The 144,179-nt window shown below is 39.6% G+C and overlaps 2 protein-coding genes and 1 long non-coding RNA gene across 3 annotated transcripts; 2 read left to right on the forward strand and 1 right to left on the reverse strand.

Moving 5' to 3' along the window:
- Positions 1 to 10,612: 10,612 nt before the first annotated feature.
- pdgfrb (platelet-derived growth factor receptor, beta polypeptide) lies at positions 10,613 to 82,627 on the forward strand. Its single transcript, XM_012959674.2, has 23 exons — positions 10,613 to 11,150; positions 46,465 to 46,528; positions 48,065 to 48,364; positions 49,130 to 49,396; positions 49,802 to 49,929; positions 50,999 to 51,167; positions 52,659 to 52,851; positions 53,774 to 53,889; positions 55,099 to 55,222; positions 55,418 to 55,638; positions 56,857 to 56,951; positions 57,189 to 57,321; positions 60,701 to 60,805; positions 60,940 to 61,050; positions 61,880 to 62,033; positions 65,431 to 65,594; positions 67,363 to 67,475; positions 67,711 to 67,833; positions 74,784 to 74,895; positions 75,894 to 75,993; positions 78,078 to 78,183; positions 79,149 to 79,384; positions 81,306 to 82,627. Exons 2-23 carry the CDS (start codon positions 46,507 to 46,509, stop codon positions 81,436 to 81,438), a joined length of 3,225 nt encoding a protein of 1,074 aa, XP_012815128.1. The 5' UTR covers positions 10,613 to 11,150; positions 46,465 to 46,506; the 3' UTR covers positions 81,439 to 82,627.
- A 10,674-nt stretch (positions 82,628 to 93,301) lies between these two features.
- Positions 93,302 to 134,622, forward strand: csf1r (colony stimulating factor 1 receptor). Its single transcript, NM_001008180.1, has 21 exons — positions 93,302 to 93,420; positions 111,103 to 111,357; positions 112,620 to 112,898; positions 114,745 to 114,878; positions 115,017 to 115,185; positions 116,457 to 116,646; positions 118,437 to 118,552; positions 119,811 to 119,916; positions 120,591 to 120,748; positions 121,640 to 121,749; positions 124,276 to 124,402; positions 125,784 to 125,888; positions 126,390 to 126,500; positions 127,621 to 127,786; positions 127,919 to 127,992; positions 128,087 to 128,202; positions 128,284 to 128,406; positions 131,066 to 131,177; positions 131,641 to 131,740; positions 131,984 to 132,089; positions 132,588 to 134,622. The coding sequence occupies exons 1-21, from the start codon at positions 93,372 to 93,374 to the stop codon at positions 132,687 to 132,689; spliced, it is 2,808 nt and encodes a 935-aa protein (NP_001008181.1). The 5' UTR covers positions 93,302 to 93,371; the 3' UTR covers positions 132,690 to 134,622.
- A 4,503-nt stretch (positions 134,623 to 139,125) lies between these two features.
- LOC105946788 lies at positions 139,126 to 141,588 on the reverse strand. The gene is made up of 3 exons (XR_001170248.3): positions 141,468 to 141,588; positions 140,624 to 140,718; positions 139,126 to 139,288 (listed from the first exon to the last, which is right to left on the reverse strand). It is a non-coding gene; the product is annotated as an uncharacterized LOC105946788 (long non-coding RNA).
- Between the last annotated feature and the right edge of the window lie 2,591 nt (positions 141,589 to 144,179).

A 144,179-nucleotide genomic window follows, 5' to 3' on the forward strand; every position in this document is an offset into this window, starting at 1 on the left:
TACAACTCTCATAAGTCTCTTGGTTATTCCTTTCAACAGTCATTGCAGAAAGAATTAAACAATTTCTTTGAAGCCAGGTATCTACTGAGCAAGTTTGCTAATCCTTTCAGGTGAGGACTGGATTGGTGCGTTTATGTAGTCGATTAAACTACAGGATGGTGACCAGTGCATGAGTGGCCAAAGCTGGCCGAAAGCCTCCGTGTAAGATTCCTTAAAGTGGCAAAGCAAGAAGTGGATAAAGAGTGGAAGTGAATATCAAGAATTTGGAGAAGCAGAAAACCGCAGTGTGATTGGTGGAACTAAACTGGCAGTGGTTCTCAGACTGTGGGAAGGGAAAACTACACCACTAAAGCTGGCCATACACGTGGCGATCTGACGATGTTTCGTGCGACCACCGGTCACACGAAACATCGTCAGATGTGCCACACACCATTCAGGGCTGAATCGGCAGATAAGGAGGTAGAAACAATAGGATTTCTACCTCCTTCTGCCGATTCAGCGCTGAAGGGAGATTTTGATCAGGCGCCTTCTATGGCGCCCGATCAAAATTTTCCAACTGGTCCGATCGGCGAGTTGTCCGATATCAGCAGCTTCCTGCGATATCGGTCGACTCGCCGACATACCATACACGCACCGAATATCGTACGAAACGAGGTTTCGTACGATATTATCGGTGCGTGTATGGCCACCTTAAGACTAATTAGGAAGAAATTGGAGTGTGAATGCACATTTACTGCCTTCTATTTTCCTGGAACAATAGGCGAGTGACCTTTGTGGCCAAGGCACCAAAATAAGAAGTAGAAAAAGGCAACTATAAAGGTGGCCATACACAGGCAGATTTAAGCTGCTGATTTGGGGTCCTTCAGACTGGTACGGCAGCTTTTCTGCCTGTGTACAGGGCCCTCCAATGGGCCTACACTATTTCTGGGTGATGATTGGGCAGATGTCTATTGGGCAGGCTTGATTTTCCCATTGGATTGGGAACTGTATTGGCTCATTGATGCAGACTTTGTGTGATGGCTCCTATACCCATTGGGGCCAATGGGTATAGGAGCCATAGGCATAGGGTATAGGAGCTGGATGGCAGCATCTTTCTCCGGATATGCCTACCTAAAGTGGGCTCACTTTAGGTAGACATATCTGGAGAAAGATGCTGCCATCCAGTGGATAAGATCAAAAAAGCACCATGGCTTACACACGCACAGCAGGAATCTCCATGTAAAATGCTTACTTGAGCAGTTGCAGATTGAAAATTGTGCTTCTTCTCCTAAATTCTTTTGTATGCATTCTATATAGTAAGCAAGACATCCTCCAACTGTAACCATTTTTGGTCCTCCAGTATCACCAAGGAGCAAGCACTGAAAAGCATTATATCTATGTGTCCCAGCCTTGCGTAACAGCCACATTTTAGTAGGGGGGGGTTGTTTATATTAACTCTAAGTATTAAGGTAATAAAATGTAAATGGTATTCGGAATTTTTTGTCTGTATTCCATATTATTCCTGTTCAGTGTCACAATATTCTATCTCCTTATTTGTGTATGTGAGTCTCTAGGCTATGTCTGGGTTTCTTCTGCCTAATCTCTCCTCCTAAGTACCATTCCTCTTTTTTTTTACCGCTTTGCATTCCAAGTCATCCTTATCTTGCAGTCACTTTTTCTTGTCCTTACAGAATTGCCTAACAGGATATTGCTGGCACAGAGTTGCCAGGGGTTAACTCGTCTCACTATTAAGTAGATCCAGATGTGCCGGGGAGACCGGAAGACAGTGTTTTTCTTATCCAGTGTCAAGTTTGTGGCAGAATAAAAAAAATAGCAATAAGTTCTCATAGATCTGCGAGAGGGTTCTCATGGCTAAGGTCACCGGCTGCGTACGGTTCCTGCAGTGGGAACGCTGCAAATGGTGGGAAAAATGTCAGTTCTGTTTACAAGTGGAATCCTCTGGGGCAGGCCAGGAAATATTGGCCATTAAATTCCCACATATATGCATTTATTTTATATGATATACAGATGGTTGTAAATACTCATGCTCCGTGAGAAGCAGTTGGTCGCAGGGTGATGCACCGACGCGCAGGCAGAGATTGGGCGCGAAGGTCAAGTTGTGTTTCTGAACTTTGCTTTAAACTTTTTTACTAAGTGTATTAGGGTTTGTGTTGTGGGTCGTTGCCTGATTTGGCCCAAGTAGTGAGGCACAGTAGGCCGATTCAATCAAGGAGAACAAATACAGCTCCTCAGCCTGCCTTTCCCATCATTATCTAAGGACAGATCAGAAATCCGCTGTCGTTTTCTCCTAAAACACAATAATATACCAATATGGTCAAGATTGGGTGAATCAGTAGACAAATCAGCCCCTGTGTAGCCAACTCTGACAATACAGGATCACGTGACATTTTTAGTAACATTAGGCTTGCCATAGCCCAGCCAGTAAATCTCCAGCTAATACCCTCCCCACTGCTGGTTTCCCCTTATAAGGGCAGTCCCACCCATGCCCTGCCCATTTCCCCCCACATGCCCCACCCAATTCCCCCATGCCCCACCCCATGTGACACCTCCTTCTCCCTCAAAAGAATGCCAGTATTACATCACAATAAAGGTGGCAACCCCAGTAGCAATTGGTCACTGAGGAAAAGTAACTAGGACTGGCTTTAGGTTAAGGTACAGAGATTATTTGGCCTGGACCCCCAGCATTACAGGGAGTCCTTATTAAGAACTGATGATGAAATCACATACATAGAAAGTATGTAGGGGATGATGGCTAACAAAGATGGAAGGCCACTGTTCCTTCCTCTTTATATTGAGGCCCAATCTTCTTGCAATGATCGGGGCCTCCATATCTGCAACTCTGACCCTGTATGGCACAACAAAAGTGGCCTAGGGCACCATATAAAGTGCTGGCCACGCAGAAGTCAAAGAAGAAGTTGTTAAAAAGCTGAATTTGAGCAGTAATACAATCCATGGGAAGAAGGTAGGCTATATATGAATATTTACAGTGGTGTGAAATCCTGATTTCTTATTCTTTTGCATGTTTGTCACATTTAAATGTTTCTGCTCATCAAAAATCGTTAACTATTAGTCAAAGATAACATAATTGAACACAAAATGCAGTTTTTAAATGAAGGTTTACTTTATTAAGGGAGAAAAAAAACTCTAAATCTACATGGCCCTGTGTGAAAAAGTGATTGCCCCCCTTGTTAAAAAATAACTTAACTGTGGTTTATCACACCTGAGTTCAATTTCTGTAGTCACCCCCAGGCCTGATTACTGCCACACCTGTTTCAATCAAGAAATCACTTAAATAGGAGCTACCTGACCCAGAGAAGTAGACCAAAAGCACCTCAAAAGCTAGACATCATGCCAAGATCCAAAGAAATTCAGGAACAAATGAGAACAAAAGTAATTGAGATCTATCAGTCTGGTAAAGGTTATAAAGCCATTTCTAAAGCTTTGGGACTCCAGCGAACCACAGTGAGAGCCATTATCCACAAATGGCAAAAACATGGAACAGTGGTGAACCTTCCCAGGAGTGGCCGGCCGACCAAAATGACCCCAAGAGCGCAGAGACAACTCATCCGAGAGGCCACAAAAGACCCCAGGACAACATCTGAAGAACTGCAGGCCTCACTTGCCTCAATTAAGGTCAGTGTTCACGACTCCACCATAAGAAAGAGACTGGGCAAAAACGGCCTGCATGGCAGATTTCCAAGGCGCAAACCACTTTTAAGCAAAAAGAACATTATGGCTCGTCTCAATTTTGCTAAAAAACATCTCAATGATTGCCAAGACTTTTGGGAAATTACCTTGTAGACCGACGAGACAAAAGTTGAACTTTTTGGAAGGTGCGTGTCCCGTTACATCTGGCGTAAAAGTAACACAGCATTTCAGAAAAAGAACATCATACCAACAGTAAAATATGGTGGTGGTAGTGTGATGGTCTGGGGTTGTTTTGCTGCTTCAGGACCTGGAAGGCTTGCTGTGATAGATGGAACCATGAATTCTACTGTCTACCAAAAAATCCTGAAGGAGAATGTCCGGCCATCTGTTCGTCAACTCAAGCTGAAGCGATCTTGGGTGCTGCAGCAGGACAATGACCCAAAACAAACCAGCAAATCCACCTCTGAATGGCTGAAGAAAAACAAAATGAAGACTTTGGAGTGGCCTAGTCAAAGTCCTGACCTGAATCCTATTGAGATGTTGTGGCATGACCTTAAAAAGGCGGTTCATGCTAGAAAACCCTCAAATAAAGCTGAATTACAACAATTCTGCAAAGATGAGTGGGCCAAAATTCCTCCAGAGCGCTGTAAAAGACTCGTTGCAAGTTATCGCAAACGCTTGATTGCAGTTATTGCTGCTAAGGGTGGCCCAACCAGTTATTAGGTTCAGGGGGCAATTACTTTTTCACACAGGGCCATGTAGGTTTGGATTTTTTTCTCCCTAAATAATAAAAACCCTCATTTAAAAACTGCATTTTGTGTTTACTTGTGTTATCTTTGACTAATAGTTAAATGTGTTTGATGATCAGAAACATTTTGTGTGACAAACATGCAAAAGAATAAGAAATCAGGAAGGGGGCAAATAGTTTTTCACACCACTGTATACCAGAGGTTCACTAGATAGGAACCTATTTGCCAGGATTACACCAATATGTAATAAAAGTTTGCCCAGGGGCAGTAGACCATAGCAACAAATAAGATGTTTCCTTTTAAACAGATGATCTGTAAATGCTACCTGCTGATTAGTTGCTATGGGTTACTGCTCCTAGGCAAACTTAGTGCCTTTTATTAGTGGTTAAGCTGTAGACGTATGAAGGTGCCGAATCCTGTCTGGGTGTGTCCAACACCCAGTGTCAGATGTTATTCTTTAGAAACCCCTATAAATGGAGGATCTGCCTCTTTGCCTGTACTGGGGAGTGGATAACCTGAGGTAGATGGGACCCAGTCAAGTCATAGCAGACTCCATACATTAGGACTAGTGAAGTTGTATGTGAAGGCTACATAGTGAATATAATTTTTACCCCTGTGGGTAGTACTTCAGCTTCTGACTTCTGCTGAGGCATTTATTATAGCAGCTCCATTGTACCAATGCAGGGAAGCAGAGAAGGGATGTTCCGTGTACCCCTGTATTTGCTCCAAAAAGAATACATGAAATAAAATCCATTATTATTAATATGGTATATTATCAGTTTTCCCTTTCCACAGGTTTACTCTTTCATGGTGAAAAAAAAATATTGGCATATGTTCCCATTTATTTCTTAATTAGCTATGTTTATTTCCTTCCCATGGAAATAATAATCCCTGCATAATGATCCCGTTAAATGGAATGGGAAAGTTGTCCCTGCTCTCCCATTTCCGGGAGTCTGGCTTCCTGGCTTCTCCCACAGACGCAGGGCCTTCTATGGAACATTCCGTCAGGGTCACAATTACTTTTTCTCTAAAGGGTTTTAGCAACTATCTATTATCTGGAAATGTGATATCCAGAAAGCTCAAAAATACAGCAATGCCATTTCTTATAGTTTCCTATTTAAACAAACAAATCTTTATTTTTTATGAATTTGTCCTCACTTTCTATCCTATTAGTTTTTTTTAACCCTTTTAGTGGCTCCCAGCACAGAATCTATGGCAGGGATCCCCAACCTTTCTTACTTGTGAGCCACAGTCAAATGTAAAAAGACTTGGAGAGCAACACAAGCATCATAAAAGTTCATGGAGGTGCCAAATAAGGGCTAAGATTGGCTATTAGGGAGCCTCCAAGTCAGGAATAACTACCTACTTTGGGGACACTGAGAGCAACATCCAAGAGGTTGGGGATCACTGATCTATGGAATTGACATAAAAGTGCCGATGATGAAGGTTCAACCAGGTTCCTCTGTGATCTCTGCCTCATTGAATGTATCCACTGCTATCTAAAGGCCCCTGTATCTTTATATGTTATGTTCCCTTTGTGTTAGGGCAACTTGTATATTAAAAGGAGAATCTGTAATAATTTTTTTTGTTTCTCTCCTCGACAAGCTGCAATAAAGGGTTTACTGACACAGCTTGCAGTCCACAACTGCCACTTCACGATTTCATCTAAACATTTGGCCATTGGGGCCTATAATTGGATCATAATGCAGGCCTATAAAGCCAAAGGAAAGGGTGAAAAAGAAGAGAATAGGAACAGTCAGCCTTGAAACATATTACATGGTTAATGACAATACTGTATCTTGCGTATAATAATTAATATTTATAATCTAAATCTGAACACCCAAATAGACCAGATCTGCAGAATATTGGGGAAGAATATTTGCAAGAAAGCTATTTTTTTTTTCAAATCGTCTATTGCTATTAACCTGGGTTATTGGGATAAAGTTGGAGAATCTAAAGATTTCCATTTAGCTGCTATGGCCATGGGGTGACAGACATGATTGGCTAAGACAGGGATCCCCAACCTTTTATACCCGTGAGCCACACTCAAATGGAAAAAGTGTTGGGGAGCAACAAAAGCGTGAAAAAAGGTTTATGGGGGTGACAAGAAGAGCTATAATTGGCTACTTAATAGCCCCTATGTGGACTGGCAGCCTACAGGAGGCTCTGTTTGGCATTATACTTGGTTTTTATGCAACCAATTCTTGCCTCCAAGCCAGGAATTTAAAAAAAAGCCCCTGCTTCGAGGCCCCTGAGAGCAACACCCGAAGGGGTTGGGGAACAACATGTTGCTCACAAGTCACTGGTTGGGAAACACTGGGCTAAGATCTGGGGTTGTTTGGAGAGCTTAGGGAATGGCCTCCCAAGAAGGTGAGTAAGTGGATTTCTGGGCAAAAGAGGAGTAGTTAGTCTAGTTAGTAGGTCAGCTATATCTTCTCAAAAACTCACCTCAGGCGAAAGCACCCAGCAAGTAACCTCTAGTAACATCAAGAAATTCCAATTTTTAAATCAGAATTCTGCCTTTTCTAGTAGCACTATTGTGCTCTCTTGCACTAGTGATGTGCCCCCCCAACCTGCTCCAGCACAAAAAAAACTAAGTGCAGGGAATAAGGGGTGGCGGCATACACTGGGTTGCCAAAACTCCCCTGACCCTGCCTGACATTGTGCCGCCCCCAGTGTTACTGCCACGCCCACAATACCATCAGACCTGCCCGCTTTGTTTGGCTATAGCCACCAATAACAGTAGTGGCCCTATGGTCACTAAATTTCTTATTTTTATCTACATGCCTCTAATTGTATTATATTCTCCTTACAACAAGTAAGAGGAGGTCATGGCTAACAGACCACAGTGAACAACCAGCTATATTTGCTCATGACCTGCACAGAGATTTACCATCAATCTGCCATGGCTATTGCCCTGAACTAAGCACAATTCTGCAGGACGATGTGAGGTATAGTGTAAGATATAGTTCAACATTAAGCTATGATGGACAGCTTGCAGTTGTATCCCTGCCTATGCAGCCATTATATTATAGGGTGCCGCAATAAGCTTCATTATCACCTCCTATAGGTATCCTTTTGTTTTCTAAGCACACTACGAAAAGCCAGAAAGTTTGTGCAAAAGGACAATGCCACATGAAGGGAATTTATCCATTTTGCCACATGATTTCCAGCTTGCGCACCAGTTTCAAAAAGCTTGAATTGGCCTCCTCAGAGACTTCCATAGTATCAAGGTAAGCAGCCTAACCCTGGGGTGGCCCTTTAAGGCTTTTGCAGGTTTCATTTTGGATATTTTTGTGCACATTTCGGGGGGGTTTATAAACATTTGGATTTTCGTGGTTTTAATTTTTTTTGTAATTTACTAAAAACAAATCTGAACTGAAAAAGCACAAATGGGAAAAAGTTGCAGAAAAATGTTTTTCTTTTGTGTCACAAAAACCATGACTTGTTCATATAGTTGCACAAAAGCCAGTGTATTTTTGCATTTGGAAATTGTGAAAAAAATTGCGTTTTTTTCACTACAAAAATTGAATTTTCTGCAACAAAAAACCCAAATTAAAAAAAATTGAGCAATACTAAACGCCCCTCATTAATGTATCTTATGATTTTTGATACACTTGTTTACTGGCACACTACTATTCATTTCCCATTTTGTACTATAAAATCACTAGCTGCATTTCTTTAGAGCTACCCAGAATCCACGAGTCCTGTGTGTTATGTGATGGGATAATGATCCATAACGGAATCCCTGAGAACAAACAGCCATTGTCCCTCCCTGACCAAGCTTGTATCACACTATTGATATCTGAGACGTGCCCGCGCACTTAACCAATCTAAGACAAATTGAACTCTGTGTCACCAAGCAAATCCAAACAATGCAGCACTGAATCAGCCTTTTCAATTGTTGCCCTGCTTGTCATATGTCTCATTCTGTGCCCTACAATGTGCCTCTGTTCTGCAGCCTTCTGTGTACTGACAATAAGTGCAGAATAAATCCAGAGTTTGCCTTCCAAACACACTGCATTGATGATCTGGGTGCAGTAACTATGAATAAAGGCAATGAAAGGAGACAGTTTGTTACTTGAAGGGTCAGGGCACGCGCTGGAGAGAATATGCCTGATGCCCCCCCGTGTTTCCTGTCACTGATTTGCATGGAAGCTGCCTGTTACAAAAGGTGACAGTTTGCAGTACAGAAAATACAAATTTTAACCTTTTTGTAAATGGTTGTGACAGGTGGTTCTCATTCATATGATCGGAGGCTCAGGGGGATGGGGGTTTTGGGCTACGTGTGACATTAGGCTTATTAACTGAACCATTCCCCCCAGGATATATTAGCAGCAACAGGTAAAATGTAAAGATGGCCATACACGGGTCAATAAAAGCTGCTGATGGTCCAATTTCTGGCTAAAAATCAGATGTTTATAGGGCAGGTTTAAAAAGTCCTCACCCCGACGGCCTGCATCCTGCCAACATCATCCAATCATTCAGCCATTAGGCTGAACAATCGGATCAATCGTTTATCGCCCACCTTAAGATCGTATGTCCAGCTTAAGATGTCTTAGCATGGAATCTGATGGTGGGTAAGAACCAATTGGGCCATATGATTTGCCCATTTCTCTATATCAGGGCTGTCCAACTGGGGGTCTATGATCTTGTCTGGATAAGGAAAAGACACTTTTATGGTTCCAGTCTATCCAAGGACTTCTTTTGTTAGACATCATTATGATGCCCTAACTTACTTTGAAAACTTGTACAATACTGCACCTATTTAATTAAAGGGTTTATAATTTTTCTTACTATCACAGGAACAGTGATTTCCAATCCAATCAGGGACCTCATGGCAGAGGGGATCACCGAGAGATTTCATCAAAAGACAGGCCTGGACTGGCAATCTGTGTATTCCAGCAAATGAGGGGAAGCTGTAAGATGCCATAGTCAGTCACTATTTGGGCCTGTGGGGGGCTGTTGGGGGCTGTTGGGGGCTCTGTGTATTGAAATGCCAGGGCCTATTTTAAATTCCAGTCCAGATCTGATAAAAGGGCTGGGGCTGCGGGAGAGTGGGCAGGTTTGTGCAGATTGGAGGCAAAGTTTGGATATAATTGGGTGTTGGCAGATTGGGGGGCATGACCTCTTTATATAGGTGCCCATTCTGTTTCATGGTAGGACCCTCAACCCAGGGGGCCCAAATAACCAGTGGGCCATTAATTGTGCCCCCCCTTAGTAGTATGTGGCACCATAATCACTGATGGTGGCCCTGTGTAGTAAAAACATGCCATATTCCAAATACATCAGTGATGTATAAAACATTGGCCACCTAATCTTTGTAAATCTGATTCCATGTTTCTTTGTTACTGCGACTGGATTCTCAAGTATTCCACCCAATAAAGGGGCACAATGTTTTATGGAAGGTTTGCATTTCTCTAAAGGTGATGTAAACACTGCTGTACAACTCTGGGATGCCCAAATCTTGCTGAACTGCATCTTTGAAGATTCCCCCACATATTATCAGGGTTTAAAGCATAACGGGAGCAGTAGCGCAGCAACACACTGTCCCACTGCACCCCTTAGCTGTCTAAAACATAGGGGCCCTTAAGCTGGCCATACATGTAATAAAACTGTACATATAATCGTATTGGTTGGTATATGGTGGCCAGCCAATCCAAACAGATATCCTTGTACCACATTTGATTTCTTGTAAATTATAGGTTCATTTAGCACATGTGTCATCTGCCAGATTGTGTATGGGTACCTTTACCCACGTATGTTCCAATGTCCATCAAAATACGTTGTATCAAAATACTTAGATTGCTTTTATATTCAAATAAATCCATTTATGTGAGTGTAACATGCAGCTACCCAGTTTGTTATATATTAGTATTGGTGTAGCCATTGCAGCAGTCTATAGTTTATATATTATTTGTACCACTAATGGATTACAAAAAGAATAGTCAAGTGACTGATGATGTAGCTAAAAATGCTCGGGGCTGGGGGCAGATTTAACCTGAGCAACAATTATAAACCCACCGGTTTGTTGTTATAATAGGAGTCAGTTTCATATGAGTTGGCTTTAATAAAGCCATGAGTCAGCAGCTGGCATCAGTTGTGAATTTTCTACACATCCCCTCATATCCTGAGAAAGAGAAAAAAAAAGTGAAGACAAAAAAAAAAGAGAGAGAGAAAATGAAGCAGAATTGAAAACAGACTCCCAGCCACCCTGACACAGAGGGGGGAGTCATTGGGAGAGGTGGGCGTTACACATGGAAAAAGAAAGGGAGGATTGGAAAGAAGTAGAGAGCAAGACAGACTGTTTAGGCAGGAAAAGTGCAACTCTCTTCTGATTTCCTGAAAGATGGAACAATTGTGATTTTTGTATCACTGAAGCTGCCATGTTGGCACATGTTTCCATATACTGAAATATCAGGATAAACTTTTCCCCGCTCATCTCTGCTTCTAATTTCCATCTGTCTGAAGACGTCCCATAGAGCCGGCTGAACTGGAGGATGCTGCTCTGATGGACTTTATTGCTCAATAACCAAGGAATGCCCCAAAACAACTCTTTTGGCAAACCCCTTTTCCTGACTCGCGCTGTATGAAGCCCAATGGAAAAAGCTGTCAAACATTCCAGCGTTAGAAAAATTTCACTTTCAAGACCTCACTGAGAAGAAATTCAGACAAGACAGAAACAAACAGGAAGAGCTCGGGGAGATTTGGGATCCCTGCTAAACTGCTCCATCTGGCAGGAGTGGGACCCAGGTAAGTGAAGCTTTGCACAGAGATGGGAAATGGGGCGTTAGGAAAACTGCCAGGCACTATTGTTGCCTTGGCTACCCACTAGCTGTCAAAGTGAAAACAAAAGTGGGGAACAAGTGGGCAATAGTAGGAAAACTGCCTTACTGCTCTGCTGAAAGCAAAGTGAAGAGAAGAGATTCCTTTTACATGTGTTTGTGTGACAGTGGTGCTAATTCCCAAAGGAATGGATCAGAACTTACCTGCAGATTGCAGTTTGACAAGCACCTAAAGCCTTGATATGTTATGGGTTTAATATGCTAGCAGTAACCAATGGAGATGCTGTACCAGGTCCCAAAGAAAGTAATTCTGTGGATAAAATGTAACCCCTTCAGAACTTATCCAAGTTATCTACCTTCTTTCTGCATTGGTGCCCAACTCCGTCTATTCATATGGGGCTAAAGGCTTGCTTAGTATGCCACCCTGGGATGCATTGTGCCAGTTTTCTCATGCATGTGGTACCATCAGTCAGAGGACAGATCCTATGAACCTAAGCTTTGCACTCTGGAGTAGTTTTAAAGTTCAGCTCCACTTCTGCCAACTGATGCAGTTTGTCACTAACTATGAGCAGCAGACAAGCTCCCAATACAGATCCTGCCCCTTGTGCCCGTTGATGTGCCTAATGATGGAGTAAAAAAATGCTTCAAGTAAAAGGCTGCCTTTTGCTAGTGATCCAGAGTAATAAAGTGCCCTCCAATACAGCTCTCCTAGCCTGGCACAACCTTTATTCTCTTTACCCAATTGTACCCAACTGGCATAAAGAAGGGGTGGCTCTTTTATGTATGTATGTATTGTATGTATGTATATCTTTATTTATAAAGCGCTAATTATGTACGCAGCGCTGTACAGTAGAATACATTAATACAAACAGGGGGTTAAAGATAATGGATAAATACAAAGTACAACAATAAATACAAATAAATACAAGGTACAGTTGCAATAAGAGTCAGAAACAAGATGAACGAGGTCCCTGCCCCGTAGAGCTTACAATCTATATGGGAGGGGTAACTAACAGACACAAATGGTCAAGCTTCAGTCAGGAAAGTCATATTCATGGGGGGGGGGGTCTGCCAATTTGTTAGGTAACCCCTCAACCTAGTAACTATTGCTAAACTTTGCACTGCAGGGAACGATTTCTGTTTAACATGGGTCAAGCTATTAATCTTTGATTATGTAGCTTTTAGATTGTAAGCTCTGTTTGTACCCCTTGTATCAGTATTCGTATGTAAGTTTACAACCTTCTACTGTACAGCACTATGGAATGATGACACTTTAAAAATACTTGGTATTAAAATAATTTTCTTACAATCTACTCATCTTTAATGCAAATAAATGGGTTGCAAATCAGGTACTTTATACTTAATAATTTCTAATAACTTAATTTTTCTTACAAGGCTGCTACCATGCCTGGGTTGTTAGTTCATCATTTGCTTGGTAAGGCCAGACAAGCTCCCTACAATTTCTCATGATAACTTGGAGGACACTGTTATTATGGATGTGTTTACATTTTACCTCACTAGTGGTATGGCAGCTCCCACCTTTGTTAATAAATGCACATAAAAGACAGATAGATAGATAGATAGATAGATAGATAGATGTACACACAGAGCTATGTCTAAATATTTATAGAAAAATACAATTTAAAAGGGCCTATATTCCCCCTACCTGTGCTGGCCAACTATCCTACACAGACATTCTACAAACTCACTGCAAAAGAGGCTGCAAGCAATAGTGCTGATTTATGAGCGGCGCGGGGAGTTGTGGAAGAGAACAGTTAAATGCCTATTCGCCAGAACAATGCATTCCAAATGAGCCCAGCCAGGGAGATGGCCCAGCTCCAGCTTAATGTCGCACTTTGTGTAAAACAAGTGCTTTGCCCTTAAAGACACAGTATTGCATTTCGCGTCTCCGCTGCCAAAGCTCGCTGCGTGCTGACAGGAATGTTTGGAAACAAATAAGATTATCCAACTGGGATAGAGGATATGCTGTAATATGATTTCATAACTCCACAACTCCGTAAATCAGAGCTGTCCAGCTTTTTATGTGTATTGGGTCAGTTTACGTGACACACCATGTGTTCCAGGGCCAGAAAGTTTGAGCTGTACAGGCTGGGGATGCTGGGAGTTCAAATCTTGGCTGTGACTATTGAAATGTAATGGCAAAATGAGCCAACTCACAAAGAGCATGGATAGTTCTTATTTACCCTAGTGCAGTAACCAATAAGATATGTTTCTTTTGATTGGCTGATATGTGGTAATTACTTATGCAGATCTGCCCAGTGTTACTAAATGAATGTAGATGAGTAGTATTATCTGTTTTGCCCACTGCTATGGTTGGTGCCATAGGGGGTGCTGAGCACTAAAGGGGCAATGCCTTACTTGTCCCAATTGCTGCTTAACCCAAGGCATTAGACCTAATCTGTACATAAAAGGCATCTAATTACACAAGGGTATAACTTCTGGTTTATTTGCTGTTCCCCTTTATCTCTGAACCCATATATATAAATATAATGGGTGCACCACTTACGTTCCGTAGAATTATTATGAAACCTGAACGTACAAGCTGCAAAATACCAAAGTATTATCTGTATACAATAAAAACAGCAAATGCCATTTAAAATGCCATACTGCTTCCTCTGCTGGAGTAAATAAATCCATAAACTGGAATGAAACAGTGCCCCTAGTGGTAACATTATCATAACAATGGTACCAAGCTTGCTTGCCTTGAATATAAATCCTTCTGCCTAATCCATACAGCTACCATCCTACAGCTGTTGTATAACTGCAACTATCAGCATTCCCCTGCCAGCAGCCAGCTGGACATTCCTACACTTAATGAGATTTTAAAAGTGCAAGTGTCCTTGTTTTGTAGCATTAGTGTTACCTATATAAAGATATAAGCAAAAGGAACATTTAAGGCAACACAAACCTCTGCTATTGCATCTACAAATACATTTTATATATTTATTAAAATGGGCCCTTTCATTAGTAAGTTAAGGTTATCTTCTTCATTTTATCATAAGTAGTTTATAGCTTATTGTATAAACCAAACTCCTTCTAGCATATTGGATAGCATGTATTTGAGTGGGAGCTGCCATACTTGCAAATGCTCAAGGGCTTATAGACTTAAACAGAAGAGCACTGATCATTTATCACTGATGTGGAGATGGTGTAGTGAGGGTCTATGGAGGAAGCCGCTGCTATGCTTTCCTGTGCAGAAACAAAGTATTAATTCAAAGATGCAGATGTTCTGTGCATATAGGTAGCTATGCCCAGAATTATTACAATTTACAGTACATAGAAGAGAATAAAAATGTTGTGAATTCCATTTCATCTCTAATTACTGACAATCATGGGCAAATGCACTGGGAGCTGGTCTGGTCCTGGCTTCCAGTGAGGATGTTCCCGGTCTGGGTTTGCCACCAGAAAGCCAGACACTAGATATGGCATTGCTAAAGATGGCAAGAATCCTACTTTTTTGTTTTTAGAATAGAGCTCCCATAATAATTTACCATTTGATAATATGCTGGAGAATTCTGGGAGTTGTAACAGACATGCTGAATCAGATGCAAAATGATCTGGAGGCATCTTGGATGACTCTGGCCATGACACCCTGCTGTGCTACCTCTCCAGTGCTTCAGACAATATTGGAGGACTTTGGGTTACAATTCTGTGCATTTCAGTGGAGTAGGTAATTTAGGTTTATGGGGAAATTACTGACAGCTTGAGACAGTCGTGTTAACATGCGAGACCCTGGGAGGTGGACTTGAATCCAGGAGAATCCTTACAAATACAGGGGGATTGGACATGTCTGTTATAGTCCAGCAACACCAATGCTGGGGAAGGGGTTTGACCAAATAAGACCAAACCACTTGGCAGGTCACTGTGGGACATTCAGCTGTAACTTCGTACCAATCCTGACAAAGTTCCAGTACTCTCAGACAGACAGTATTGAGAGTCAGGGCTCTTACACACAAGTGTATCTCCATGTTGTTCCTTGCAGTGGGGTTCCACAAGGGAGCACATAAAGAAACTCAGCTGGTTTTTATTTAATAAGGTTGTGCAAAGTACAGGAGGAACACAACTTGATGCTTTCCATCTACACATTTTCTTTTATTTATTGTTTAAGGTGAAGTCAACCCTAATATATAATATAAGGCCCCTGCACAAGCCCACCTCCCCGACTGTATTACCCATACTCCAGTACATGAGGCCCCAATGCAGAGCTGTGGAACAAGTTTGCTGCCTGCTGTGCTTTGCTGGATCCCATCCAGGCACCGACCCCACTGTGCAGCCCCGCATTGCTAGGAGGACCTTTTAAGAATATGGTTAATGCAATGGGGAAGGAAGAGCTCTGCTGTGTATAATTGGATGTACTTCTCCTTTAAATAAACTGGCAAGTTAATTAAATAAAACAATAAACTAGCAAAATCCTTGTTGATGGTACAACAATCCTAATTTTTGTTCTTACTTGAAAGAGCCATAAGGCATGGTCTCCAAATTCCGGAAGTAGCACTTATCTGGGAAAACCCCAGCTCCCAAGAATTCCAGCTTCTGTAGCTTAAATGGCTTCTTATGGAACTTTCCTTTGATAATAGATTAGACTGTAAAATATAATCCTACATACAAATAAGGTGCAGTTCCCACTTGAATTCAGTGTCCCTGTTCCAGGCAGTGTTACCACATACACAGCTGAACACCCTTTATATGTGTCATATCGGAGTTCCCCTGACTTTTTCCCTGGAACCTACATTTCTGAGCCAAAACAACCTAATTAAAACATTTCACCGGGAAACGGAGATAATGAAATGATTTTATTTATTAACCATTGCTGGCATGTTCCCAACTGAATAATTATTTTGGGCATTAGTAAATAAATAAGAACTAAAGAAATTGGCAAAGGTCATTTTCATCTAGTGCCAATTTTAGTTATTATAACACTTGAAATACAAGCTCTTTCTTGTTTTTGTTGTCATGCCTCTGTGCCATTTCTGTGTACTCACTGTGTCTGGGAAAATCCTAGATAGCAAGATACAGTGGTTATGGTTAGTTTTGCCACCTGGCCAGTATTTCACCTGCTTAGCCAGCATAATACAGGTATGGGACTCGTTATCCAGAATGCTCGGGACCTGGGTATTCTGGATAAGGGGTCTTTCCGTACTTCCTATCTCCTACCTTAAGTCTACTAAAAAAAAATGTAAACAGTAATTAAATTCAATAAGATTGTTTTCGCTCCAATAAGGATTAATTATATCTTAGTTGGGATCAAGTACAGGTACTTTTTTACTATTACAGAGAAAAGGGAATCATTTAACCATTAAATAAACCCAATAGGACTGTTCTGCCCCCAATAAGGGGTAATTATATCTTAGTTGGGATAAAGTACAGGTACTGTTTTATTATTACAGAGAAAAGGGAATCATTTAACCATTAAATAAACCCAATAGGGCTGTTCTGCCCCCAATAAGGGGTAATTATATCTTAGTTGGGATCAAGTACAGGTACTGTTTTATTATTACAGAGAAAAAGGAATGATTTAACCATGAAATAAACCCAATAGGGCTGTTCTGCCCCCAATAAGGGGTAATTATATCTTAGTTGGGATCAAGTACAGGTACTGTTTTATTATTACAGAGAAAAGGGAATCATTTAACCATTAAATAAACCCAATAGGGCTGTTCTGCCCCCAATAAGGGGTAATTATATCTTAGTTGGGATCAAGTACAAGGTACTTTTTTATTATTACAGAGAAAAGGGAATCATTTTTAAAAATTAGAATTATTTGATTAAAATGGAGTCTATTAGAAATGGCCTTTCTGTAATTCGGAACTTTCTGGATAATGGGTTTCCGGATAAGTGTTCCGATACCTGTACAATGCAAAGCAGGGACCAGCATTACTAACCTACTGGAAATGTACAGTATGTGCTGGTAAATTTTGAATTGCCTGTTGTTCTGCCCCTGTCTGCCCCGCCCCCTCCATAGTCACAACCCGCCCCTTTACACCATGACACCTACATTGTAAATAATGTTGGAAAAGTTAAAAAAGAAAGGTGACAACCCTAGTTATAGTTATTTTAGATTGGACTCCTGTGTGATGTAAATGATCCAACCCTAGCAGGTCATCTACTGGCCAAAGTACCAGCTAGGTGGCAACCCTAGTGCCAATCCATATACTGGTATGGGATCCATTATCTGGAAACCTATTATTTAGAAAGCTCCAAATTACAGGAAAGCCACCTTCCATAGACTTCATTTAATTTTTAAACTTTATTTCCTTTTTCTATGTTACAGTAAAACAGTACCCTGTACTTGATCTCTGCTAGGTTGTAGTTAATTCTTATTGGAGGTAGAACAATCCTACTTTTTTAGTTAATAATGTTTAAATTAGTTTTAAGTAGACCTAAAGTGGAAAGACCTCTTATTTGAAAAACCACAGGTCCCATTCTGGATAACAGGTCCCATACCTCTACTAATCTAATAAGAATTTCTTTATATCTGACTGTATGAGCAACCATGGGGCACCAAACTATTTAGTCAGCACCCCCCACGAGGGAACTAAATTCCACATATAGCCACACCTCAAGTTGCGTCAGCCACACCCACTATGCACAGAACACACCCACAATCTCCCCAAACCCTTGCAACCTATGAGAAGGACCTTTATGGCCCTTAGTGCTCCTCTCTGGGGACAAGGATGCCTGACTGGACTTCTCCCTTCCCCCGCTGATGGTAGCCCTGCCTAAACAATGACATTTTAGATGTTATTTACTATATTCCTTTTTCTAAATACATTTCTATGGTCAAATGAACAAAGAAAACATTTGGAAACAAAACTGTCCATAAGCAAAGTTGCTCAGGGTAGAAAGATACATAGATTTGCCCTAGCAATTCAGGCTGACACACTGCTGGAGAAAAATGCTGGCTACATACATAGTCATCAGTTATTTTAGCCTAGAAGATAGCAGATGCTGTGGTGGAGAATAGGACGGGCAGGCTTGCTATTCTCACACAGCTGTCGGTGGCTTTGATGCTGTATTTCCTATGGCAGAACCACATTCCTCCATCAGTGAATTCCACAAGTGCTGCGGATGCAAGTGCAGGGTGTGGAGCTGGGCATTCTGGATGTAATAAACTTGGAGGGCAATATTATAAAACTCGCAAGGTTTACATCAGGTCTAGTAAAACAGCAGCCAACCATGGCATCCAGCAGTTATATGCTTTGAAAATGCTAATGCTTTTTCTGATCACTTAGTTGGTTGCTATGGGTTACTAGGCTGATCGAAAATTCTTTAACTTTTCATTTGTACAGGTATGAGATCCGTTATCAAGAAACCCATTATCCAGAAAGCTCTGAATTACGGAAAGCCCATCTCACATAGACTCCATTTTAAGTAAATAAATCAGAGTTTTAAAATTGATTTCCTTTTTCTCTGCAATAATAAAACAGTACCTTGTATTCGATCCCAACTAGGATATAATTTATCCTTATTGGAGGCAAAACAGTTCTATTGGGGTTGATTAATGTTTTATTGATTTTTTAGTAGACTTAAGGTATTGAGATCCAAATAACGGAAAAGCCTGTTATCCAAAATGCTCGGGACCAAAGGTGTTCCGGATAAGGGGTTATCCAGAATACCTTTGGTCCCCAGCATTTTGGATAACGGGTCCTATAGCTGTACTAGGCTTTAAACATATAGTGAAACTCATACCCCATGTCCCCTTTCTTTACTTTTTATAGTCTTTATGTTTATATAGCTATTCAAATTCTACAAATATTTAGCCTTTGTCAGACAGCTAACAATATTAATTATGCTTACAACTGTAAGTCTAACCACATATTATTTGCTTTGGTTGCTTTATAATCAGTCTAAATAAAAAATCAAACCCAGAACCCTCAGTGCAATAACGTGAGCAATGCCTTCACCTGTTTATATCACGTGCCAAGCAAACTTGTGTGTAATAATGAGAATGTGTGATTCAGCGAATGAGCTAGCCAGCAGAGCCCCTGGGAGCCATGACCAATACAAACCCATAAACATGTGATAATTTGATACCTCATATCCCTCAAAGCCCCCACACCCAAAAGGCAAGTAGTAAAAGACAGCCTGAGGCTGTGTGCAGAAGATTAGCCATAGTCTTACTAGTAGCCGAGTGAAATGGAACCTGAAAGACACAGACAATACAATAAAACTATCCCCTTGCAGGACAAAGAACATTATGCAACGTTATGAAGAACTAATCACACCAATAAAATACAGTGTCAGACTGGAGAAAGGACAGTCCCCTAAATGCCGGATTGCAATAGGGTAATAAAGGCTACTGTCAGCTGCTGCCGGGATGATTTAGAAACTAAATAAAACATAAAAAGATGAGACCTCATGGTGAAATAAGAGCTGGAAGACGAGGAAGAAGAAATAGAGTTCTCCCTATGCCAAAGAGATTGTCTGACAAATGCAAGCGAACTTAAAGGGGAACTGCTCCCAAACACAACACAACAAAGTATATCACACCCAATTGCTTTGTCAACAGTATTAGTTAATTCCTACCAGGGGATCCTATATCTAAGGTGAAACCATCTTAGCAGTGGTATTAAGGCCCCATATATACAGTGCTATTGCAGAGAAGTGTACAATAATACTTAAGATATGTTATTGCATGGCTATGTTTAAATGGATTCTCCTGCATTACAACATTAATTATTATACATACCTTGATTAAATCCAAATCCTCAAGTCGCTCTTTATGCCTAGTTACACATTGAACTGTACATTAACTATTCATTATATCTATACTGACAGGTCTGGACTGGGATACAAAACAGGCCCTGGCATTTCAAGTACAGGTATGGGACCCATTATCCAGAATGCTTGGGATCTGGGGTTTTCTGGATAAGGGGTCTTTCCATAATTTGGATCTCCTACCTTAAGGCTACTAAAAATAATTAAACAGTAATTAAACCCAATAGGATGGTTTTGGCTCCAATAAGGGGTAATTATATCTTAGTTGGGATCAAGTACAGGTACTGTTTTATTATTACAGAGAAAAGGGAATCATTTAACCATTAAATAAACCCAATAGGACTGTTCTGCCCCCAATAAGGGGTAATTATATCTTAGTTGGGATCAAGTACAGGTACTGTTTTATTATTACAGATAAAAGGGAATCATTTAACCATTAAATAACCACAATAGGGCTGTTCTGCCCCCAATAAGGGGTAATTATATCTTAGTTGGGATCAAGTACAAGTTAGTGTTTTATTATTACAGAGAAAAGGGAAATCATTTTTAAAAATGTGAATTATTTTATTAAAATGGAGTCTATTGGAGATGGCCTTTCCGTAATTTAGAACTTTCTGGATAATGGGTTTCCGGATAAGGGGTCTGATACCTGTACACAGAGGCCCAAACAGCCCCCAATAGGCCCAATAAATAGTGACTGTCTATGGCATCTTACAGCAGCCCCTCTGGCATTTGCCAGAATCCACAGATTGCCAGTATACTGGCAAATATCATATATTTACAGAAGGGCTTTAAGCTGTCTAAAACTAACCACACCCATAATTGGGAAATGTACTAATACCTTCCCCTTTTAGATTGTAAGCTCTAATGAAGAGGGCCCACCTTACCTCCTGTGGTGGTCCGTAGTTGTATGCAATTATCATGAATGATGTATACACCCCTATGTTGTACCCATATAGCAGCATATGTTGGTACTTTATAAATACATGTTAATATTAATAACAGTGGCTTTTTGATGTAGAGTCATTTGTACTTTCCTGGTGGTTTGTGCATCCCATTAGCGCAAGGAGTCGGGACTCAATCTGATTAATCCTGGCAGCCAGAAACTTGCCCTTTCTGACCCAACTCCACTTGTTTTCTCTAGAAAGGCCCCTAATTGCACAGGAAGTGCTGATAGATGGGCCGATGGGAGGAAGTGGGATAAGATTTGATGCAAGGGTAAGAATAACAAATTGAGTAAGATTTTATAAACATTGCAAAAGATGGCCAAGGATAAAATACAGAAGTGTAGAGAGATTTCTAGAACCCTGGCTGACAATATCCTATGTAAAATGAATCTTGATTCTGTGCATCAAGGGAGTCAGCATATATTTAGGGGCATATTTATTTCAGTGTGTAAGGCAACATCACCGGTGATGTTGCACATAGCAACAGTGTCCCACCAGGAAACCTTTAGACCATAGGCTCCCCCTCCAAACTATTTTTCTTTTCCTCACCCCAACCTCTTAGTCTTCTAATCTCTTTAATTTACATGCTAGAATCTATTCTTCCATCTATTTCTCCTCTTCATTCCCAATTAGAAATAGGGAATGACCATGAAGCAGGCATTTGATAAAGAGCAGGAGGGCCCACTGACACCTGGGCCCACTGGGAGATTTACTAGTATCTTGGTGGGCAAGTCCAACACAAGTCCAAAAGCAGTTATCTTTGTTTTGTTTTTTTCTGACCATTCAAATCTATGGTAATTACTGATTGGTTGCTATGGACAACATCACCGGTGATGTTGGCTTATATACTAATATAAATATGCTCCTTAAAATAGAGCGATGTAACCTGCCCCTTCAAATTCTAAATAGTCTCCCAATTCACCTATATATTTATTGGTCTGTGCTTTTATTTTCCTTCCTATTCTTCTTTCTTCTCCAACCTGGAATGTAGACCAATTATGATGGGACAGGGTTGATAAGAGAGTACTGGATTAACAGATTATCAATCAAAAATAGTGTTTATACTAGTCCTGCTAAACTCTCTGTGTGACGTTCTGATTAACCATTACATGTCGTGGTTGTGATCAAGTCAATCGAGTCAATGAGCAGGGTAAGGTAAGAAAATACACTGTGGGGTGGCATCTGGTCCCTTGGACTTCAGTTTGGTAGCCCAGTTTGGTAGCCCTGCTTAATACCAAGATTCTATAAGCATTTGCCATCAGAGTGGGAATAAAAAAAATGCTAAATACAGATAATGACAAACAAAAGCCTAATACATTTAAGATAGGCTACTATATAAAACCTGGAATGCTGATCATTACAGTTTAAGGTTATGAAATTATTTACAGGTATAGGACCTGTTAACCCAGAAACCTGCTATCCAGAAAGCTCTGAATTACAGTAAGGCCGTCTCCCATGGACTCCATTTTAATAAAAAAATTCAGACTTTTAAAAATGATTTCCTTTTTCTCTGTAATAATAAAACAGTACCTGTACTTGATCCCAACTAAGATATAATTACCCCTTATTGGGGGCAGAACAGCCCTATTGGGTTTATTTAATAGTTAAATGATTCCCTTTTCTCTGTAATAATAAAACAGTACCTGTACTTGATCCCAACTAAGATATAATTACCCCTTATTGGGGGCAGAACAGCCCTATTGGGTTTATTTAATAGTTAAATGATTCCCTTTTCTCTGTAATAATAAAACAGTACCTGTACTTGATCCCAACTAAGATATAATTACCCCTTATTGGGGGCAGAACAGTCCTATTGGGTTTATTTAATGGTTAAATTATTCCTTTTTCTCTGTAATAATAAAACAGTACCTGTACTTGATCCCAACTAAGATATAATTACCCCTTATTGGGGCAGAACAGCCCTATTGGGTTTATTTAATAGTTAAATGATTCCCTTTTCTCTGTAATAATAAAACAGTACCTGTACTTGATCCCAACTAAGATATAATTACCCCTTATTGGGGGCAGAACAGCCCTATTGGGTTTATTTAATGGTTAAATGATTCCCTTTTCTCTGTAATAATAAAACAGTACCTGTACTTGATCCCAACTAAGATATAATTACCCCTTATTGGGGGCAGAACAGCCCTATTGGGTTTATTTAATGGTTAAATGATTCCCTTTTCTTTGTAATAATAAAACAGTACCTGTACTCAATCCCAACTAAGATATAATTAATTCTCATTGAAGCCAAAACAATCCTATTTAATGTTTACATGATTAGTAGACTTAAGGTATGAAGATAGAAATTACAGAAAGACCCCTTTTCCAGAATACCCCAGATACCAAGCATTCTGGATAACAGGTCCCATACCTGCATTATATAAAGAAAAAATATTAAAAGGTAATTTTATAATATTTATAGGCTAGCTGTTAAAGCTTTTCTCATAGTAATCCCACTCCCAGAAAGTAATGATTGATAAAGCCATGATGATGGGGAGATTGTTGATATCTTTATTCTGTTATGGCAGAGAGTTCATGCTCCATAGAACTAAACTTGAAACCTGAGATTTTGGAAACCAATCAAATATTTGTTTTCCATATTCTACCTGCAGCATGACAAATCAAAGCTAAATGCTGATTGGCTGATATAGGATACAGCAGTGTTAGCAAATAAAACCCAGTTGTGTCCTCAAAAGCCATGGCTCATAATGAACACTCGCATATGGCAGTAGAACTGAGAATAACATCCTCACATGGCAGTAGAGGAATCCCAGCCAACAAACACAAACGGCACGCAGACAAGCCACATAGTTTATCCTCTACCCACAAACACCGAGGAGGAACACAAGCGACGGTGCAGTGCCCCAGATTCCTCCCTGAGCAGAACCATCCTTGTTTTATTTACACGAGGGCCCAGCACATCCTTTGCTCTATCTGTGGCGGTTTGGAACCGTATAAGAAATCTTTGCTCTAGTGTGGCTCCGCACTTGGCAGTGTTAAATCGCTGCATTCATGTAGGATTTGCTTTATCTGGCAAGACACACTGTCTTATTTCTTGGCCTACACAAAATGTGTTTGCATATGGGTTAGCATGAAGCACAGCCAGGAAAAAGAGAAGCAATCATTTCTCTTCTCACTAGTAACTGTGCAAAATAAAGAAAAAGAGCTGAGCCTGCAAGTCTCGTGGACTGCTGCCCTCAGGGGCTGGCCAAAAGTTTATGGGCATACAGAAGAAAATTAAAAACATTAAAGTACAAAAATCTGAAACTTTCCATGCTGTACTTACTAGGTTTTTATTAAAAATAGGACAATGTTTTTGTTCCTTTTCTGATGAGGTGAGATTTGTAGGTTCTCTTTTTTTAGTTACAGTATCCACATAAAATTCTATGGCTCGGGCCTTTACATATTGCATCAGGTACTTTCCTGCAAGGTGTTATTGATAGCTGTAACCATGCCAACAGTCTGCTCTCCTTGTTTTATAGGAACAGCCATCAGTTTGAGGTGTAATAGTGCAAGAACTTAAAGAACTGGAGCATAGTGATGTCACTTGTTTCACAGCCCAATGAAGCTTGTGAATTATATGAATGTACCCTTCAAAAAACAGATATTCTCAATGACCTGCTAAAGATACTCACTCTGTAGTCTTTTAACTGTAAATAGTTAAATAAGAAATCAACAAAAATATTCTAGAAACATTATACCATATTTTTGGGTTTCTGTACCAGCCCAAGGTGCCCACAGCCCTTTAGCAGGGAAGATCTGTGCCTCTAAAGATGCCCCAGTAGCCCCCCATCTTGTTTTCTATGGATTCACAACCTGAGCTGCTTTCAGTTAGTTGTACTTAGGGGCTAACACCTAAGCTTAGCTTCCCCACTGCAGCCCAGAATGTACTGAGCATGTGCAGTGTCACTGACTTGCAAAACAGAGGGTTTAAAAAGATCACAGATGAAGGGCTTCTGTAGACGACTTTGAAGGCCTGGATCATTACTGTTATAGGGCTACTGAACCTCTCTGCTGTTACAGTAAGTTCAATATTTTTTTAGGCTTTAGTTTTCCTTAGTGACTTAATATTCTGATATTTTACAAGGTACAGGAGGTATGTTTAGCCTGTAATTTAAAAAACATTTTACTCATTAAACATAGGAATTAGTATGATTTATCAATGATATATTTTGCATCAGGTTAAATATATACGCACTGAGTTTTCCATCTTTAAAATAAGCTGCTCCCTGGAATAATTTTGCTGCCACAGGTACCTGAGTGGTTCTTGACTCCCCTGCTGTTTGCTCTTTCCATCATGGTTGCTGAGCTGCCTGAGAATTGGACCATAAAACCACTGACTGATATCATAGGAAAACTAAAGTCTCTGCAAATTGGTCTCCAGTTATTTTTCTTTCATTTTGTTGCAAATATAAGATGTTAAAATGCCCTTCCATTCTTCAGAGTCCAAACTGAGATGTGGTTGTTAAGTGGAGAATATCTACTCATGGTTTTGGATTTGTAAAGGAAGATGTTGGTTCTCTTTCCGTCACTTATTACCAAAGATTGGGTGGGGGCACTTGGAGTAGTAGCGGGGGTTCAGACAGGGTGAGAATTGGAGAGAATGCACTCCAAGGTAAACTGCTAGGGGAGTCACAAGATACTATTTGCCCACCTAGAATTCATACCTCTAGTCTACCTCTACTGCACTTTGCCCAACCCTAATGGTAACACCCTTCCTTTAGGTGGCTTTATTTTGCCTCCTTTGGTGGTTTACTAGTAAGTAGAACTTTCCCTCGCTTCTGTCTTTCAAGCTCGGCACAACACAAAAGGTTTTGATGCATTTACATTCACCATATGAAGTCTATAAAAGAGAAAGATGTCAGATCTTATTACAATCCAGATATCTGTTTTCACTTTCTACATATATGGCAGTGATACAGTTCTCCTTTGGGAAGCTTTTTTTTCTAAGATGGAACATTTTATCAAACCTTGAAATCAGTAGCTTGAAAGAGCATTCATTGTTACATGAGGCACGAGACTACAGAGCAAGCGTGCCATTGTAGGAACTTCAAGATCTCTATGAATAAGTGGGATGAGGAGGCATTAAATTGGATGCCAGGCTGTAGTGTTATTGCATGTGAAGTGTTATTGTTTTAAGATGCAGCGTAGAATACAGACATAGGTCTGATTGTAGTGAAGTGCAATGAGGAGATTAGAAAACCTGAACTATGGGGCTTCGCTCTGACCCACGTCAATCCCACCAATTTATATAAAAGCCTTTAGGGGTCTGCTGAGATGTCTTAAGGTGGCCATACACATAGAGATCCGTTCGCCAAGCGATTGGGTGGGTGATATCGGGGGAATTTAAGCTAATTTGGTCCCAGGGCCAAACGATCGAATTATAACGACTGTTAAGGGAGCAGTCGGTTTGGGGACCGCATCAACGAGCCGATGCCGTCCCCGATCCGACTGAATTTTTTAACCTGCCCAATCGATATCTGCCCGATTTCAGGCCAGATATCGGTCGGGCAGGCCAGTCGTTGCTGCCCCTACACGGCAGCTACAATTGGCCCGTGTATGGCCACCTATAGTGTTGGTTAAGATGGAAGCTAAGCAATAATGTTATTACCATTGCTACAATAGTTTTTGCAATTTTATTATCCCTGCTACTACTAGCAGAACTGTTGTGCTCTAACCTCAGTTGTTACTATAGGCACTGCTCTGCTACTTTGCCACTGTAATTCAAGGTACTGCTGTACTATTACATTCCCTGCTGCTATAGGCACTATAATTGACGCCCATGTAAAAAAATTGTTGTGTCCGTTGTTTTTTTTCGGAGAAACGGGACAGATTCATTCATCACTAGTGCTATCACCTACAGATCTACTATAAGTGCTGGTATATTATCTCCACTGCCTCTACATGTTATATCTGCTACTGGTGTTGCTTTGCTGCTTTTGGGTCCTTTAGACCCTCAGAGGGCCTTCCCGACTGATATCAGGCCTAAAATTGTCCAGATCGGGCAGGTTTTTTTTCCCATCTGATCGGGGGCCACATTGGTTCATTGATGTGGTCCTTGCCTTGATGGGTCCCTATTCCTGTCATAATTCGATTGTGTGGCCCTCTGCCCTCAAATTGCTGTGATATGGGCCACCTTAGGTGGGCATAAGGGTGGAAAGATTCACTCATTAGGCAACCTCACAAAATGAGCAGATCTTATAGTGTAAGGCCACCTTAAAGCACAGCTTAACTTGCCGTTGCTATATAAATAAATGATCGTAATGTTGTTGCATTTACCCTCCTCATTGTAGTTCAATTTATTAAAACAGACCAGGTATTTTTCTAACTTGTTTCATGCCAAAGGTTTTGCAGTTTCAGCTTTGAACCTCATTTTCATGCATACGTGCTGTTTGTTCTATTTATAAATTGGCATTATTTTAATTTCCTTTCCACATCCTCTGGGGCAGCCTGAGTTCTCCATTCTGTTTAACTTGGCAGGAATATATCCAGGCACTGGCAAAGAATCTAAATACAGTCTGGTCAAAATGCGACCAAATCCACTGCCGTTTCTCCCTCGCTGTCACATTACCAAGTTCTGGCCGCGCACGTGTCCCGCTCCCTTAAGCCGGTTAATGTGCACATTTGTGCCGGGGAGACTTTCCCTGTTTTCATGATGAGCACAGCCTCAGGTCTCACAAATCATTACTATTCCCATAACAGACGTGATGAATATTCAAGCCTTATATGAAACAGATTAATTTTCCCAGTAAATCATTTTGCAGAAACTGTCTAGCCCAAATCTCTTCCCAAATGTGAGGAGTGAAAAGAACAGTCCCTCCCTCCCTGCAAGATGATTCTATATTTGCTGCAGTAGAAACTCTTTTCATTGCTAATTTTTAGTTCTGTTTGTGCTCTGTCATTTTTGAAATGATAACAAGATGATAAATTGATTTTAGAAGGGAACATTTGAGGCTCTTGGCTTGACATTGGGTAATGTCTCCAGGAATGTATCCAGTATCTGCAAGGCCAATCCAGCCTATACTCACTTATATGGGAAGGGACTACACTAGGTAGGTCTAGAAAAACCATTGTTTTGTCAGTGGGGATACAGTACTCTCATCTTGTACTAGAACTATATGTATGTAGAGCTATGGGATCTCTTTTTTGGAAATCTGTTGACCAGAAATCTCAGCAGACCAGTGTCTTTAAGCAAACAATGCTTTTTTTGTAATGATTTTCATTTTCTCTCTAATACCAAACCGGTACTTTATATTTGAAAGTAACTAAGCATAAGTCCATAATGGGGTTTAAAACAATCCTATTGGGTTTTTTAAATTTTAAAAAGGTCCAGAGGATTCTGCATTAAAGATCTCACACGTGTACACAATTTAAAAGATAGCCTGGTTCACACAAATAAAGTGCTGCCATTAGGCATGGGGAACCATAGACATTAGACCATTAGACATCATGGACACCCATACTACTTAGTTGGCCATGCCCACCCCATTGGGTGTAGCTTACTAGCCCACTGCCAGCTTGGGACCCCTGAGGGTGGGCACTGCTAACTAAACAGAATCGGACCCCACCCTACAATCAACTAGTCATCATCAGCCATTCCCCTTAACATCCAATGTCGCCCAACATTTGATGTCCTTCTGACATGACAGACTCCTCTAGGTTACAATGAGGTTACTGTGAACAATGAAATCCATGAAATAAAAGGACAGCTGGTGTTGCCATGTGGCTTGCAAATCACCATGCTTTTACCCCTGATGCAGCATTTTTTCCCACGTGCAATTGTGACCAATGTTTTAAACCATGCTTAAATTTACTCTTGTGTTTAGAAGTAAATTGGGTGCAAATCACAGCTAAAATGTGGGAATGTTGTCACTTCCAGCCCTCAGCATTCAAACAGCTTTCTGTTTTTGGGGTACAAAGCTGCAATGCCTATTAAAGCATGCTAAGGGAACCCCAGATTTAGTGCTATGTTTAAGGTGGAGGCATCTCCAGGGTTTCCCAGTGTCAGTAAGCAGACTTGCACTTGATTAAATAGAGGGGGTGGAACCAACGCATTAAGTCTACTTATTGTACAGCGCTGCGGAATATGTTGACGCTTTATAAATAAATGTTAATGTAATGTAAGTGCAGCTGTATGAAAGTGTATGTGTTTGGACCCACATTGGGTGTGTAAATGAGCCCTTATAGCTCTGATTCAGCAGTTAGAACGTCAGCCATAAAATGAGACAGGACTGCTGGTTTTTGCCCCCTGGGAAAGAGACACCACAGTAGCACCTGATTTGTTTGCATTAACATGTTATTGGAAACAGAAAAGTAATGGTATCCCAGGTAGAGAAGGGATAGAATGTAAAAACAGACAGACTACAGCATCACACATGTATAATATCATATACACTGGGTTAAAGCCACATACAAGGGTGTAGCATCCAAGTAGTCATGAGATATATGAATGCATACAACCTCCTCCCTTGGCACAGAACAGGGCATTTTTGGTTAGAAGGAAAATTTTGCTAACATTGTGTCAGTTGTACATTCCCCTTCATAAAAGTGAATGTGTAGATCAATGCAACTTGCTGAAAAATGTCTTCACAAACAGCCATTTAAGTGATATAGTATTATTATAATATTCTATTTCAAGCCTATGGCCCTGGGGAATCATTTTATTTTTCTACAAATGGTTGTGAGATCCCAGAAAGAAGCTCCAGGCTCCAGAACGTCATTTCCAAACGCCAGTGAAGGACTGACAGGAATACTCGTGGCTTTCCTAAAATGAGGGTTATTTTTACAGCTGGCTGATTGCCAAGCAGATGTTATGCTTCAGTACTTTATCTTGGGGGCCTGGGGGCTTTGGGCAGAGAAGAGGTGGCCAGTTCCCAGGGGCCTTATGAACTTTGCGTATGTGCAAGCATGAATTTAGAGCTACATCATGGAAAACTGTGGGCTTTATACAGCCAGCCACACATTGTACCACATCCTCATTCCTTTAAAAGACCAAAAATGCCAGGAACACATTTCTGCGTTTCTAAAAGCTTTAAGTGCAAGTTTCTGAAGGTGGGTTGGAGAGAGAATAAAAGTATTATTTGTATTACATCAACAGTTTGATAAAGGATCTAGAAAATGATATTTTGGAACTGAGGGCAATTGATCAGATCAGTAGATTCTGACACTGATGTTTTAGTGACATGACAAGTTCTCTTTCACTGGACCCAGACTTGTTTACTCATTATACCTCCCCAACATAAAACAAATAAAAAATGTAAATGTTTTAGGCAGTGTCTAAGGTCCAGCCATGGCCAAGCCCAGTTATGTCCAAACCTGATCCTCTTACAATTTTGCCCACTTTGAGAAAGGTCTGCCGCTTTTGGAAAAATTAGATGCATTTTGAGCACTTGACAACCAATGTTGTTCCCTGCAAAAAGATGTAATGGAAGAGGTGAATAAGGGATGGGCGGCACTGGAATAGAAACATAAGAGCAGAATGCTCTGGGGCTCAACAGTAGGCAAATTTGCAACCAGTTATTGGCGTAACTAGGCGCCATGGCAAACTTAATTTGGGCACCATAATATTGCTTAAATAGCTTATGAATTAGGGCCTCACTGGGCCCCCTGCACTTTCGATTCCTCTGTAGTAACAACGCTGCAATGAGTGATTAGCTTTACCTAGCCAGCTACAAGAGGAATAAAAGCAAATTGATTGGTTGTCATGGGTTACTGCCCAGGCACCAAGCTGCCCAGGGATCCCCATAAAGACTAATAGCCTTACAAGTAAATTAGCCACAGGTAAATCAACCTGCAACCGACTTCTTGCCATCTGCCCTACACTCATGGTACCCAGCCCAATTTAGGTCTTTAACTATTAACTGAACATACAATATAACAACAATGTGTGCATTTATAGGTGATGATGCTTACAGTAGAGGAGAGCTAGTGTATATATCCAGGCAGCTGAGATGTTTATGTGTTGGGGGGCCAATCTAAACATAAACACTGTTGTCATGAAAAACATGCGTCATATCAGGAAAAGGCTCACTCAGGGCTCCTGGTGCCCATCATCCATAAGCAGGTTTGGACTGGGATTTAAGTACACAGAGGCCCAAACGCCCCCCCCCAGCCCAATAAATAGTGACTGTCTATGGCATCTTACAGCAGCCCCTCTGGCATTTGCCAGAATCCCCAGATTGCCAGTCCAGGTCTGTGCATAAGGTAAGGGAATCTGGGGGTAGCAGTACTGCGGCAGCTGGAGTCCATCTTTCGGGGAAATTCTGGATCAGTTAGGATTGTTTACATTGCCTTTCAAGGAGACAATATATTTATTTTCTCACATCTCACTGCAGCTGGTGAAAACATCTGACTTCAAATTCTAGCCAAAGTGAGGTCTTATACATAGTCTGAAGTATTATTCTGTCACAGGAAGACACATGTATCATCTTTTGTTGCTATGGTTCTCTGCTTTGGAGTAAACTTAATCCACTTTTTCTGGTGATTATCGGCATTCTGCTACATTTTCAGGCATATGCAAAAAATATGAACTCTCTCCCATACCTAACTCTGTGTGGTTTTGAGGCTGAGACCTTCATTGCTTTTGGCCCCCAGTGGGTAATCAGCCCCACAGTTTTAATAGAAACTCTATGAACAGGGCCCTCTACTAGTGTATCCGTTACAGAATGTGTTGGCGCTTTATAAATAACTTTATTAGCAATAATCTCAGAGATTCTGCTGTTAATGCAATTTAGAACACTTGAAAATTAAAACAGATTTTCTGTTTCTAAAGAGAACATTTTTCTTGGCACGCAGCATATGGCCGAGAACAGTCTGCATCTGCAAAATAACAGAAATGCAGGGACCTTGCATTAGTCCACTTGACCTCTTTCCCACACAAACAGCCTTCATATTTCAACTCCTTATTTCTGGGTTTAACTTCTTCTCTGCTTGCGGCGCCGCAGACTGCTCTCTAGAACGTTGTCGCTTAATGCTCTTGTATTCTTCCAGAGGCCGAGACTCTCACAGATACAGTAAGTGCATGTAGGTTCACTCACTGAATTAACGGGCTAGGGATGGCAAATGATACGGAGCTGCCTGGGGCTAATAATGTCTGGGTAAACTTAACATTTTATACTTTTTAAGGAGCACATTTTGAAGATGTAGGCCAGCAGTTCTGCTTCTCTCTTGCCAAGTCCAAGCAGCACCTCATTCAAAAGTGAATAGTGCAATGCTGAATAATTGAGGAGTTGTCCAAGTCAACCTTTCGTGGATTATTGTTTGGTCAGGCACCTCAGTATCCAGTCTGTTTTAGTTCCAGATGTATCCAGGGCAGTGAATCTGAACCCATTCCAAATATAAAACTCTGAGTCTGAGGACTACTTCTATCTGTCTTGAGCAGCACATGGGGGACATACTCATACTTTGTTAAGCTCCATCATAGTTGTTACATGTTTATCATTCCAAAAGAAATTATCATTATCATTTGTTAATACAAAGGGTCCTTGAAAGGAGATAAATAGAATTATGGGGCCAAAAGGGATTCTGTGCACTGTACAGCAGTGTACAGCATAACAGTAGTCTATAAGCAAATGTAGAGCAACCATTGAAACAGACACAGTCTGATAGAACAAGTATTATTGGACATTTTATAAAGAAGAGTTTGAAATATATTTCCACCAACTGGTGGAAATTTTTTCTTGTAGAGGGAAAACAATTCCTAGTATCCTACCAATAGCCTAAGCCTGCTGGGTGGCGCAGAGGTTGAAGTTCAGCAACAAATAGAAGACTACAAGTTGAACATGCCTGATTGAAATATTGTTTTCTTATGTTGGGGTGCCCAACTCCCTTCATTTACCCATCAGCTTTACCAATTTAAAGTTTACCCTAATACATATAACATATGTCTTCAAAAAATACTGTTTCTCCCTTAGCAGACTTTCCCTTTCTTACGATAATTGCTTTAGCCCATACCTATGAATTTTATCTTGCCATGCACTGGCTAAAATCCAAGCCACGCTCATTAGTGTTCTCATTAGTGTACTCATTAGTGTACTCATTAGCAAGTGTATTTACCATCAGGTCTTGCTTTATCAGTCAGTTCAGTTCCATCTCAGTAATTACTGTGCAGAACATACCCCTGTTGCTTCTCTTTTCACAGACGAATTTCCTGGATACATGTCTATCCTTTCTGAGCTGTTTATATAATGTTCCAGCTTTTTGTCTGCTTATTAGGATTTTGAATGTTTAAAACCAATTAAACAGTATAAATATATGTTAGGCTAAAGGATTTAATACTTTGGAATATTCACATTTATAATATGACTAATAATACAATGAATCAGACATAGAATCTGAAAATACTCCAGCTATAACTTGGCGAGATCATGTAGAAGTCAACGGCAGATGTCACTTTTCTGGAAGATTTTTCTTTGCATCAAATCTTTAGAGGTTGTGCGACAATACAGAAAAGGCAGATAAAGAATTCCCTCACAGACGCACTTTTTGAGCTATTTAAAGGGGCAGTTCACCTTAAGACATAAGTTATACAACACAGTATGCAAAGACAAAGACCCACACACTTTCCCACTTACCCTATCAGCCAGGAGAGACTCTCAAATGAAGTAAAAAGCAATAAACTATCTGTTATCCAGAACCTGGGGTTTTCCAGATAAGGGGTCTTTCCATAATTTGGGTTTCCAAACCTTAAGTCTACTAAAAGATCATTTAAACATTAAATAAACCCAATAGGTTTCAGGGTCGGACTGGGGGGGGGGGGTGCAGGGCCCACCGGGGCTGCCGCCTCAGGGGCCCCACACCCCCCAAGGTGCCCCCACCAGCCACGTCACCTGTACCCCTGCAGGGGCCCCATCCACCTGCCAGACATCCTCCCCTGAGTACACATAAGGGAAATGTGTCAGGGGAGGACATCAGTGGCTAGGGGAAGCAGCAACAGGCATTGGGCCTGGTCTGCCGGGGCCCACCAGGTTTTTTCCCGGTGTCCTGTCAGCTCAGTCCGACCTTGATAGGATTGTTTTGCCTCTAATAAGGATTAATTATATCTTAGTTGGGATCAAGTACAGGTACTGTTTTATTATTACAGAGAAAAGGGAATCATTTAACCATTAAATAAACCCAATAGGGCTGTTCTGCCCCAATAAGGGGTAATTATATCTTAGTTGGGATCAAGTACAGGTACTGTTTTATTATTACAGAGAAAAGGGAATCATTTAACCATTAAATAAACCCAATAGGGCTGTCCTGCCCCCAATAAGGGGTAATTATATCTTAGTTGGGATCAAGTACAGGTACTGTTTTATTATTACAGAGAAAAGGGAATCATTTAACCATTAAATAAACCCAATAGGGCTGTTCTGCCCCCAATAAGGGGTAATTATATCTTAGTTGGGATCAAGTACAGGTACTGTTTTATTATTACAGAGAAAAGGGAAATACTTGTGAATTATTTGATTAAAATGGAGTCTATGGGAGATGCCCTTCCCAGAATTCCAAGTTTTCTAGATAACAGGTTTCCGGATAACGGATCCCGTACCTGTATCAACAGATCAGGGTTAGTGAAAGATTGAAAAATATAAAGGTAAATCATCTGAAAAAACAAAAAAACTATTTTTTTTTCAAAAAGACCAGTTAAAAAAGCTGCTAGGAATAGGCCACTCAATAATATACTAAAAGTCAATTTACCTGTAAAGCTAAACTTCCCCTTTAAGCATTTGGACTGATATTTAAAGCTTTGAATTAAATTTTTTTGCCATTTCCTGCTGTTTATAAAGGACTTTGACATCCCTTGCATTTAAAATATTTGACTCCAACCTTTTTTTCTCATTTCTTTCTCTTTATAAGTATCTAACATTTTAATGAAAATATCACTGGCATTTGTTCTCCAAGCGAGACCTGGCTGAATGCCATTATCTCCTATGGAAGGAGGAGGAGGAACTACTTTTTGGCACAATGAGAATAAAAATCATTGACATTTTCCAACCAGTAGACAATTTAGCTGAAGTTGCTGAGATGCTGTTGAAATAATGAGGTAACATTTTGCTGCTCTAACTTCTGAAACTTTTAGAAGCTTTATAAATAGGCACTTCCTACTCTGATGGAAACCACCAAACAGGAGTATTAAACATTATTACATGTTATAATTGCCCCAAGTTATCATTTCACACTTCAATGCCATGTATGGATATGCAAGGCCCAAGTGCCCAATATGTTGGTTACTTTGACTACAGGAACAAACCTCATTGAATTAAAGAAGGGAAGGCATTGATGGGGCACATTTGACAGGAAGTGTAATGTAGAAAGCATCATTCTAAGCCAGTGATCCCCAACCAGTGACTAGGGGCAACATGTTGCTCTCCAACCCCTTGGATGTTGCTCTCAGTGGCCTTAAAGCAGGTGATTATTTTTGAATTTCTGGCATTTGAGCAAATTTTGGTTGCATAAAAACCAGGTGTACTGCCAAACAGAGCCTCATGTAGGCTGCCAGTCCACATAGGGGCTGCCAAATAGCCAATCACAGTCCTCTTTTGGCACCCTAGGAACATGTCTTATGGTTGTGTTGCTCCAGGGTTGGACTGGGGGCTTCAGGGCCCACCGGGGCTCCCGCCCCCGGGGCCCTGCAGGTGCCCCAGCCAGCCGTGTCCCCTACCTCCCCAGGGCCCCCCTATACATTGAACGCGTCAGGGGAGGAACAGTCTGAAGGGGGAGCGCCGGCAAAGGTCGGACTGGGATTTTTCCCGGTGTCCCGGCGGCCCAGTCCGACCCTGTGTTGCTCCCCAAGTCTTTTTACATTTGAATGTTGCTCACAGGTGAAAAGGTTGGGGATCCCTGTTCTAAGGCAATTTATGTGTTTAACTACTATATGGAATTCAACTGGAATTTAAACTGCTATCAAAGGCTTAACTACACCAGCAACCAGATAGCTGTTTCTAAGTCAGGATGGGAAAAGAGTCATATTGCTTGGGGAGAGAGGGGCTAAAAGCAGCCCTAGAGCCCTTCTCTAATGCAAGACTTATGCTACAAACATAGAATTGTCTTATAACCAAAAATGAAAGGCTTTGACCGTCACTTATTGCATTATAGGTAATAGAGATATTTAGACAGGCCCGGATTTGTGGAGAGGCCACAAAGGCCCGGGGGCCTAGGGTAGCAGAAATGTAGGGGCGACATTTGTTAATTTTGCTCCCATACGGAGCAATGGGCACCTCTCCCCACTGCTCCGTATGGGACTTTAAATGTATGCGCATGCGCACTCACGGTTCATGTGCATGCGCGTTTGGGGGGGGGTCAGGGGGCAATCAACGGGGGGGGGGGCCTAGGGGCGCCGGAAGATAAATCCGGTGCTGTATATAGATGTGATACTTGATCTGATGGTAAAATCAAACCTGCCGGCCAGATGTGGGTCAGGTAGGGCCATCTCATACGTGGGCAGATCAGCTTCCAACTCAAATCAGCAGCTTAAATGTGCGCATGTATGGCTACCTTAACTCCTGTTACCTAAGGGGATGCCTTATAAGGGTAAAAGACACACGGAGCTACTTAGTAGCAGCTACTTGTCACGGCTACTAAAAGCAAGAAGATACCCTGCCATAGACAAAACTGAGAATTGCCTCTGCTTAAACACACAGATACAATTATCAGTAAATGATCAGCATTGTCTATTTTTGTAGCTACCCCTTGGACCCGGCCTTGGTGTCTTTTCTGTAAATACAGATATCTATTTATCAGGAATGTTATGTTTTGTGGACTTGGTTGGTGGTCCAGAATAACATATCCAGTTCCAAAGTTTGGTTCCTGGGTTGTGAATTCCCCCTGACTCATATAATATCATTCTACTGTTTGCGACCAGTGTCCCTGAAATGGTCCCCTCTTGTTCCTGAAACATTTACATTTTTGGTTTTCTGAGGCATAGGGGAATAAAAATATCTTACCACAGGTCACAATACGCTGACGTTGGAATTAAACCCAAGTGCAGGGTCACAAGTAGCCATCCTGTCTCTAATCACTCCAAACAATAACAATAAAAGCACCACTGCGGCTTGGCTTCTGATATTTATTATTATTAAAGTCCTACTAAACGTTAAAGAGGAGCCCGAGGTGGTACAACCCCTAAACAATAAAAAATGTTTCTCTAAGAAGTTTGAACATTTCCCCTTTCACATGTTTCACTCCTGTGGCTTTCCTGGGTCTGCATTCCATGCTAGTTTCATGTTGCAAATCTCTGCTCTTTGTCATCAGCTGTTTATGGTCTCAGAAGACTAACAAGATTTACAAGACACCCCCCATATGTGTGTGTATTTGTTAGTAACGGCCCCGGATGGGAAAGAAATCTTTCTGATGGTAATCAGTCCTCTGAATCAATCCCATGTCATGAGAGTCTGGAGACCTAAGGGACTGAGATGTTGCAATTCTTGGCTGATCCAGCCAAAAAAACATCTTGGCTTGAAATAGATAAAAGAGCTTGAAAACATATGGTGCTGGGGTGCGGGGCAAAGGCCCAGTGGGGAGAGTGGTCTGAACATCCTGGGAAAACTCTCATTCCTGTGAGGCAATGATTTAGCTGCGTCCAAGGGAAGTAACTGTAGACTAAATAGTGATAACATAGTATGACTGTTGCCTTCAGCCCTATTTTCCACTCTCCGCTTTCTAAGGAAGGCTAGAAAGCTCATCTTTAACGTTTGGGATAGAATACATTTGTTTAGCAGTAAATCAAGAGGGAGCATTTATTGTTTTTATTGTATTTCTATGAAAAATCAACATATATTGATCTATAAATGACAGGTATGGGATATGTAATTCAAAATGCTTTAGATTAGGGTTTTCTGCATACAGGGTTTTTCTGCAATTTGGAGCACCGTGTCTTTAAGGTACGAATAAAAATGTAAGTATAAACATTAATGGTTTTGCCATTACTATGAATTTATGCTAGATTAGGTATCTACTGTCCAATTATTATATAGAAAAAGGTAGAATTGCCTGTTTAAACAGGACATTGGCAATGTTGCATTTTGGAGCTTTCTGGAAAATGGGTTTCCATGTAAGGGATCTGTCTACTTTTAATTAACAGGAGATCAGAGGGGTCAATGGACACATAGGCCATATTTATGAAGGTGTGGAAGGTATTATGTACAAAAATATTTAATGCCAACCCATTATAGTAATACATTATTATACTTTCACATCAAATTTGCCCCAGAGGAGCTTACAATCTAAGGTTCCTATCACATTCACACACACTAGGGTCAATTTAGTCAGAAGCCATATAACCTGCCTGTATGTTCTTGGAGTGTGGGTGGAAACCAGAGTACCCAGAGGAAACCCACACAGACATGGGAAGAACATACAAACTCCTTGCAGATAGTGCCCTGGCTGGGATTGAAATTAGGACTGCAAGGCAGAAGTGCTACCTGCTGAGTTACTGTGCTGCCGGATGAAGCTCCATTGTGGTACTTACCCTGTTTCCCCGAAAATAGGACATCCTCCGAAAGTAAGGCACCCCCCCGATTTTTCACCCCCCTCGGAAAATAAGGCACCCCCCGAAAATAAGACACCCACCTAGGGCTGGGCGATAAATCTCGCCCAAACGATGGAATAAATGTGTACTGTATTCTTCTTCATGGAAAAATAAGACATCCCCTGAAAATAAGACCTAGTGCATATTTTGGAGCTTAAAAAAATATAAGACAGTGTCTTATTTTCGGGGAAACACGGTACACCTGAATTAACTGAAATGAACATGCTTACTTTTTATTGTCTTAAAGGAGATGTAAAACCTAATAATGAACATGGATTACAAAAAGCTGTATTTTGGATACTGAATTTGCTGTACTAGCGAAGAAGCAGCCCTATAACAGTAATCATCAGGCCATTAAAGCTGTCCACAGCAGTTCGCCATCTTGGATCTCATGTCAGCGACACTGCTCATGCTCAGTGTGATCTGGGCTGCTGTTGAGAAGCTAAGCTTAGAGCAGTGATCCCCAACCAGTGGCTCAGGAGCAACATGTCACTTACCAACCCCTTGGGCCGCCATGGCACTGGGAAAAAACCCGGTGGGCCTTGACTGCCCAGACCCGATCCATGTCGCCACTCCCCAAACTGCCGGTGTCCCTTCCCTGACACATTGTAGTTACGTGCGCTCAGGGTGGGGAAGCTGTGTGGGGGCCCCTGCAGGGGGTTAGGAACACGTGGCAGGGGCACCTGGGGGCGGGGTGCAGGGCCCCTGGGGTGATAGCCCTGGTGGGCCCTTCACCCCCCAGTCTGACCCTGCTCCTGTAGTATGCCAGTCCATATTGGCCAACTAAATAACCAATCACCCTATTAAATTGTCATGCTTGCATTGCTTCCCAGCTTTTTTTATATTTAAAAGTTGCCCACAGATCAAAAAGGTTTGGGACCCCTGGTACAGTATCCCCAACATTTCAAAAGCAGATCTCTTGGGGACATCAAAGATTTTCACTGTTTAAGGGCTGCATTTGTTGTAGACTGTAAAAAAAAAAGCCCAAAACATAAAAAACGTAATGGGCAGGGTTTCTAGCCTACTTCTTTATAAAGCTTTAGTTTTCCTTTATGCATATGAATAAGTAGGAGGCAAACTATTTCTGTCCTGAGAGCTGCAAAGGAAATGCAGGTTGCAAAGAAATCAGTGAAAACTCTTTGGTAAACTGTTTGTTTCTACTTGCCATTAAATAAAGATGTCAAATGGGATTTCAGACTGCAGTTCAAATTCTTTAGTTGAAATAATAAACATTAGAGGATGACAACTCCCCTGATAGGCGGCTAATTTAGCACTCCTTATGCAGTCTCTGAGGGCTGTCTCCACGTGCCAGTAATTATCTGCTCCTTCAGCCTTCACTCAAAGAAATGCTAAATAATATTAATGCTAATAAATGCTAATAACATATAGTTACATAGTTACATAGGGTTGAAAAAAGACCAGAGTCCATCAAGTTCAACCCTTCCAAGTAAACCCAGCACACACAACCCACACCTACCAATCTATACACTCACATACATAAACTATATATACAACCACTAATACTAACTGTAGATATTAGTATCACAATAGCCTTGGATACTATGCTTGTTCAAAAACTCACCCAGGCACCTCTTATAGGCATTAACAGAATCTGCCATTACCACATCACTAGGAAGGGCATTCCACAACCTCACTGCCCTCACCGTGAAAAACCACCTACACTGCTTCAATTAGAAGCTCTGTTCCTCTAATCTAAAGGGGTGACCTCTGGTGCGTTGATTGTTTTTATGGGAAAAAAGAACATCCCCCAACTGCCTATAATCCCCTCTAATGTACTTGTACAGAGTAATCATGTCCCCTCGCAAGCGCCTCTTTCCCAGAGAAAACAACCCCAACCCTGACAGTCTAACCTCATAGTTTAAATCTCCCATCCCCTTAACCAGTTTAGTTCCACATCTCTGCAGCTCATTAATATCCTTCTTAAGGACTGGAGCCCAAAACTGCCCCCCATACTCAAGGTGAGGCCTTACCAGGGACCTATAAAGAGGCAGAATTATGTTTTCATCCCTTGTCAATGCCCTTTTTTATACAAGACAGCACTTTAGTAGCCACAGAATGACATTAACTTGGATTATAATGAATGTCGGTTGTGCAGTGCTTGGAGAAGCCTACATAAATGGAGTACTAGGGAAGCTAGGGGTCGTCCATATAGAAAGAGGGGTACAAAGAATGGATGGTGAGATGACAGGGATAGAGAAGAGGAATCTACGGCACAGTGGCAAGGAAGAAGCCCAAACAAAACAGTGACAATAATTAAACACAATTTTAAAGCACCCAAGCAATATCAAACATATGCATTCTAGAATCTCTCAAATAATTGAAGACTCTTAAAGATTTATTAATAGCAGAAGGTCAGTATACTACAGAGGGTATTGGAAAGCCATAGCTGGATAAGAATTATAACTGGCTATAAAAGTTACTAATTCATCATGAATGAGTTGGTGAATAATTACAGTGAGATATGCCTAATCACAGAATGACCATAAACAATTGTGATCACTTGAAATAATTTTCCCATGATAGTGAGATATTAATCAGCTCATTGAAGGAAATGTTTTCTTTTCAAAATAGAACATCCATAGTGTTTAACCATGCAGAATCTTGCCCCTGCTGACACTATTGGAATGGCTGAATGTTGAAGTGTATTTAGGTGTAGTGGGCCTATCCATTTGCTAGTTGTGAGATAGGGTATAGAGCAAAAAGGGCTCATTAGAAACCCTAAGATACATTTTTTGTTTTTGAAGGTGTCCCTGACATTGCCAGACATGAAGAGCTGTATAGAAATTGACTGCAATCTGATGGGGCCACACAATGATCCATATAGACAACAACAAAAGGTCTTCTGTTCCCACCCATTATCAATATATATAGGACATTAAGACATTCTGTGCAAGAAATGGCCTCCCCTTTAAGCAAAACAGGGACTGTTTGTCCATATATTGCAATATACTTCAAGCTGGTCAGCTATGTCAAAGTCATGCCCAGTTTGGCCAGTCCTACACTCACTTTCACCTGATTCAGTAAGAATTCTACTGCTTCAATATGCATTTAACAAAGGGACTTTTACCTGCAACTTATTTGCTTTCAAGGTTAAAACCCCCAAATGGTTTGCGCTTTTATTGGCCCATTGGGATCACTTGACTGTAGCTTATGATCCTTCAATTGGTCCAGGACACTCGCATTTGTGACTGAGCAGTTAACCCAAAGGGCTATGTCACATGGATATTAGTATGGGCTGCCAATCACTTTGTTTCCTATGCTGGTATAATAGATTACTCATCTATTTCAATATTTTTAGCCAACTACAAGTGATCAGAATCTCATACAATCTTATTTTGCAGTTTGACACATTTATTTCATTGTGATATAATGTGAGATTGTGTGGGACAAACCACCAGCAGTTGCATCAGACACAAAACAGAAAAATGCCATTGTTGATTCTGTCACACTGCGGCATTCTGGGGCATCTCTTGATCACATGCCATTCAAGCATAAAAATATTTAAGTTGTTATCTAACATCAAAATTCTAAAGAAGTCTGGGGGTCTATTTCAGGCATCACCATGCAAACAAAATATTTTGAGAGTCACCAATGCATTTACTTTTATCAAAACAGCATGTTTATATAATTCTTTATTTTTTTTTACATAATAGTTGCCTGGGTTCTGCACACCATTACCCTTAATCCAAGCCATTATCTATTTGAAGCACAGTGGTCTCAGACAGATACTTACAACTAAAATCTAAAATTAGGTTTTGAGCACGTCAACATCGTACACTAAAGTGCCGACCAAATAACTGGCTGACAAACTACCATTATTTCTGCTGCATGATGTAACATTTCTCATTTGTACATGATGCTTTTAGAAGGCCTGGGTGTCTGTGATCATTTGCTGCCGTAGCAGAGAGTCAGTATTAGGGACCACAGTGTGTATAGTTGCAGGGCTTATAATTCAAACACATAAGACTAAGGGCAAGAAGACAAACTAACCTATGCCACCTGCATCCTAGACCAGGGGTCCCCCACTTTTTTTTTTTACCTATGAGCCACATTCAAATGTAAAAAGAGTTGGGGAGCAACACAAGCAATTAAAATGTACCTGGGGGTGCCAAATAAGGGCTTTTACTGGCTATTTGGCAGCCCCTATATTGGCAGCCTACAGGAGGCTCTGTTTGGCAGTACATCTGGTTTTTGTGCAACCACTATTTCAAAAATAAGCCCCTGCTTTTGGGGCACTGGAAGCAACATCCCAGGGTTTGGTGAGCAACATGTTACTCCTGAGCTACTGGTTGGGAATCCCGGTTTTAGCCTGTATTCCATGCAGTTTCCACTGGTTTTGTTGGTTCTGAATAATTTCTTTGGCTCTTTTAGAGATCAAGATAGCCCCTTATTGTATCCTTGTCTAAGTTCAGGTCCATCCTAGTTTATTTCATGTTGGTAGAACATGATACTAGAACTAAATGCGAAATTTTTACACAAATTCTAATGTATGTATGTATATCTTTATTTATAAAGCACTACTTATGTACACAGCGCTGTACAGTAGAATACATTAATACAATCAGGGGGTTATTAAGATAATAATACATAAATACAAAGTATAATAAATACAGATAAATACAAGATACAGTTGAAATAAGTTAAGAGTCAAAGACACAAGAGGATGGAGGTCCCTGCCCCGTAGAGCTTACAATCTATATGGGAGGGTATCTTACAGACTGAGGTAGTTTAACTGTCTGTTAAGATACATCAGTACTTAATATTAAAAGGCAATTACTAGAAACAGGGAAAACCCTGGCTTGTTATTTCTTATTGGCATGCAGCCTTGGTACTTAAGGCGGTATGCTGATAAATGCTGTGTACTGAGTCTGCCACTTACTGACACTTGTATGGGCCCCTGATGGGCCTTCAGATTGATAAATAGTTGAAAATTAACCAGATATGAATCAGATAGATTTGAGAAGCGCATAGAGGCATTGAGGTGGTTCCAATAATATGTTGACTTTTTAACAGGTGACCAGTATATTCTACCTGCTAACTGGTTGCTATGGGTATGGCTTCTGGGCAAACTTAGCGACTTTTATTTCATAACCCCTTATGTGTATGAATAAGGGACTACAAGCTGCCATTTACTAAATTCTTGTTCTTGAACTACAAGTCCCAAAATCCCTTGACCGGCTGTTGGATTTGCAGTCCGCTAACAGCTGGCTTTCCCTGGCCTGTACAGAAAGAAGAATGTCTTCCATCTTTCATTTTTTTTTCATGGTGCCATGTGTAGCGGCACAGGTCACACATACCAAATAGCAGCTGTATATTGGACCTGTAAAAATGCTAATTCCCAATGACATTTTCCCAGTTGGACAGCAAGTAACATAATATTTACAGTCTGGCCTTCAGAATGTACATTTTGTCCCTTTTCCCATGTTAATAGTAAGAAAGTCACAAGGTTATTTGCTAAAGCTGTGCTGGGAAAACATTCTAATTGCCCTAAACATTCCCCCCCTTTGTAATTAGCTCCTTACCTATTCTTCCATGTTGTTTCCTTCCACAACAAAAAGAGTAATGGGGGCTTTAGTCCCTTGCCTGCTCACATTCTTCTGCATTTCATTACACTAGCTCAAATATTTGTGTATTCTACTGGCAATATACAGTCAAGCTGGTGTGGGAAAAGCATTTACTGCCATTTGTGTTGCACAGAATATCCCTTTAATGGGAGTTCTTGCTGGCCAACATGGTTGCCTTTATAGAAGCCCCTAGACACAAACCTAATGGCCATCTTTTAGAAAGAGGCAGCAAGTGGGGATGAATGATAGAAAATGTAATACTGTACTGGCAAAGTCTAACTGAGAAACAGGAACTTTTTAAAATGCAGGAACAACGGTGAAATTACAATAGTGTTTTATTGCCTATTTATTGAACAATATGGCCATTTAGGTAACATACTTTAATGTATGTTTTTGAAAAAAAAACTATTGGCATAATAATCTATGTATATACTCCAATATCACATTGGAACCCATTATCCAGAATGCTTGGGGGCCTGGGGTTTTCCAGATAAGGGATCTTTCCATAATTTGGATCTCCATACCTTAAGCCTATTAAAAGATTAGGATTAAGATTGCTTTGCTTCCTATAAGGATTGATTATATCTTAGTTGGGGTCAAGTACAGGTACTGTTTTATTATTTCAGAGAAAAGGGAATCATTTAACCATTAAATAAACCCAATAGGGCTGTTCTGCCCCCAATAAGGGGTAATTATATCTTAGTTGGGATCAAGTACAAGGTACTGTTTTATTATTACAGAGAAAAGGGAATCATTTCACCATTAAATAACCCCAATAGGGCTGTTCTGCCCCCAATAAGGGGTAATTATATCTTAGTTGGGATCAAGTACAAGGTACTGTTTTATTATTACAGAGAATAGGGAATCATTTAAACATTAAATAAACCCAATAGGGCTGTTCTGCCCCCAATAAGGGGTAATTATATCTTAGTTGGGATCAAGTACAAGGTACTGTTTTATTATTACAGAGAAAAGGGAATCATTTCACCATTAAATAACCCCAATAGGGCTGTTCTGCCCCCAATAAGGGGTAATTATATCTTAGTTGGGATCAAGTACAAGGTACTGTTTTATTATTACAGAGAAAAGGGAATCATTTAAACATTAAATAAACCCAATAGGGCTGTTCTGCCCCCAATAAGGGGTAATTATATCTTAGTTGGGATCAAGTACAGGTATTGTTTTATTATTACAGAGAAAAGGGAATCATTTAACCATTAAATAAACCCAATAGGGCTGTTCTGCCCCCAATAAGGGGTAATTATATCTTAGTTGGGATCAAGTACAGGTATCTTTTATTATTACAGAGAAAAAGGAAATCTTTTTTAAAAATTAGAATTATTTACTTATAATGGAGTCTATGGGGGACAGCCTTTCTGTAATTTGGAACTTTCTGGATAATGGGTTTCCAGATAACGGATCTAATACCTGTACAAGATATAGAGGGTGTCACTTATCAGGTCCAAGATGCAAAAACATTTGCTGTGAGTTTGCGCCAATAAAAAAAGCATTTATAAAAGGCCATGTAATGAAAGGTGTAACAGGCGTAACAGTGACCAATCAGCAGGCAGCATTTATGGGCCCCCTGTTTATAAGGAATAATTTATTGGTTGCTATGGGTTACTGCACCTAAGCAAACTTTGTGCCTTTTATTACACATAGGGGATAGAAAAAGCAATGCACCATGGGTAGAAAGATATATGCAAACTTAGCCTGTTACATGATAGCTTAGTATGTTGTTGACATTCCTTTGCTGCGCCTATTAGACCCCCAGAGAGTAAAGGGTCAAGTTGGGTCAACAGACTAATCCTGCATTCTCTCTGCCCTGATAATATAGCGCTTGATCTAATTAGGGATGCAAACATCTATTCTGGTAGCCCTAATCTCTGTGCCAGATATAGCAGAGGCTATTGGCACAGCTTGCCCATTGGCCAGGATATATTAAAATGACTCCTTTTTGCACTTTTGCGTATCCTTTTAGTTTCTCATGAAGCTGTAACAGGGGATGTATTGCCTGCAACATATAGAAACTTGTGCAATATAAGGATGCTGTACTCTCTACTTATATCATTATTAGTAGAAATTTGGGAATTTTATGAGCTGTTTATCTTAGTGAGAGGTTCTGTGACTATAAATATGATTCTGCATACTGACTTTTAGGGGCAGATTATTAACATTTATTAACATTTTTTCAAACCACGACTAAACTCGGTTCCACAAAAACCACGAATGTCTAGTCATTTATTAAAAGATCTGAATTGCAAAAGCACAAACAGAAAAAAAAACCCACACAAGACCTTTTAATATTGTCGCACAAGTGCCAGCATCCAAAAAGCCTCTAAATGTAGCATGTAGCAAGTTCTATTTTGAATAGAAAGTGTCCCTGTGTTTCCCTGTTGCTGGTGTTATAGATAAATGTTCCACTACTGTCAGAGATATGAGCTAATTACTACTGAATACACAGACTTCATTTCTTTTTTTCTGGTTTTCTCTCAACAGGCTGATAACCTCTCAGTGCCAGTTAAGCAGGAACCCCAGAAGATGCATCTGCTTCAGATAACAGGTAATATATAAATATATTCCCTCATTCTGCTGTGGCAGTAAATAATGGGCAGTAAAACAGATTAACGCTGGTCTGTATTTATATAGTTACGTGACCGGCTACAGTATAAATAGGTCTCTGCAGATGTTGCTGAATTAAGAAGGTACTTTAGGGTCTCAGTATCTAATCTCAGCCATTATAATAGCACAGACATGATACATGTTTCTAATTTTTCACTAATGTCCCCCTGCATTTGTTCATGCCTTTAAAATTATGCACACGTGGGAGGGTTATTTTTAAGGTGCTGTAGTACCCACAATTTTCATTTCATTTCATTTATGCAACATTGAGCAAATTAGTGCCTGGGCAGTAACCCCATAGCAACCAATCAGTGTAGCTTTTTTCATTGAACAACACATAGAACAATGAAATATTTGATAGGTTGACTGTATGCAATTGTTTCCATTGTGATAAATGTGCTCCACTGCCTCTGCTTGCTAAAGGTGGCCATACATGGGCAGCCTTAAGGTGGCCATACACATAGCAATAACGATCTTTCGTGCATTGGTCACAGGAAAGATCGTTCCCACCATCTATTGATGTTCAGGGCTGAATCTTCAGATGTAGAGGTAGGAAAAATAGGAATTCTACCTCCACCTGCTGATTCAGCCCTAAAAGCAAATTTTGCTTTGATGCTTTCAATGGCGCCCGAAATCTTTTAACCTGGCCAATCGACAAGACAACCAATATCCACAGCCTTTGCGATATTGGTCGCCTCTCCGAGCCGCCATACACGCACCGAATATCATACGAAACAAGGTGTCATACTATAATATATATCGGTGTGTGTATGTCCGACTTTAAGGCCCTTCAGACCAATTCGGCAGCTTATCTGTCCATGTATGAGGCCCTCTGATAGGCCTCCCCAACTGATATTTGGGCCAGGCATGAGTTTTGACAGATTAAGGACCGCATCGCTCATTGATGTGGTCCTTGCTCAGACTTCTCGTATCCCATTTATTGTAATTCACCTGTCTGGGACAGAAATAAGAGAGAAGCAAAATGAGCCCTGGCATTTCAAGTACACAGAGGCCCAAACAGTCCCCACCAGCCCAATAAACAGTGTCTATGGCATCTTACATTGCCATTTGCCAGAACCCACAGATTGCCAGTCTGGGCCTGGTGCCTACACATCACATTAGTAATTATAATCATTAAGGGGTGCCTACACATTTGATTTTCCTATCGGTCCCATTATATTTTGACCCATGCAAATACATCAGACTTGCAGAATGTGATCTGTCAATCCAACACCATCCTACAAAATCTCCAATTACAGTTGTGGGTTCCAAGCAAGTGACCCTTTTCAGTCACATTGTCTGAACTAGGGAACCTAGTTCAGAAAATGAACCACAAAATCCCTATGTGATATGCCATATGGCCTTAGCTTTCCAGTTGCACCTTGTAACAGTTTCCTGTATAATAAAACACTATAATTGTACTTTGTTATATGGTTTACATGCAAGTCATGACTATAATGACCTTTCTTTCCTTAAGCTGTGTTACTGGTTGCGAGCAGAACCTCTAGCTTTTCTATCACACCGCCGGAAGGCTCCGAGATTGTGCTCGATCTGTATAGTACCTACTCCTTATATTGTTCCTCAAATGAAGAGCTTGTGTGGGAACATGATGGACAGTTCATCGATTCAGCACTTGAGGTTAAAGATGGCATCTTCACCCGAAAACTTACCCTTTTTGATGTGACGGGGCTGAACACAGGGCAGTACTCATGCTACTTCAATGATTCCGTCCATACCACTGAACCTGTGAAGAAATCGGTCTATATCTTTGTACCAGGTTAGTGTTTACAGCAATAACTGTACATTGGTTATTCTAGCCTAAACTGCACCATATCCTGAGATGCCCAAGCATTATTGCATAGAGCAATTTTGTTTTACAGGTATAGGATCTATTATCCAAAACATTATAATTTCCGGAACTGCGATTGCCAATAGAGAATGCATTTTGGCACCAAAATCTGCCCCCTGCAAAAACCAATGTCCTGTTTAATATCATAATTTCTACTCCAATGGAAAACACCCCACCTCCCAGGTTATCCCAGATCCTTGATTGTCATTTAAAAAATACTGACCAGAAATGTTGCAGGATAATAACAGTAGTTTTAGGAGGTACTCATGGTGATTCATACCACTGAAAGAAATGAATTTATAAAGGGGAACAATAACTTTTAATTTTCAATTTGTGTCTATCTTAAATAAAATATTAAGAAGTGTTAAATTATATTTCTTTTCCAACTTAGCTTCTGTGAAGTTATTGCTGACCCAGCTGTCAGTTTTAAGCTTGCCGAAGATGCCATTATCTCGGGCTAACTGACCACAACCTCCCTCAGCACCCATCTATTGTATTATAACATATATTTGGTGTGACTAGCTGTACTCCTTCTTAGGCCATACAAATTGATACCAGAAAATTGTGTAGAGCACAAGTCTACATGAAATGAAAATGGTTTATGGCCTATTGATACCAACTGGGGAGGACTCATAATATTGGCCTACTGAGTATAACAGACTAAACATTTTTTGCTTTCTGATTCCTCCTTAGATCCATCTATGGTTTTTCTGCCAGTGAAAGAGAGTGAAGAGTTTATTTTCATTATTCACAATGTTGAAAACATCATTCCGTGCCGAGTGACGGACCCAAACATGACTGTGACTCTCCATGAGAGAAAAGGGGATACTGACATCCCTATGCACTACGACAACAAGAAAGGATTCATAGGGGTTTTCAGTGATATCAACTACTATTGCAAAGCTTCAGTTAATGAGGAGGAGGTTTACACAGAACCATTTCATGTCTATAGTATACAAGGTAGGTACTGAAGCCATAGATTAGAAAGTAGCAGAGTGGGTATTGGAACAGTCATTACTTTGTTAGGAAAGGGATATGACTTTTATGGTTATATTCTATATTTTGTGTTCTGTATACACCCTTATCTCTGGCTAATAATTTTTGCCAGTGCAACCAGTCAAAAGCTTAGTTTAATTCTGTTTGCAGTAGACCAATAACAGTTAATTTCTGGATAATGTACTGTATATGTCATAGTTTGCCTTGAGTAGGTGCCTTTGTTCTCTACGGTACAGCTGCAAGCACAGCAAGGATTCTTTTAAAGATGAAATTGTAATAAAAAAAAAATAAAGCACTATACTAGAAAAGAGTATTGTGGGACCTTGCTTTTATGCTTTTTGATTTATTGCTCCTCCCTTTTGCTTGTAGTTTCCACAATCGACATGTCAATTGAAGCAGAGAAGGACTTGGTAAAGAGAGGTGAAAATATCACTGTTAGATGCATAGTCACTAACAATGAAATCCTGAACTTTACTTGGGATTATCCTGCCAAGAAGGTAAGATGAATATTTCTATCCTATGGATAGTGTTATACTACATGTCTATATAACCAAATTGTAATGTCACATTGTAAATAACATTAGCTAGAGAGCAGCAGAACAATTTGAAGGGAGCAAGATAGCAGCTCCCAGTACATATCAAAATAGCACTCAATAGTAAGAAATCCAAGTCCGGCTTGGGACTCCTCCAGTTACATGGGAGTAGGAGAAACAATAGGTTACCTGAAAGCAGTTCTAATGTGTAGCGCTGGCTCCTTCTGAAAGCTCAGACTCAGGCACAATGCACTGAGATGGCGCCTACACACCAATATTACTGATAAAAATACATTTGTTGGATCAAGAATAAAATATTAAATGGAAGAGTGGATTATTTGCTTTGTAAACAGTGTAATTTTGAAATAAAAAGTATACAATCAAAATTACGACAGTATCCCTTTAAATTAACCTTTAGTATTAAGGGCCTGAATAGAAAGGTAAGTGCAGGTGTTGGATCCATTATCTTGAAACCCCTTATCCAGAAAGTTCCGTATTGCGGAAAGGCCATCTCCCATATACTCCATTATAAGCAAATAATAATAAAGATATAAATAATCCTTATTTGAAGCAAATATAATATTTAACGTTTAATTAAACTTTTAATCGACTTAAGGTATGGAGATCCAAATTATGGAAAGATCCCTTATCCGGAAAACCCCAGGTCCTGAGCATTCTGGATAATGGGTCCCATACCTGTAATTAAAAGTAACAATAAAATTGTAGCCACACACAGCAACATTTTTTTGGCTGCCAGGGTCACTGATCCTCATTTGAAGCTGGTAAAAGGCAGAAGGGAAATAATTTTAAAACTATAAAAAAAGAAAATATGAGAACCAGTTAAAAAGCTGATTAGAATTAGCCATTCTATGACATAGGAAAAGTTAACTTAAAGGTGTACTACCCCATTAACATTCTATCTGGGGACAGCTGAGGAGCCGGCCCAGAGGGGTTTATCCTTATCCTTTCTCTATGTGATGATTTTCCTAATAATCATTTTATTTTTATTGAATTATTTGACCTTATTTTACAGATAGGAAGGACAAGCACCCCGGACGTGATATTTCTGCCCAATAACAGCATAGGTTCTGTTTTGACCATCCACAATGCTGATCTCGATGACTCTGGAACGTACAGTTGCAGCGCTGTGGAGATGACATTGGATCAATTAGACTCAAAAAATATTGATATAACTGTAATAGGTATGAATGGTTTTTCCAGAATTATTATTTTTGAATAGTATTTTGGTATCGCTCTGGGTTCCCCATAAAATTATAAAGGTTAAGTTAAAAACTAATTTATTTAGGACAAGGAAAGGCCTAATGCCTGTTGGGGTATTTATTCATAGGTGAGTACCCCAACTGGCATGAAACATGTTAGGCTTTTCCTTGTCCTAAATAAATTAGATTTTAACATAATCTTTATTATTTTTAATTTTTTTTTGGGGGGGAACCTACATCTTTTTGAGTGAGGTATCCTACACCCACAGACTGGGGTGTTTTGTGGGCAATTCTCCCCTTGTATAACTATATTCTACAAACAACTAAAATGTAACTTCCCCATTCAAACATCAATTACTGCTTTCTGCTGCTTTTGTGCAAATAGTATTTTGTTATGGCAACATGAACACCAAAAGGGGTCATTTATTAAAGTGTCATGTGCAAAGAAGAAATAATAATGTGCCATGTTTTTACCCAAAATACAGTATTCCTTTCTAGCATTCCAGCATTATTTATAAGCACATTTTTACTGGTTAGTAAATTGTTTGCAAATGGGAAAAAAATTGCACTCACAAGGGGAGGAGAAGCACAGTACATAGACATGGGAGTACATAATTAGGTGGATAAACAGAATGCAAAGGGAGCCCTGCACATACTGTTTGGCCAAGGCATTTATTAGTATAGGCAGGGCTGCCATCAGATATTATAGGGCCCTTACTATTACTTAGTTGACAGGGCCCTTGCCCCAAGGGAGTACAGCTTATTAGCCCACCTCGGGGCTGGACCCTGCCAACCAAATAGAATGGTATTCTATGAAAAAAGGCTTAACTAAGTTGCATGCCTGGCCATGTCTCAGATCAGCCCCTGCCGCAATCAGCGGTCCCTATAATGCCCACTCCTCCACAAGCCCTACATATTTATGATCTGTGAACTGGTCACCTGACTAGGCTCACCCAGTCCCCACACACACATATTTTCCCTCTGCCTGGGTACAGGGCTCCCCTACACCGGTGTGTGATGCTCATGCACCAAAGGAGGAGCAAAAAGGAGAATATAACTTGAACACCCTTCAGACATTTTGACCCTTTTTCCACCCATGGAGGAATGTAATAAAAGTCGTAAACAGAAAAAAAATGCACACAGATAAAAGCAAAAATTCACATTTCACAATATAATGTTGTTAATTAGACTATTCTTGCATTGCAAATTTTAATGGCGCTTTAAAAGAAATTTTATGACATACACTGCGTACTGTCGCAAACAATAACATTTGCAAACTTTCTTCCATCTTCGGAAGTGGTCGCTAAACAACTTTGGCGTTCACAAAGCCCATATTAAATTCGCACAAAGGCTAATTTGTTTGCACAGAGGCAGACATTTTGCCCAATAGACTGCATACCTGTATTTATATATGTATATATAGTTATATGGGAGTTGTATATCTTGCCTAAAATGTTAATTCTCTTTTTATAGAACAAGGATTTGTAAATATAATTACGAATGAAAGCAGCATATCCTATACTATCCAGCATAAAAGCAAATTATTTAGAATCAACATTGAGTCCTACCCACCACCCACCATTGTCTGGCTAAAAGACAACATTACCCTAACAGGCAATAAAACCAACCAAATCACTATTGTGGACAAAGCTACATCTAAAAACAGGTGAGTGCTTTAAGAAACAAACATTTAGGTGTAACCTTTACTTGTTCCAGCAGTTATGGTATTATTATTTTCTATTTACCAAAGCTGAATAGATACAGTTTGTTTTGCCATTGTGACCTGATGGCCAAATGGGCAGAGCATTGGCCAGTCTGGCTACACACAAGTAGTCAAAGTGGCCACAAAATGCCCTTATTGATCAAATCTGGTTGATAAGGCTGGTGGCTCATCATTCCATTTGGCCAGTGGCTTTATACAAGTATGTTATAGGATCATTAACTAAATGGATTTACCAATAAGCTCACACAGATATTGACTAGAATTTGGATTATTTTGACACGTACACACATGCAGATGTTGCCCAATAGAAGGATTTAGCCAGATATTGGTTGGTCAGAGCATCAGGGCTTCAATAAGCTGCAAACTGGGTCTGGAGGGGCCAAGTCAATGGCTTTTATAGCCTGTGCTTGACAACGTGCAGTTAAGAAAATATCCTCTGATATCTGAAGGAAGACAAACTGCAGGCATGGCGGCATACAGGGCATATTTCACTGTAAGTTGAGGAGCACTGCAGTTCTTAAGTATTGGTAAAACATAGGGTAAAAACAGTACTCCGTATGTAATGAGACTAAAAGACATTTTGGGTTTGGCTGCCCTTAGGATCATATAATAAAATATACACCCAAATGTAATTGTTTGTGAGTCCCTTACTGGCATATGGTGAAGGTAGGAATGTTAAGGGGGTATAGGCTTCTGTTTAAAAAGTAGTTACCAGAAACAAATAAATAGAAATACTTGTTTTTGGAGATGTTCTGATCAACCATTCTGTTCCAAGAAAACTATTTGCTCTTTTGGTTATATGTTCCCCCCCCTTCTAATATTGACTTCAGCCCAGCACAGGACCAATCTCTTTCTTGATCTCAAGGTACACAAGTCACTTATCCCTTGTGCGAGTGAAAGAACAGGACGCAGGCCTCTACACAATCAGGGTTTTTAATGAAGATACAACTCAAGAGAAGTCTTTCTACCTCCAGATAAATGGTGAGACATCTCAAATAGAGCCATTTAGACTGAGCTATGACTCAGGGTTTGGCAATGTTCCCATATTTCTCAAGATATTTTAGTTTGAATCAGATAAATTACTTACAGCTCTTTCCCAGTAGATGAAATCTCTCATGGGGGAGTAAAAAATAATTTCTGGTAAATAGCAGTTGCAGTTTGTGCCTGATCATTAGGCAGAGCTGGCACAGAAAGCCTTCCACCTTATTGGGTTTATGTTAAACAGTGACTGCCTCACATTTTCTTTTAGTTTATCCCATTTTTCAATGGCAGTACAAGAAAGCTTGCTGCACAGATAGGGCAAACCATATATCAGTGCTGTCCAACTTCTGTGGCACCGAGGGCCTACATGGTGGAGGGTCGATAATGGAAGCCAGTTTTGACCACTCCCCTTTTTTAAACCACACTTGAAACCACACCCATGTTATCACATGACCATACCGATATTAATTGTGGTAGTACAGCAAAAACCTGCCATACTCTGCCTTCCCTACCCTGCCTGTGTGTGCCATACTCTGCCTGCCCTATGCTGCCTGTGTGTGCCATACTCTGCCTGCCCTACCCTGCCTGTGTGTACCATACTCTGCCTGCCCTATGCTGCCTGTGTGTGCCATACTCTGCCTGCCCTACCCTGCCTGTGTGTGCCATACTCTGCCTGCCCTATGCTGCCTGTGTGTGCCATACTCTGCCTGCCCTATGCTGGCTGTGTGCTGGCACTGCGCCTACAGTCTGCACAATAACTTTATATAAAAAAAACTTTTTAATTGCAGTACCACCTCAGTATATGTTCTTTTTGTAGTGTGCAGGGTTTATTTGTAGGTTTCTCTTGCTCCTTCAGTCTGAGGTGTGAACATCTGAACAATGTGTGTGATTATAGGCTGGGTCTGAGGTGTGAACAATGCAGTGGTTGAACAATGTGTGGATTAAAAAGTGTAAACAACACAGGGGATTACATTTTTTAAACAATACAGAGGGATTACAGCCTGAATCTGAGGTGTTAACCATGCAGGGGGCCAGTACTGACCATTTAAAGATTACACAAATTTAAGCCATCAAAGCAGCCAGACAGGTGGGGGGCCACACAGAGGGGGCCGCATGCGACCAGTTGGACAGCACTGCCATATATGAAATGAAATAGGACCCTATATGAAAGGAATAACACTGATATGCTATTACCTTTTCCTTGTGCAGTGCCCCCTGAAATAACAGAGCTGGTGGATACCCACCCCGCGAGTGGCAGCCAAATAGTCACATGTATAGCTAAAGGAATACCAGCCCCAGAAATGACATGGCACATCTGCACTGAACTCAAAAGGTAACTAGTTGCCAATAATGCTATTTGCTTGCATCTGTCTTTATAATTAATGTCATTAGAGGTCTCAGTTCCCAACCCACTTTGATATGCCCCTGAGTTTTGATTTGATAACACATGCACTATTCACTATTTGTGGCCCTTTTTCCCCATTGTAGGATACTGAAGGTTGTTATATTTTAAATATCTATATAATAGGTGTAACAGTAAGGACCTGGAGTCATGGAAACTTCTTGATAACAAAACATCAGACCTAGAGTTCCACACCAACATCAGTTACATAGTGCTGGAGGGTCCCGGTCCTCACACGGTAAAAAGTGTCCTTCACTTCAAAGGTCTGGAAGATTCCATCACAGTCCGCTGCTCAGGCAAAAACCTCCTTGGGATAAGTTACAGAGATGCCACACTAGCACCACACCGTGAGTAAACTTCATTCCTCCTGCCATTATGGATGGAAGTTAATATACAGTACCTCCATTCAGTAGCAATGTCAACAGAACAGGGTAGGCATCCGCAGGATTGAAACTCACAGCATCCATTGATCAACTGAAAGAATGAGTTAGTGATGGATAGCCTCGATAGACCTGCAGTTCATTAGGGACCAGCCATGTTTGTACAATAAATTTAAGGAAAAATCTCCTTGAAGAAATGTCTCTGCAACATAGCGTATGGTCCTGTCCTTGACTATTGTCCAAGGGGCATAAATACAGTATATTGGACTAAACAAACATTTTATTAAATTCATTTTCAAGCATTACTTTTTAGTGTTCATTCTTGCATGCTGTACAAAAGTGCATGCAAATGCTGACTACTACAAATGGAAAAGAGGGCCTTGCTCTGTGGTGTAAGTACTCTGTACCACCCCCCCCCCCCAAAAAGAGACTCTTTGGTGGAGCCCAGCGCAGGGTAGCAAACCCTATCCAGCCCCTTTCTCCTCCAACCTCACCTCATGCATTACTCCACCCAATTGCGTATAAATCCTCGCTCCCCCCCTTTCTTCTATCTGAGAGCTGATTGGCAGTGGGGATGTATGCAACCAAGGGAGCAGACCCCTTAAACAGGTCCCCCTGTCCCACCCCCTGCGACAGATGGGTCTGCTTCCTCTATTGTTACACCACACACACTGAATATACTGAATATAGTTCTTTCCTGTTGGGTAATTATCTATACACTAGTAATCTATCTCAGGGCCGGAACTAGGGGTGGGCAGAAGAGGCAGCTGCCTAGGGCGCAACGATTGGGGGGCGCCAGGCAGGTACCTCTCCTGCCTACCCCTAGTTCTACTTTGTCATTGCCTCTGCCGCTTGTCATTAGTGGTGGAGGCAATGACCGATCTAATCGCACCGCTCCCCCCCCCCCTGCACCTCCTCCTGTGCTTTGGGGAGGTAGGTCGAGTTGGCCGACCGGGTTGCCTAGGGCGGCCGGTCGGCTTGGCCCGCCCCTGATCTATCTCACAAGAACAAAGCACGGAGTAGCCAGTAGTAGACAGTTTGCCCTGTTTAGCTCAAGAAATAAAAAAAAAAAACATAGATCTTTTGGGATAACCTGTCTTTGTTAATTGCATGTTAAGGCTAATAATGACTGTGCTTGTTAGCTGCAGATACTCACACAATATATATGCACTTATTATATTTTAGATTTGCCCTTTAAGATTGTGCTTGTATCTGCCATCCTGGCATTGGTAGTGCTGGTTCTGCTTCTTTTGATTATCCTTGTCGTCTTGTGGCAAAAGGTAGGTTTAAAAAAAAAAAAATCTCATGTATATCAGTAGGGTTGTGTGTGTGTAACACCATATTGGTTTGTGGGTTCTAACTGTGGAGCACCACAAATTCTTAAGTAAGGTTGATCAGCGTGTCATTCTGCAGGTTGCTTGTGTGGTATGTAACAATGGAGTAGGGTTATAATTCTGTGTGACAGTGTTGGCAGATGATACTTTGCAGCTAAATTTTCATTCTTCTTTAACCTACAGAAACCTCGATATGAAATCCGATGGAAGGTCATTGAATCGGTCAGCTCTGATGGCCATGAATACATATATGTTGACCCTTTGCAGCTTCCGTACGATTCTAGCTGGGAGCTTCCCAGAGATAAGTTAGTGCTAGGTAAGAAAGAAATGACTTACTGCCTGTCATAATTACCCCCTGCCCCCAGTCTGCCCCTCGGTGCTACCAAATGCAAGAAGTTCTGCAAATGCAGACTGGCAGGACTGAACTGGGGTTCCCCACCAGCCCAAAAAATAGTGACTGTCTACAGCATCTTACAGCAGCCCCTCTGGCATTTGCCAGAATCCGCAAATTGCCATTCCAGCCTGCAGACCAGAGTGCAACAACCTGTGCTTACAGGCAATGGTAGCAGGAAAGGGTGCAAAATACAAACAACATGGCAATTTGAAGTAATTGCACACTCTTGCCAGTTAAGCCAATCAGGCTTCCTTCACTCACAGGTATAAAAGCACATGTAGTAAGAAGGACTCCTCTGAGCAAACAAAAGCTTTACTCTTTTCCCATAGACATAAAATACAATCACTTTAAAATAAATGGTATTTTCAATTAAATCAGTCAAAAGGAGCATGGAACAAATCATCTCTCACATCCAAACCCATGTATTGTGGGGTGTTGTGCTACGGTGCAAATCTGACACTAATAATAACAAACAAAAACAGTTGCCTGCATGTGACAGCAGTGTCTCTGGAACAGACTGGGTAAAAAAGAGAAAAGCATATGGCATGCGTGAGAAACTCTCCCACCTTGGTTTATTTCCAAATGTTAATATTCTTAAACATATGTTACACCAAGAATAAGCTATTCTCATTAATAAGACTGGGAGTCTCATCTAGGGAACTGGCATATGGCGCAATACCAATTCTGGGTCAGGAAATCATTGCTAGAAATGACGGCAGTGAGTGCATTTGCACCAGCAGGGTTCTGGCAATTACTATTAAAGTCTATGGGAGGGACAGTTCCAAGTACTTGATACCTACTGAGTGGGAAATCACAAAAGGCCAAAATTCTCCCATTCACCCTGTGAGACATGTTCCTAAGCCAGTGATCCCCAACCAGTGGCTCAGGGGAAACATGTTGCTCCCCAACCCCTTGGATGTTGCTCTCAGTGCCCCCAAACCAGGGAGTTATTTTTGAATTCCTGACTTGGGGGCAAGTTTTGGTTGAATAAAAACAAGATTTTCTATCAAATTAAGCCCCTGTAAGCTGACAGTGTGCATAGAGGCTGCCTAATAGCCAATCACAGCCCTTATTTGGCACCTCCATGAACTTTTATGGCGCTTGTGTTGCTCTCCAAGTCTTTTTACATTTGACTGTGGCTCCCGAGTAAGAAAGGTTGGGGACCCCTGCTCTAAGCCATGCTTTTCAGGTCAGTACATGCAACAAGCTGTAGTGCACACAAAGAATATTGTATATACTACTTATTCTAAATGCCAAGCGGCACATAAAAGTTAATTTGGTCATTAGACCCTAGGGTTGCTACCTGGCCAGTATTTTACCTGGCATGCTGCCAATGTTAGGGCACCCACTCTGTTTAGAAGAAGGGAGGTTCCATTTAAACATTCGGAAAGGATTTTTTACTGTGAGAGCTGTGAAGTTGTGGAATTCCCTCCCCGAATCAGTCGTACTGGCTGATACATTATATAGCTTTAAGAAGGGGCTGGATGGATTCTTAGCAAGTGAGGGAATAAAGGGTTATGGGAGATAGCTCTTAGTACTAGTTGATCCAGGGACTGGTCCGATTGCCATCTTGGATTCAGGAAGGAATTTTTTCCCCTCTGCTGCAAATTAGAGAGGCTTCAGATGGGGTTTTTTGCCTTCCTCTGGATCAACTAGTAGTTAGGCAGGTTATATATAGGCATTATGGTTGAACGTGATGAACGTATGTTTTTTTTCAACCCAAATTACTATGTTACTATGTTATTAATAGGGAAAAAGGTAAAAAAATTCAGGGAGATGGGTATTTCCTCCTGGAAATGCGCATCAATATTTTTGTGTGATAAACACAGATCCACTAGGGTTGCCACCTTGTTTTGCTATTAGTACCGGCCTTTAGGATGGCAGTGGGCAGCGATGTAACTTGAGGATGGGCAAATGGGGGTTTAGGCAGGGGAATGGGTTGATGGGGTTGGGAAACGAGCGGGGCAGAGGCTGGCCTCTATATAAAAGAAAGGAGGTGATGTGCCATGGAAAAAGAGTCAGGGAAGGGAGGGATTATAGTTGCCACTCTTACAAATCTACCAGCAGATATATTGCCAGTAAATTTGTAATACCAGCATCAGCCCTAGCTGGCGATTAGCCAGCTATGGGGGGTCAAATACCAGCTGGGTGGCAACCCTAAGATCCACCGTTACTCATATCTGCATTACACACGGCTTGGATGTTTGCCATAGAGCTAGTCAGTTATTTGTGATTGCATCTGCCTTTTGTTTATTGCTGGATACTCCAACAACCCATTAGTAATCATTCATTTGTTGTTTGAACTTCTAGCCCACTTTGCTGGAACTGCTAGGAAATTATCATTGCTAATATATAATCAGTTCATTTTTTTCCCTTCTTACTATATCTGTATCTAATTAAATACTGGAGGCGGAACATGGTTGTAGTTCTCTGGTTCAATGAACTGAACTAAAAATATCAGAACGTGGAGATAACCAAACAGTGGAAAGAAAAGACTGATAGTCAAAGAGAGCCCTCAAGTGGTCAGATGGTACATTGCCTTACTCTGGTCACAGCCACGGGACTCTGATTTGTACAGTTCCACCCCCAGCTTGTTTTTCCTAAGGAGTTATTTGGATCATGTGTAAAACTAAAACATAGATCATAAAAACAATATAATGGGGTTTATTTACAATTGGGTTTATTTGCTCGTTGCCAAAGTAGACACAGAATTACAATTAGAATGCCATACATAATGTTAAAGGGCAACATTGCAATATACATCAATTAAGAAATAATGCAGCTTTTTGATGATTTTTAATGTAATAATATGGTACAGTTCCCTAATCCCGGCCCGCTGTTCCCCTGCTGATCTGGCTGACTACTTTAAGACTCAAAATGTAACAGTAGTCGACTGTCCTCAGCCTGTCTTCAGCCTTCATCCTCCCAATCCCACAATTCCCTGCACACTGATGTCAATAAGGAAAGGAACATCACAGTGCAATGCAATGTTCTGTGTTGTACAGGGCTCTTTAATAAATTTTGGTTTGGAAGCCGGAGTTCCCCTTTAATTTGTGCTCCTCTGCACCATAGGCCAGTTTGCTGGTTGTGCCCACTTTGGTGCATGAAGTTTAAGGTGTGACTCAGGAACTAAAGATCCGTGTATCCAACTTTTGTTTTTCCCAGGCAGCAGGTGCAGGCCCACCAGGTTTTTACCAGTGCCCCAGCGGCCCAGTCCGACCCTGCCAGGCAGTAACATATTTAAAGGCCTTCAGCCAATAACTGGATATATAAATGTTAAAATGTATTTCTGCTTTTTTAGGTCGAACACTTGGTTCTGGGGCATTTGGCAGGGTGGTAGAGGCCACAGCCCATGGATTAGGCCACGCCCAGTCGGTCACAAAAGTAGCTGTAAAAATGCTAAAATGTAAGTTTTCCCACTGTGTTCTAGAACAGAATGTATCCTTGTGCTTTATATTTTTGTTGTCATTAGCTAGAAATTAAATTGTTAGTAATGTTTCTCACAGGAGACTAATTGCATATTTTTGTTCCTTGTCTCAGCAACCGCCAGAAGCAGCGAGAAACAGGCTCTCATGTCTGAGCTGAAGATTATGAGCCATCTTGGGCCACATCTCAATATTGTCAACCTGCTGGCAGCATGCACCAAAGGCGGTAAATGTTACTGCTTCTAAGTATTCATTAAGTATGAGCTTGCATTAGTAATTGGGAGGTCATTTTTGAAAAAATACAGTTCCACAGGCATTAGGGTACTCACCTAAAGGCAAAATGTATAAGCTTGGGTTCTATAATTATAGCTTAACGCGGCCACTTTTACAATTAGAATGCTCATTTGATCATTAGCCTTCAGTAATGTAAAGGTGGCAAATTTGGGCCTGCAGGACAAAGGCAAGTAGTAGAAGAAGACATAACTGCTCTTGGGCAAAACTATCACAAGGGTGAACTATAACAAGGGTGAGCTATCACTTATTGACCATGATCTGCCCTCCTCCTGGTACAATCGTGAATACATGGACAGAGGGCAGAACTTTGTACGAAGGCCCAGTCTTTCACTGTTGCTATCTTTGTGAAAGCTCTTGGCTATCTTTGATGCCCCTAGAAGTCAAAGGGCAAGGTAATATAGAATGACTGACCACACAATGAACTGCCCTCCAGTGTTTTTAATGTTTAATAAATATATAGATCTATGGTGTATCTCTTCTCATACTAGTATAAAACATAGCTGTTCCTATTGTGAGGCCTTACCCGTATGGTCCTAGTTGCCTTGTGTATCTCCAGTGACCTGAAACCACTCCTACTGGCCCATTAGGCAGCTGCTCCAGCTTCCTCCTTATATGGGTATAACAATGTAGGGTGACTATGGGAAGTGGAAAGAATGGTTTCTGCCAGCCCCAGAATGTAATTTTACATTCATCTCTTAATATTTTAATTAGAAAATATATACAGAAAATAAAAATAAACCCTTTTATTTGTTTATTTTCAGGACCTGTTTATATCATAACTGAGTATTGTCGTTACGGAGACTTAGTTGATTACCTGCATCGTAACAAGCACACGTTTCTTCAGTGCTATGCTGATAAGAGCAGAAAGGACACTGGAGTGTACAGTAACGCTTCTATTGGGGAAGAACTGCACAGGTACTTCATTCCTCCATTCCTCTAGCAAATGGGATGATAAAACTGTGGAAAAACTAATGGTGGCCACCATGTGGGTAGCTGCTGTGACTGCTTACATTTAAATGGTATCAGTACCAAGTTTAACTGTCCCCCTGCATTGTTCATACCTCAGATTTAGGCTGTAAGCCCTTCCATTGTTCATACCTTAGATCTATGCTGCCTGTGTGCTCCATACTCTGCCTGCCCTGTGCTGCCTGTGTGTGCCATACTCTGCCTGCCCTGTGCTGCCTGTGTACTCCTTACTCTGCCTGCCCTATGCTGCCTGTGTGTGCCATACTCTGCCTTCGTGCTCCATACTTTGCCTGCCCTGTGCTGCCTGTGTACTCCTTACTCTGCCTGCCCTATGCTGCCTGTGGGAGGTGAACCTGGTAGAGATTTGTTCTGGGAGTTTGTTAACATTTGGAAATAGTTATTATATGGTCACTAAGGTGTTTCTGTGCTGAGGGTTGCTGCACTATCCAGGGTATGGCTTAATATGACTAAATACATTTTTTTCACATATGAGTGATGGGTAATATCCCAGCAGTGAGCACCAACCATTTGTCTTTTTGGTGTGCTACCACAATTAGTGTGTATTGTGTTTATAAGGGTGTGATTTTTTTTTTTCAAGCAGTTTTATAAGCATAAGGATCAGAGGAAAGTTTTCATACTTTGACAGAATAGTCTCTTTTAGTACATGGGGGAAGTCAATGTATATGTTCACTTCTTCATTACGATGAAAGGTTTTGCTTTGCTATAACTTGTTAAGAAAGTGGGAAGTTCCAAAGACTTGTTCCCCCCCAGACTTAAACAGAAACAAAACATGAAATAATATATACTTGTACCTAGAACATGAGGCAACAGTAATGGTCCATCATCCCTGTCACTTATAACAAATCAGTATATAATTCAATCTTGGCACTCATGGGCCAATGCCCAAAGCACTGTGACTAGAAACACTTTTTTTAGTCTCTAAATGAAATCTCCATATGATGTTTTGTCATTGTGGCTACTTGCACTCACACCCGGAGGTGAGGCAGCTGCAATGTTGCTGAGTGCAACTATGTGGAAGTTCAATGAGCTGAACTTTCTTCCACTCTGCCATTCACCAGGGCCATTAGCTGAACACTCTTGGATGCATCAAAAGAAGGAAACTGATCAGTGATATACCATCTCTTTAAACACAAGATGTTAATACACATCCTTCTACGTCTTCTATACATAGCATGCTAGCACATTGCGCAATAAAGGTCCCTAGTTCTTCTTTAATAAAATAAGGCTCATTTGCGGTTACAGCTACAGTTTTGTTTCCAGAGAATCAAAATTGTTGCTTAACTCTAAATTCAATATAATTAGAGAATGCAGTCAGTTCTTGATTAAACCACCCACTCGGGCTCTTTCATGCTGTAGATAGTTTTTTCACGGCTGCAGTTTACATGACATGATAAGCAAGAATTAAACTGTGCAGGTACTATGGGACTTCTGGGAAAACAGTAATGACAAAAATACTGCACAAATAATGCAAAACATTGAACCTTATAATCTTTACCCCATGATACAGAAAACAACTTCTTATTACACATTTAGTGATAAAGACTCTGCCCATCTGCATGTATCACTGGGCTATTCTAACCTGACTGGCATGCCAGACTTTATGGAACCTGATCTAAACACTAGCTATGGCTATGAACATACTAAACAGATACCCTACAGAGATACATGTACACTGAAGAGTGACAGTCATAGCTTGGAAATTCTCTTTCTCTACATGTTAGTTTAGATCTGACCCCATTAGGTCAAAAATGAGCTTGTGTTTGACCAAACACTTTGAAGAATGGGTAAAAGTAATGTTCACTAAGGTTAAAGCCATTGTGTACGTCCAGTCACCAGAATAAAGAGACTTCATGCAATATGAAATCTCTGTTGACTATTACATATTTGTTTTTTGTATTGTAAAAAAACATACTGCCTTGCATGGTGCCTGTCACAGCTGCCATGGCACTCTCAAAGGGTTCATGAATTGGCTTCCCTCCCAACCAATAATAACATTAATGAGAAATAGACCAACTTTTTCACACAAATATTAAAACTTACAATACAATACAGTCAATACAATGACTCTTTTTATTATCATTTATTTACTTGTAAGACACTGCTTAACCAATGCCAACCATTGCAGGAGAAATGGGCATTTAGGTCTGCAACAATATGAAGCACCAATACAAAGAAAGGAGCATTCCCTTTCCTGCACTAGGACATGCTCTTAATGAAACAAAAACATGTAGAGAAGAGTGGGTACACCCCCTCAATGTAAATGTGCCATTCTTAGCCTCTTTGGCTCAGAGAAGACTTAAGTTTACAAAGGGCAGCACCGTACTGTACTGTCAGATAAGTAGGCACTGTGACAGCTGTCTCCAGTTCTTAGTTTCTGTCCAGGATCAATAATAATCTTCTTCAAAGAAACCCTTCAAACAAAACTGAATTGAACTGTGCTGTGTTATTTCCAATGCCACTCCAAAGCCTAGCATGCCTACAATACAGCACCGCACAGAAAGTTAATGATAACATTGAGGAATATTGGCCTAGAACATAATATTTGTAATTGGATAGAGAACTGGCTGAAGGATAGAGTACAAAGAGTGGTGGTAAATGGAATATTTTCTAATTGGGCCAGTGTGGTTAGTGGAGTACCGCAGGGGTCAGTCCTTGGTCCTTTGCTTTTTAACTTGTTTATTAATGACCTGGAGGTGGGCATAGACAGTACTGTTTCTATTTTTGCTGACAACACTAAATTGTGCAAAACTATAAGTTCCATGCAGGATGCTGCCGCTTTGCAGAGCGATTTGACAAAATTGGAAAACTGGGCAGCAAACTGGAAAAAGAGGTTCAGTGTTAACAAGCGCAAAGTTATGCACTTTGGTAGAAATAATATAAACACGAGTTATCTACTTAATAGTAGTGTGTTGTGATCCTTAATGGAGAAGGATCTGGGGGTTTTTGTGGATAACAAGTTGTCTAATTCCAGGCAGTGTCATTCTGTGGCTACTAAAGCAAATAAAGTGCTGTCTTGTATTAAAAAGGGCATTGACTCAAGGGATGAAAACATAACATTGAGGATGGTATATATAGCTTACGTATGTGAGTGTATAGATAGGTCAGTATGGGTTTGTGGGTGCTGAGTTTACTTGGAAGGGTTAAACTTGAGATGGACTCTGGTCTTTTTTCAACCCTATGTAACTATAACTAATGAGTATATAACAGAATGTCAATACTATCATCTACATGGAAACCTACAGTTGGGTGTATATAAATGAGTTATATTGATAATGTCATCATGGCCAACTTTTTAAGACTCACTTTAGTTGTCTTTTTTTTCTAGTCAGTTGACATTTTCCTCTGAAAGCGATGGAGGCTACATGGATATGACCAAAGATGACATGTGTTATGTGCCGATGCTAAACCAAAAAGGAGAAATCAAATATGCTGATATTGAAACTTCAAACTATGGCACCACATATGAGCTGGAGAATTACTCAACAGCAGGTATGTGGGAAATGATGTTTGCACAAACATTAAGGACTTCTGCCTAAAAAGTGGTGTGGCTATACAGTAGGAAGATAATTAATAGGTGGTGGATTGATATAACGTTTCTCCGTGACTTGTGCTCACTGAACAAGGACAATTCAAGCACTGCCAAAACTGATGCCCTAAAATGTTACTATAAAAATATGGGCCAAAAAAATACAAAAAGTCACACTATACCTCATGAGAAATATTCAGCCCTGTTCCAATAACCCAGGGGTTCCCAACCTTTTTTGCCAATATTTAAATATACAAATACTTGGGGACCAACACAAGCATGAAAAAAGTTCCTAGGGGTGCCCAAAAAGAGCTGTGATTGGTTACTTGGTAGCCCAATGTGGACTAGCAGCCTACAGGAGGTTCTCTAGCAGTACAACTGGTTTTATGCCTCCAAAACCTGCTTCCAAGTCAAACATTCAAAAATGAGCAGCTGTTTGAGGCTACTGGGAGCAACATCCAGGGCAACATGTAGCCCCTGAGCCACTGCAATAACCCATAGGAGTTTTTCCTGGACCAGGAATTCTGGTGAACAATATAAACAAAGGTGGCATGGAGTAGCTGCTATAAATGATTGGACTAGAGCAAACAAACCTTTGTTAATACTTTATAATCCCAAAGTAAGAGATCACAACCGCAGCTTGTTGATATGCAGTTTCAAAATGCACGTGTATAATAATTTCCCCAGGGAATACAGGTATGGGACCCATTATCCAGAATGCTTTGGACCAAGGGTATTCCAGATAAGGGGTCTTTCCATAATTTGGATCTTCATACCTTAAGTCTACTAAAAAATCATTAAAAAATTAATCAAACCCAATAGGATTGTTCTGCATCCAATAAGGATTAATTATATCTTAGTTGGGATCAAATACAAGATGCTTTTTTATTTTTACAGAGAAAAAGGAATCATTTAACCATTAAATAAACCCAATAGGACTGTTCTGCCCCCAATAAGGGGTAATTATATCTTAGTTGGGATCAAGTACAGGTACTGTTTTATTATTACAGAGAAAAGGGATCATTTAACCATGAAATAAACCCAATAGGGCTGTTCTGCCCCCAATAAGGGGTAATTATATCTTAGTTGGGATCAAGTACAGGTACTGTTTTATTATTACAGAGAAAAGGGATCATTTAACCATGAAATAAACCCAATAGGGCTGTTCTGCCCCAAATAAGGGGTAATTATATCTTAGTTGGGATCAAGTACAGGTACTGTTTTATTATTACAGAGAAAAGGGATCATTTAACCATTAAATAAACCCAATAGGGCTGTTCTGCCCCAATAAGGGGTAATTATATCTTAGTTGGGATCAAGTACAGGTACTGTTTTATTATTACAGAGAAAAGGGAATCATTTAACCATTAAATAAACCCAATAGGGCTGTTCTGCCCCCAATAAGGGGTAATTATATCTTAGTTGGGATCAAGTACAGGTATTGTTTTATTATTACAGAGAAAAGGGAATCATTTAACCATTAAATAAACCCAATAGGACTGTTCTGCCCCCAATAAGGGGTAATTATATCTTAGTTGGGATCAAGTACAGGTACTGTTTTATTATTACAGAGAAAAAGAGCAGAATCAGTATACATATTTTTAATTTGATTAAACTAGATGGGAGATCGTGTTCTCATAATTCATAATTCTGTATAATGGGTTTCTGGATACAAAAAATACATCAACATAAAAATTTCAATCCTTTTTTAATTTCATATTTAATCTCCAGAGAGGACAAACAACGTCATCCTCATAAACGAGTCGGCGACTCTCAGTTATACTGATCTGATTGGATTCAGCTACCAAGTGGCCAACGGAATGGAATTCCTTGCCTCAAAAAATGTGAGTACATGGTATTTGTGGTGTCTGTGTTACTCATATACATTTTGTGATTGAGCCAAACCCCGAATGGAATCTTGGATGCCTGAATGTGATTGGGGCGTTTGGATTGTGAGCTCCACTAGGGCAGATACTGATGTCAGTGATGAATAATCTAAAGTGCTGAATAGCCTGCCCTTGCTATATAAACTAATCATTATATATCATGAAAAATAAAATATATATATTTAATTCTTAGTGTGTTCATCGTGATTTGGCAGCAAGGAACGTGCTTATCTGCGAGGGAAAGCTGGTTAAGATTTGTGACTTTGGGCTAGCCAGAGACATCATGAAGGATTCCAACTACATCTCCAAAGGAAGCGTAAGTTTTCTTTTTTTAGCCCTTAAAATGTCTTTTTACATAATGAATCATCTTCCTTATTCTGTGTCCTGTTCTAATAAGTGACTGTCCAACTTGTGTGCCTCTAAATTATTTCAGGCCATACTGTACATGTCCCTTATAAAGGGTGAAGAGGCAGGCGTCCCCTCAGGTGCCCAGTCTCACTGCAGGGCTGCACACCAGATAGGGATATACTTCTCTGCTTGTCTATCTTATTTTACTTTCTCTAATGCTCTTGTAAAGTACTTGTTCTAACCCAGTGATCCCCAACCAGTGGCTCAGGAACAACATGTTGCTCCCCAACCACTTGGATGTTGCTCTCAGTGCCCCCAAACCAGGGAGTTATTTTTGAATTCCTGACTTGGGGGCAAGTTTTGGTTGAACAAAAATAAGATTTCCTACCAAATAAAGCCCCCTGTAAGCTGATAGTGTGCATAGAGGCTGCCTAATAGCCAATCACAGCCCTTATTTGGCACCTCCATGAACTTTTATGATGCTTGTGTTGCTCCCCAAGTCTTTTTATATGTGGCTGTGGCTGACGAGTAGGAAAGGTTGGGGACCCCTGATCTAACCCATATCGGTACTACAAAAAAAGATTTTTTTTTTAATTTATGGAGAGGTTTTGGTACCTCCCAGCAGGCTTACCCATCCCTACAGATGTAGGAGTTTACATTGTAATGCATGGAAAAGTTTTGCTTCCCAGAAACCCAGCAGTTAGTGCTAATTCATTTACTGCAGATAAATAATGATATCAGTCACTTTGGTTGCTAGACTGTATCTGCCTTTGTTAACACCCTTATCTTTAGTAACTGAGAGTGCCTATAACTTCACACGTACATTAATCCACATTAATGCAATCAACAAGAGCTCCAAACAGAACTCAGTTCAATTGCACCATAACAGTCAACTGGGATTCCAGTGGTATTAGAAATGAAACTTAATAAAAAATGAAGTATGGCAAAGTAAAGAAAGGAGTATAACTTAGGCCATTCTACCAATGAATACTACATGCAACACTCGTAATAGCCACCCCATATGTGCTATTGAGGTATGAATGGCAAAAGTAAACCCAGTATAGATCAGTGTTGAGTCACCCCATATTAATGTATCAAAGTAGGTAACAGCTCCAAGTAAGTGAGCAAGACAGACCCATATTATGGTCACATCTATGCACCAATAAATTCTTCAAAAAGAATGTGGAGAGTTGCAGTCGCCAATAGTATGGAAAAAGTGGCTTGTACAAAGGCACCACTTAACTGCATATATGATGTACAAGACTACCCAATTGCACCCCAATGTGCTTATCTCCCAACCATCCCCTATCTGACTAGAGCCATGCAGTTTAAACAAAACCGCAAATACAAAAAATCAATTATAATTATTGTTATTGGTGACTTAATAGTATAGCTATGCGTAGTTCAATTTAAGAGAAAAAACACTGAGCAGCGCTTGATATACAACTGGTGTGTGAGTGACAAAAGTAGCATGAATAGGGATTAGTATTGAATAAGTCCTCACTGGTGTCTCAGAAGATATGCCGGAGTGAGTAAGAGCTCCAAAAGAGCAAGTAAAACAAACTTTTATATTATAATCAAAGTTCTGCACCAACAAGCTCACCTATGAGAATCTGAGAGTTGCAGTTGCACATGGTATGAAAAAATGGCTTATACACAGGCACCATCTCACTGCAGGCAAAGGGAAGGGGGAAGGGAGTTCTGACTATGTACAAGACTACCCAGTTGCACCCCAGTGTGCTTATTACCCACCCATACCCTATATGACTAGAGCCATGCAGTTTAAACATAAAATACAATGTCGCAAGTGCCCCGATAGCCAAAAAATGATTTATAATTATTGCTATAGGCAACTCAATACTAAGCTCTACTGTTTGCCAATGCTCAGTCCAGTTTGGGAAAAAGGCCCAGTGAGAAGCACTTAATATGCAATTAGTGTGTAAGTAGTAAAAGTAGCACCAATATAGCTCAGCATTTAGTAACTCCACACTGTTGTCTCAACAAAGTGCATCAGAGTGGGAAGCCACTCCAGATAATTAAATATAACAAACCAAAATTATGGTAAAAGCACTGCACTGGCAGACTCACCAAAGAGAGTCTGAGAGTTATACATGGTATGAAAAAATAGCTTATACACAGGCACCGTCTCACTGCAGGCAAACACAGGTGGGAAGGGAGTTCTGACTATGTACAAGACTACCCAATTGCACCCCAGTGTGCTTATTACCCACCCAACCCCTGTCTAACTAAAGCCAAGCAGTAGACACAAAAACAAAGTTAAAGTGCCCAGAAAGCCAAGAAGTAGAACAGCAAAAAAATAAATGAATAAGTATAATTAGTGGCCCAGTAGCACATCCTGTTGTTTGCCAGTACTATGTTCAATTTAACAGAGAAATCACTAAGATCAGCACCCAACACACATTTTGCTTCAAATGAAGCTTTCTCAAAGGCATCACACCTGCCAGTACTTCCATCTTTTAACACCCAAGATCTCAAAACGCCTACTGGCTCATCATAGGACTGCAGATTGACCATGCCTCCATCTACCTTATTCTCCCTAAAAAGCTCGCTAGTGACATAGATAAATTCCTAGACTAAATACTAAAGTGTTCAATATGCTTCTAAGGTTGATGCCACACTTAGGGGCACATTTACTTACCCACGAAGGGGCCGAATGCGTCTGATTGCGTTTTTTTCGTAATGATCGGTATTTGGCGATTTTTCGGAAAATTATCGCAACTTTTTCGTTGCCATTCCAAATGTTGCCCAAAATCTGGCAATTTTTTCGTAGCGTTAAAACTTGCAAGAAAAGTCGGGCCTTTTTCGTAGCCATTCCGAAAGCAAAATGTTGCGATTTTTTCGTAGCGTTCGGATTCATTCAAGCTTCAGTATGGTGACTTTTCTTGGGCCAGGTTGGAGCTGCAGGGTGCCATTGAGTCTTGTGGGAGGCTTCCAAAATCATGCAAAGTCTGAAAGTTTCGCCCGCCGCTTACGAGCGCTCAATACGAAAAAGTCGCGACAAGATACGATCGAATCGTAATGGCTATGAAAAACTCGCGTTTTTCCGCGCAAATCGTATTGGTAATGAAAAAGTTGCGATAATTTCCGAAAAGTCGTAAAGGCGCCTGAAAAAATCGCAAAAAATACAAAAAAGTCGCAAAATGTTCGTTTTCCAATCGGAATTTTTCCAATTCGGATTCGAATTCGTGCCTTAGTAAATCAGCCCCTTAGCATATGGCATATATTTTTGGCAAGCCGAAAAACACTTGCCAAAAATAGCACCATACGCTCCTACTTGTGCCTGCACCGGAATGAATGAAATATGCTCGGGTGCAAACACATGTAGCCGTTTTCCGCAGAAGATATGAAGTCTCGCATTTTTTGGCGGATATCGGCTACATGTGCCTGCACCCGAGCCTATTCCATTTATTCAGGTGCAGGCACAAGGTAGGGTAAGCATTTTTCAGCTTGCCGAGAATATGCACGTGTGGCATCAGCTACTAGTAGCAGTGGCTACAAAAATAGTCAATGCTGATAATTTACTGATTATTGTCTCTACCTGTGTTTTAGCAGAGGTAATTTTCAGTATTGTCAGCGGCAGGGTGTTTTCTGGCATTTTGTAGCTGTTACTACAGTAGCTCCATGTGTCAAGTAGCTGCTACTAAGTAGCTCCATGTGTCTTAGCCCTAAGTCACACAATCATATCAAGATGAGTTGTAAATAGCTGCATAGTATGGAAAGCATATCAGTAAGACTGGAATAAGTAGGCTGCCAAAAAAAGCCACAATGAAACCATGATTGGTATCTGGAAAGGGAATTTTGGCAGTAAATGGAAATTAATACATTTTTAGGGGATATCAATTACTAATAACTTCAATAAAAGAGCTTAATGTTATGCTTTCATTCAGGTCACAGGGGATAGGGAATTGAGGAGAAAAAAATCCTCTGATATTTCCTGAGCAGTAGAATTTTATCAATATCCCCACCTCTAATGTTTTTCTGAATATGTGATAATCTCATGGCCAAAAGGCCTTAACTTAACTTATTATTAAAAGTTAAGTTTTATTTCTATTGCCACTGGACCATTGGAGATATGATGTAGTTATCATTCCACTTTCACTAAAGCTGTTAAAGAACATCTTTCTATACATATTTGCTAGTGGATTTTTTTTTGTAGTTAACATCTTGGCTAGTAGTTAACTAATGACACACCTGTAATTCCAAAGTTAACTAGCACAAAACCAGTGATCCCCAACCAGTGGCTCAGGGGCACATGTTGCTCCCCAACCCCTTGCAAGTTGCTCCCAGGGCCTCAAAACAGGTGCTTATTTTTGAATTCCTGAACTAGAGGCAATTTTTGGAGGCATAAAACCAAGTGTACTGCCAAACTGAGCCTCCTGCATGTCTATCAAGGTTTTCATTCATCCAGGTCATGGTATATCTAGTAAATCTAGAGCTGCTGGACTTGCTGAGTAATTATTGATTCAATGATTACTTAGTAAATCCAGTGGCTCTAGAGTTACTTCTACTAGATAGAGCCTCCTGTAGTCTACCTAGGGGCTACCAAAAAGCCAATCACAGTCCTTTTTTGGCACCCCAGGAAATTTTCTTATGCTTGAGTTGCTTGACAAGGGGACTCCTCAATTGACCCTTCGCCTTGAGGCACCCCACTGAACCCCCTTGTTACATATCTTAATGAAACACCAGGAGACAGAGGTGGAGGAAATGGCCACAGCATTTATTCATATTTTATCAAATAAATAGGACCTTGCCAGCCTAACCCAAGGCAATATTCTAAAGCCATAATTCCATAAGAGGTCGCTACTATGCTCTGCCGTTCCTCGCTGAAGACTTGAATGAGTATTAGACTGCCTCTACCTACAGAGAGGATAGCCCCAAACTCTGCTACCAGCAGGAGCTGCATTACCAACCATGATAGAAGTTCAGCAGCCCTGCTGCTGGTCCTGGATCTGCAGTGTCTCGATGATAGGAAATCCAAGCAGGCTGTCACCTAGCACAAGCAGTAGTAGCATCTGTATCTATCAATCCACCGTGCAGTCACAGGAGAGAACCTCCTTTCTCCCTCTGCTAAAATGACCTGTGCAGTACTCTGGCAAGGTCCTACTGCTGCTGTGACAAATAAAACTTAAAATATATTATCATATATCCACTATTTTGATCCAGAGGAAGGCAAAAAACCCAACCTGAAGCTAGTGCCAATTATGCCTCAAGAGGGAAAAAATTCCTTCCTGACCCCCTGGGCGATCGGAAACATTCCCTGGATCAAGAAATCGTTGTTAACATGAATTAAACACAAAGCCGACTCTCAAGTTTATACTGTATAAAGATACAGAAAGCACAATATAACAATGCATTCAGGTAAAATTCCACATTCAGTTATTAATAGATAATATGAAAACCAAAAGAAGAGGAAAACTCCTGACATCTTGCAAAATATGCAAAAAGAGGGAGGGTGGATGGGATGTTTCTACCTGCTCAGAAGATAAGGAAGTGAGTGCTTTTCTGACATCACATCCCTCTCTTTCTCCGCCCCTCCCCAGGCCAGCCTTCTCCTGCCTTAACTCTTTCCTTCTCACCTAATCACAGTTGCACTTGGTTCTGCCAATCTCTAAACATAAACCAGTGTAATCTGGCTGCTGGTTATTTGGATCCCTTGTCATGCAGCCCCTGCGCTTATATCTCCAGGGCTTTCCTTTCCAACTCTTTTTCCATTTGAATGTGGCTCATTTCTAGAAATCTAGAAATAAAAGTTCAGAATTACGGGAAGGCCGTCTCCCATAGACTTCATTATAAACAAACAATTCTAATTTTTAAAAATGGTTTCCATTTTCTGTGTGATAATGAAACAGTAGCTTGTACTTGATCCCAACTAAGCTATAAGTAATCCTTAGTGAAGGCAAAGCAATTATTTTGGGTTTAATTAACTTTTAAATGATTTATCAGTAGACTTAAAGTATCGAGATCCAAATTACAGAAAACTCCAAGTCCTGAGCATTCTGGATAACAACTAAGAATGCACTGAATCCACTGTTTTATGATCTGGCCGAAGACTGCCAAATACCAAACTGAATCCAAATCATAATTTGCATCTGCAAATTAGGATAAGAAAGAGAGAAAAAAAACAGCGTGCTTCACACACGGTGAAAAAAAAAGTCACATGATTTGAAGGATTCTGATTCGGTTTGGCCAGAAGCATGGATTTGCCGGAATCCTGCTGAAACAGGCCAAATTTTGCCCGAATCCTGGATTTGGTGCATCCTTAGAATTTTGTGTATATGAGTGTTATGGAATAGCTGTGAGGATAAATAGACTCAAAATTCTACTCATGCAGAGTTATTTTATTTTGTTTCACCTGTCTGAGCATTCTAACCATGGGCATTGGGCATCCGGCTGCAGCTCACTTTCTCTCCACTAAGCTATGGTTATACATTCTATTAAGCTTGGGGGGGGGGGGGTGTCATTGTACTCTGGTCCAGAAAAAAACTTTTGTACTTCCAATTTGTACTTACCGGTATGTATATATATTTATTTCATAAAACTCTATAAAGAGAAAATTATGTTCTTTTATAATCGTATATTTCTTTTTAATGTCTTAACCCAGCATGTGTTAAAGGAGAAATGAGATCTAACAGCAAAAATAGAGTATAATTTTGTTCTTTTGTTTCCTGGAAAGTACCATGTATGGAATTAGAGGAATTAGACATCTTCTACCCCAGATGGCTGAATGTCTCATTATATCATATTCGTCACAGACAGTAAAGCAGAAGTTTGAGACTTCAGTTATTTGAAATCAGTGTTAAAGAGAGACCATAAATAAATGTTGCTATATAGATTAGCTATTATTGCACAGACAGACGTTGTTGTTACACTCTAAATATATTATTGTTCCTGTTGTAGACATTCCTCCCTTTAAAATGGATGGCGCCTGAGAGTATTTTCAACAATTTATACACAACATTAAGTGACGTGTGGTCTTTCGGAATTCTCCTTTGGGAAATTTTCACTTTGGGTAAGACTGGTGATGGGGGAAAGACTAACCGACCTATCCAATAATACGATAATATTAGAAGTCTCTTCAGAGTACCATGACCTGTATAAAAGCACTTTTTTATGTCTTTATATATCTTTTTTGTAACCCGCCTGATATACCTCCACAACCCACAAGTCACTCCTACATGAGGATGATCTATACCTGCTACCAGCCATGCCTAATACAGAACTGATCTTCTGTCTAAAGAATCGAATAAGGGCTGATAATAATAATAAGGAAAGGCCAAAGCCCTACTCTCCAACAGGAGTTTGTGCCCCTGGCCCTTGGCATAACCTAAACCTAGTGCCACCTAAAATCTATGCCAACATTTCTAACTGATTTTGCATTGTTTGGCCTGGTTTCTCCAATAAAAAAATAGATTTCTCCGAAAACCTTGCTCGCATGATCTGAGAGAAAGAAAGACAAATTCTAACCACAATTTGGGGGACAATGTGATAATAAATTAAATATTGTACTACCACTTGCTTACTACTAGATATATTGGGCTTTTATCTTATGCCCTTCTGTATACGATCAGGACATATGTTTTGAGGGGGTCATTTACAAAATCACAATCTTTTCGGCTTGGGCTTTTTGTCTCCAAAAACCCAAAAAAGTGTCGGGAAAAAAAGCGTGACTTTTCCAAGATTTATTATGCAGCAAAACTGCGACGTTTCCAAATCTAAAAATACTCCATGTAAAACCTGTCAAGATAATGTAGAAGTCAATGGCTTTTGTGCGACAATACCAAATGTCATCATGTCACTAGTTGAAAAGTTTTTTTCCATTGTGCTTTTTCAGTTCAGGTCTTTTGATAAATGAGTTTTTTTGTGGGTTCAAATATAAATCTGAAAAATAATGAGTTTCAGCAAATCCCCCCGGGGTGGAAAGCTGCCTACTCTCGGATGCTGTTTTTTTGTTTAATACAATTCCAGACCTTGGCTAATATGCTCTAATATTTCTTTTGCCTCACAAAGGTGGAACTCCATACCCCGAATTACCAATGAATGAACAGTTCTACAATGCCATAAAGCGAGGCTACCGAATGTCAAAGCCTTCCTATGCTTCAGAGGAAGTGTAAGTTAATAAATAGATACTAATTAGTGTTACAGTTAATGACTTACGGTTTAACCCATTTTTGAAGGACTATTTCGACTCTAGGTAGCAATGACGTCTTTCTGTTAACCATTGCAATTGCAATGGCTGGTTAACTGTGATCAACTCAGCATGCATATCCATTCCTGTGTATATTTGTGCTAATAGAGGTTGCTAGTACGGGTATCAGACCCCTTATCCAGAAACCCATAATCCAGTAAGTTCCGAATTACGGAAAGGCAAAAATCCAAAAAAGTAGGAAAAAGCTTCAGCAGATTTACTGCAAACCATTTATTGTGGGTAGTGGCAACACGACATGTTTCGGGTCAATACCCTTTATCAAGTGTACCTTGACCCGAAACATGTTGTGTTACCACTACCCACAATAAATGGTTTGCAGTAAATCTGCTGAAGCTTTTTTCCTACTTTTTGGATTTTTGCAGTTGTATTTGGTTGCAGCACAGAGCAACAACTAGGAGCTAAAGTTTTTTTCGTAAGTACTTTATACAAAGTTCACCAATCATTTTTTACTCCCATAGACTCTATTGTAATCAAATAACTCACATTTTAAAAAATGGTACCTTGTACCTTGTACTTGATCCCAACTAAGATATAATTACCCCTTATTGGGGGCAGAACAGCCCTATTGGGTTTATTTAATGGTTAAATGATTCCCTTTTCTCTGTAATAATAAAACAGTACCTGTACTTGATCCCAACTAAGATATAATTACCCCTTATTGGGGGCAGAACAGCCCTATTGGGTTTATTTAATGGTTAAATGATTCCCTTTTCTCTGTAATAATAAAACAGTACCTGTACTTGATCCCAACTAAGATATAATTACCCCTTATTGGGGGCAGAACAGCCCTATTGGTTTTATTTAATGGTTAAATGATTCCCTTTTCTCTGTAATAATAAAACAGTACCTGTACTTGATCCCAACTAAGATATAATTACCCCTTATTGGGGGCAGAACACTCCTATTGGGTTTATTTAATGGTTAAATGATTCCCTTTTCTCTGTAATAATAAAACAGTACCTGTACTTGATCCCAACTAAGATATAATTACCCCTTATTGGGGGCAGAACAGCCCTATTGGGTTTATTTAATGGTTAAATGATTCCCTTTTCTCTGTAATAATAAAACAGTACCTGTACTTGATCCCAACTAAGATATAATTACCCCTTATTGGGGGCAGAACAGCCCTATTGGTTTTATTTAATGGTTAAATGATTCCCTTTTCTCTGTAATAATAAAACAGTACCTGTACTTGATCCCAACTAAGATATAATTACCCCTTATTGGGGGCAGAACAGCCCTATTGGGTTTATTTAATGGTTACATGATTCCCTTTTCTCTGTAATAATAAAACAGTACCTGTACTTGATCCCAACTAAGATATAATTACCCCTTATTGGGGCAGAACAGCCCTATTGGGTTTATTTAATGGTTAAATGATTCCCTTTTCTCTGTAATAATAAAACAGTACCTGTACTTGATCCCAACTAAGATATAATAATCCATATTGGAGGCAAAACAAGCCTATTGCATTCAGTTACTGTGTAATTTGTTGTTCTAATAGACTTAAGGTAGGAGATCCAAATTATGGAAAGACCCCTTATCCCCAGCATTCTGGATAATGGGTCCTATACCTGTACATTATTATAGACTAGTCAAACTCATCAAAGTGATGAGTTGTGTTTTATAAACTGTAAGTGTTTTGGCCAATATTTGCATGATGTATTTGGAGATCACTTTTGAACATTATTAGCATGATATTAAAGTCACAATAAGCTTTAGGCCTTTGTAAAGGACCAATAACATAATGCCAATATCGACAGAACTACTGAAAACCTTTCTCATATAAAATAGGGCATTTCTTTCCAAGAAGTAGAATAGTGGCTGGCTGAACAGATACAAGTTTTACATTTGGGGAAAAGAATCACTTTATGTTGTTACTGATCCTTTTGGTACACAATAAATATAGAAATAAATAAAAACGAAGCCTCGTGGAGTTTAGGGAATTAACCACATAGCTACATTATCTTGTCTGCTCTTTGTAGATATGAAATCATGAAAAAATGCTGGGATGAGAAGTTTGAGACAAGACCACCATTTTCTCAGCTGGTGACACTCACAGGGAATCTTCTGGCTGACACCTACAAACAGGTACAATGTGCTCCTTTCTTTAATTAAATGGTTTGCAATAAAGTTGGCTGTTGTTACTGGATTCCAGCTTCCAGCATATTGACCTCTCTGATCAATATCATTTCAGTAGTCCATTGTACATAAGGTGGTGCATCCTTTTTGGTACATTGTCTGAGGATGTTGTCATAGTAAGAACAGTTAGGTATCCATTGACGGCAATAGTTCACTATGCCTAAAAATGACATCATTTCCTTAGGAATCTTATAAGAGCTCAGCCAGATAATGACCAGGAAGGTTGGATCATCTTCTAGTATTTCTGCACGAGCCATTAGTTCCATCTGATTATTTGGACAAACAATTGGTTCAGTCTGATTTGAAAAACCATTTAGATGACAAGTCAAGTAATTATTGCTTCATTTTGTGACCTTACCAAAGGAATCTGGTTTATTTATGGTGTATGTTTCAGACAAAAATCTGCCCTGGTCCATAAAGCTGGCCATACACGCACTGATACTATTGTACGAAACCTCGAAGCTGCTGATATCGGAAGACTCGCCGATCGGCCAGGTTAGAAAATTTTGATCGGGCGCCATAGAAGGCGCCTGACCAAAATCTGCCGTCAGGGCTGAATCGGCAGAAGGAGGTAGAAATCCTATTGTTTCTACCACCTTATCTGCTGTTTCAGCCCTGACTGTGTGTGGCGGATCTGACGATGTTTCGTGCGACCGATGGTCGCACGAAACATCGTCAGATCGCCACGTGTATGGCCTGCTTAAGGCCCAGCAGCCAATCAGACATTAATCTGGATATACATAGAAAAGCCAAGTAATCTGGCCTGTTCTCAGCAACCCTGACAGTATTAACTGTGCTTTGCCATTAATGAGATGATCATCAGCTGCTGACCTAATTGGAGCATATATGGGACCAAATCTATGATCTACTCTCCATGGCACTAATTATAATGTCCTTCTGTTTAACTATTACAGAAATACAAAGAAGTGGATGAGGAATTCTTTAGAAGCGATCATCCTGCGGTTGTGCGAGTGAGGCCTAGAATCAATAAAATCAACAGCACCATGAATACTGGGGAAACTATAGCAAACAATATTCTGTATTCAGTGGTGCAACCAAATGACAATAATGATTACATTATTCCACTGCCGGATCCCAAGCCCGAGGATTCTGATAACATATTTAATGAGAGTTCCGCCAGTCGTCCGAGGTAAAACAAAAAAAACGTTTGTGGGTATCTGTATTTGAACAAAGTTTATTCTATTATTCTGCAGCACTTTATAGAGAGGATTCATTATTCACATCAGCCCCTGTCCAAGGAATGCTTACAATCTAATTTCTCTAGGATGCACTATGATCAGTTGCATTGGGAGCAATTTAACCTATTTGGATTGGAGAAAGAAACCTACCACACCCCACACATTGTGCCCTGGTTGGAAATGACCAGTGAAATAAGGCAGCAATGCTAAGCACATATACTCCTACCCTGCACTATAAGCCCTAACGAGCAGGACCCTTATTACCTTCTGTTTTATAAGAATATTTTTTTCAGTTTGTATGTTTAATGTAAAAGACCTTTTATTGTACAGAGCTGCAAAATAATGGCCTTCTATAAACACTTGTTAATAATTATAAACCATACACTGTATGAACAATTCTTACTTGGCAAGGATACCTCATGTGCTTATTATATACCAGGGGTCCCCAACTTTTTGTTGGGTTATTTGTAACCCCTATGTGGACTGGCAGCCTACAGGAGGTTTTGTTTGGCAGTATACATGGTCTTAATGCCTCCAAAACTTGCCTCCAAGCCATAAATTTAAAAATAGGCACCTGCTTTGAGGCCACTGGGTGCAACATCCAAGGGGTGGTGAGTAACATGTTGCTCCTGAGCCACTGGTTGGGGACCACTCCTGTATACATGTGGGATGTTTAAAGCCCTCAGTGAATCATGTCTCCACAAAAGGGGAAATATAGTTTCCTGATTACAACAAATAGTTCTGTCATCATTTTCTAATGTATGATTGTATTCTACAATGTAAATATAATGTATTAAAGAACACATTATTGGATTTGACAATTGCTTCTCTAGTCTTGGCTTTTAGCATAGTACCATTAAATAGACCTTTATTCTGTTTGACTTATTCTAGGAAACGTTTCATACTGTCTTACGTTTTGTTTTTCTTATGTGTTCATGTTCAGTTTGCCTTCTTATTCTGTGTTTTTCTGGCCTTCAGCTGAAAATACTATATAGATGTCAGGGTCACTGGCCAAACAACCAAATACCAGGTCAAATACATGGCTTCCAATTTATCCATATACTGTAGAATATGCTGTACTATTTGTATTGGTTATACAGTATTTCTAGTTAGATCCTCTTCTACTAATCTTACATTTAGACTCCAAAAAAGCTGCCTGGTGGCTAGGATATTTAGGCCCTACCAACCAGATAGCAGTTAAAACTCCAAGCATAACAGTTACACAATGAAAAAGTAAATATTTAAAAAAAAAAAATTAAAAATGAAGTTGCCTCAACAGATATCTAGATAATATGGATATAGAATCCATACTGTGGCCTCTTGTAGGGGATCTGACAAGTAGACCCACATATAGATCATGTGTATGGCTGCTTTTATGAAGTTATTTCCTTTACATTTCTTACATTTCTAAGTTTTCTTATATCTTGCTGGCTTTACATGACACATAAGTGTTCCATTGAGAATGAAAAAGATTGGCACAAGTGTGACAATTACTTTTTCAAAATTAAACACAAATATATTTTCTGAAATGACTCTGCTTCTTCAGGCACAAATACATTGAAAAGCTGATTTAAAACTAGCTGGGAAACAAGTGCTAGAGCACTAAGGAGTGCAAATGCCCCTCTCACCAATATGAATTAAGCTCTGGACTCCTGAACACAATCATTTTCCATTCACAGTTGATGCAATTTTTAAACAATTTCCTTAAATCCAACTATACAAATTTGGACTTGTACTTGGTTCAGAATTTGGCTAAAACATTTGTGAAGGATTCTGTAAGGCAAATGCAAAAACTGTGGATTTGGTACTTTCCTGGTTAGATTTCTAAAAAACTTTTAAAGCTAACATACTTTTTATATTGTTTCTTCCCAGCTCTACACTACAGGAAGGCAATACTTCATCTACGATTTCCTGTGACAGCCCCTTGGAGCAGCCAGATCAGGATTTAGAACATGACCCATGTCAAGAGTGTCAACAGCAGGACATAGAGGAGAGTTTTCTGTAGCCGGTGGATACTTTTGAACTGATCATTCTCAGATAAAGACAATTGAGAGTATTTCAGCATTATGCCAAAGAGTCAAACAGAAATGATAAGACCAAAGAAATGCACTTTGTATTGGAGCAAAGCTACCATCTACAGAAATATTATTGCTTGCTCAGCAAATGTCTACAGAGCACCTTTATTGGGAAGGAAGGATGGTTTTGTAAATATGAAAAGGTATGAACTGCAAGGTACTAGTGTTTTTGTTTAAAAAAAACTGCAAAAATAACTATATTATGAAGAAAAGAATATTCTACACACATTTGACATTTATCTATGTGCAATATTTTGAAATCAGCTCTTGCCGTATACAGTATGTGTGAGTCATGTAGTCCATGTGCCCTCCTTACGCTTGGGAAGGGAAAGTTCAGTATTTGCGCAAATACTTGGAAATATTGCACAGAGGATGAACTCCTAGAACCAATCAACTTGCACAACTCTAAACAGATATTGTTGCTTCTCACACACTGATTAAAGAAATGGACCATCTTAACAATTTAAAAAATACAGTCATTTCTGAGAAAGGACTAATCAAAACCGACCTACAAGCCAGAAAAAAAGGGAAACACTGTCCAACTGAATATAAATTGGAGCAGCCACGCTGATACAATAATGGACCTCAACCAAATGGCAGTCAAATGAAGCAAAGCAGTAGGTGGAGCAGCAATTATCCCCAAATCGGCTTGTAGAACGGTTTATCCTCTATTTTTTTCTAAGCAACTCGTTTTAGTTTTTTTTCCCACCAAAAGGCAAATATGTTGCTTAATGAATAACCTATGCTACGTATACATTTACGTATATTTTCTATGCATCTTTTTTTCCAGCACTAAAGGTAGACCCTATAGAAAGATATTCTACCTTTACTTGATATTTTAAGCTGTCTCAGGCTTGGAAAATCTTTACCTAAAGCTAGTCAATCATGTAATATCTCATTAACGCCACCTCCAACAGCCTACCCATGGAGGGATCTCATCATTAAATTTCTGGTGTATGCTGCAGCACCCATTTCCCTGCTATGAATGCAGTGCCTGATAAGAAAATAAAGTACAGTGCCATACAGAAATAGGCAATCATGCACAAAGAAAAAATACGTTGGCCCTCATGTTTCCATTTACAAAAAACAATGCGTTAATACATTATTAGTGCCAGATATACAAGACTCCAATACCAGAGCTAGAAATACCAATATCAAAGGTGCCAAATTATGAAATTTATTTCCAGGGAAAAACTGCTTCTTATTTGGTGGGTAACACAAGACTTGCTCCTGGAGACTGGTAGAACTTTACTTTGTTTACTGGACCCCCTTCATGTACAATAGCCTCATCTTCAAGGCAAGGTTCCCTTGGAGTCTGTGTACACAACATTTTTGTAAGTAATTTTAAAATAACTTTGAGTGATGGGTGGGTCCTAGCAAGTTCCTGGAAGCTATAGAGAGAGCAGCCATTGCCTCTAGGAGCTATGGAACACAAGGCAGATTGTATATAGGAAAAGAGCTTCTACCAACCAAAGGTCTTTTTCCTGTTAATTTGAAACAGAAGCACAGTAGGTCCCACAGTACTGGTGCTTGAACACTGCCCATCATGTTTTCAAGTGCTTAAATGGCCATGCAAGTTGACTAGTGTTGACTAGTGTCGCCTATTTAAGTGAAATGGTAGTCAGCAGTAGGGGTTAGCAGCTGTTTTATCAAAGCACTACTTAAATAATAATAATATTACCAAGGTCCAATTACACTTCTTTTCTTTCAAAACATTTACAACTTAGCTACCAAGAATGTTTGCTGCCTTCATTTCTCTATATAGCCCTTACTTCCGCTTCCATTTGCTTAAGTACAAATTTAAGCTGGCAGTTTTAGTTAAGCCACAGGCTGAAGATCTAGATGAAGTGGAATATTATTGCATGTACAGCTTTACCCTGTTTGCGGGAAGCAATTCACATTTCCAAATCACTTCCCACTAGGTCTAGCCCACATCCTCTTGACCAGGAAGATGGTGGGGAAGAAGTGCAAAGTATACCTCAGACTTGATGTACCCAGTGTTGGGAAATGTAAGGATATTAGAATCCAGTGAGAATAACCACATGCAGACAGTAGGCCAAAGGACACGTTATATAGTTGGGTTGAGAAAAGACAAAATTCCATTAAGTTCAACCCATCCAAATAGCCCCCAGGGCATATATTTCTACACATACCTATACGGACCTATCCATACATATATCTACTAATAAACAGTGCTTTAATACACATTTATGCAACATTTATGGGCTTATTTATAAATTTTCGAGTTTGTGAATTAGAATTTGTTTTTCAAAATTGAATACATTTTCATATGGAAAGCTCACTTATTTATTAATTAAGCTCACTTATTAAGGAAAACTCATTCTAATAAAATACCTCAATTTTTTCAAGTTTACAAACTTGAAAAATTGACTAGGACAGCTCCTATTGACTTCTATAGAAATTCTCAAGCTTTTAGATGGTGAATTTTTACATTCAAGTTTTTGGATTTTTTGCATTTAATCACCAGACATTCAAGTTTTTGAAACATAATTTGAAATCAAGTTTTTTTTAGCGCAAAAGAACTGCAATTGTGAAAAAATCAAACTCAAACATTGAGTTTCCCCTTAATATCATTATGTCTTCATCATTACTGTTGATGTCAATTTATGACATCACTAAGTGCTATTAATAATGACCTAATTTAGAGGTTTTCATGACTTTTTGCACCAAATAAAAATGATGTCAAACTATGTCCAATGGGCCGCTGCAGCCCTTTTGGCATCTAACAGAAAAGGATAATGGCTAATGATGAGCGAATCTGTCCCGTTTTGCTTCGCCGAAACATTCATGAAACGACTGAAAATGCCGAAATAATAATGGCATCTTAGGTGAGGCTAAAGATTGAAAGTTAGGAAAGTAAAACCTTATAATGGAGCCTATAGGAGATGACATTTCCGTTATTCGGAACTTTCTGGATAACAGGTTTCCGGATAAGGGATCCCATACTTGTATCATATATACCTTTATTATATTTTATGCTGATTTCCAGTACAGGTATGGGATCTGTTATCCAGAATGTTCGGGACCTGGGGTCTTCTGGATAAGGAATCTTTCTGTAGTTTAGATCTCCATGCTTTAGGTTTTTTTAAAAAAAATCACTTAAACATTAAATAAACCCAATAGGATTGTTTTGCTTCCAATAAATATTAATTATATCTTAGTTGGGATCAAGTACAGGTACTGTTTTATTATTACAGAGAAAAGGGAATCATTTAACCATTAAATAAACCCAATAGGGCTGTTCTGCCCCCAATAAGGGGTAATTATATCTTAGTTGGGATCAAGTACAGGTACTGTTTTATTATTACAGAGAAAAGGGAATCATTTAACCATTAAATAAACCCAATAGGGCTGTTCTTCCCCCAATAAGGGGTAATTATATCTTAGTTGGGATCAAGTACAAGGTACTGATTGAATATTACAGAGAAAAAGAAAATAATTTCTAAAAATTAGAATCATTTGTTTAAAATGGAGTCTATGGGAGATGGCCTTTCCATCATTCAGAACTTTCTGGATAACGAGTTTCCGGATAACAGATCCTATACCTGGGATTTTGGCCTTTGGCACTTGAGTAAAGATTCATATTTTTCAAAACAACCGGAGTGCTGCTGTTTTCATCATTTTTGTATTTATTTGCCCGGGCAGTGGGTACAGCATGCACCTGAGGCTGCAAGAAGCTATTTTCACTGTGTAAGCACATGTTAACAGATCCTATACCTGTATTCACCAAAATGCTTTGGATTCATTTTAATGGTTGCTGAATACAAATGACTGACAAACAGCAATTTTTTTTTTTTTAAATAAAAACAGGAACTGGAAAAAAATCAGAACCTGTGGTTTTCTTTTTTTTCTACGTGTACTGTGAGCAACAGATTGCCTAATTGTTACAGCTACCGAAAGAAATATAGATGCAGCATATACTTTTCCTTTGAATATACATATTTTCATAATGTAGGGAAAGTATACATATATTAGTATTTTGACTGTATATATATATATATATATATATAGGTAAGGTATCCCTTATCCGGAAACCCGTTATCCAGAAAGCTCCAAATTACGGAAAGCCCATCTCCCATAGACTCCATTTTAATCAAATAAATCTGAATTTTAAAACGGATTTCCTTTTTCTCTGTAATAATAAAACAGTACCTTGTATTTGATTTATTGATTTTTTTAGTAGACTTAAGTTATGGAGATCCAAATTATGGAAAGACCCCTTATCCGGAATACCCTTGGTCCCAAGCATTCTAGATAATGGGTCCTATACCTGTGTATATATACAGTGAAACTTTAATTTTTAAGTTGTCGCACATTTTACATCTTTTTTTGTGGTCTCACAAATACATAATAATATAATGTATTGTCCTGATCTTACATTTTCCCAGATTATACACCATTTTTGCTGCTTCTCTGAAAAACTTCAAATGGGGGTTCTACTGTATTAATAAATACTTACTTATCAACAACTAGTAAAAAAAAAAAAAAAACAAGCAGAAAAAAATGCATTGGGCATAGAAAAAAGAACACGAGGAAAATGCCTTTGACTGTATTTGGTGTGAGAAAAAACATGACAAAATGCCCATTGATGGTAATACATTTGGCAAAATTTAGCCATTTTGAGTATTTTTTACCTTTGTGACCTTTTTTGCAAAACAGGACAGCTTTGCTCATCACTAGTGAGGCAGTTTGTGGTTTTTAGCATAATAAAACCAACAGACCTATTCAAGACTTGGAGGAAACTCATGTTAAAAAGTGAATTATTTTAGAATTACTGGTTTCTCTTTCATTGCAAGAATTCCCCATAATGATTGCATACAATGTATCCCTTGTGGTTTTTACATAGAAATAAGGGTGTTTGGTGCCCAGCATAGAACAGGATACCAAGTTCCCTTAAACTACATTTCTTCTACACTTCTCCATCATTTCCAGAGAGACTGATATTTGTATTTATATACGTAGTGTGGCTGGTTATTAAAATAGGTTTTCAGGCAATGATGTGATAGAAAAGTACATTAAGATAAGGTAAGTTAGAGTGCTCATCAGCGCATTTTTGCAATCTACATTATTTGTTTTTTCTCATGGAACTGAATCAGACCAAATGGGGAAAATCTGGAATGGAAATAGGAGAAGCTTTTCCTCATCAAGTTGAACCTGGTCCAATATGTACTATATGTGCCTGTTGTGTTAGTACCTGTTTATAAAGATCCCATGGGCCACTTGTAGAGAAGGATGTTTTATTTACCTTATATGTAGAATAAATCACACCCAATGGTGCAGCACTAGTGAATTAGCGTCAGTGACATGCAGCATTTGGCCATAGTCACTGGTCTTGGAGAACCAATAGTGAGATGCTCCATATCTGTGCAGGACATGTGCTGTATGAGGCACAGAGACCACTAGTGGGGTGCTCCATATCTGTGCAGGACACATGTTGTATGAGGCACAGAGACCACTGGTGGGGTGCTCCATATCTGTACAGGACATGTGCTGTATGAGGCACAAAGGCCACTAGTGGGGTACTCCATATTTGTGCAGGACACATGCTGTATGAGGCACAAAGACCACTGGTGGGGTGCTCCATATCTGTGCAGGACACATGCTGTATGAGGCACAAAGACCACTGGTGGGGTGCTCCATATCTGTGCAGGACACATGCTGTATGAGGCACAAAGACCACTGGTGGGGTGCTCCATATCTGTGCAGGACACATGCTGTATGAGGCACAAAGACCACTGGTGGGGTGCTCCATATCTGTGCAGGACACATGCTGTATGAGGCACAAAGGCCACTGGTGGGGTGCTCCATATCTTTACAAGAGGCATCTGTTACTGGGCTGCTCTTCATATGTGCAGGATACCTGTCTTGATCTCCAGCTCTGTGCTCGGGATTTGGGTTCTAGGTCTTGCATTTACATTAACCTAGGTTGCTCTGCTCTTTTTTGAACTTTACCTGTTTATGGTAATTTGTTGTAGCTTTTTTTTTTTTAACTAACACAGCACTGAGGGTGGTACTATTAACTATATACAGTATATATATATATATATATAGTCTTGTAAAGAATCGACACTCACCAGTATCGGGGCAACGGCTGGGTGCTGACAAAAATAATGCATCAAACTCAACAGTAGAAAGCACTCACAGCTACAGCATCAATCAAGTCAGTGATTTATTTCACTGAAATATATATATATACTGTAAGTTCAAAGGGAGAGATTATACCTGTTTATTATACAACTGTTCTCAAGAAAAGAGCTACCAACAGGAGGCCATTAATGGATTAATCCCCAGTTGAAGCAATATCCTTACGTGAACAACTTTTGCACAAGAGTGTTCGTAGCCTTTTATTTAATAGGAAAATGCAGAAGGGTTTCAGTTCCTTCTCCATACCCCCAAAATATTGCCTGAGCAACCATCACACTGGCGAAAATAGGATTATGTTTTAGGGAAACATAAATAGTTTTTAATTTGAAAAATAAAAACAATATATGACCTTGACAAAAATATGGGGGAAGAAGGGAATGAATTCAAAGTATTTATAGGGGTAGCTCACAATACAAGTAATGTTAGAATATTCTACACCAGGGGTCTCCAACCACAGTCAAATGTAGAAAGACTTGGAGAGCAACACAAGCACCATAAAAGTTCATGGAGGAGCCAAATAAGGGCTAAGATTGGCTATTAGGGGCCTCTATGCACACTATCAGCTTACAGGAGGCTTTATTTGGTAGGAAATCTTGTGACAGTCAGTGACCCCAACAGCCAAACAGTATTTTTGGATAAAAGGTGGAAATGAGCAGTTGAAGGTTAATAATTAAAAAATAAACGTACAAAATAAATATGACAAATAACAGAAACGTTTCTTAGAAGTGCTTGGAATTTCTTTTAGGGTAGGTAATTGGGGCATTCATTCGGGGCCCAGTGATAACTAGAGGCTAAAACCCTGAAAAGTCACAGCTACAGGTGAAAAGGGACCACCAGTTTCTCACTTTCTAGAGACAGACAACTGTGTTCTAGATGACGGACCTAGATTTATCTCCAGTTCTATGTAATTCCCCAACTCTGCTCTAATTCACATTTGGACCTGGTACCACAATTGAATGTTATTGCCTGAACAATATTTTAGATGCTTCACAAATACTGCATTACAATCCCTATGGTATAGTACATTTCAAGGAATTGGGGTACAGCTGCGTTTCAGTCGCAGGATTAAACACATGCAATGGATATATATTCTTATAAAGCTGTAATGGATTTTGTATTTTTATATATTTGCAAAGATTTTAATAAAGCAGTTTTTATACAGATGTGTAACATTTTATTTGTGAGCAATATTAAAGGGACATGTTGCACATTTTGCCCCTGGGGCTGCAGAGGTTTAGTTACTGCTTTGAAGGATTAATTAGAAAACCAATTAAAGGAAAACAAGCTCATATGTATAACCCGGCTTCATCTAAATAAACCATTTTCTAAAAATATACTTTTTTAGTAGTATGTGCCATTGGGTACTCCTAAATAGAAAATTGCCATTTTAAGTACTAAGGGCCGCCCCCTGGGATCATAGGATTCACAGTGCACACAAACAAGCCAAGGCACACTTTCATGCTAGGCCCCGTCAGCCAATTAATGGACAGAGTTCTGTCTTTTACTCCCACACTACTTCCTGTTACAGTTAGAGCTGCATTATTTCCTGTCAGCTGATCTCTGAGGGAGCACACAGCCCATCACTAAATGGCGGCTCAAGGGAAAGGATGTAAAAGGGCAATATTTACTGATATATATATATTCCAGTTTGGCGAGATTCTTTAATAGGCCACTTAATATGATATAAACTGTTGGTTAAGTATTCATTCTGGGGGTATAGTTTTAAGACAAGAAAGTTCCAGAGAAAACTTTGCGCAACGTTTAAAAAATGTCATTTTAAAAACAAATGTGTTTATGAAAGAACATAGAACTGCCCTCCACCAATCTGATATGGGGGAATGATGGCAGCTAGACAGATTCTAGATACCTCTGAATTAAATAATCCTAGTCTGGACTCTGTGTTTCTTTCTAGAAGACTATGGGGCAGATTTAATAACTAAATAACTATTTTTTCATTACCTGAGCTGCAGAGTAGAAAAGAAGTGTTTAATAATCATTAATTCCCCCTCCCCTCAATTAACTTGTCTTGTGTTGTATAACCACATTGCTCTTGGTTTTTAGGGAATAGTCATTTAGTGAGAGCTTATTGCTGTCGCTGAGCTTTAACACTCCATAACATATTGTAATATATTAATACGTTCATTTGCTTTAGTAAATGTATCAGTTAATTAAACATGTTGTAATACCTATTTGACCTATTCAAGGACAAATCCAGGCTAGTAGTATAATGGAGAGCATGGGTTACATGCGACACTTAATACAAAGGAGTGAGCCCCCGCTATATGGGAGAATTAAGATGGAGCGAGGGTGTAGCAGAACTACAACTAGCTGAGGTGTGTAATGCCAATAGAGAATGATGGACGCCAGAGGATTCTTTATGATGCAATAATAACTGGTTTATTGGACAAAGCACATATAAAATAGTGCAACAGGGTATATACTCACAGACACAGCAGTATAGAACTTTAGTCACAATGGAGAATGTAGATGTGACACTTTAGGAACAGAATATCCCACTTGGAGGATGCACAGGGGATTAGCTGATACCTGAGATGAAGACCTTTCAGTAGGGAGTGTTCCGGCCGACTATGGTCCAGGGGAGAGCTCTTAACCTGGTACCTGGCGTCTAATAAACCGGTCCCTAAAGAACGACAACAGAGCCGGGGTAGGCTAAACCCTTTTACAACTCCTGGATGGGGCTATTAACTGCCCTTGCTAAATAAGCTGACTACGCTCACCACTCCTAGAGGGTGCTATTAATAAAACTGACTGTGCTGGCTTGTTCTCATTCACGGGGCCCTGTCCCCGACTTTAGAAATGGCTGGTTCTCTTTACTGGGGCCTTATGCCTCAGACTCAATGACGTGAAGCCTTGAGACAACAGCAGCCAGAAAGGAAGACACTTCCTTGTGCAAGACACTATATAGTCTGCCAAGGGGAGTGGTCAACCTGGGCTAAACCTATAGGGGGTAGCCTAATAACTGTAACCTGAGTGTAGAGGGCTCTGCCCTATAACAGATAAGGAAAAGTAGGGAAGTAAAGCCATAGGGAGCTTAACCCTATGGGTCCCTACAATGTCAAACAGAAAAGTGTTAATAACAGGGGGCACTGCTGCAGTCCCTAGTTTGAAACATTTTGATTTACATTCAAATGTAAATACACCCCCTAAAAAATCCTTACTGTAAAATTTCCTCCTGGCAAACAGTGACAAGCTCTGTTTCATCCTTTGCTAAAAATGCCCTTAAATGGGTAGTTCACCTTCAAAGTTAACCTTTAGTCTGTTATCAAATGTCTTATCCCTTGTCGCTTACGGCAAAAAAATGACACGCCGCAAAAGTTGTATGCGTCATTTTTTTTACGTGTGAGCCCAAAATATGCAGCAACATTTTCACCATTCTGCTAATTTTTCGCCGTTTCACAACAAAACTTTTGAAAGATTTTTTCGCCACAGATTCGCTCATTGCTAGTCACTGACCCTAGCAGCCAACAAACTATTGCTCTACTGTACTTTATTATTAGTGAAGGCAAGAATGGCTAAAGGTTAGGCACCAGAAGCAAATTAAGAAACAGACCAGAGTCCAAAACCAGGAAAATACACTATTACAGGTGTGAGCAGGATCCAAGTAACCAGAAGCCAGCTTGGGGAAGGTAAAAAAATAAAATAACAGAATATAATGGAGCCTTGGCCCAAAAACCAGTAACTGCATACGGAAAGTGAGGGCAAGAGCATCTGAGCAGCTCCAAGGGGGCACATATGCACATTGCTACAGTAATTCATGGTAAAGTTGCAGCACACTAAGCTGGGGCCTGCTAAAATGCTAGAATTTTGGAGGAAACCGTGCTGCATTATTAGTTATAAAGGGCAGGTGCCCTTTAATAATTATGTTTCACAAACAGATTTTTATTTTTTTCCTATTGCATTGAGTTGAATTGTTTATTAGCGTGCATCCTCAACCTGACTCAACCTTATTTTTCCTACTGTGAACAACTTGACCATATTGTTTGTCAGTACTCTGCAAGGGAAATCTGCCCATGACTCACAGTATAGGTTTGTTGGCTGCAGCCAGGGAAACATTGGGTTGCAGAGCTCAGAAATACATAAATACTACACTAACTCTAAGATAGTAACAAGTATAAGTGTTAAGCTATGCAGTAATATATGTGCTCTCATACACGTCTCATACTTATCTAGTGTCATGTGACACAATGTCTGTTTGTTTATGCAGAAGTGTTAATAAAGCTGAGACTTCCTAAAGGAAGAGAAGCATGGTGTCTGTGTGCAGTTTCTCCTCTGTCTGACAGAAAGCTGAATGCTCAGATATCACATCCTATCTCTTAATCAGAATAGCAACAATAAGCGTAGTAGATTCATAAACATCCACTATAGTATCATTTTACTTTTAAAAGCTTCTCACAGTGTTTGGGAGTTATTATGGCTTAGTTGTTGGTCAAGTTACCTGGATGACACTTTTGCATGCCAAATAGAAGGAATTCTGGGAAGGAAGTTCAGGATCGCTCCTTAAATTTCAATTTTCATGGAATACCCTAGAGACTGAGCAACACCCACTGGGGCAATCTGCTAATTGGATTCCCAAGTGCAGGCCAGTTTCACCCCTTGCTGGGGGTTATCAGTGCAATGCAGCATATGTAGAGCCAGGGAAGTGAGTCCACAGTTTTTAAATAGTGCCGCATATGGACTGTGATTAAGGCTTTGTTTGGGCCATTGTAGGACACGGAGCTGGGCCAAGGAGAAGATGTGCCCAAAGTGTCAATCCCACCCCAGTACCTTCCAACCCCCCCCCCCCTGCTCTTGTTCCATGCAGGATGGCATGAACTTTATGTCGTTGTTTATGCTGCCTACCCCTAGTGCCTGTAGGTCAGCAGTTCTTAACCTGTGGGTCGAGACCCCTATGGGGGTCGAACGACCCTTTCATAGGGGTCGCCTAAGACCATCGGAAAACACATATTTCCGATGGTCTTAGGAATAATTTTATGGTTGGGGGTCACCACAACATGAAGAACTGTATTAAAGGGTCGCGGCATTAGGAAGGTTGAGAACCACTGCTGTAGGGCATTTGCTGATTTGCCCTTGAGCTACTCCACTATAACTTGTGTTATAACAGTATTTGGGATCATTGTCCTGCTTTAAAATAAAGTTGAGATCCCATATTTTATTTTCCCACTATCAGTATTTAACCATTGACCCCAGTGCCAGTTTTCTGCACACTGCAGAAAGTAAATGTAAGGTCTGTTCAAAACAAAAACCCTCCAATGTGATTAAATATTTCTGCTTGGGTTAACAGGTGCAGGGCTGACCAGATATATTTTGTCAGTTTGCCCTTGAAACTGAAAGTAATTGCTTACATGCTGCTCAACAGAAACTTAATTGGGCAAGTCAGATCTCTACAGTTTCATTGTCTCAAGTGAGCTCCATATCTCCCCCCCCCCCCCCCCCCCCCAGATCTACACTGCTCCATAGGCTTCCCTGTAAGGAGGCAGACTTTAGACTGTTCACATATGTGGTTATGTGCAATGTGGAAAGAAAGAACTTCCCAATTTATAACTCTTGCATGTGAAATGCTGATATCAGTTCATCCTTGTCTCTCTGGCCAGCAGGAACTCAGTGTTACAAGTGTAACCTTCAGACTTGCCGTATCTGAGTGCAAGAGAAAAGCTACTGCCCCATAGGAGAGGGCACCATGTACCCAGCAGTGCTCGCCCTGCTAGTCGCAACAATTGTCTACTATGGTAAGTCTTAAGGAGGTTGTTAATCCAAATATAACATTTTGCAAAATGAAAGCAAATGCCATTCTAAGAACCTTTCAAATATACATTGATTAGAACATTTTAAAAAAATGTATTTGTAAACATAATTGCTCTTCTACTCCTGCACTGCTGGTTCTCACCACTGAAACAATGTGGCAGGAGTTGTTTCTCCTGTAGCTAACAGTAATGATCAAAAGCTTAATGCTTGTTAGCTATATAGATCAATGATTTAATACTGCAAACCATTATTGGTTCTAATATCTGATGTGGGTATCAGTAAAAGGCTTTCTATTCTTATGTTGTCATGGATTCTAAATGACTGACTTTTCAGTGATTTCTTTTCTGTCCTGTTTCAATGTTCTAGAACAGGGAGATTAATCAGGCTCTGCGACAATGAATGTGTTATAGATGTTTCTGAATTTTGTGATAAAGGGTAGCATTCTCACGGCAGATGTGTTTTATTAAAAAATAGGTATGATGCCCTAACCAATCAGAATGTTCCTATTTATTGTAGCAGCTAATAGTTGATTGGTTGCTGTGGATTAATACTTCAGTGTACACAAGATAACTGCAAATAATTACAGTGAAATAGTTGTCATATTGGATATAATAGTCATTATAATTGATTGTACTCATTAGTTTATTTAAACACATTGTGTTTCTGTTTATCTTTATGGCAATATTCTGGGGGCATATCCTAAAGTTCAATTAATTTCTTTTTTTAAAATTCCAATTTTTTGTGCTACAAATTAGTTTTTCATGTAGAAAATGTGATTTTTTTTTACAAATTATTATGTGTCAAAACTGGAATAAATCTGAAAGTAAAAATACGCCATCTAAAAGCTGTCGAGGTCATGTAAAAGTCTATGGCAGCTGTGATTTTTTGGTTGGCTAATCTTTCTTTGCTTCGTGCTTTTAGAGGTTTTCTGGGGTTTTTGACACTTTCATATGTGCAACAAAACAGAAAATTTGCATTTTCATATTTTTTCCCATGTTTTTTTTTTGTTCTTCCTTTTTTATATCATTAAATCACTAGGCACTAGACTATTGTTCACTGACCATTAGGGTGAAGACACACGGAGATACTAGTAGCAGCTACTTGTCGTGGCTACTAAAATAGACAATGCTGATCATTTACTGATAATTGTCTCTACGTATGTTTTAGCAGAGGCAATTCTCAGTATTGTCTATGGCAGGATATTTTCTGGAGTTTAGTAGCCATTAAAAAGTAGCTGCTACTAGTAGCTTTGTGTGTCTTCACCCTTAGAGAGGACAAATACCTCTTCTGAAAAGCTCTCCTACTGGAACCCACAATCTCTCTACTGTAAGCATCACAAACTCTAAGGGGCACATTTATTTACCCACGAACGGGCCGAATGCGTCCGATTGTGTTTTTTTCGAAATGATCGGTATTTGGCGATTTTTCGGAAAATTGTCGCAACTTTTTCATTGCCATTCCGAATGTTGCGCAAAATTTGGCAATTTTTTCGTAGCGTTACTACTTGCACGAAAAGTCGCGACTTTTTCGTAGCCTTCGCGCCTAGTACGAAAGATTCAGATTCATTCAAGCTTCAGTATGGTGACTTTTCTTGGGCCAGGTTGGAGCTGCAGAGTGCCATTGAGCCCTGTGGGAGACTTTCCTTGGGCCGGGTTGGAGCTGCAGGGTGCCATTGAGCCCTATGGGAGACTTTCCTTGGGCCGGGTTGGAGCTGCAGAGTGCCATTGAGCCCTATGGGAGACTTTCCTTGGGCCGGGTTGGAGCTGCAGAGTGCCATTGAGCCCTATGGGAGACTTTCCTTGGGCCAGGTTGGAGCTGCAGAGTGCCATTGAGCCCTATGGGAGACTTTCCTTGGGCCGGGTTGGAGCTGCAGAGTGCCATTGAGCCCTATGGGAGACTTTCCTTGGGCCAGGTTGGAGCTGCAGAGTGCCATTGAGCCCTATGGGAGACTTTCCTTGGGCCAGGTTGGAGCTGCAGGGTGCCATTGAGTCCTATGGGAGGCTTCCAAAATTATGCTAAGTCTGAAAGTTTCGCCCACCGCTTACGAGCGCTCAATACGAAAAAGTCGCGACAAGATACGAGCGCATATTAATGGCTACGAAAAACTCGTGTTTTTTCACGCAAATCGTATTGGTAACGAAAAAGTCGCAACAATTTCCGAAAAGTCGTTAAGGCGCCAAAAAAATCGCAAAAAATACGAAAAAGTTGCAAAATGTTCGTTTTCCAATCGGAATTTCTCCAATTCAGATTCGTGGGTTAGTAAATGTGCCCCTAAGTGTTCAGAGCAAGGAGAAATATCTTTATTGCTTCCCCTGTACATAACAATAATATACAGAGAGCAGATTCTCGTTGGATGATCCTCTTGCATTCATTGAGCCGCTGACCTTGAAGAGCTAGGGAAAATTTTTATCAAGACTTCATCCCTGATGTCTCAGGATCACAGCTCCCAGCATGCTTTAGGGCATGGGTGTAAAACTCAATCACATAAGGGGGGTGAAATCTAAAACACAGGCTAAGTTGCGGGACAAATTTTTTATTAATATACTTAGTAAGATACTAAGGGGTATATTTATCACAATGTGTAAAAAGTGGAGTAAGACATTACCGGTGATGTTTCTCATAGCAGCCAATAGATGCTTTGCTACTGTTGAAATCTGATTACTGATTGGATGCCTTGGGCAACATTACTGGTAATGCTTCACTTCACTTTTTACACAGCATGATAAATATACCCCTTAGTCTTAGTTACTATGTGAGGAAAATGGAAATTGATCCGGCTGGATGGTCAGACACACTCACCAAGTGCCACATAAAACAGCCAGGTGGGCCGGATTTGGCCTTGTGTTTGACATATATGGTTTAGGGTGAAGACACACAGAGCCACTAGTTGCAGCTATTTGTCATGGCTACTAAAATAGACAATGCTGATCATTTACTGATAATTGTCTCCGGTGTTAGTAGCCATGAAAAAGGAGCTGCTACTAGTAGTTCAGTGTTTCTTCACCCTTAACCCTTCATATAATGGGGCATGGACATACATCCCTGCCAGAGTACCATACTATCATTTTATAAGAACATTACAAAGAAGAACCAGCCAGATACAGTCACATGCAAGATTCTCTTGACATTTGTTTGACCTTGGTACCTAATCATGAGTCTAGATCAATGTGATTTATCACAATGTTTGAGTCCTTTCAGGCAAAACCTAAAAACAGGTGAAAACAAGCCCTACTAAGTCTAGAAAGATACAAAAGGATGAGATGGCTCTGGACCATTGACCTTGAAACTTAATTCAGATATTTCAGCTTCTGTATCAAGACACCTTTGTCTTAGTTGTTCCTAATGACGGTGAAGATTTTCATTCATCAAGGTCATGGTATATCTAGTATAAATAAATCTAAAGCAACTGGACTTGCTAAGTAATCATTGAAGACGTTTCACTACTCATCTGAGCAACTTCTTCAGTTCAACTGACTGGTATGGGAAGTCCTCAACATATATACTCTTCCACTAATCCAATCACAATGCCACATTGTAACTCTTCAGAGAGGTGACATCTGAAGCTCACAGAGGTGTGAATGCTGTGGGGTTACTGTGATAGGATTTCCAAAGTATCATGCAACAGGTGTTACTTCAGTTGCATGAATGGATATGTGAAGAGTTCTGAAACCACCGGGGTACAGATGTTAGAACAGCATTGTATGTAGCAGAAAGTTGTACTAAAGAAGCTGCTCAGATGAGTAGTGAAACATCTTCAATAACTACTTTTAAGCAAGTCCATTTGCTTTAGATTTACCTATACTAGATACTCTCAAGGGAAGGTATTATATATGTTTATTAAAAGATGTTTCTTCTAGATAATCTTATCCTTTGAATGCATTATATTCAAACATATGCAGATCAGATTGTAGCCTAAGGCTAGTGCCACATGGGGCAGATTCTCAGCCTGCGGATATGCACAGGCCTGATGCTGGGTTTTTCTGGTGGGAGGGCATTTCGGGGAGAATAGTCGCCCATGATAGTCAAGATTTAACCGGGGGCAACTGATCTCCCCATGGACTATGGCCCTTAAATAGTTTGGCTCCCCAATGACAAATGGCAACTGGTCAAAATCAAGCATGTGGGCAAGGTAGTCACACAGCAACCTGAACGGCATTGATTTACATTTATAGATTGAAAACAATCAATTTCAGTAAGCTTACCTTTCGGATCTGGGATCAAAAAAACACAGGTAGAAGCAATTTGCTTTTTGTGAGTAAGACTGCCGTGGTATTGGTCATAAGGTGCATAAATCCATATATTGCTGGCTAAACAATCCTGCTGGATTTGTTTAATGTTTAAATGTTTTTTAGCTGATTTAAGAACCAAATCGTGAGTCCTATATAGAAAACCCCAGGTCTCAAGCATTTCGAATAACATATTCCCTATATATTATTCCCTATATTATTGTCTGCTTTTAAATGGTAACTAGTGATGAGCAAATTTTTTCACCAGGCATGGATTCACTGAGAAATTCTGCATTTCGAAAAACTGGCACAAAAATTCGCCAGTAAGGGAGGAAAAAGTCTCAGTTGAATCAAAAAAAGTTGCAGTCGTGGATAAAAAGTCACGTTCACAACAAATAAAAACACTCGAATGTGACAAAAAAGTCACGCAGTAGCCGCATTTCGCAAATTTTCCAGCAGTTTTGCAAATTTGTCAGCAAAACGGGACAGATTTGCTCATCACTAATGGTAACATATTTCACAGTGATATAGAATACAGGGAAATACAGTCAAAGCTACAAATGGAAATAGCCATTAGGCCAGGTGGCCCTATCCAGCCATGCTGCAACAATCACAGCCACTGACCACAATTAAAAGAGTGCTGAGGACAGTAAAGTGGAGAATCCGTCTTTGTTGGGATCCATATAACCATAAAACACCACAGGGTCACTTGCTTATAGCTTGTTATTTAATTGCTAATGAGCACGTGGAGTATAGAGTAGGGACATGCTACAGAATTAGGGGAGAGTGCAGGTTTTTACTGCTGGTTAGACACTCAGTCTTCATTGGCAAACTATGAACATCATTGCACAACAGCTCAGGAAACTATGGCCAGTAGTTACCGTAAATAGGGGAAGTGTAGGATATGCAATTCCCCTAGAAGTTAAGATGCTCTGAAGATTTTTGTTATGCAATGTTAACTAGCTAAGAGACTGCACTAGAAATACACGCAAGGGCTATGTCACACCAAGAGGCTAGAATATTTGCCCCTTACAGAACAATTCAACTAATATTTAGCCAACTTTGTGTATCAGCTTCTCCCTGTTTGGATATTTACAGTATGGTCCATTCCTTGGGCAGGTTGCCATATGGCTTAATGCCATATGCATTATTAGGCATATATTTGGTTCACACAGAAGTAGCCCTTTGCTTATTGGCTAGAAGCTGATGTAATCCTTGGCAGATTTTTCTCTCTGTCTCAGGTCATGTGCCTGCTAGCTGCCAGCTCATTCAAGCTGAATTCCCAGCCAACTGTATTGAAAAACTGCTTTCTAACAGCAATGAAAACAAAGGATACACTGGCACAATATGTTTCAGAGAAGGTGCCTATCTCTCAGAGACTCCCAGTCCAAAACAACCAGTCAGGCTATTGGGGTCTTGATGAGGCAAACTTTAACCCTTTTACTGCCAGCTGTTTTGGTCAAAGCGGAACTTGTATTGCCAGACAGTTTTTGAACATTTTGCACTGTTTCACTTTAGGGGCCTTTCCTCGGGGGGACTTTTAGTTTACCCAGGAAAACAATATATCGTTTTTTTCAGAACAACCTAAGCTTTCAAAATATGGTAGAATTTTTGTGTAATTCCAATTCTGTAACAAGATATAGGCTTCTAAATGTCTAAAAATGCAAAAAAAATCAAATTTTCCATAATATAATCACATATACTAGAAACAAAAATTATTTTATGCACGAATATACAACTGATTTGGAAAGTCCCATGTCTCCTGAACGTGCCAATACCAAATATATATAGTTTTATGGAGATTTCTCACTTGTATAGGTCAAAAACTCCCAGCAGTACACTACCAAATTTCCAAAGCACTGCTCCAGAAGGCTCCATACTTTAGATTTCAAGGCCAAAAATTCCACTAACAGAAGGTTTATCCCAGAAAATTGTACATTTTTGGAAAGAACAGATTCTGGGGAATACAGAATAGGCATAACTGTCTGTCTACTCCAAACTATCAAGTCACAATGCTTTCCTAAAGTTATTGGTTTTTATCAAAATTTTTGATTTTTTTTAAAAATCGCTTCAAAGCTTCCAGTCTATAGTATCTTATCTCCTACAGGTCATAAAGTAACCAAATAAAACACCCTAAATATGAACGCCAGGGGTCCACTGAACAGTTTGATGCCCAATATGTATAGGTTTACCTAAGTATGTGGCATGTAGGGGCCCCAATGTGAACATACCCCCATATGTACTGTCATTTCTGTCATTTCAGCTCCTGCAAAATCAACACATTTACATCATTATATGTGGGATAAAGCTAGTAAAAAGTACGCTCACCCCAGAAAGTCATATATTTCTGGAAAGTACACATTCCCCCGAATCTAAAATGGGTACCCATGTCTTTCTACTCCAAAGTACCAAGCCGCACAGCTTTTCTAAAGTTAGCAAATTTGATGACATTTCCAAAAATCCCCTCAAAGCTTCCACTTTGCAGCATCTTATCTCCCACATAGCATTAGGTACCAAGATAAAACACCCTAAATTTGAACGCCAGGGGTCCACTGAACAGTTTGATGCCCAATATGTATAGGTTTACCTAAGTATGTGGCATGTAGGGGCCCCAATGTGAACATACCCCCATATGTACTGTCACTTCTGTCATTTCAGCTCCTGCAAAATCAACACATTTACATCATTATATGTGGGATAAAGCTAGTAAAAAGTACGCTCACCCCAGAAAGTCATATATTTTTGGAAAGTACACATTCCCCCGAATCTAAAATGGGTACCCATGTCTTTCTACTCCAAAGTACCAAGCCACACAGCTTTTCTAAAGTTAGCAATTTTGATAACATTTCCAAAAATCCCCTCAAAGCTTCCACTTTGCAGCATCTTATCTCCAACATAGCATTAGGTACCAAGATAAAACACCCTAAATTTGAACGCCAGGGGTCCACTGAACAGTTTGATGCCCAATATGTATAGGTTTACCTAAGTATGTGGCATGTAGGGGCCCCAATGTGAACATACCCCCATATGTACTGTCACTTCTGTCATTTCAGCTCCTGCAAAATCAACACATTTACATCATTATATGTGGGATAAAGCTAGTAAAAAGTACGCTCACCCCAGAAAGTCATATATTTTTGGAAAGTACACATTCCCCCGAATCTAAAATGGGTACCCATGTCTTTCTACTCCAAAGTACCAAGCCACACAGCTTTTCTAAAGTTAGAAATTTTGATGACATTTCCAAAAACCCCCTCAAAGCTTCCACTTTGCAGCATCTTATCTCCCACATAGCATTAGGTACCAAGATAAAACACCCTGAATTTGAACACCAGGGGTCCACTGAACAGTTTGATGCCCAATATGTATAGGTTTACCTAAGTATGTGGCATGTAGGGGCCCCAATGTGAACATACCCCCATATGTACTGTCATTTCTGTCATTTCAGCTCCTGCAAAATCAACACATTTACATCATTATATGTGGGATAAAGCTAGTAAAAAGTACGCTTACCCCAGAAAGTCATATATTTTTGGAAAGTACACATTCCCCCGAATCTAAAATGGGTACCCATGTCTTTCTACTCCAAAGTACCAAGCCGCACAGCTTTTCTAAAGTTAGCAATTTTGATGACATTTACAAAAATCCCCTCAAAGCTTCCACTTTACAGCATCTTATCTTCCACATAGCATTAGGTACCAAGATAAAACACCCTAAATATGAACGTCAGGGGTCCACTGAACAGTTTGATGCCCAATATGTATAGGTTTACCTAAGTATGTGGCATGTAGGGGCCCCAATGGGAACATACCCCCATATGATCTATCATTTCAGCTCCTGCAAAATCAACACATTTACATCCTTTATGTGGGATAATGCTACAAAAAAGTATGCTCACCCCAGAAAGCCATATATTTTTGGAAAGTACACATCCCCCCCGAATCTTTAATAGGTAAACATTTCTTCTTGCTTCAAAGTACCAAGCTGTAAAGCTTTCCTAAGTTTGCAGATTTATATGACATTTTGAAAATCGCATAAAAATGTTGCAATTTGCCGCATTTATCTCTCAAAATTTCTTGATAAAGATCAGATAAAGACAAATCACCCAAAATAGGAACACCAGAGGCCTACTGAACAGTTTGATGCCCAATATGCATAGATATACCAAAGTCTGCGGTATGTACTGAACCCAAAATGAAAATACAGCATAAGGATTTCTCGCCTGCCAGCTCAGCTTTTGCACACAGAGCCCCCTGTCAGTGTATTATGTGCCAAAACTTCCCCTAACTATACAGTGACCCCCACAAAACCGTATATTTTTGGAAAGTACACATTCTGACAAATCCAACAAGGGTAAAGAGTCCTTTCTACACCAAAGTACCAATCTGCAAAGCTTTCCTAAAGTTATTGTTTTTTATGACATTTCAGAAAATCGCCTAAAAATGTTGCAATTTGCCGCATTTATCTCACACAATTTCTTGTGTACAAAAGCAAGTCACCCCAAATAGGAACACCAGAGGCCTACTGAACAGTTTGATGCCCAATATGCATAGATATACCAAAGTCTGAGGTATGTACTGAACCCAAAATGAAAATACCGCATAAGGATTTCTCGCCTGCCAGCTCAGCTTTTGCACACAGAGCCCCCTGTCAGTGTATTATGTGCTGTAACCCCCCCCCCAACTATACAGTGACCCCCACAAAACCATATATTTTTGGAAAGTACACATTCTGACAAATCCAACAAGGGTAAAGAGTCCTTTCTACACCAAAGTACCAATCTGCAGAGCTTTCCTAAAATTATTGGTTTTTATGACATTTCAGAAAATCGCCTAAAAATGTTGCAATTTGCCTCATTTAACTCACACAATTTCTTGCGTACAAAGGCATGTCACCCCAAATAGGAACACCAGAGGCCTACTGAACAGTTTGATGCCCAATATGCATAGATATACCAAAGTCTGCGGTATGTACTGAACCCAAAATGAATAGCGCATAAGGATTTCTCGCCTGCCAGCTCAGCTTTTGCACACAGAGCCCCCTGTCAGCGTATTATGTGCAGTAACCCCCCTAACTATACCGAGACCCCCACAAAACCATATATTTTTGGAAAGTACACATTCTGATGAATTCAAAATAGGTAAAGTTATTTTTGTACACCAAAGTTACACCTGGCAAAGCTACGCTAAAAACAGATTAGGAACACATATACAGGGATAAAAATGCAATAAAACCACAAATCAGTGAAACAACAAAATAAGTCACATGACAGTGTAATTAGAGGTCAGAATATCTGATCCAATAGTTACGCTGTCAAAATAAACAGTTTTTAGGTAAAAGAAACTAAAAACAAAGTGGTAAAATGAAAAAAAAAAAAAAAAAAAAAGTGTTTGTGTATACATGTGTGTACATGTGTAAAAGTTGTGTGATAGTGTGTAAGTGTGTATATGAGTGTAAATAAGTGTAAATAAGTGTATAAAAGTGTGAAAAATGAAAAAAAAAAATCAAACAAACAAACAAAAAAAAATGCTAAAATGTGTGCTGTAAGTGTGTGTAAATGTATGTAAGTGTGTATAAATGTATGTAAAAGTGTGTGTAAGTGTATAAATGCAAAAAAAAAATAATACTCCTTACCTGTCCTGAAGACCGATCTCCTCCTCCTTCAGTGGCACCGGCGCTGGGGGAGAGAGAGGAAGCAGGAAGCAGCAGACGCGATGCAATCGCGTCTGCTGCTTCCTGGAGGGTCCTGCGAGCGATCGGCTCGCAGGACCCTGATGACAGCCCCCCTGGCACGTTGCCCAGGGGGGCTGTCATCGATAGAAACTCTCTGCAGCGGCGGCACATGCCGCCGCTGCAGAGAGAATACCTTAAACACCAACGACGTATGGGACACGTCGTTGGCGTTTAAGGCCTTTTACTGCCAGCACGTATGCCATACGTGCTTGGCAGTAAAAGAGTTAATTCTTGTTTTTTGGCTTCTTATGTATGGATAAATAAATTTACAGTGTTCTTATCTAACTACACTGCTTCTTGGCCACTTTTTGTGAACAATCCGGATGTACCTGCCAGCATTGTTTCTAATTTGAACTTCCTACTGGCTCCCTCAGCTGAAGGTCTGGGGCATGAGCACCCGGACCCACCTGAACTAAGGGTAAGATGTCTACTTCAAATTTGCTCTAACTGTGACTATTTGGTGTGATTCTGTAAACTTTAATTCAAGCCATGAATATTATGTCAAATATATCCTTATGTAAATTATATCCTTAGTGATGTCATCTGAGTTAAGTGATGTAATTTCTGTCACGTGACTCACTAAAACTTGTATATTATAATAAATAAAGAACCCCATATTGTAAAATATGAGGATATTATAAGTCACTTCGAAGTTCCATGACCTGTATAAAAGCTTTTATACAGTCACTCCTTGGTGACTTATAATATCCCTATATTTTACAATAGGGGATTCTTTATTCACTATATAAATTGCTTCGGATTAAAATGACCCTTGTGTGGAGTTAAAAATCTAAGGTCCCTGTCACAATCACACACACTGTGGATAGTTTTATCAGATGCCAATTATGCCTGTATGTTTTTGGAGTCTGAGAAAAAAAAGGAGACCACTTGCATGTATGGCAATATAGATGCATTACGTATAAAGACAGATATTTTACAAAGGAGCCATGGACCTTCCTTAAATTATAGTGCTTCTCTAAAATATGCCAACAGTTTTGGTCTCCAGTGCTAAAAGGGATATTATTGAATTACAAAGGGTCCAGAGAAGGGCAACTAAGCTGGTAAAGGGTATGGAAAGGCTTAGTTATAAAGGAAAAGCTGGCCCAGTTGGGTCTGTTTACACTGGAGAAGAGGCGCTTAGGTAACTTATGAAAACTATGTATAGAGGACTGCAGTGCCCCAATAGCGCTCTCTGCACAGATAGGGGGCATAGAACATTTAGGCCTCAACATATAAGGGGATCATGTAATAATCTTTCTAATGCTTTATTTACCAGTAGGTCTTTCCAGCTGACATAAAGGCGCCCATTCCAATTAGAAGATCCCCAAACAGTGGCTCAGGAGCATCATGCTGCTCACCATCCCCTTTGGTGTTGCTCCCAGGGGCCTCACAGTAGGAGCCCATTTTTACATTTCTGACACAGTTTTACTATAAGCAGAGCCTGCAGTCCAGCAACCCTAATTTGGCATCCCCAAAGATTTTTTTTTGCTTGTGTGGATCCCCAACACTTTATACATCTGCGTGTGGCTCACAAGTAAAAAAAAAAATGTTTTTTTTTTTTACAGTGAGAGCTGTGAAGTTGTGGAATTCTCTCCATGGGCACTGAGGTCTCAAATATACTAGCAATTTAACACTTCTGAAGATAACTAATATAGCATTTATAGTGGGGGGAGTCCCCCATGAATACAGTTTTTTAATTAGAGGCCCCTGTAAATCTAACCACTCCATAGGCTAATACAATAACTAGATCTACTTTTGCTAGTAGGATCCAATATGTAAACTCTACATTTTCCTACCATGTATATAAGTTGGGTATAATTTGTACTGCATATACCTCCTCCGTTAGCCAGCACCATCACATTTTCCTAAAGCAAATAACAGATTTCAGCTGGCAGGAATAAGAATGCAGGCTTACACAGGCAGAACTTACTTTATTAAAAAGTCCTGCTTGAACTGAACACTGTAATGGTTTAACTAAGCTCAGTAGAGGGGTTATGAGAAAAAAAAAAACATGTTTATCCAGCAGAGTGAACAGCTAGAGCAGAATTTCTATGGAAATCAGCATTGTTATCTCTTCACTGGCTGGTAGACTGAAGGGGGTGTTTGGTAACTTGAACTGAAAAGAACTGAGAATGCTCAGTAGCCAACAGCCAAAGCAAATTCCTGAGGAAGGAGGCCGAGTGGGTTAGTAAATATGTGGATGTTGCAGCCTTGCTATTAACCTTTTAAAGGAACAGTAACACCAAAAAATGTAAGTGTATAAAAGTAAATAAAATATAATGTGCTGCTGCCCTGCACTGGTAAAAGTTGTGTGTTTACTTCAGAAAGTCTACTATAATTTATATTAATAAGTTGCTATGTAGCCCCAGGGGCAGCCATTCAAAGGAGAAAAGGCACAGGCACGTAGCAGATAACAGATAAAACACTATTGTATTCTACAGAACTTATCCGTTATCTGCTATGTAACCTGTGCCTTTTCTCCTTTTTTCCAGCTTGAATGGCTGCCCCCGGGGCTACACAGCAGCTTATTATATAAATTATAGTAGTGTTACTGTAGCAAACACACCAGTGTTACCAGTGCAGGGCAACAGTGCATTATATTTTTATTACTTTAAAGCTCTTTTATTTTTTGGTGTTACTGTTCCTTTAACAATCGGAGTGACAGGTATTATTTAAAAAAGGCAGTTAAACTTTTTTGTGGGGGCTTAGTTTATATCCTATTAAGTGACCTATTAAAGAATCTTATCAAACTGGAATATATATATCAGTAAATATTGCCCTTTTACATGTTTTTTTCCTTGAGCCGCCATTTAGTGATGGGCTGTGTGCTCCCTGACAGGAAGTAATGCAGCTCTAACTGTAACAGGAAGTAGTGTGGGAGTAAAAGACAGAATTCTGTCCATTAATTGGCTGATGTAACATAATGTGTATGTGTGCCCTTGGTTTGTTTGTGGGTGCTATGAATCGCATAGTCCCAGAGGGCGGCCCTAATACTTAAAATGGCAATTTTCTATAAAGGATTACCTAATACTACTAAAAAAGTGTAGTTTTGTATTCAGATGAAGCAGGGTTTTACATATTAACTGTTCAATATATTTTTATAGAGGCCTACAGTGTTTGAGGGGTATAGTTTTCCTCTAAACATTTTTTACCACCTGTATACAGCAGGTCACATGGTTAATAGACAATGAACAATAGGAATATGTAATGATAACCATGGAAGGATCATTGTGCTTGAATGTGCTTAAAAAATAAACTTTTATAAAATGATATAATTTGAAAAAGTTACACAAGATACAACCTTGGAACATACAGTTAAGTCCTGTATGTATGGCAGGACTTCAAACCTCCAACTAGGGTTGCCACCTCTGCCGCCATTTGTCGGCGGGCAGTGACATCACAAGGGGCAGGGAAGAGGCGGGGCCATTACATTATGAGGGTGGGGAAGAGATGGGGTTGTGACACCACTGGGCGGGCTATGACACGGCGATTGCGACTGGTCGATCACCACGGCAATTTTAGTGAGTCCTGTCCGGTTTTCCTAATTTGGAAAACTGGGCAGGAGGTTTTGACAGGGCTGCCCGGGTCAAAACTGGACAGGTGGCAACCCTACCTCCCACCATTAATAAATACATGACTTAATGTAAAATGGAGGTGAATTAAGATAATGAAACAGATCCAAACAGTACATGAAGCAATTTCAGTCAGAGACTGAGTGCTCCCAACAATAACAAAGTGTGAAAGCAGAACAATAGTGGGTGTAAAAGCGAGGGGGAACATGGACGCATTTCCTTATGCAATATGTTTCCTGAGCCTTACAAACACTCCAGTTTTGACGCTGTCCCACAAGTCTCGCTTCCCTATCACCTAGAGCTAGAGATAATTAATGCTGAGTGGACTAAACCAAAACTGTTCTCATTAGTAACTGTGGTTTCCATTTTTTGTTAACATTGCAAAATGCACTTCTCTGTAGGTTTCACAAATGCACGCAAAGTGCAGAACCAACAGCACTGGGGTTAAGATGTATAAAAGCTTCATTTAAAAGCTTACTTTAAAGGGATTCTGTCGCAGGAAAACATGCTTACTTACAAAATGCATCAGTTACTGGCGCTGCTCCAGCAGAATCCTGCTTTGACCGATTTTTTCATATTTCATTTTAAAATTTCACTTGGGGCTTGCCATATTCTTCATTTCCCGGGGTGCCACAGCCATGTGACCTGTGCTCTGATAAACTTCAGTCACACTTTACTGCTGCGCTGCAAGTTTGAGTGATAACACCCCCCCAGCAGCTGATCAGCAGAACAATGGGAAGGGAGCAAGATAGCAGCTCCCTGTCACCTGTATTACTAAATATGCTCCCGTGCTGTCACTCAATATTATAACACCCAAGTCTGGCAAAGGCTTGGGTCTTACATTGAGAAGGAAACAATAAGTTACCTGAAAGCAGTTCTAATGTGTAGCGCTGGCTCCTTCTGAAAGCTCAGACTCAGGCACAATGCACTGAGATGGCACCTACACACCAATATTACAGCTAAAAAAATACATTTGTTGGTCCAAGAATAACATTTTGTATGGTAGAGTAAGTTATTTGCTATGTAAACAGTGTAATTATAAAAAAAAAACTGAACCAGAATCCCTTTAAAGTCATTGCTTTATATTTAGAAGGCATATAATAACATTTGTTTCAAATTCCATTTGTGCAAATTGAATAAATCAATCTTTATCAGAGTGTCAGTGTACAAATCAAAGGCAAAGACAAACGTGAAATTTGCAAAATATTAAAGAGTGCTGTGGGGTGTTAGTGCCCGGGGCAGCGCTAATGTCAAACAACCAAAATGTTAAGCTCCAAGAAGTTAGCAACCATTGTGCTAAACTGAATATAATGCAAGTTAATGGGAGCTTATTCGTAAATCATCATGTGCTATATTGCTACAAATTGGTTGTATTGTGGAAAAATGATTAGTACCTGAGCTCTGTTTGTCTCCCCGCAGTTCCTTATGTGGAAAATGTGTAATTTTGTATAAACAGACAATGGAAACGGTAGGGAGGAATTTTGATTTGCTTTTCCAGAAAAGGGTATATCCTATAAGTAAAAAGAGCAAACAACTTCCTAAAGTAGAGCAGAGTTATCAAACCAAAATATATTTCACCTTAACAAAATTTACCATTTTAATGCATCAAAAAAATTTGATATATAAGTGAAGATATATATATCTATAGGTAAGTAAACTGGGACAAAATGTAATGCAAAACCAGACAAAAAATCTGTTTTATAGAGGTAAACATCCCCTGTAAAATCTTAAGGACAGGCTTACTAAATCTGGGGAAGATTCTCAACCTTTCCCCCTGAATAATAAGATTTGCCTATATATTTATATATACAGGTATAGGAGCCGTTATCCAGAATGCTTGGGACCAAGGGTATACCGGATTAGGGGTATTTCTGTAATTTGGATCTTCATATCTTAAGTCTACTAAAAACATTAATTAAACCCAATAGGACTATTTTGCATCCAATAAGGATTAATTATATCTTAGTTGGGATCAAGTACAGGTACTGTTTTATTATTACAGAGAAAAGGGAATCATTTAACCATTACATAAACCCAATAGGGCTGTTCTGCCCCCAATAAGGGGTAATTATATCTTAGTTGGGATCAAGTACAGGTACTGTTTTATTATTACAGAGAAAAGGGAATTATTTAACCATTAAATAAACCCAATAGGGCTGTTCTGCCCCCAATAAGGGGTAATTATATCTTAGTTGGGATCAAGTACAGGTACTGTTTTATTATTACAGAGAAAAGGGAATCATTTAACCATTAAATAAACCCAATAGGGCTGTTCTGCCCCCAATAAGGATTAATTATATCTTAGTTAGGATCAAATACAAAGCACTGTTTTATTTTTACAGAGAAAAGGGAAATCAGTTTTAAAAATCTAAATTATTTGATTAAAATGGAGTCTATGGGAGACAGGCTTTCTGTAATTTGGAGCTTTCTGAGTATCGGGTTCCTGGATAATGGATCCCATATCTGTACCAAAATATCATATTGCATGAAATAACTGGGTGATCTGCCTCCTTTGATATTTCATGGTTCCCTTACTTTAATTTTGTTATTCCTATCAATTTCAATAGTAACCGCAAAATGTACTTCTATAAAATGTACTTCCGCATAACTGTATTTTATATAAATAGGCTTGCTACACTCTGAAAATAATCTTCATAAGAATTAGTGTAACAAACAAAACAGAAATAAAATAAAATAGATTTATATTTTTGCCCAAAAATGCAACAGAACTGCAACTGCAACAAATCTCAGTTTGAAACCTGCAGCAATACCTTGCAACGCCAAACTCTGGGAGCTGGAACAGCAACTTTCTGGTATTTTGGGGTCTTAGATGATCAAATAGAAATATTATTTTTTAACATTTAGGGGCAGATTTATTAATATTCTGATTTTCATGGTTTTAGAGGTTTTTGAAACCACCACTAATAAATGAATTACTAGTCATTTATTAAATGCTATGAAAACATGTGCCTTACAGCACAATTTCAACTGAATGGCCCCATATAGTAGAGCAAACGTAGTTTTGACCAGTGTAGGCCAATAGTGAATCATATTGAAATACATACAAAACCCATTCATTTTTTGGTGTTTCTGGACATTTAGGCCGATGGTACATGGGGCATACTTGTCATCAATGTATGTCAGCCAAAGGAGCAGAGCCAACTGTGGCCATTTGTTCTCATCATTTAGTTCAGTGGAATCCGACTATTACTAGTAGTGACAGGTTGATTTCAGACAGAAAACAAGAATTTGATCAAGTGGAGAATACAATGTGTGCAATAGGCCTTAACAGGGAAAAAAGATGGATTCTGGTTCACAGATGTAAATATATGTGTATATTTGTACCCGGGCAGTAACCAAATGCAACCTAGTGCTTTTATTGTCCTACCGGCTGATAATAAGCTAAGCACTGTCTGGTTGCTATGTGTTACTGCCCATGTGCAAATGTGTGCAACGTTAACAAATAATACCCCAGCAGTTTTGTCCTTTATCTCAATGTGCTGCTGTCTAGTTTTTTGCCCTATAGAATGGTTACATTTGATTGGTCAGATAGAATGGTGGTCCATTGTGGATAGGTGGACTGATGTTTTGCCAACCAACACTTACTGTGGGCCTTCTCACAGATGTAAGGATGGCCCCCTATAACTTCTGTTTCATTATTTTTCCGAATGAATGAAACACATAACATGAACTTACTACACTAGACATGTGAAGTGACTTTGCATGCTGGGATTCTGATGGCTTTTGAACCAAAAGTAACTGCTCATGTCCTCTTGGAAGAGAGGTTGGTCTCTGAGAATTTGTGTTGCATACCATGTCCAAACATATACAGAATACCCCAAAAAAAACAAACAAGCAATATTATATATATGTATATAGTTAAGCCCCTAAAGTTGGACAAACTTGTTTCTACTGGGACAACCACATTATTTTGAGTTAAAAACAGCAATAACTCAACAGTACCTGAAATGTTTGAGGATGTTTTGGCGTTTATTATCCTATTCTTACACATAAAAAAAGCTTTGTAATATTTAGATGTAATGAACTGAGTTTTTGTAACTGCAGTATTTCTGTAATTATAAAAAAAATATGTTTTATGATATTTTCATTATGAATGAATTTCTTCCATTGGCAGGCATGGCCACCCCTGTGATTAAGGAGGGAGGAGAGATAATTGTCAGTCCTGGGGATCGCGTTACTCTTACGTGCTCAGGCAATCAAACTGTAAAATGGGACATAAGGAAATCAACCAAATGGATTGTTAAGCAATCGGAAACCATTTCAGTGCTGGAAATAAAGTCAGCCACTTATAAGGAAACCAAAAGCTACAAGTGTGTTTACAATGACACCCGGTATTCTGGAATGGCATCGGTGCACTTATATGTCAAAGGTAAATATCAATCATTTTTGTCAACTGCACAAGCTTTTTCACCTTCCACCAATACTGTCAAGTTCTTTCAATGACTGCCCCACATGCTGGCAAAAGGGGCTATTTATTTAAGCTTACAGGTATAACAATGCTCAACATCTTTGTCCTTTTTACATTCACAGTCTAGGATGGTAATACTAATGGGGGGCTAACATTGAGTATCTGTATTGTATTTATAATAATATTGAAGAAGATTTCTCTCCCAAAGAGCTTACAATCTAGGGGAGTCTTATAGAAATAAATGGGTAAAACAAGGGGCAGATTTATAAAGGATTGGTGGATCCGCAGGCATTCAAACTCTGTGGAACCTATCTAAATGACCAATTCTATAATTATCAAATTAATTTCAAAAGTTATATTTCAGTTTTGATATTTAGAAATCATCAATAGTCTGGGATGTTAAATTCCATATATGAGATTATGCAGTGCAATTGTTTTTTAAAAAAATATCCATATCAATATTTTTTGAATTAACTATTTCTGCAAACATCAATTACTAAAATGCACTCAGTTTGAATAGGTATGTATGTACTGTATGTATAACTTTATTTATAAAGTGCTACAAGGACACGCAGCGCTGTACAATCTTACAATATACACAATTACACACAGGGAGGACAAGTGTCATAATAAATACAATACAATAAGGTCCAAATTCATCTCATGTGCTATAGAATGACAAAACTTTAAATCCTTGTGGGTTGATTGGAATCATCTATCTACAATGGTTTTTCAAAAATAAGACCCATAATCAATTGTGTATTGCAAAGGTAGGACACTTTTGAAGTCTTTCCTCTAAATAGAGCGGAGGTCCCCCAATCAGTGGCTCGTTAGTCAGCCCCTTGGATATTACTCCCAGTGGCCTCAGAGCAGCTGCTTATTTTTGAATTCCAGGCTTGGAGGCAAGTTTTGGTTGCATAAAAACCATTGTACTGCCAAAAAGAAGCCCCTGTAGGCTGCCAGTCCACATAGGGGCTAACAAATATCCAATTACAGCCCATATTTATTTTTGCTCCTTTTTACATTTGAATGTGGCTTATGGGTAAAAAATGTTGGGGATCCCTGCCATTGATGCTTGGATACAGGGCTTATGTGGGATTTCTTCTGATGAAAAATGGTAATAGGCCCAGACTGAGATTCAAAACAGGCCCCAGCATTTCAGATACACATGCCCAAAGGCATTAAACTATTAAACTAATCCTTTCTGGTATTTTCTTCACTAGACACAAGCTATAGCTGGAGCACCTTCTCAGGCACCGTGGTTAAAATGGAAGAAGGCAAAGATGTGGTTCTACCCTGCTTGATAACAGATCCATCTATCCCACGCGCTAACATTCAGCTGGAGTCCTCCTCATTAAACTCAGCCAACATATCATTTGATTATCATAAAGGCTTTACTATTCATGGGGTGCAGATGGAAAATGATGGAATGTATATCTGTAAAGCCACAGTGAATGGCCATGTGAGAAAGTCTCTAGAAATGAGGCTTTTTGTAATTGAAGGTTTGTTAAAACTTAAAATCTAAATTTATTTTACTACAGGGTAGAAAATAATCTATTGAATTTAGTTTTTTGAATTTCTTTGGCATAACATTGTGAGTATAACTGCCTATTTGCATGGGTATCACTGGTTAATACTCATGGCAAACTTTAGGTGTAACCATGTAGGTTTGATCTAATGTAATGGCTGGAGGCTGTTTTACTAATTCCAAAGTGAGTAGCCCTCTGTCTCTTAGAGATGAAGACACACAGAGCTACTAGTAGCAGCTACTTGTCACGCCTACTGAAATAGACAACTAGTGATGTGGTAATGGCAGATTCTGTTAATGCCTTTAAGAGGGGCCTGGATGAGTTCTTGAACAAGCAGAATATCCAAGGCTATTGTGATACTAATATCTACAATTAGTATTACTGGTTGTATATATAGTTTATGTATGTGAGTGTATAGATTGGTAGGTGTGGGTTGTGTGTGCTGGGTTTACTTGGATGGGTTGAACTTGATGGACTCTGGTCTTTTTTCAACCCTATGTAACTATGTTACTATGTAATTGTGTCTATGTGTGTTTTAGCAGAGGCAATTCAGAGGTATTGTCTATGGCAGGGGATTTTCTGGCGTTTCCAGCCATGACAAGTAGCTGCTACTAAATAGCTCTGTGTGTCTTCATCCTTAAGTTACAGCCCCCAGTGCTACTCACTCATAAATCCTAAGCTATATTGTTCTGTGCCTCTTTTACCCTCAAAAAGGTATTTGATGTTCTTGTGCAGTAGAAGTGTAGGAGAATATAAGATCTGATAGGAGATGCTTTACCTGCATTTGCTGTTGAGGATGGCTTCATAGAGCCCCACAAGGTAAATTGAGATTATTTAACTCTTCAGTTATTGTTCAATGAAATGGATAAATATTCATTGTGAGTCTAGTGCAGGCAAGTTCAAACACCTTTGGATGCCGACTTTAAGAAAGTTGTGATAAAAAATAGAAATGTTACACTGAGGAACTCACAAATCAGTGTAATCTGAGGTTCTACATTGGCTTCAAAACTAGAAGCCCATATCAGCCATGTAACATATAGCATTAATGGTCTGTTGGAGCCAAAATCTTGCTCTTATGACTAGACCCTGAGTACCCTGCCTTTTATAGAGCAACTTGATCTTCAGCTACTGGCCTATCAGTAATAAAGTCTATGAAGATTCTCATTCATCCAGGTCATGATATACAGTATCTAGAAGAATTAAGTCTAAAACAACTGGACTTTTCTGAGTTTTTCTTGAAAACGTTTCACCACTCATCCGAGTGGCTTCTTCAGTTCAAATGACTGGTAGGGAATTCCCCGGTATTTAAACTCTTGATGGTAGTACAGACACAGACATCCAATCACAATGGTTCCATTGAACTTGTTCAGTTAGGTGTTGGCTGAAACTGACAGGTGTAAGAAGGTATGATCCAGTCACAATGGTACCATGATCCTCATTGATGAAGGTGTTAATCCTTCAAAGTACATGACTGGAACTGTGAACTGTTGTGAAACCGCCGGGGTAAGGATGTCAAAGCGGCATTGTATGTTGGTGACAAGCGGTGTCTCAGGCCCCCTCCTCTGTTCAGGGATGGTTTTTCCAGATTTTTCAGTCATTTGAACTGAAGAAGCCACTCGGATGAGTGGTGAAACGTTTTCAAGAAAAACTCAGAAAAGTCCAGTTGTTTTAGACTTAATTCTTCTAGATACTATCAGTAATAAAGATCTTTTGGAAGCAGATTTATTGTGTCTTTTTTCGCTCTATGCTTTTTTTTCTCATATTACACTAGTACGCACTTTATATCATATGTGAATATTTCCTTTTGTATCCTTTATAGTGCCACGGTTACCTCCCAATGTTACTATGGAACCTCAAAATGACATTCGAATAAAAGGAGAAGCATTCAAAATCACCTGCAAAGCAACTGGTAAAGTGTTACCTGTACTCCGATGGGAAACCCCTGCAACAGATGTAAATACCTTCACTTACAGTCTATTTGAATAACAGAATACATTTATTATAGTGATAGTATTAGAGTAATAGTGACTAGAGACTATGATAGTTGACCTATATCAGTGTTACAAATATGTATTCTCTCATATTTTCAAGTATACAGTCACCAATACAACAAGGCTTACTCTGATGGACTGGACTACCACTTCCACCTTATATATCCATAAAGTGAACTTCACTGACAGCGGGAACTACACATGCATAGGATACTACCCATCATACGCATCACAACTGAAGAGAATTTCTACGTCTCTGCATGTGATAGGTAATGTTGTTCCTATATGACAAAACAGAGATTATGGAATAAGGTTATACAAATTGCAAAGTATTGAGCTGATCTAGAAACCCATATCAACCAATCAAAAGGTACATGTACTGGTCACCTGCTTGGGTGAAATTACGAAAGTAATACAGGTATGGGACCTCTTATCCAGAATGGTCATGGTTTTCTGGATAAGGGATTTCAATACCTTAAGTCTACAAAAAAATCATTTAAACATTAACTGAACCAGAGGCTGTTCACTGATTACATTTTTTGTGGGGGATTTACGTGTCCTTTAAAATGGATTCTGTGGGAGATGGCTTTCCAGTAATTTTGAATTTTTTGGATAATGGGTTTCTGTATAATGGATCCCATACCTGTATTAGCTCCAGTTGCCAATGTTAGTTATTATAAACTCTATTTGTGACTGGGAGAGTGTTTCTCTCTTCCACACACCCTTGTACTGTAAATTGTACGTACTGGAAAATTTGAATTTTATTCTAATATAAATCAGTGCCACAGAAAGCGCTGAGTTTCAGTCACAAGATTGAATTCTTCATTCAATTAAAAGAGAAAACTGGTCATCTAAAGATATTGTAATAGCCTCATATTTTACAACAGGGGATGCATTATTTATAATAATACACAAGTTTCAGTAAGTCAGGTGACAGTAATGACATCACTAAGCACCGATTATAACTGATGACATCAATAAACATAATTTATAAGGATATCAGATACCCACACATAAAAAACTGTATAATAAAAGTCCTTTAAAAATTAAACATGAAACCCAGCTGGAACTGGAGCTGTCAATCATATATTGCCTGCCCCGCCTCTGTGGTTGAGAGGCGGGGCAGGCAATATATGATTGACATCTCAGATTTTTAATTACAATCACTTTAACTTTTCATTCAGCACTTCCTAGATATCATCTAGATGGAAAATGCATACGATTTTGGGGTTATACAAAGCTTGCCTTAATAAGTGTTCACAAAATGGCACCTGCCTGCCTGCTGTGACTGTAAATTCCAAGACCGAAGGGAAAAAAAATAAATAATTTATATAGTATAGGTAAAGTTTATTTTGCTCAACTAACATGACAGAAAAGAATTTGGAATTATTTCTTAGGGTGACAGGTCCCCTTTAAGACAATTGCTTTGGATTTGGGGTATTGAAAAGCAAATTCAATTATAAGTCCTGAATAGCTAAATTCAACTGATTGAAGGATCTCTAAATAGCTGCTGTTTTTTCCTTCTTTCTGTCCCCTATAGAGGAAGGCTATGTACGCCTCACTACGTTAGGTAACAACAGGATAACGCTAAGAGCTGGAGAAAGTACCAACATAACGATCCTTATTGATGCATATCCAAGTCAGTTGTCCTGGGCTTGGATACATGAGAACCATGGAAACCAATCAAATGTGTCCTCACAAGCAGTGGTGAAACCGGATGGGCATTACAGGTCTGACTCACTACTACATCTCATTGTCTTCGAATTAAAACCCATTGATATGATATGAATATAGGCAGCATCTGTGGCTCTCGCAGTATCAGCCTAATCCGTGGGCAGATGCAGTTTTTGAGTGACTTACTGAATTTCATTGAACAAACATCCATTTCTGCTCATATTGAAACATTTATACAATCTGAGGACAAGATGTTCAGGATTAGAATCAATATGGAGAATAATGTTGTAAAATATAAGGTTATTAGAAGTCACCAAGGAGTTCTGTGATTATATAAAGGCAACACAACTGGAAGCTTTTATAAGTCACAAAACATTAAAGTGATTCTAATAGTTTTTTTTTATAATATGGGTTTCAGTAAATCATGGGACACATGACATCACCAAGCAGAGTAATGGGAACCAATTGGCATCACTCAGCATAGTCTATAACTCATGATATCACCACCAATATTTGTATCAGAAAACCCCAAGGCAGCTTTAATATGCAATGGGGTTCCCACAAACTTCTGATAGCTAGGGTCAGAAAGTGAACCCCTCTTCACGTTTATGGTTGAGTGTTGAATAATAGTTTTGGGTAAGAGTTAAAGACCTAGGGGCTGATTTACTAACCCACGAATCCGACCCGAATTGGAAAAGTTCCGACTTGAAAACGAACATTTTGCGACTTTTTCGTATGTTTTGCGATTTTTTCGGATTCTGTACGAATTTTTCGTTACCAATACGATTTTTGCGTAAAAACGCGAGTTTTTCGTAGCCATTACGAAAGTTGCGTAAAAAGTTGCGCATTTTTCGTAGCGTTAAAACTTACGCGAAAAGTTGCGCATTTTTCGTAGCGTTAAAACTTAACGCTACGAAAAATGCGCAACTTTTCGCGTAAGTTTTAACGCTACGAAAAATGCGCAACTTTTTACGCAACTTTCGTAATGGATAGGAAAACTCGCGTTTTTACGCAAAAATCGTATTGGTAACGAAAAATTCGTAAAGAATCCGAAAAAATCGCAAAACATACGAAAAAATCGCAAAATACCGATCATTACGAAAAAAACGCAATCGGACTCCATTCGACCCGTTCGTGGGTAAGTAAATCAGCCCCCTAGAATCACTGGGGCTAATTTAGAAACACTGGGCAAATTTGCACCTGGGCAGTAAACCATAGCAACCAATCAGTGATTAGCTTTTCTTAGCCTGCTGCAGGTAGAACAATGAAAACAAACATCTGATGGGTTTGCATGGGTAACACCCTATCTCCAAATTTGCTTATTGTTTATTAATAACCTCACTACAGAGAAGAGCAGGTCTGCAGGTCACTGACTTTATTGTCAAGGACATCATTAGTCTAGAAAGGCAGCACCTTATGTTTTTGGCTTTTGTTCCAATCCAAGGCCACCACAGTCCTAATAGTCGAGATCATTGCCACCATTAGCTCCCTATCTTGTTTTCTGTTGATTCACAGTGTGTTCTATGTCAGTTACTTGAGCTTAGGGACCAAATCACAAAATAACCCCCTAAGCTTAGTTTTCAACAGCTGCCCAGATCACACTGAGCATGTGCAGTGTCATTGACTCTAAAGACAGCCTAACATGCTCAGAAAATTGGGAGCTGCTATGGTCAGCTTTGAAGACATGTGTCATAGACTACTAAATCTCTCTGTTCGTACAGTAAATTCAGCATCTCTAGCTATATTCCTTTTTAACATAGTTACATTGAATATAAAGTGAAATATAAAATGGAATTCACTGCAAAAAAAAAGACATTTTATCCGAGTTTTTCGTTGTTTATTTCAGGAATGTGACTATCTTGCAGCTAAATCGGATATTGGAATATGAAGAAGGCTCCTATACCTTCACCGCACAGAATGCAAGAGCTAACGCCTCTTTGGCTTTCAAAATAGTCTTGAACCGTAAGTTCTAGAGATTTTCTTATTGGAATAATTCTTTGGCTTATGTATAGCAAGGTATGCAATTCTGGAGTAAAAAGAGCTTAACAAAAATCATGTATGTATTATGGTAGTATTTTTTTATCCGTGAATTTGTAATACCAACTCTGATGTATATAAAATAGTAGTGTAAATTTTAGGCAATAAAGAATAAACACACCATTAAAAATAGTGCAATTAATTCTTTACAACTTTTTTTATTTTTATGTATGCCGTGCTCAAGCATAAATAACATAGTAATATAGTAAGCTTATAGTGAGGGCTCTAAATGAATCATTCTTCACTGATCATAACATTGATTTCCAAATCCAAACTCAGAAAATGTTATCTACAATGTCCTTGCGATGTTCTACCATAATGTGCAATTTTGAAACATGATGCAGAATTGCACCTGCACTTGTGGTCATAAATTACCGCAGGGATCCCCAACCTTTTTTTTACTAATCAGCCATTCAAGCATGAAAAAAGTTATTTGGGGGTGTCAAATAAGTGATTGGCTGTGATTGGCTATTTGGTAGCCCCATGGGGACTGCTAGCCTGCAGGAGGCTCTGTTTGGAGTAAAACTGTGTCTCTGTGCTTCCAAAACTTGCCTCCAAGCCAGAAATGTAAAAATGGACTCCTAACCTGAGGTCATTGGGAGCAACATTGAAGGGGGTGGTGAACACTAGCCACTGGTTGGAGATCACTGCTCTACAGCATCTCAGCGTAGAAATCTAACGCTAATGTTGCAGGATTCCATACTTGGATTTCTGTAGGGCTTGTTCCCCCAAAATTCTGGACACAATTTTCCGCTCTATGAAGGGAAATGCCAAGAGAGGACTCTATACCTCATAACTAGTGATGAGCTAATCTGTCCTATTTCTGCAGAAAATTAGCGAAACGTAACTTTTTTAACACACCTGAATTTTTTGATGCGCCTAATTTGCCATGACGGTGCCTGTTTTGGACACAACCGAGCCCAATTTGACGCCACTTCGTGAAAAAATTGGCTGATGCCAAAATGCAGAATTTCACTGTGAATCCATGCCTGGTGAACTCATAACCTACCCTTTCACTATTACTGCATGCCATTTTATACCTCACGTGAAATAGAGACACAGTAGATAGGGTTGTGGCATTGTAGTACTGGGGTTTGCATTTGGACACCGCTTTAGGTTTTTTATGGCATATTTAAGTGGACAATGTATGAAAGCTTTAATCTGATTTTTATCTGTGTTGCAGGCCCACCTGTGGTTAATAAAATGTGGTCAATTAATAATACTTATACTTGCACAGCATCTGGATATCCATTACCCAAAATTGAATGGTCTAAGTGTTCCGAAAATAAGTGAGTAGCCCTGTATCCGCTTCTGGCTCGCTGCACACATTAAATTCCTCAGAGCATGGCACAACAACAACTGTACTTATTAGCAAAAGTGCCTAGTGGCCAGAAAAGGTGATGGCACTATGTCGTACACTGGATGTCAATGTTATTATATACTGTAGGAAAGAAAAAAACAGATAGGAAGGCTGGTGTCTTTAAGTGATTTTCCACAAAATATGGCAACCCCATACCTTAATAGTGGGCACAGTAGGCAACAATTTTAGTCTGGGTAATATCACTTCTGTAGACATTCACCCAGTTTATTGGACAGAAATATATTGTCCTTGCTGCCATAAGAAATCTTGAATTCCCAAACAACTAAATGATCGCCCCTTTCCTTTAACTAAAACAGAAGGCCTTTCTAAAGCACCAGTGGAGACTACAGTAGATATTACCTTACCTGCCAGCTAGCAGTAGGACCAGGGGATGCCCATGTGGCAGGCCCAACGGCAGAGAAACACTGAGGGATGGGGCCCAGAAACTGCTGTCCAGGTGTCCCTCCAGGCCTTAATATCACAAAAGAAAATGCTATACAATATGTGGCTTATGTTCTAGCAGATTGAGCCCAAACCATGAATGTCATAGTCTAACACTAGTAATAACACTAGTATTAATTACTGTCTGTTCTTTTTTCCCAGAATTTGCCATGAAAATATAAAGCAACCTATGACAAATTATAACATTATAGTAGAAAGTCATTTAACAGTCACGCAGAACATCACATCCATTGTCTGCAAGGCTTTTAACTCGGTAGGAGAGGACTCTAGGGAAATGGAATTACCACGGACATTTGAAAGTAAGTTGGACATGTGGTCTCTGCTGAAATTCTAAACACCGAGAGAATCTTAGAGTTCCCCATAAGGCACTGCAACTTTAAAAAGCTGATGGACCCAGGGCAAAAAGTTAATTGTTGGGCCCCTGAAGGCAAATTTATGGATGGACTGCCATCGTGCTAATGCTAAAGTAGGGTTGTATGTGAGAAAAATACAAAAGTTCCTATTAGACACATTTTTAAGCAACCAAACAAATACCAATTTACAAGGAAACAACTGCAAAAATCTTCCAGGGGGTATCAAAGTAAAAGTAGTAAAAGCTGATGGGGTGGGGGTGTACCTGCAGACCCCCCGGTACAGGCCCTGCCATTGCTGCAGAGTCTGATATATGGTGGTTAATCTCTCATTATTATTATTTAGTAAAATATTGGTTCAGGGACTGGTCCAGTTGCCATTTTTGAGTCACAAATGCATGTGAACCAAGTTCCAGATTTTATTTTGTGTTTCTTTGGATCAACTAAATGTTTTCTAGGATTTACTTGTGCAAAAGGGTGAACTTGGTGAACATGTTGCATTTTTCATAGCAATTAAATTGCAGTTGCCCCTAATAAGAATTGGTATTTAGCTTTAGTGCCCAATGGCCTTTTGGGACAATAGTTGAGCCGTACCCAATTCCACCTAAATATGTTTACTATGCAGTTGTCAAAGTCCCTTTGTTGTTGTCTGAGTAGTGCAAGGCCAGTGCATTCTTGGCTTCCATGACTCTGCATTCATAATACTTAATCAAGAACTTGAACTTGTGTACTAGAATATAGTGTATGGTTATCTTTAGCCTTAACCCATTTCTATTTTTGTCACTTATGTCAATTTATGGTGTCAATTCACAATTGTAATATGCTCCATTTTATTTCCAGCGAGCCGTCCAGACCAGGAAAAATTATTTACACCTATTGTGATATCATCTCTGATTCTAGCAGGAATATTTATTGTGTTGTCAGCCTTCCTGTATTACAAATACCAGCAGGTATGTCTGTGTTGGTTGTGTAAAATATGTAATCTTACCCATCACTCTGCTCTAGTGGGATTGTCCAGTCAGAAAATATCATCATATCTATTATGGCAGGGATGTCCAGTCTGGTGCATTCTAGCTGCTGAAAAACTACAACTTCTAGCATCATTCAACAGTTGGTCTAACGTGTGGGCTTATTTTGTGGGCTTATTTATATAAATGCTTATGCTTTGAATTTCATGCCAGCAACAAGATTCAAAAATGTTGGGACAGGGGCAACAAAAGCCTGAAAAAGTTGTGTAATGCTTAAAAGGAAAAACACACTTGGTATAGCACTGCAGCAATTGGCAACAGGTCAGTGATATGATTGGGTATAAAAAAGCAGGGTACACAGCAAATATTACAACCATTTAGTAAAACTGCCAAGAATTTGGGGATTTCATCAGGGTTTGGGGGGTGGCCTGGGGGTGCAGGTGCCCCTGCCGGCCGCGTCCCCTAAGCCCCCTCCCAGGGGCCCCCTAACCCCCACAGGGTCCCCCACCCAATGTCCTCCCCTAAGCGTACGTAAATTTAACGCGTCAGGGGAGGAACGGTCGGGCACAGGGAGCATCGGCAAGGGTCGGGTCTGGGCCGCCGGGGGCCCAACGGGGTTTTCCCCGTGTCCCGGTGGCCCAGTCCGACCCTGGATTTCATCACCTACAGTACATAGTATCATTAAACAATTTACAGAGAAATCTCTGTACTCACTACATTAAAGGGATTGTTTGCCTTTGAGTTCATTTTTAGTATGATGAGCAGTATTTGTATTTTAGTATGATGCGCAGACAATTTGCAATGGGTCTTTACTTTTTATATTTGTATTTTTTTTTTGTTCAGCAGCTATCCAGTTTGCTGGGCTTCAAATGACCTTGGCAACCAGAGAGTGCTTTAAATGAAAGACTGGAATATAAATAGGAGAGGGCCTGAGTAGAAACATAAGTCATAAAAGTAACAATAACAATAAAATTGTAGCCTCACAGAGCAATAGTTTTTGGGCTGCTGGGGACAGGTAAGAGGAAGGTAAATAATTAAAAAAAAAACTATTAAAAAAATAATGAAGACCAATTGAAAAGTGGCTTACAGTTGACCATTCTGTAACATACTAAAAGTTAAAAACAGACAGGATTTTGTAATGTAAATCACTGCATAGTATTAGGAATACTTCCTAAAATCAAGTCTGTGACACAGTTCATTGCTGAACCCAAAATGCAAGTTAAAGCTCTATGCTTCAAAGAAGAAACCATATAAACATGATCCAGGAACATTGCTTCCATCTCTGTGCCCAAGCTTATAGGGATAAGTAGCAGTAGGTGCCTAATATATAGGAATACAAAAGTCTTTATTATTGAAGTAAAAGCATCAAAGAAACATAATGGGCTCAACCCCATAACATACCCTGCTCGGCTGAGGGCCACGAAACACGTCACGCTGAGCAGGTTATGCTTTGGCGGTTGAGCCTCTTATGTTTCTTTGATGCTTTTACTTCAATAATAAAGATTTTTGTATTTTTAAATCGACTGGCTGTTGCTCCATGCTTGGGACTAATACCCCCATCCGGGGGCAGTGCATGTGTAGCGCGCCAGCGAGTCCACCAGTGAGTGCTCCTGTATACATTTTTCTTGCTGAAGCCTAATATATAGGGACAAACAAGAGACATGGGTGTTGGAAAGGTTACTACCAGCTAAAATAGGGATTTGTAGTACTAGATACGTCCCTAATAGGGGGAAATGAGAAAAAATAACTTTTGTTATTTCATGTTGTTGTTTTACTGGCGCAGATATAGGGAAGGAAAAGATGCATGTCTAGCTAGGCAGGAAATTGCTGCTACTCTTATGAAATCTCAGCTTAGCCTGTCTATATTAAGGAATGCAGACGTTAGGGAAAAAAAAGAATAAGAAAATAGGAACAGAAAAAGAGGTGTGATAATAGTCAACTAAATCAACTAAATGAAACTAAACACAGTATAACCAGCACAGGCAATGGGTTTGAGAAAATATGTTGAGCTTAGTATACATCTTTTTTTGCAATAAGTAGAAATTAAACAAATAGGGAAAGGCAAATTATCTTACTTTTATACAGTACATTTCAGTAGAAGCTGCCATATTGCTTGCTGTGGCCAAACATTTCTCCAAAGTCGCCACTGCAGATACCTTAATTTAATAACCACTAGGAGATCTGTTTACTTGAGAAAATATATTTACATATTTAGTAAGGTGCAAATGTGTGTTCCGCTCAACTATATAACAAGCCAACAATTTTGTACAGTCAGTTTTTTATAAATAAATATACACACACACAGATACGAGTATATCTGAAAATTGTTTGATATTTTTTTCAAGCTCAGAAGATCAGAAATGCATATACATAGAATGTAGTGCAGATAGAATAATAAGTCCAACCATCTGATTGGCTGAGTGTTAGGGCGTGGCTAAACTTGCCCATGTTTGTGAATGACCCTTTGGAATAATTGTTAAATACATTCACATGTGCTTTGTTTTCAAGAAACCAAAATATGAAATCCGCTGGCAGATCATTCAGCCTGCAGAAGGTAACAATTACACATGCATCGACCCAACTCAGCTCCCATACAATGATAAATGGGAGTTTCCAAGGACCAACTTGCAATTTGGTAGGTCATTTCATAGCCATGGGGAGATCCTCTTTAATGGGTTACTGTTTTTAAACAAAATGTTAGGTACCCCTAAATTGCTTACTTGATACCCCAAGCCCTTTGAACCCCTTTAAATAAGAAAAAAAACTTGAATTCCTCAAATTTGTGAGTTTACAAACTCGAAAAAAAACTTGAAAAACTGGAATTGAAAATATGGCTTGATATTTCCTAGTACAACTCCCACTGAATTCTACAGAAACTTGAAAGCTTTTAGATGCCAAAGTTCTAAATTAATAAAATCTAAATTAATAAAATCGGACATTTGAGTTTTTTAGCCATAATTCGAATTTTGGGAGTTTTAGTGGAAAAAACTTGAATCGTGAAAACAAATTTGAACATTGGTAAATCACCCCCCATATTTCATTTGAGAGACCTAGGGGCACATTCATTAAAACACGAGTTCGAATCCCGAATGGGAAAAATTCGGATTGGATACGATTATTTCTGAGGATCGCAAATATCACGAAAATGCTTACGAAAAAATCATATTAGTCACGATAATATCGTATTGGCGATCCGAAAGTCATGAAATTTTCGTACCAAGCGATTGTAAACAGCGGCAGAACCTTTCCAAATTTTTTGCGCAAGCGTACAAAAACGTTGTGCAGGCGTACGAAAAAGTCGGCGAAAATACGCTCGGAGCGTTCGTGTCTTAATAAATCTCCCCCCTAGGGTCACATACCAGTCCAAACTCATTGAGAAATCTTTTTAATCACCTGGTGTCCTGGGTTCACCTATCATGGTACAAATGATCAACTTTGGTATCACATTTACCTTCTTGATCACTTTGGTATCATATTTGGTACATTTAACACCTAGGGGCAGATTTACTTTTTCGTCGTCGTCTCGATTTTTAGTATTTGTTGGGACTTTTTCATCCCCGGCGCAACTTTATCATATTTTGCGCAACTAATTCGTCACCGTCGCGATTTTTTCGTATTGAGCAATAGTAAACGGCGGAAAAACCAATCCAATTTTTTCGCTATGGCGACGAAAAAGTTGCGGAAAATATACGAAAAAGTCGCGACGGCGACAAAGAAGTCGCAAAAATACTGATCATTATGAAAAAACGCATTCGGACGCCTTCGGACCGTTCGTGGATTAGTAAATCTCCCCCCTAGTCTCATTTAAATCTTATTCCATAGTTGATTAAAACGCAATAAACTCATATTTAAGAAAATAAATATATAAAGGATGGTATAAATGTTAGTGACATATGGCAATCCCCCAGCATTCAGCTTCCCTTGATCAGTATGAAAGAGCTACTTCTGCAGAGGAGGTCTCTTGGGAGGAGACTGATGGAGGAATAAAAGACTGACATTTTACGGCTTCTTTACAGGAAAGACCCTGGGAGCAGGAGCCTTCGGGAAGGTGATGGAAGCTACTGCTGTTGGCCTGGGAAATGAAGATTCGGCAGTCACGGTCGCTGTGAAGATGCTTAAACGTAAGCCATGTGCTCCATAGCCATAAGCCTCTTGTATTTATTAGATATACGGATCTGAAATTCATATTAATTGCTGAGTTTGTAATAGGTACTGGCTATATGAGCTGTTACAGTATATACTAAATATTGTCTGCCAATTAGAGGTGACATTTAAAACAAAATGGCAGTATTCTATAACTTTCATAATTCTCATTTAGGATGCAAAGGGAAAGGCCATCTAACAATTATGTAAAGTTAGCACCAAGGGAAGAATGACACTCTGGGCACCCAAGATAATGCCAGTTGTAACATATGCTCTTTAACCCAACAGCCTGTATATACAGTACCTATACAGACCTATCTATACACTTATATATATATAAGTTGATCACAAAAGCCTTGGATATTATGCTTGCTCAGAAAATTATCTAAGCTACTCTTATAAAAATTAACAGAATTTGCCATCACAATATTACCAGTAGCTGTTGTGTAACTAATGGAGCCTTGTTGTTTACCCTTTAGCCAGTGCCCATACAGATGAGGTGGAAGCTTTAATGTCAGAACTGAAAATTCTGAGTCATCTTGGCAACCATAAGAATATTGTCAACCTGCTTGGCGCTTGCACACATGGAGGTAAGATAATATTAATTAGGTTAGGGGCCAGGGTTGTTTTCAGGTACCAATGGGCCTTGTATAGGTGCCCATAAAAATAGCATACACATTTCAATTGCACTCATGTATATGTTGTACCTCCATAGGTGAACAGGTAAGTGAAAGTGGTGGTGTTCGAGCCATGCAAAGGGAAACTGCAGCTCTACATTTCTACTAAGTGTGTCCAACAATAAGCATATCATTTTCAACCCCCAACCCTGTACCAGGAATTAGTCTTTATTAGTGATGGTGCCCAATGGCTTTCCATAGGAAAGCTTTTGTCTGTGTGAGGCTGTCTCCTCAACCTTATTTATTTGTTTGTAGAACCACACGGTGACTCTACCTAAGCTGATCAGAAAACCCTACACTACACTGATGAGCCCCCAAGAAGGGCGAAACCGGTCTGTAGTTGGGAATCTGATCAACTATTGTCCTGGCTTCAGCTTCAAACACAGTGGGTGAGCTGTAGCCTATAGGATAAACCCATGTAAATGGGATTTTTTTAAGAGTCTGGAATTCATTCCCAGAATTCCTTTTGTTTGCTTTTGTCTGTGTGAGGCAGTCTCCTCAACCGTATTTATTTGTAAAGCATAAAACTGTGAAGTCTCTTGCAAGCAACAGTTTTGCCCTGCTTTATGCCTATCGCTAGAACAGGGTTTTGTTCCAGTGTTCAAAGTTTCCAGGGGTCATTTATTAAGGAGGGGACAAAGGGGTACAAAATTGCACCGCTCAATGGTCAGTTGGAGAACAATTGGGGGTTTTCAGTGCACCCAGTGCTTTGTACATGGCACCTAAAGGGGACCTGTCACCCTAATAAATAATTCCATATCTTTTTCTATCATGTTCATTGAGCAAAATAAATTATATAACTACAGGATTCTGATTCTGAAACAATATAATATTAGTGAACAGTGTAACTGTGATAGAAGAACTTCGCAAAGTCAATAATTCCATTGTCATTTTGAAATGTTTTATGAAAATTGCGTTAGTAACAAAAGTCTAAAGAGCTCTAATCTAAAATAAGGTAAAATAACGAAATCATGGAATGATAGTATTTCTTTAATACCCAAGCAAGTAATGGCACAGAATTTTGCCTTTTCAGGCCCGATTCTCGTGATCACAGAGTACTGTCACTATGGAGACCTGCTGAACTTCTTGCGGAAGAAAGCACAAATCATGAATGAAATGTTTAGTGCATCCCTGGAAGAACAGAGCAGTACATCAAGCGATTACAAAAATATGACTATTGAGCATAAGTATATAAAAAGGTAAATACACTTAGTTGTCTAGGTTCGGTGTATGACAAACACCTTGGGTTGAGATATATATTTATTAAATATTTATACAAATGTATGCACTCATTACATCAGTATCTAACCTGCACTTTCTTTGCATTTCAGTGACAGTGGCTTCCTAAGCAAGGGCACGGACAGTTATGTTGAAATGAAACCGGTCTCCTCTCTCTCAAGTCAAGGTATGTATTTCACAAACAAGATGGCGGCCAATTAACACCCTGGGAAATTGGCACTGAATGAAGGCACAACTAAAGGGACGTTTTTCCTCTCCAGGGGATTCCCTCATTGATGAAAAAGATACTGATGACATGTTGCCCTTAGACCTTTATGACCTTCTGAGTTTTTCATTTCAAGTCTCCCAAGGAATGTCCTTTTTGTCAGCTAAGAATGTAAGTAACTGACATCTACTTTTTCCCCTAAAATTCCATAAACTCAACATTCTAATCAATGTTCTGTTTTGTTGGATGTAGTGTATTCACCGTGATGTTGCTGCCAGGAATGTACTGGTGTCCCACGGACGTGTTGTCAAAATCTGTGACTTTGGTTTGGCCAGGGATATAGAGAATGATTCAAATTATGTTGTTAAAGGCAATGTAAGTATAATGGCCGTACAAAATATATTGTTTCTTTTAAACGTGTTTTGAATAATCTAATCCAAGCTTGTTCTAGCTGTGCTGGGCAGTCTGATTACTCCACAACCATAACTGCGAACATACCATGTGTTCTAAAAGGTCCCTTTCTTTATGTCAACACTGGCCTATATGGAGGGGGGGAGAGGTATTTTTTCTTAATGACCACCCTGTGACCCATACAATGAAGAGCAAAAATAGCTGACCAGCACAACGAGTGTAATGTAAGCGGGGCTTAGCCTCTGCGTGTTTATTCAAAAAATAGCAGCAACGTTTCAGGGGCGTACCCCTTCGTCAGGCGCTGTGCAGGTCAACTATTTTTGCTCTTCATTGTATGGGTCACAGGGTGGTCATTAAGAAAAAATACCTCACCCCCCTCCATATATTCCAAATGACCACCCTGTGAATAAACACAAGCCCCACTTACATTACACTTGTTGTGCCACTCAACTATATTTTGCTGTACTGTGCTGGGAGTACAGACTCTCTGGGCTGTACACCGAGTAAGGATTGTTGGAGGAGGTAAGGGTGTGCTGGGTGAACTTTCTTTGTTGTACAATACAATGAAGAATCATTAGAAAATTTAGAGAGAGTGCCTGTTATAACACCAATATGATTCTATTAGCTGAAATGCTAATTATTCAACTAGTTTTTCAAAAGATCTACTATATGTCCCCTCCTGTAGCACGTTGTTAGATAATACAATAATTGCCAGAGTGGCGCAGCCCAAATGTCTTTTTTAACTTGAAATGTAAAGGTTTAGACACTGGCATGGGGGTACACCAGCTCCATATTTAAAGATCACCACCTTAGTTCCCCGCCAAAAAATAATCTAGAACCGATATTTTGGGGGGGATTTCTGTCCAAGTTAGGTCTAGGACTTTGTCCCAGTTTTTCTTCTTATCTAGGCTTTCTTGATCTGTCTCTTTTTTTCTCCTGAGTATATTCTAGTTTCTACTACAGTTTCCACTGTTTTGTTATGAGTGCACATTTTTCTGGGTGAGATTCTCTGATTCTGCCCCTCGGCCATCTTTCTTTATTCTGTATGTGGCAAAAATGTCCTTGACAATTTAAGCCACGCGATAAGAGAATTAATGAAACACCTAACCCAGGCTCTGAAACTCCCAAATGCAAGAGGGTTTCTCTACATAACAGCAGTGCCATATTTCCATAGAACCTTTTCCCTCTTTCTATTAATCTTTCAAATTTCTGAGATTTTTTCTTTTTGTAATTGGCATGTTGGCCATTGATTAAAAACATGTAATATACTGTTATCCAGAATGCTTGGGACCTGGGGTTTTTCCAGATAATGGGTCTTTCCGTAATTTGGATCTTAATGCCAAAAGTCTTTTTGAAAATCATTTAAATATTAAATAAACCCAATAAGATTGTTTTGCCTCCAATAAGTTTTAAATTTTTCTTAGTTGGCAGCAAGGTACAGGGATAGGATCCATTATCCAGAATGCTCGGGACCAAGGGTATTCCGGATAAGGGGTCTTTCCGTAACTTGGATCTTCATACCTTAAGACTACTAAAAAATCAATAAAACATTAATTAACCCCAATAGGATTGTTTTGCCTACAATAAGGATTAATTATATCTTAGTTGGGATCAAGTACAGGTACTGTTTTATTATTACAGAGAAAAGGGAATCATTTAACCATTAAATAAACCCAATAGGGCTGTTCTGCCCCCAATAAGGGGTAATTATATCTTAGTTGGGATCAAGTACAGGTACTGTTTTATTATTACAGAGAAAAGGGAATCATTTAACCATTAAATAAATCCAATAGGGCTGTTCTGCCCCCAATAAAGGGTAATTATATCTTAGTTGGGATCAAGTACAGGTACTGTTTTATTATTACAGAGAAAAGGAAATCATTTAACCATTAAATAAACCCAATAGGACTGTTTTGCCCCCAATAAGGGGTAATTATATCTTAGTTGGGATCAAGTACAGGTACTGTTTTATTATTACAGAGAAAAGGGAATCATTTAACCATGAAATAAACCCAATAGGGCTGTTCTGCCCCCAATAAGGATTAATTATATCTTAGTTGGGATCAAGTACAAGGTACTGTTTTATGACTACAAAGAAAAAGGAAATCAGTTTTAAAATTCTGAATTATTTGATTGAAATGGAGTCTATGGGAGACAGGCTTTCCGTAATTTGGAGCTTTCTGCATAATGGGTTTCCGGATAACGGATCCCATACCTGTACTGAGTTTTTCTTTTTTTTTTAACTTATTTACACGCCAGTTACCTGACTATTCAACACAAGCAACATGGTTGTTTTTGTAGTGATAACCCTGTGTATTACTGCAGGGCTTTTACTTATCTACTGTGTGGCCACATCTTCAATATATTGCATTGACCAGGATCCACCCATTCAATATCAGATCAATTGTTTCCACTGGAGCTTAATGTACAGAATACATTTACATGACCTATGGCATAGAAATGATTAAAAGTGCAGGAAAATCGATGGAAATTGGTGGCTTTCTCCATTTTTTCTTCAACTTTCTACAAATGCAGCTTTGACAAAAATGTATACTGATATTTTTGAGATGGGGAATGTAGAAAATTGTGTGTATACAGAAACCTTATTTGCCTGTACTTTTAGGCTCGTCTGCCAGTAAAATGGATGGCCCCTGAGAGCATATTCGACTGTGTCTACACAGTGCAAAGTGATGTGTGGTCCTATGGAATCCTTCTGTGGGAGATGTTCTCACTTGGTGAGTTAGCCTGACATTAGGACACTGTATAAGCACCATTCTTAACTTCAAGTATTCCTAATTAGCTCTACATAAAGAAAGAGAGAATTATTGTAACATAAGACAGCGAATTTATTGAAATATGTGGCATCTAGCAGTTTTATTATAACTTTTTTTACATGATGAAGATCCAGTTCCCACTTGGGTGATCATCCTGGAGTTTCATCTAGAAAGTATATGCTTTCATATCTGGTGATAACCCCCCAACTATATCCTTCAGTTATTAAAAACATCTGAATTCAGCTAGGATCTTTATCCACTGTGGCTTTAAAACAAATAGAGCCCCAACCATGATAGAGATGCTGCTCGAACCATTACACATAAGTGACTATAAACTTTTTTAAGAGTTTTCAGGAGGTCCTATAACTATACCGATTCATATAATTCTTTGATAATTTAAGATCAATGTTTTGGGGGTTTTTAGGCAGAAGTCCCTATCCTGGCATCATGGTTAATCGCAAGTTTTACAAGATGATCAAAGAAGGGTACAAGATGGACTGCCCTGATTATGCTCCATTGGAAATGTAAGTGTGAAGCATTTTGAATTGTTAGTGTCTGCATATGGGCTATCAAACCAGTATCCACCGACTTTTAGAAGACAGTGCTATACAGTTGGGAATGGGTAACATGAGGGTCTACAGATGTTCAGCTAAAACGTTCATGACCTACTAATCAAACAACAGTAGGATGACACAGGTTGCCAAATCCTGGTTTACAGAATTATATTTACAGGAATTAAGTAATGAGAAAGGTGTTTTCAATTTTAGATATCGCATCATGAAGACTTGTTGGGATCTGGAGCCCACTCAGCGCCCGACCTTTAACCAGATCAGCACACTCATCAGCAAGCAAATTAATATACTTAACAATCAGGTGAGGCTCTGCATTTCAAGAAATAACTCAACAATCATTTTAACCATCCCTATCCAACTGGGACAGTCCTGATTCACAGAGGAGGGACTTATGCATAGTAGTGGTAGTCTTGAGCAGGGTTGGACTAGGGGGTGAAGGGCCCACTGGGGCTGCCCCCCAAGGACCCTGCACCCCCCAAGGTGCCCCTGCTGGTCACATTCCCTGCTGTGCCACCCAACCCACCCCCCCTACAGGGACCCCAGCCACTGCCCAACATCCTCCCCTGAGCGTGCGTAAGTAGTTTCACTTATGCGCAATCAGGGGAGGGCGTTGGTCAGTGGTGTTTGCGTCAGGGGAGGGACACCTGCGGGCGGGAGACCACCAACAGGGGTCGGGTCTGGGCCCATTAGGGCCGGGGCCACCGGGTTTTTTCCCGGTGTCCCGGCAGCCCAGTCCGACCCTGGTCTTGAGTCCGGGAACAAAATAATTACATTGTAATCTTTTTGCTTTCCTTTCAAGGACTATGCCAACATCTCTGAGGATCAACAAGTCCAGGAATGCATGGAGAACAAGCGTGAGAGCCAGCCGCACTTTAAGGGAAACAATTATCAGTTTTGTTAGCCTAAACACAGGCATCAGAATGATTAGTGGCGGCAGGGAAAATGCGCGGCTTTATATTGCTCTTGGAAGACTTCAGCAACATTCAAGGCATAGCAGATATTAAGCTAATTAAGAGATTCCCTCTCTACACTACCTCTGTGTGGTGATAATCAGGTAGCATTAAAGTCATATCACTGGAACAATTCTCAGGATTTCTGCTGACAAATTTACACAATGATTTAAGCAATGAAACTGGGCTTGAGTTTTACTGACATTGCATTATTCTACTGACTCGACTCTACTGACTTGGAATGTACAGCCCAAACTGGTAGCTTAGATATAGTAAGGTGACTTGGAAAGAAAACACATGCAGTATTCTAGGCTTGAAGTACCACAGTCTGACTAATTTGGTGCCTTTTGTTTAATTTAACCAAAACATTATGGTAAAATGCCTCCATGTAGCTAAAACAGACATTGGCCATTGGTGCACACTCCCCTAAACACCAAATATTTAGCTTGTTCCTCTCTACATGTTCCATTTCTTCAACTGGAAATGTTGGTAGTTGAGATTCATGCCACCTTCATTGAGATAAGGATTCAATGGATTAATGGGGGTTCTAAAATCCCCTACACCAGGGGTCCCCAACCTTTTACACCTGTGAGCCACATTCAAATGGAAAAAGTGTTGGGGAGCACCACAAGCATGAAAAATGTTCATGTGGGTGCAAATAAGAGTTATCATTGGCTATTTGGTAGCCCATATGTGGACTGGCAGCCTAAACAATGCCCTGTTTGGCTTTACACTGTCTTTTTATGCAACCAAAACTTGCCTCCTAACCAAAACTGAGCACCTACTTTGAGGCCACGGGGAGCAACATGTTGTTCATGAACCACTGGTTGGGGATCACTCCCTACACAATGGTCTCAATTTCATCCAACAGATGTTTTAGAAACCAAGCAGACTGCCATTATCAGGAGGTACTTCATTTAATAGATATTGTCGATTAAGCTTATTAGTGATTTGTGCTGCAGGAATGGTGGTTGGGGAAAAGCATTACCTTAATTGAAAAAGGGACATTTCTGTTTCCCTGTACAGAGCTCAATTTTTGTATTTCACGATATATTCATCAATCCAGCAAGTATGCAGTATGTATAAGCTTTTTATATAGAAAACAATAAATTAAATTTATATCCTAAAATCTATTTTTAATTACCAGCAAGTTTGCTTTTTTTTAACCTATGTAATATATGTCTTATCTCCACCTCAGGGATATGCAACTTGTACACTCCAGTGGTCATACTCCCAAGCATTTCAGATAATAGATCTCAAACCTGTATAAGAAGTACACAATGAAGTTACACTGGTCACTCTGGCTGTGTGTAGACAGCTAAGCAACATTGGCTACACGCATTGATTAAATTGATACAATGGATTGCCCCTGCAGGCCCATCAGTTAGATCACTAGATGGAATTGAGGGCCTGCATCTTTTTTGTTTTGACAAATCAGTTGTGGGGCCATTGCACCAGGGTTTTATCTACAACAGTATGGCTGAAAATGGACAATGGCTAGCTGGAGACAATTGCAGGATACTAACATGGCAGACATGAAGAATTGACATTTCTTTAAGAACTGGTGATTGTTATGTGTCTCCTGTATTTAGTGTGTGTGTATGTTTTATTTATTCCCAACATTATAAAGAGGGAATAATACATTCAAATCATTTCATTTGTACTGTGTGTGGATGTTACATTTTGAATCTGTTCTTCTCTGTGATCCTTATGTACTCTGCTGATTTTAGTATTTCACTGTAAAATGGCAGCTACTGAAAGTAAAAGCCTAATGTTCAAATAAATGTCTCAGTTATATTATGCAGCTCTTTAACTCCCTGATTGGCCGTCTGTTTTGTAACTAACAGAAGCTTGGCATAAAAATAAATATTATTCTGGAATTTACACAATATGGAGATTTGCGTTTGTCTCTGGATCGTTTGGTCGATAAATACTCCAAACTTTTAAAAAAAATGTATCTAGGTTAACTTATTTATTGGCTTATTACAAACAATGTACAATGTACAAACATCTACAAACAATGTACAAACAATGTACAAACAAACAATGTACAAACATCTACAAACAATGAACAAACAGTTTCAACCCGAGAAGATATTCCAAAGCTTCAGCCATTGTTGTAGAAACCATACAGCTATCATATTTTAGGTGAAAGAAATACTTAAACCCAAAAAGGCTGAGCTCACTGCAAATGGCTGCTTCCTACGTCGCCTATTACCCCTGTGGCTATCTGCATTTGCAAGTCAAGGCATGGTAAAACTACATGTATCTGATATTTCTGGCAGCCAGATTCTAGCTCAGTCTGGACAATTATTCCAATTATTGACAAAGTTGCAGATCTAGCCATAACAAAAGGATACCACAACTGGTTTTAACCAGACTCTATTGATGTAGAGCTTTGGCTTTGCCTTAGTTGTAACACAAGCCACTATTATAATTCTGCTACCAACTGTAGAGCAGGGACCTCGTCCATTTACTCTTTGAAGATTGGCAGGTAATGCCTTGTGGTTTTTGCGTAGAGCAGTGGTTTTCAGATTTTTTTTCAGTTCAAGACACTGTTGGAGGTCCAACCTTTGGTCAGGGCCCTCCTTAGCTCATAACGGCGTTACAGTTATAGGAATAATCATATATTAGATTTACAGTCACATTTCCAAGAGAATCTAGATATGTTTGACACAAATCAACCTAAGGGCTGTGACAGACAGGGAGATTATTCGCCACGCGACAAATCTCACTTGTCGCAGGCAACTAATCTCCCCGAAATGCCATCCCACTGGCTAGAATGTAAATCGCCAGTGGGATGGCATACGTGGTGCGGTGATGCAATTTGCTGAAATCGCCGAAGTTGCCTTGAGAGGAAACTTGGGCGACTTCGGCACTGTGTATGCCATCCCACCGGCGATTTACATTCTAGCCAGTGGAATGGCATTTCAGGAAGATTAGTCGCCGCGACAAGGGAGATTTGTCGTGCGGCGACTTATCTCCCCATCTGCCATGGCCATAATTGACCTTCAAGTTGGACTTTCTCGTGTATCTAGGAGAGAAAATAATCATTCACCCCAAATCTTTCCCTGAGCCCATCATGTCACAGTTCCTAGTCCCCTCGAAGCAATAACCCCCACACATTAGGAGCCACTGATAAACAGAGTCAGTAAAGATGAAGCTATATAGAAGACCTATATAGAAATAAAATAACTAATTTGGTTTTAACAATATATATTGCATGCTCTGAAAGATCAGGCAGGCAACATTCCTGTGACAATAATTAACAGCTCACACCACATGATTATATTGTAGGTGACATTTTTAAACCAAGTAAACACACTGACACATATTTAACAAACTGTGATACAGCTCCCCAGTGGGAGAATTACATTTAGGGCCCAGTCACACGTAGCATATGGTCCACTCTCTGCCTGCATTTTGTGAGCAAGTGGAGAGAAGTGGAGTGGCTCCCATATGCTCCTGAGTGTAGCTTCACAGCCAGGCACAGTGTTGGGAGTGAGTGCAGCTACATGGAGTGGAGACCAGCCAAAAAACAAAATCATGCATTTTGGTCTGATCTCTGATCCATGAAGCTGCACTCAGGCTGATGCCCTCTGCTATAAACAAAACAGGGATTGTTTGTCCATATATTGCAATATACTTCAAGCTGGCCAACTAAGTCAAAGTCATTACTGATCTTGCCAGTCCTACACTCACTTTTATCTGATTCATTAAGAATTCTACTGCTTCAATATATACTGTATTTAATGCAGGAGTTTTACTTTCAGCTTACTTGCTTTCAAGGTTTAATGGTTGCCCTTTTATTGGCTCCACTGGGATCACCTGACTGTAGTTGGGAAGGGTGGGAGCTACAACAAGGATTTGTCCATTGCTCCTGCATAAACTACAGAAAGAAGGGGAGGTTAGTGGTGAGCACTGTTCATTTCTAAAAATATTAAGAGGAATGTAGTTTTCAATATTTTTGACAAAAGTGCTTTTGATAAAAGATAACATTTTTTATTAGGAAAACATGTTTTTGGGTGAAATGAAATGGCAAAGCAGTACTCTGCTCAAGGGATTAGTTAGGAAGGAGACTTCATTTAATGAGAAATGTTGTATGTGTAATATTGTATATGGTCATAAGTGCGAGGCTAGTCTTATCTGTAATGCTTGCTTGAAAATATGGCACGTGCATATTCCACCAAAAGCAGTGGATGATACTAATAACAAGAACAGGTGCCATCTTGGAATTCCCTTCTACTAAACCTAGACCCATGGAACTAGATGAATTAGGGGGATGAGAATGCTGACCCAATGGATGGGCAAGAGATACTGGCGAGTATATTTCATTCTGCCCCTTTAGGCCTGATAGTCCTAACCCAATCTGCAGCCTTGCCACTGGGGGAGAGACAACTGGCAATTTTCACCTGCAGAAGCACTCACTAAATCTGGGGATTATAGACTAAACACTGACATTATCTTGCATTCCCCACAACAAACAAAACACAAGACCCCAAAGAAGTAAAGGTGATGGGCCCTAGGGTCTTTAATAATGGCGGCTCTGGGGAGCAGAATATATGTGGAGGCAGCAGGAACATGGGCATCATGCTAGACACGGAGCTGAGAGCACATATTCTTATTTCAGTCTGGTCAAGACATTGAAACACTAGTCGGCTGCACAAAGGTAATAAGATATTGCCACAATACATCCAGTAGGTGAAAAATGTTTGCAACTGGAAAAATATACTAAATACTAAATCAGCAAACTTGACCTCTATGGAAAAGACTATGGAAAACACACTTTTTGCACCCACAGACTCTCCTGGACAATCAAGAAAAACCAGTCCAGGAGAAACAATTTCAGAATTAAGTCTTCCTGAATCAGTTGGCCAGCAAGAGCTAGCTCCCACACTATTAAAGCTGTTGCATATGCTACTAGGTGAGCAACCTGAGGACTCGATTATACTGCACAGAGCACACAGAGAACTGAGACCCAGATAGGTCTGGATTGGGATTCAAAATAGGCCCTGGCACCTCAAGTACACAGGTACCCAAACAGTTCTATGACTGCCTATGGCATCTTACAGCAGCCCCTCTGGCATTTGCCAGAATCCACACATTGCCAGTCCGGGCCTGAACCCAGAGATTACTCCAAAGAGGCTACATTGAAAGAGGCTATTACTGTAAAAGCTAGAGACAAAAGGTGACATTGAATTAGCTAATGCTAAACTGAAACTCTTTCAAGACTACCCAAACACAGGGACCTGTATTGGACCACCTTAAGGAACAATCTATTCAATATAAATGGGGATTTCCCTTTGCTCTGATTGTTATGGAGAATGGCAAACCAGTTTCTATAAGGACACCACGAGATATCCCTGCATTACTTAACTGACTAAATCTACCACAAATAGAAGTTCAAAAAAGCTTTAATAAGAGATAACAAAAAGAACAGGCCTCACGGAGTGTCCAGAGCACCCCTAACAATTTCATATTTTTTTGCTCCTTTTTGTTAATCATATCATCATTATAACTACTGGAGATATTAACACTTGAACAGTTGGTTATGGCAATTTAGACTAATTCTTACTGTTTATAGCAATATGTATTAACTGGATACATGTGAGATACTTTTGTATATTCTTGTGTCTCAGTATGCTGTAAGCTTGCCTATGTCATTATTTTTTATAGGTACACTTTCCATGCTCCCAGGTTCTGCACCCAAATATAAAATAAAATAAATAAATATAAATAAATATAAAAAAGGATTCTGTCTTGGTTCAGCTAGGACTGTGATACCTCATCGTTGGAGATACCAGCCACTATTAAATGGTATAAAGAACTGGGGAACTAAGGAGTGTACATGGGGAAACAATAGGCATTTATGAAGACATGGTAAGCATGGGTAATGTTTTCAGGTTTGGAACAATGTAAAAAAACTACAATCTGACTAGGAGCCTTATAGCAATATGTACAAAAATGAAGAAAACAGCAGCACTCCGGTTGTTTTGAAAAATGTGAATCTTTACTCAAGTGCCAAAGGCAACGTTTCGGGCTTCACTCCAGCCCTTTATCAAGCCCTCAGATATTTATGTATTTATTTTTACAAAGGTGCCCAGCCTCCTATATATAAAATAGTTACTTTAGGATGTCCGTACTTGTGGAGATCAAGCAAGTGTATCTGTGCCCAGTTTTGCCAGCTGTGTGCTGGGCCAGATCATACTGTAAGATCATACTGTGGGAATACAAGACCTGTCGGACAAGGACCTGATAATGGTTGGGCAGGCAGTTCTGAGCAAATCATGCACGGACTGGCCAGTTACCAACACGTTAAAACGCTGAGCAATTCTTAAAAAAACGATGCCACTATCTCAGGGCAGTAAATAAAGATCACTTACATCTGGACAGTATGTGAAAAGCGTATTCAGTAATTCTAGGCTTAGCCTTGCCACTTGTATGTCGTCATCACGCAGAGTTGGGGTTAAACACGGCAAAATTCCTTTCTCCCTCAGTGGTGACAATAAGCCGACCCCAGATCTGCGATGTTATGCAAAACTGTGGCAACCTAGAGAGGAAATACATGCTTCATAATTCAGCAAAGTCACCCACCAGGCACCAGCTTCCATTGGGCATTTGGCAAAGCACAGTTAGAATGAACAACAAAAGTTAAAAATGAAAATACGTTAAAAATGAAAAAACGGAATTGTTGGTTCTGATTCCTAAAACAGGCTGTAGCAGAAGTCAGCTGAGAAAAAGCCATGGAAGAGATCTAATGTCTGCTACATTGTTTCAAGAGTCAGAACCAAAAAGGAGAAAGGAATACACAGGTACTGCTTTCAGTTGCTATTACATTTATTTAAAGCCACTGAATAGTTTTAATTAATATATGCTGGAAAGCATCTGAGAATTAATTTTTTTTCCTTTAATATTTAATATTTTTAATATTTTGTATTGGCATACCCTTTGGCTATCCTGTATATTTCAGCCAATATATCATATGAACTAATATTAATACACATTTATGAACTGCACCCAGAAGCATTAACAGAACAACAACAGGTGCAGGTGTAGGACCTGTTATCCAGAATGCTTGGGAGATGGAGTTTTTCTAATAAGGTGTTTTCCGTATTTATGATCACCTTACTTTAAGGGGCACATTTACTAACCCACGAATCCGAATTGGAAAAATTCCGATTGGAAAACGAACATTTTGCGACTTTTTCGTATTTTTTGCGATTTTTTCGACGCCTTTACGACTTTTGGGAAATTGTCGCAACTTTTTCGTTACCAATACGATTTGCGCGAAAAAACACGAGTTTTTCGTAGCCATTACGACTTGCGCGAAAAAATGCGACTTTTTCGTAGCCATTCCGAAAGTTGCGCAAAATCTGGCGATTTTTTTCGTAGCGTTAAAACTTAAAAGGCGCGACTTTTCGCGCAAGTTTTAACGCTACAAAAAAATCGCAACATTTTGCGCAACTTTCGGAATGGCTACGAAAAAGTCACAACAATTTTCCGAAAAATCGCAAAATACCGATCATTACGAAAAAAACGCAATCGGACGCATTCAGCCCGTTCGTGGTTTAGTAAATGTGCCCCTAAGTGTAGTAAAAAAAAAAGTAGGATTGTTTTGTTCTCAATAAGGATCAATTATATCTTAAGCGTAGATCAAGTACAAGGTACTATTTTATTATTAGAGAGAAGAAGAAAATTATTTTTAAAAAATTTAATTTAAATATCGTCAAACTCACATATGGAGCTTTGTAGAAATGGTGCAGGATTTTCTAATATTGCTCCCTGTTGTCCATTTTATGTTCTTGTTATTTTACATAGAGCTCAGACAGGCAAGTTCAAAGACTTTTGGAAATTCTAAAGAATCAGATCACAAATCAGGACGTACCATCAGGAAGACATCTTTTGAATGGGTCAGCAGTTGTAGCAGGGCCGGCAATAAGTTGAAGTTTAGTAAAGCTGAGGTCCAAACAGGATCTTGTACTGTAAAACAGAAGAGAAAGGTCAGCGTCAATGGAAGTAACGACAAAAACGACAACCCATTGCAAGCAACAAGCAAATAACTCTGATAAACCAGCGGCTGTAAGATTAATATTGGCACAATTTTATTTAGTTTCCATAGGGTACTACACTAACATTTACACTAGTTCTATAAGTGTAATGCAACAATGGGTGTTATGTCTCCTCTATGAATTAACCCTTCAGTCCAGGCACCAAATTAAACAATTTGGTCAGTTTCCAGCTGAACTGTATGATCATCTATAGAGCTCAGAACAATCCTTAGGGCAATGGCTCCAATCTTATCATGTGTGGGGGTCATTGGTCAGTCTGCACTTGCCCAACACTTCCGCCTAGAGATAAGGCAGATTGGTCCACGTGCCGGTCTGTTAGATCAGAGAAATAGTGTCACACGTGTCAGTGGATCTGTTGAAGGGGTAGGCCTATGACTTAGTGCCTCTTGGCATGAATCACATAGGGCTTGTGGCATATTCCTACAAGAAATAAACTCTTAATGACTGCCCCTCCATTCCATCATATCCTGATATGATCTAGGCAACAGCACTTACTGTAGATGCTACATCCCAAAAGGAGAGACTGATGTATTGACTGTTTCTGGATTTCATCATATATAAATAGTATTTATTCATACTTTTTGAAAGAACAGATTACAGTGATAGGTATATTAAAGATTTCTGTGTTATGTGGGGCTCTTTAACAAATTGTGGTCTTACCAGCAGGAGAGACGTGTGGACAACTGCTCATTTAACTCGTTTCAAAGTGCCGCTGTTATTTGGTACCAAAACCTTTAACGATGGGTCGTCAACAGGTGCGTCGTCAATCTTTATGGATGAGACAAAAACTACTGTCAGTGCAGAGACAAAATGAGACTGCAACAAAAAAATACAGCTCAGAATATATCTGTAAAGCATCAAATCCAGAGCTCTCAGCTTAAAACCTTTTAATTCCAATACCTGATTTACATGGACTCATATACTTGTATTGTTCTAGGTGCAACAGTTTGGGGGCAATCTGCCATGTTTTCTACCCATAATGCAATTCTATTTTTTCATATAAGAATATATATGCAAGGGAGCACTGTCCTTTCTGTCTGGTCAAGACAAGTGTTAGGTTTAGGGCTTCCTTGTTTCTCAAGTGGATCTGACTGTATCGTATACTTGCTGCTTCATTTATTTCTAACAATGAGCACTACTTTGTCTATATCTAAAGATATAGGGTTTACCCCTTGTTTTAATTAAGAAAACAAACCATACTAGATAGATTTATCAATGATCATTATCTAAAAATTGATGCCAAATATTTCAAAATCAAATGAACTTAAAGAAATATTTCTGGTGAATCGGATCCATTTTATTATGAATCCTTTGAATTTTATCCTGGAAAGTAAATTCATTTTTTCCAGGAGAGCTTGGACAATGATAAATATGAAATCTGATCGATTACCAGTTCATTCAGTTCTATCAAAATTTTAAAGTGCAGGAGGAGTCAAAATTCCCAGAGAGGAGTTTTATAAATTTGCTATAAATGTTTTAGTGTTTAATTATAAAGTACAATAGGACAATACAGCATCAGCTAAATTAGCTATTTTACACCAATATCAATTCCAAGAAGAAAGGCAATTGTGCTGCAAACACATAGGGCCTTCATAAAATCATAAATAGGCCCCTATGTGACTCAACCACCAATGAAGAAAAAATTGCTCATTTTGTCATTTGGACCAGTGTGCAGTCTAGGGGGCACATTTACTAACCCACGAACGGGCCGAATGCGTCCGATTGCGTTTTTTTCGTAATGATCGGTATTTTGCGTTTTTCTCGGAAAATTATCGCGACTTTTTCGTTACCAATACGATTTTTGCGAAAAAACGCAAGTTTTTCGTAGCCATTCCGAAAGATGCGATTTTTTTGTAGCGTTAAAACTTGCGCAAAAAGTTGCGATTTTTTTCGTAGTTTTAAAACTTGCGCGAAACGTTGCGCCTTTTAAGTTTTAACGCTACGAAAAAAGCGCAACTTTTCGCGCAAGTTTTAACGCTACGAAAAAATCGCAACTTTCGGAATGGCTACGAAAAACTCGCGTTTTTTCGCGCAAATCGTATTGGTAACGAAAAAGTCGCGATAATTTCCGAAAAGTCGTAAAGGCGCCGAAAAAATCGCAAAAAATACGAAAAAATCGCAAAATGTTCGTTTTCCAATCGGAATTCTTCCAATTCGGTCGGAATTCGTGTCTTAGTAAATCAGCCCCTAGATGTATTAAAAAATCTTACTAAATAAGCTGCTATTGTGCAACAAAAAATTGTGCCACCTTTTTTGCAATTAAACCATATAGTGTAATAAACTGTCCAATAAACATTACATGGCAAAATGCATTGCTTTTCTTATTTCTGTGAGTTTTTATTACATTTTCTTTACAATTCACGTGCCCCTAGAAAGACCATAGAATGAATATATGCATATACCTTGTATTTATAATCATGATTTGCTGAATGATCTATCTACTACAGGAATTCATTTCCCTCCCCCATATGTATTTTGAATTGATTGTTCTCGTATATAATCTGTATTGATTTTTCCTACTATATATATTTTAAGTACCTTTTATCCTCATTTAACCATTTATTGATAACATCAATTTACATTGTAAATATATTTCTCTACACTAAAATAGAAAATAGATTTTGTGCACTATAGGTGTCTTTTAATGAAAATAATTTTTAAATGTATGAATTTCTCATTATTGTGCAATAAACAAATTGATTGATTTTATCACGGGTAGTGTTTTATGAGCGCCAACTCTTTTAGGGTTAATATAAGGAGCACTTTTTGGATTAGTCAGAGGAGGGCAGCTCAATCACTATTTGATACGGCTCACGGAGAGAAAACTTTATTGTGTTCTTCTTTTTTTTTTTTTTTTTTTTTTTTTTTTCTTCTTCTTTCTTCTTCTCGGTAAATGGAAAAAGCACATCTTATAATTAATCACTAGTTTACTTTATTTATAAGCGCGGATTAGGTTTGTACATACCTTGTATTTACCATATTCCCAACTAATTCCCAACTAGTGTAACCCCCAACCCTACCCACTATTCAGGCTAAGGAAGGGACACCCTACAAGCTTAGGGCCCCCCTGGTTACCCAGACTGAGCAACAGCAGCAGCAGGGAGGAACCATGGCTGATGAATGAATTTTTGCAAGAGATATGGCAGCACAGTAACTGCACTCAATAGGCCACATATACAAAGCAATGCTATGGGTACATAATAAGCTATGTATGTACTGCACATCTAAGGGCAAATAACTGCCATATAAACCTTACTCATAAACGGGGTACACTTTCCCTTTAACAATGGCACGTGTCATAATATGAGAGGAGACTTGACCCTAGGAATGTGACAGTTGATTTAGTCGGTTGGTTGGCATTGGTGGCTAGAG

The sequence above is a fragment of the Xenopus tropicalis genome, chromosome 3 (genome assembly GCF_000004195.4).
Source record: "Xenopus tropicalis strain Nigerian chromosome 3, UCB_Xtro_10.0, whole genome shotgun sequence".
In the NCBI taxonomy this organism is placed as follows: Eukaryota; Metazoa; Chordata; class Amphibia; order Anura; family Pipidae; genus Xenopus; species Xenopus tropicalis.

Excerpts from the sequence above, each read along its gene's own strand:
- csf1r (NM_001008180.1), top strand. The coding sequence starts at position 93,372 with ATGTACCCAGCAGTGCTCGCCCTGCTAGTCGCAACAATTGTCTACTAT. Across the intron at positions 115,186-116,456 it reads TACGTCTCTGCATGTGATAG|AGGAAGGCTATGTACGCCTC; the intron begins GTAATGTTGTTC and ends TGTCCCCTATAG. Across the intron at positions 128,203-128,283 it reads CCTTTTTGTCAGCTAAGAAT|TGTATTCACCGTGATGTTGC; the intron begins GTAAGTAACTGA and ends TGTTGGATGTAG.
- pdgfrb (XM_012959674.2), top strand. The coding sequence starts at position 46,507 with ATGCATCTGCTTCAGATAACAG. Across the intron at positions 49,397-49,801 it reads TCATGTCTATAGTATACAAG|TTTCCACAATCGACATGTCA; the intron begins GTAGGTACTGAA and ends TTTTGCTTGTAG. Across the intron at positions 62,034-65,430 it reads ATTGGGGAAGAACTGCACAG|TCAGTTGACATTTTCCTCTG; the intron begins GTACTTCATTCC and ends TTTTTTTTCTAG.